This window comes from Papio anubis, chromosome 6 (genome assembly GCF_008728515.1).
Source record: "Papio anubis isolate 15944 chromosome 6, Panubis1.0, whole genome shotgun sequence".
Taxonomy (NCBI): Eukaryota; Metazoa; Chordata; class Mammalia; order Primates; family Cercopithecidae; genus Papio; species Papio anubis.
In genome coordinates this window covers 123548237-123685008 of record NC_044981.1, presented here as the reverse complement: position 1 = coordinate 123685008, position 136772 = coordinate 123548237, and the positions used below count along the sequence as shown (strand labels likewise).

Here is a 136772-nt window from a genome sequence, read left to right as displayed (position 1 = left end):
AGGGTCTTTAAAGAGGTAGTCAAGTTAAAATGAGGTCATTGAGGTGGGCTCTAATCCAACTCCTCATACAAAGGTGAAGTTTGGGCACAGCCAGCCATGAAGGGAGAATACCATGGGAACATGAAGATGGCTGTCTACAAGGCAGGGAGGGAAGCCTGGAATAGCTCTTCTCTTCACAGCCCTCAGAAGGAACCAGCCCTGCCAAAACTTTGATTTCAGACTTTCTAGTCTCCAGAACTGTGACACAATACATTTGTTTTAGACACCCTCTTTGTGGTACTTTGTTACAGCAACCCGAGCAAACTAATAAAAACCTGATGGAGATTAAACTTTTTAGGGCACAAGATTTCCTGAGGCCATAACACAGATGCTAAAATAGGTTATTTGTCTTATAATTTCGCCTGTCTAGTACTTAGTGGATTTGTCAGAGGCGTCTGAACCAAAGCAACTCCATCTTGAATAGGGGCTGGGTAAAATAAGGCTGAGACCTCCTGGGCATTCTAAGTTACAGTATGAGATAGAAGGTTGGCAAAAGACACAGGTCACAAAGACCTTGCTGATAAAACAGCTTGCTGTAAAAAAGCCAACCAAAATCCACCAAAACCAAGATGACGACAAGAGTGACCTCTGGTCATCCTCACTGCTACTCTCCCACTAGTGCCATGACAGTTTACAAATGCCATGGCACTATTAGGAAGTTACCCTATATGTTCTAAAAAGGGGAAGCATGAATAGTCCACTCCTTGTTTAGCATATCATCAAAAAACAGCTATAAAAATGAGCAGCCATCAGCCATCAGGGTTGCTCTGTCTATGGAGTAGCCATTATTTTATTCCTTTACTTTCTTAATAAACTTGCTTTTTCTTTACTGTATGGATTCACCCTGAATTCTTTCTTGTGTGAGATCCAAGAAGCCTCTGTTGGGTTCCGGATCGGGACCCCTTTCTGGTAACATCTTTCTGGCAACCAAGGAAGGGACAATACTGAGGAAATCTCCAAGCTAAATGATAACTTTGGGTAAGTGGTGGGGTCCAGTAATAGATTGAAATATTAAATTGCTCACTAAAAGTTTCCCATTTTGCTCTGTGCAAGTGTAGTCTATGTTAGCTATTCTCAGGTAAGATTTCATGAGAGGGTTAAGCTTGGAAGCATTCAATGTACACAATGAATTAACTTCTTTCTCTCTCTCTCTCTCTCTCTTTTTTTTTTTTTTTTGGTTTTTGAGACAGTCTCGCTGTGTTGCCCAGGCTGGAGTGCAGTGGCGCCATCTCAGCTCACCGTAAACTCCGCCTCCTGGGTTCAAGCAATTCTCCTGCCTCAGCCTCCCAAGTAGCTGCGATTACAGACACCTGCCACCACGCCTGGCTAAGTATTGTATTTTTAGTAGAGACGGAGTTTCACCATGTTGGCCAGGCTGGTCTTGAACTCCTGATCTCAGGTGATCCACCTGCCTTGGCCTCCCAAAGTGCTGGGATTACAGGTGTGAGCCACCGTGCCCGGCGAAATTAACTTCTTTCTTATGTGTCTGTAATGGCACTAGCAATGTATCATCTCGGTGGGGTAGGGGTGGAATTGAGGCATAATCAAAATAATTTTCTCTTAATTTTCTCATGAAACCCCAATTCCCCAATTGAGAAAGGTCAGTAGGCTCTAGTGGTACCAACTGCATCTAACACATATATCTCTACTTTGACTTGTACCAGTTATCATTTATGCACCTGGAAGTTATCTTGGTCTGACAAGTCAACATCATTGAGTAGAGGCAATTGGGAAGGGTAGCCAGTGCCTCTGTCTTTTTATGGCACTGTGGTCATAAAAATAAAAACTTTAATGCCATGTTGAGTTCATAAGGAAGAGAGGAAATTCCTAAATGGCAGAGATTGAGAGCAGTAAATACACAAGCTAAAACTATGACAGTCCCAAGTTGAAGTATTATCAGATTCAGTATTGGCTTAATAACTTGAATTTTAATGTTAATGTAATTTTAATTTTAATAGTCCAGAGACATTCTGGGCTATCTGGCTATTCTTGTCTATTTTGTACATTAGTCTCTCATGATCTGTTTATTCTTATGCCAACCTAAGTATAATGGGATATATAATAGGTCCTCAATGTCATGAATAGGTTCTTGGAAACTAATTTTAAGCCCAACAATGTAGCACAGATCCTTGAATAATATCATTTCTTTCAAAGTCATTAGTAATAAAGTTAATGAGAATTTTTTTTTTGAGACAGTCTCACTCTGTCGCCCAGACTGGAGTTCAATAGCATGATCTCGGCTCACTGCAACCTCTGCCTCCGCCTCCCAGGTTTAAGTGATTCTCCTGCGTCAGCCTCCCGAGTAGCTAGGATTACAGGCATGCTCCACCATATCCAGCTTATTTTTATATTTTTAGTAGAAACAGGGTTTCACCATGTTGGCCAGGCTGGTCTTGAACTCCTGGCCTCAAGTGATCCACCCACTTTGGCCTCCCAAAGTGCTGAGATTACAGGCCTGAGCCACCCTGCTCAGCCAAAATTGGTTTTGTTATACGTTATTTCACTTAAAGTCACAGCTTCTAAGAACCTACCCAAGTCCTTAAGTGAGGACTGACTTTAACAGCTGGAATGTCTAATTTATTCATATTACCCTTGAGTTTCATTTTAAAAGTTAATCTCACTCATTTCTCTGGCTAAAAATAAAATATTTTTAGATCCTCTTCCAAATTCCATTGCAACAGTGATTGGGATCACACTAAATCCATAAATTAATTTGAAAATATTTACATCTTCATAATGGTTGGGCTTTCATCTAGTCATAAGATGTGTTCCTTTCAGTTCTTTCTTTCTTTCTTTCTTTTTTTTTTTTGAAACTTAGATTCAGAGGTTAAGCGTTCTCCTCATCATCTTTGGTTTGTACAAAGCCTCTCTCTTATTTTAAATCACTTTTCATGTCTGAGGAATTTCATTTGTAGCCATAGAGAATCAAGTTGACCTTGATTGAGAAGACCTGACATTGAGAAAGGAGCAAAAAGACAAATGAAAAACAAGGGTGGCTGTGCTCTTCCTGGGTCTCAGCCACTGGATTTACTCTATTGCGGAGGCCTGACTCCATTCTGGACTCTGATTCAGATACCTCTAAAGTGCACTTCAGGCCAGGTGCAGTGACTCACGCCTGTAATCCCAGCACTTTGGGAGGCCGAGTCAGGTGGATCACCTGAGGTCAGGAGTTTGAGAACGGCCTGGCCAACATGGTGAAACCCCATTTTTACTAAATACAAAAAATTAGCTGGGCATAGTGGAGGCGCCTGTAATCTTACCTACTCGGGAGGCTGAGGTAGGAGAATCTCTTGAATCCGGGAGGTGGAGGTTGCAGAGAGCTGAGATTTTGCCATTGCACTCCAGCCTGAGCAACAGAGTGAGACTCTGTCTCAAAAAAAAAAAAAAAAAAAAAAACCAAAACCAAAACCAAAATAAATAAATTTAAAAAATGCACTTCAGATTCTTTCACCTCTGCCTGTCTCAAGAATCTTTGGCTAACTGTTGTTGCGACCAACAAGTAAGTAGCTCTAGGTGGGCTCTGACTTCTCATATGCACAATCAGACAGGGCCCTGCTGCCAACACCGCTTGCCTTTCGCCTTCCACCGGTCACCTCCTTCTGGGGCTTCCCTTTTGATTCTAAAGCACTGAGAAATTTCAGGATCTGTGTTGTGCCCATTTATGATGGTGTAACTTAAAAGTACAAAGAAGTCAACTCCTTGTGGGGCCATCCACTGTCCAGTGGAGTCGGGAGCTGTTGGACAGACTGTCCTGATAGTCAGTCATTTATAAAGCTCCCTGGAAAATAGAGACTACCGTCAGATGTGGTAGTCTATCTCTTTAGATACCAAAGGATGACATGCTTGGTAACACACTCATATTGTTGCTCTCCCTCCCTCACTTCTTGGCTTTGTCTCCTCTCTCCTTCCTAGGCTTGCATGCTCTAATAAAATAGTAGCACATGAGCTTTTGCTTCAGGCTTTGGTTTCTAGGGAACCCAATGTAAGACAGATTTTGTAAAATAGCTTTCTTTTTTTTTTTTTTTGAGATGCCCAGGCTGGAATGCAGTGGTGCGATCTTGGCTCACTGCAACCTCTGCCTCCCCGGTTCAAGCGATTCGCCTGCTTCAGCCTCCTGAGTAGCTGGGATTACAGGCATGCACCACCATGCCCAACCAATTTTTGTATTTTTTGTAGAGACAGAGTTTCACTATGTTGGCCAGGCTGGTCTCGAACTCCTGACCTCAAGTGATCTGCCCACCTCAGCCTCCCAAAGTGCTGGGATTACAGGCATGAGCCACTGTGCCGGGCCACATAACTTTGTTTCCTTATAAAAACTCACCTTTTTGCCTAGCTAGTTCATATAGAGTCCTGTTATTTGCAAACAAACCAAAAGTATTTAATTAATATGTCTTATATGATTATTTATTTTCAATTTTTCTGGAGAAAATATTTAAGAATTTCTTCCCCAAAAGTTCATGTGGCAGGATAGCTTTTTGATTCCATGGATGTGTATCATTTTTCCCTTTAAGCCATACAGTTTGAGTATAGAACTATGGTATAGCCACAAAATCTGTTATCCTTAAATTTTGTGGAAATAGGCCTATTATTTTCAACACCCTGTCTAGCAGCTGAGAAGTCTGATGCCACTATGATTCTTATTCTTCTCTTTTCCAGTATGTTTTTGGAATTAAAAGAAATAATTTGAGATCAGAAATTTTGTGATCATATGTACAGCTGTGTCATCGTGTTCTCTGGGAAGTGGATGCTACAAAACTATTTTAACTGTAGGAGGTTTACTACGGTATAAACCTTGGGAAACATAAAAAGAAGGGGAAAAAGGATTGGTTAGGGAAAGCATAGACCCCGATACAGATCTGACACTTCTCAATCTAGTTAGTCAGTTTGGTTGTATCTGCTCTCTCTTTTCCAAGAAGTTTTAAAAATCTGTGGTCAGCCAATGGTACTCATCCATATTTTCTTTTTCATTTACCTGTTTTTAGAATTCAGTGGACGATGTGGTAGAAGGATGACAAACGTGCACTCAGTCTGCCATCTTAAAGTATTCAAGAACTTTCCAAGTTTGTGTGTGTGCGTGTGCATGTGTCTGTCTGTGTAAAACAAACTTGCTTTCCATGAAAGCTTTACAAAGTTACATTTCCACAATCTGAATATCAGTGAGAGTATTTCAATGTAACATATAAAAAGTTGGGTTTTATTAAACAAACAAATAAAACTTATTTAATTTTATAGACAACATCTATGCTTAAAATGTGAAATCATCTTTAGTAAGGTGAAACGTTTGTCTTTCTAATATGGAAAAATTTCAAGCATATACAAAAGTAGGGAGAATTGTATAAAGAATCCCATGTGCTCATTACCCAGTTTCACCAATTTTCAATTATTCCAGGAACCAAGGTAAAATGTTTTGCTAAATATATATTAGCTATTGTGTTTCTTTCTTTGTAAATTTTTTTAATGCTTCTAACTAGCTGTCTTCTTGGATTTTGGTGTTTTTCTTGTCAAAAAAAGTTATACACTTCTTAGAAATTAATGTTTTCTCTTTGTCATAATCATTGCAAATATTTTTATCACATTTTTCTTTTGATTTTCTGTTGTGTTACACTGAATTTTAAATTTTTGTTTGCTAAATGGAACGATGTGGGAGTTGCTATGATTTTTAAAAATTGTTATTTAATTTTCCAGCACCACGTATCTAAAACAATTAACAGTCTGTATTTCAGAATAATAATATTACAGGTTGGAAAAAAAATTCTTATTATTTTCTAGATTATGAGATTTTCCATTAGGGTTTTTTTCACAAAATGAAGTTTATTTCAACATTATCTTTTTTTAGAAAAAAGCCTAAATTTTTAGAACAAATCTAGAACAGAAAAATTGGAAAGACTACGCAGAGTTCCCATGAACTCCATACCCAGTTTCTCCTACTTCTAGCATCTTACATTAGTATTCATCACAACTAATAAACCAATCCTGACATATTAATAAAAGTCCATACTTTACTCACATTTTACTTAATGTCCTTTTTCTGTCCCAGGATCCCATCCAGGAGACCGAGTTACATTTAGTCATCATCTACTTAGCTCCATTTGGCTATGATAATTTCTCAGAATTTGTTTGTTTTTGATGATCTTGACAGGTTTGAGAAGTGGTCAGGTATTTAGTATAATGTCTTTCTACTGGGATTTGTCTGAGGCTTTCCTCATAACTAAACTGGGGTTTTGGGTTTCAGGGAGGAAAACCATAGAGGTCAAGTTCTATTTCATCACGTTATGTCAAGGACACATGTTATCAGCATGACTTATCCCTGTTGATTATCACTTTGATCACCTAGCTGACGTAGGGTTTGTCAGGTTTCTCTACTACAAAGTTGCTTTTGTTTCCCTTTCTGTCCTGTACTCTCTGGGAAGGAGTCACTTTATGCAACCCACACTTAAAGACTGGGGAGTTATGCTCCCACAGTGGTGCAGCTTCTACATAAATTATTCGGAATTGTTCTGCCTAGAATTATTTGTCTTTTCTCCCCTAATGTATTTATTTAATCATTTATTTATGTAGTATTGATAATGACAGGAGGCAGCCAAATGCCTAGGCAGACAGCAGCGAGTTCTCAGTGAAATCCCACCTCCAAGCAGAAGAGAGTTTAAAGCCTGAAAGTCAAATTACAAGTTAAATCCCCAGACTGGATTGAGAACTTGTCCTCCTGTTTGGGGTGCTTTCCTCTATTGATCCCCATCACCTATTTTACATATGCCTACCCTTTTATAATTTGTTTTCTATACTGTTATGCCCACTTTTGAGTGGTGTCTTCACTTTGACCTTTTTTGCATTCTCACAAGTCAATCAGCATGCACTCCCCATCCTGTGCCTATAAAGACCCCAGACTCAGTCAGTAGAGGAGGAGATGGCCTGACTTTGGTGAAGATGACCTGCCCTTCCTGGCCCCTCTCCAGCTCCCCTGTCCACTGAGAGCGTTTTCATCACTCAATAAAATTATCTGTCTTCACCATCCTTCAGCCATCCAAGTGACCTCATTCTTCTTGGATGCTGGACAAGAGCTTGGGACCCACTCAGTGCAGGTATTCTAAAAAAGGTTGTCACACTGGCCCTTTGCCCTCACTGGCAGAGGGCAGCCACCCCACACAATGAGGCAAGGGGCCAGCTGAGCTGCTAAAATACTGCCGTCCATCAGACTGTAGATGGTGAAACTAAAACAGTACTGTGATACCCTCTCTGGGCCTTCAGGGTCATAGGCACTCTCACCTCAGTGCCACCACATTCCCTTTGAGGCAACACACCTGGTCTGACTGTAGGCCCCACCCAGAGCAGCCATCTGGATCCTGCACTTGCCCACTCACAAGCTCCCTCCCACATGGGGTTGAGCACAGTGGGCCAAGTAGACGTGGTGCTCCTGCCGCATGTCCAGTGAAGGGGCAAAAAAAATCATGCATGAGTGTGGACTCATAAATATTTATTTTATATTTTGAGTTATAATCCAATGTTATTTCTTTTAGCTGTTGCTGTTGCACAAATTGTTCCAGCCTTAGCCATTGGAAGCTCTTTCCTTTGTCTCCTGGGTCCTTTTGACTACCCTCACTGTTTGTGTGTGTCTGGGGGCAGGGGGTTTGCATGATTTAGTGTTTCCTTACTTTCTGGCACTATGAGATGTTCCAGGCCCATCTTGTATGTTTTCTGTTTCAATCTTAGAATCAGCCATTTCACCAAGATACTCTGGTTACTTTTATTGGAACACGGATGCTAAGTGTGCTTGTTACTCCAGTGTTGTTGGTTTTAGGTCCTCTTAGCAGACAGTGCAAGGAAATTTATGTGTGTATACTAACATATATATATACACACACACACATACACATATTTCTATATGTAACCATCTGTATCTATATTAAGCTAAATATGAACTCATATTGATGCCTCCAACTTTATTCCTTTACCACTAAGATCGCTCCAGACTCTCCCCTTGCTTATCTGTAACCTCCAACTTCAACAGTGAGAAACCAGGCTCCTACCATCTGCCATGTGTTTACTTCATTGTTCAAATAGAGTATACATGTAGAATAGTAGCAGAATTGTTAAATTCTGTGGGAAACAACTTTCTTAGCTAGAAGTACAGTGCCTATGTAGTTTCTTTTGACTTTAGTTTCGCAGACTTTGCTCATTTCCAAAGTTTGAGGTCAGCACCTGAAACATTTGTAAGGCTGTTTTGTGCATTTGTAATAGAGTTAGATTGTTTTGTCACGTTCTGCCTTCCATCCTGGGATTCCCCTGACCTCCTAGTTTTGTTTTAATTTTCATACATAACTTCTTTGTGTTACCAGCACTACTTTAAAAAATAATTATTTTCTTCAATTTCTAACGCGTAAGGCTTTATCACACATTAAAGTCTTACGTCTAGTAATATCTGTATTTCTTTGCTTCCTGTGTATGTGGTACGTAAACCTCCTATCTAGCAATTAAATAAAAATTGATTTCAAATTAGAGCAGAGAAAAATACAAAACTTCCTTGGAGACACTATCCTACAACCCAGGCTGCTATGATTCCCACAGAATAAAACAAGTTTATTGGCATACACAGAAAGTTACAAAACATATCGTTAACCATGGGTGACAGCAGATACAACAAAGATTCATCCCCCCAGGAATTTGAAATATAACGTGAACAATGAAAAAAAATATTAAAAAATAAGTAAAAAACAAATAGTGATGATTATTTGGGGGAGTTAACAACAAATAGTTACATGTAAAATGAGTTACTTGAGAGATGAGAGGGTGTTTGTGAATATAGGTAGTTCAGGTTCTCCTATTGCCAAGTATCAGGTTCAAGGTACTAATGAATTTAGATTTTGTTAAGTGCCTTGGCAAAGTAGTTCCACCGAGGGCTGATTTTAGGTCTTAATGAAAATGAGCACTTTGACTAATAAATTGTGTATTTTTGCATTTTACTGTGGTAAGCTCTAAGCATAACAGAGAACATCAGGCAGGCAGATGTGCAGTGAGCATGGTTTTCAAGTCCCCCCAAAGCTTCACAGACATGCCTGAGTGAACAGTAGTTTTCCATCTGTTTAGAGTAAGGCAATGTTTACCATGCCTCTTGTATACCAGTTTCTAAAACTCCAACCTAATTACCTTTTATGTTTGCAAAAGCTGCCTTTAGGTAGCTGTATCATTGAACCTCTGCTTCTGGGTATATAAGTTATAAATAAATAACTTCTAGGCTGTGGTTGTATGCAACTAGTTATCTCCTGGGTTGCAAAGCTGAAGAGTGATTAGGTAAGACAAGCTTGGCCAGAACCTATTGTAGCTTGTGAAAAATCTAAGACCAAAATGAACCTAATTGGAATACTATAAAGTAAGACTTCCAAAACCATTTGAAAAATAAAAGGAAATGTAGAAAACCAAATTCACCAAAAAGAAGTCGGGAAAGAAGAAAGAGAAAAAGGAGGAAGAAGAAGAAATGAAAAAAGCATATTAAAAGAACAAAATGAGATGCTAAAATTAAATTTAAATATATACTATTAAAATATGTTAAATTTAAATGAATTAATAGAGTATTTAAAAACTAGAGATTATCAGACTGAATTTTTAAAATCCCAGTTAAATGGGCCAGGATCAGTGGTTCACACCTGTAATCCCAGCACTTTGGTAGGCTGAGGCGGCTGGATCACTTGAGGTCAGGAGTTTGAGACCAACCTGGACAACATGGTGAAATTCCGTCTCTACGAAAAATACAAAAATTAACCGGGAGTGGTGGTGGGCCCCTGTAATCCCAGCTACTCAGGAGGTTGAGGCATGAGAATCATTTGAACCCAGCAGGCGGAGGTTGCAGTGAGCCGAGGTCATGCCACTGCACTACAGCCTGGGTGACAGAGCATCTCAAAAAAAAAAAAAAAAAAAAAAAAAATGCTGTTACATGTTTATAACACCTAACACAGGATAGCATGGGGACATTGTAAATAAATAAATCAATAATTCATACCAGAAAAATCTCAATCGAAAGAAAACTGGTATACTATAGTAATTCCACACAAAATAGACTCTAAAGAAAAAAAGTGTTATTAGTTACAATGAGGATCATTACATAATAATAAAATGAACAATTCATTAGGAAGTTGTACCAACTCTGAATCTATATCTCGTACAATAGAGCCTTAAAATAAATATCCAAAATCTGACAGAATTACAAGAAGAAATGGATAAATTCATATAATCCCCTCAGTAGTAAATGAAGCAGTCTAAAAGAAATAAGTAAAGTTATAGAAGGTTGATACCACACAATTTAAAAACTTGATTGAGTTGATATAAATAGAATTCTGCACACATTTAGAAAATATACATGCTTTTCGGCTAGGCGCAGTGGCTCACGCCTGTAATCCTACCACTTTGGGAGGCCGAGGTGGGTGGATCACCTGGGGTCAGGAGTTCGAGACCAGCCTGGCCAACATGGTGAAGCCCCCGTCTCTACTAAAAATACAAAAATTAGCTGGAGGTGGTGGCACATGCCTGTAATCCCAGCTACGTGGGAGGCTGAGGCAGGAGAATTGCTGGAACCTGGGAGGCGGAGGTAGCAGTGAGCCTAGATGGCATCACTGCACTCCAGCCTGGGAGACAGAACGTGACTCCATCTGGAAAAAAAACCAAAAAGAAAATATACGTGCTTTTCAAATTCTCATAGCACTTGTACAAAAATTGGATGACTACTAACCACAAAACAGATTTCAACAAAAAACAAAGAATAAATGCCATGCAGATTACATTATCTGATACCAGTGTAATAAAATTAGAAATTAACAAAAAGGTCATCAAATCTCCATTCAATTAAAAATAAAATAATGTACATGTGTAATATTATATCATAATGAAATGATATATATATATCATAATGAAATGATATATATATCATAATGAAATGATTATATATATCATAATGAAATGAAACATATATATCATAATGAAATGATATATATATCATAATGAAATGATATATATATCATAATGAAATGATATATATATCATAATGAAATGATTATATATATCATAATGAAATTATATATATATATATATTTTTTTGAGTTGGAGTTTCACTCTTGTCATCCAGGCTGGAGTGCAGTGGCACAATCTTGGCTCACTGCAACCTTCACCTCCGGGGTTCAAGCAATTCTCCTGCCTCAGACTCCCCAGTAGCTGGGATTACAGGTGCCTACCACCACACCTGGCTAATTTTTGTATTTTTAGTAGAGACAGGGTTCCGCCATGTTGGCCAGGCTTGTCCTGACCACAGGTGATCCACCCACCTTGGCCTCCCAAAGGTGAGCCACCGTGCCCAGCCCAAATGATATATTTATTAAAGAACAATAATGGCACTAATTAAACTAGAGTGTGCAATTACTTGGGAAAGAAAATAGCCTTGAATGCACACATTAAAAAAAGACAAACGTTTCAAAATGAACGTCCCAAGTATCAACCTTAAAAAGTTAGAAAGGAACAATATAGTAAACCAGAAAAAAAAAGTGGAGGAAGCCAAATAATAAAAATAATAAAAATGAAGACTGGAACTAAGAAGTTAAAAAATGTATAATAGAGAGGATTAACAAAAATTAGATACTGGTTCTTTGAAAAGGTTAACAGATTAGAAAAACTCTTGGTGAGAAAGACAAGTGGAGTCACACCAAAAAGTTAAATGCAAAAGAGGATATAACCAACAAATAGTAGGTATTTTAAAATTATAACAGAATATCAAGAAGAAGTGTATGCATAATTATGAGAACATAGGTGAAATGTCCATTTTCTAGAAAAACATAATGTAAAAAAATTAGCTCAAGAAAGAAACACAACCTCCAAATCCATCTTAGACCATTGAAGAAATTGAAACAGCCGTTTTAAAAGTTTGGAGCTGGAGGGGCTTGGTGCGGTGGCTCATGCCTATAATCCCAGCACTTTGGGAGGTTGAGGCGAGTGGATCACGAGGTCAGCAGTTCGAGACCAGCCTGACCAACATGCTGAAACCCTGTCTCTACTAAAAATACAAAAAAACTAGCTGGGCATAGTGGCGGGCGCCTGTAATCCCAGTGATTTGGGAGACTGAGGCAGGAGAATCGCTTGAAACCAGAAGGCGGAGGTTGCAGTGAACCGAGATTGTGCCACTGCACTCCAGCCTGGGCAATAAGAGCAAAACTCCGTCTGAAACAAACAAAAAGAAAAAGTTTGGAGCTAGAGATATTGATCACATGGAGGTATAGAGGCTCTGTCTAAGGAGATAGACACCAGAGACTAGGAAGGGTAAATGGTGGGTTGTGGAGGGGAAGGGTGGATAAAGAGGGGCTGGAAAATGGTTACAAACATGCAGTTAGATAGAAGGAATAAGTTCTAATGTTTGATAGCAAAGTAAGGTGTCTATAATTGACAATAATACATTCTATTTTTCTTTTTAGTTTTTTTTTTTTTTTTTTTTTTGAGACTGAGTCTGGCTCTGTCGCCCAGGCTGGAGTGCGGTGGCCGGATCTCAGCTCACTGCAAGCTCCGCCTCCCGGGTTCACGCCATTCTCCTGCCTCAGCCTCCCGAGTAGCTGGGACCACAGGCGCCCGCCACTTCGCCCGGCTAGTTTTTTGTATTTTTTAGTAGAGACGGGGTTTCACCGTGTTAGCCAGGATGGTCTCGATCTCCTGACCTCGTGATCCGCCCGTCTCGGCCTCCCAAAGTGCTGGGATTACAGGCTTGAGCCACCGCGCCCGGCTCTTTTTAGTTTTTTGAGAAAGAGTCTTGCTCTGTTGCCAGGCTAGAGTGCAGCAGTGCGATTTCGGCTCACTGCAACCTCCCCCTGCAGGGTTCAAGTGATTCTCCTGCATCAGCCTCCTGAGTAGCTGGGACTATAGGCACATGCCACCACGCCCAGCTAATTTTTTGTATTTTTAGTAGGGTCGGGGTTTCACCATGTTGGCCAGAATGGTTTCAATCTCTTGACCTCGTGATCTGTCCACCTCAGCCTCCCAAAGTGCTGGGATTACAGGCATGAGCCACTGTGCCCAGCCAATATATTATATTTTTCTAAATAGCTAGAAGAGTGGACATGAAATGATAAACACTTTGGTGATGAACCCCCCCAAATAACCTGACTTGATCATTACACATTCAATGCATGTAACAAAATTTCACTTGTACCCCATAAATATGTATAAATGTTTTTTATATATATATGTGTGTGTATATATATATATAAAAGTTTGCCTACAAACAAAAGTAAACACCCTAAGGCCAAGGTGGTTTTCTAAGCAAGTTCTACTTTATCTTCTAGCAACGGAACAGATAATCCTCATCTTATATATATAATTCCAGAGAATAGTTAAGACAGTGCCTTAAGTAGGGGCAGTGTCTCCCCACTCTCCTTGGTTCATGGTATGCCAATAAGGTAACCTTGATTTCAAGGGCCAAAAAAGGAAGGAAAATTATTGGCTAATTTTAGCTAGGGATGTAGGTACAAATGCAGCTAGATGAGAGTGGTTTCACTACATCATCGACTTTTACAGCAGGGGGAGTACGTGTATAGCCTCAGTCCTCCTGGCAACTTTTGAATGGTTGAGTAGCTGGGCATCCAGGATCAGGTTCCTTTTTTGAGACAGGGTCTCACTCTGTCGCCCAGGATGAAGTGCAGTGGTGCAGTCTTGGCTCTGCAATCTCTGCCTCCCAGGTTTAACTGATTTTCCTGCTTCAGCCTCCCAAATAGCTGGCATTACAGACGTGCACCACCATACCTGGCTAATTTCTTTTGTTTTTTTTTTTTTATATATTTTTTGAAAGTAGAGATGGGGTTTCACCATGTTGGCCAGGCTGGTCTCGAACTCCTCACCTCAGGTGATCCACTCACCTCGGCCTCCAAAAGTGCTGGGATTATAGGTGTGAGCCACTGAGACTGGCCTTCAGGATCAGGTTCTGATCCAAAACCTTACAAATGTTCTTTAGTCTGTGTCAGTATGGACAGTCAAGTTGGTACATGTTACAGGTTGAATTCTGAACCCCTGCCTCACAGCAAAATGTTGAAGTTCTAACCTGTAGTATCTGTGAATGTGACCTTATTTGAAAATAGGGTCTTTGCAGGTGATCAAGTTAAGATGAAGTCATTAGGATGGGCCCTGATACAATACGATTGGTATCCTTATTAAAAAGGGAAATTTGGCCAAGTGTGGTGGCTCATGTGTGTAATCCCAGCACTTTGGGAGATAGAGGCAGGCAGATTCCTTGAGCCCAGGTGTTCAAGACCAGGCTGGGTAAAATGACAAAACCCCATTTCTATCAAAAATTAACCTAACCCAGCATGGTGGCATGTACCTGTAGTCCCAGTTACCCCAGAAGCTGAGGTGGGAGGATCACCTGAACCCAGGAGGTTGAGGCTGCAATGAGCCATGATCGTGCCACAGCACTCCAACCTGGGCAACAAAGTGAGATTCTGTCTCAAAAAAAAAAAAAAAAAAAAAAAAAAAAAAAAAAAAAAAAAAGAAACCAACCAAACAAAAAAAGGTGGGATGGTGAGGGGAAATTTACTTACAGTTACAGTCACACAGGGAGAACACCATATGAAGAGGGAGGATTGGAGTGACGTATCTTCAAGCCAAGGGGTATCTCAGCTGCCAGGAACTAGGTGAAAGGCATGGAGCCAATTTTCCCTCAGAGACCTCAGAAGGAACTAACTTTCCCAACACGTTGATTTTGAAATTCTAGCCTCCAGAATTGTGAGACAATACATTTTTGTTGGTTTAGCTACCTAGTTTGTGGTACTTTGTTACGGTGGCCCTGTGAAACTAATACAGTACCCATAACCTTAGTTCCAAAGCAAGACAACATTCCCCTATTCCATGACATGCTAGAACTGGGGTCAGGATAGTATAAAGGTGAGGCCTTCCTGGTTTCCACTTCTCTGTTAAGTTGGGTGGTTTTCTAGACGCCTGTGCCTAAGGATGGACATAATTGTCCAGCCTGCTGTTGTGTTGTTTGATGGGCATAATCAGGTGGAGTCTTTGGTAGGGCATTGCATAGGACTTCACTACCTCTCCCCTGTATCATACCTTGGTGGAGGTTTTCTCTGAGGCTGAAAGAAGGTTTGGCTGGTGCCCAAGCCTTCCCTCCCTACTGCAGTATAAACCAGAGAAGCTAGAGCAGTGACTCTCAACTGCACAGTGTGAAGGAGGGATATCCTTTCACAGGCAATGTCAGCATCTCTAGAAATGGGTGGGCTGCAATATATATTTCTTAAAAGCATATTCAATATTTTAATAAATTTAGTCATGTTTTCCCATTCTTTAGCTTTCTGTTTTTAAATGTAGAAGCAGGCCAGGTGTGGTGGCTCACACCTGTAATCCTAGCACTTTGGGAGGCCGAGGTGGTGGATCACCTGAGGTCAGGAGTTCGAGACCAGCCTGGCCAACATAGTGAAACCCCATCTCTACTAAAAATACAAAAATTAGCTGGGCGTGGTGGCACGTACCTGTAATCCCAGCTACTCAGGAGGCTGAGGCAGGAGAATCGCTTGAACCCGAGAGGCAGAGGTTGCAGTGAGCCAAGATCATGCCACTGCACAGCAGCCTGGGTGACGAGCAGGACTTCATCTAAAAAAAAAAAAATGTAGAAACATAAGAAGTTTCTTTTCCTTTGTTTTGAAATTTCAAATAAGATAGTTGGGGTATGTATTAGTTTCCTCTGGCTGCCATGACAAACTAGCACGAACGGAATACTGCTTCGGATGGCTTAAAACAATGGAAGTGCATTGTCTTATAGTTCTGGAGGCCAGAAGTCCAAGATCAAGGTATTAGCAGCATTGGTTCTGCCTGGGGGAGAATCTGTTCCATGCCTCTTGCTGAGCTTCTTGTGGTTTGCTGGCAGCCTTTGGCTTTCCTTGACTTGTCGATGCATCACCTTGCCTTAACTTTACATGGCATTCTTCCTGTGTGTCCGATTTCCCCTTTTCATAAGGATGCAGTCATATTGAATTAGGGCCCATTCGAATGACCTCATTAGCTTGATCATCTGAAAGATTCTATTTCCAAATGAGGTCACATTCACAAATATGGGGGGCTAGAGCTTCAACATATTTTTGGTGGGAAACAATTCAGCTGATAACACAGTGTATGAGTTTCTTATGTGTATCAAAAGGGGAATTGGTTTTAAAAAGTTAAGGACTTCAAAGCTAAATAGTGCAGCCACAGCTGATGTCTTGTCACATAGGTCCTGAGATGTTCCCTAACTTGCTGAAATGAATCACAGACTTCAAAGCTCTTGTTGTAGAATTCCTATGCCCTACCCCTACTTACCTCAAGAAGTTGGTGGGTCAGAGGGTCCACAGGCCTCCCTGAAGTGCCTTTCACACTGTCAGTATGTAAGTATGTATGTCAAGTATTTGGGCTTTCTGGCAAGCAATGTGAAGAATAATCACCCATTTCGTTTTCTTAAAAAAATTAAGTTTGTAGCTATAGGAGAAAAAAATAATTAACTTTATTTTTAAAAACGCTGAGGCTGGGTGCAGTGGCTCACCTCTGTAATCCCAGTCAGCACTCTAGGAAGTCCAGGTGGGAGGAGCACTTGAGTCCAGGAGTTCAAGACCAGCCTGGGCAACATAGTGAGATCCTGTCTCTATGAAAAAAAATTTTTTTTTAATTAGCTGGGTGTGGTGGCACACACCTGTGGTCCCAGCCACATGGGAGGCTGAGGCAGGAGAATTACTTGAACCTGGCAGGTTGAGGCTGCAGTGAGCCATGATTGTAACGCTGCATTCTAGCCTAGGAGACAGAGTAAGACTCTGTCTCAAAAAAAAAAAAAAATTAAAAATAAATAAAATAAATTAAAACCTGTGAATTATGCTAGCAATATGCACCCCCACCGACATACAGAGACATATGGAGAAACAAACCCACCACCCCGCCCCTGCTCCAGCGGCACCCCTGACGGGAGCATGCATGCGTACATAATGCAAGGCTGAGTCTGCTGCGGGAGAGTTTTCACCAAGGAGACAGGAAGGCTCCAGCTCAGTCTGGGCTCTGCAGAAGGTGTCCTTGGCTAGTCTCAGCTCCTGGCGCTGGGCAGCAGATAGGATCCAAGCTGAATAGAAAAGAGGTCTGTAAAACCTGGCTGTGACTACCTTACTCTTCAGCCTCATCTAAAGCCTTCTTCTTTCCATGTGGAGGGGTTGGTTCTTTCTTACACATGTCTCACATAACCCACTGTTAATTACCTTCAAACCATTTATGTTTCAATTTTTAATTATAATTTTTATTTAACTGTTAATTGCTAGTTTTCCTCATCAAACCCTGTGAAAGCAGAGAATAGCCTGTGTTGCTTTTAATCTCCTGAGAACTCACTCACTATCACAAGAACAGCACGGAGATAACCGCCTCATGAGCCCAGGAGTTCAAGACTAGCCTGGGCAACATAGCGAGACCCTGTCTCTATGAAAAAAAATATTGTGCCACCATGTGAAGAGGGATGTGTTTGCTTCCCCTTCTGCCATGATCGTAAGTTTCCTGAGGCCTCCCTAGCCTTGCTGAACTGTGAGTCAATTAAACCTCTTTCCTTTATAAATTACCCAGTCTCAGGCAGTTCTTTATAGCAGCGTGAGAACAGATTAATACACAGGACAAACACGTGTCTGGCGCATAGTGCAGCCTCAGGAAGTGTTTGTTGAATGAATGATTTTGTGAATGAATGAATTTATAATTGAGAGATGGCACCAAAGACAAACTGTTTCTGTGTTTTTCAAGGTCAGATATTACACTATTTTCACAAATCATATTAATGAGTCCAGCATACCTTATGACATTTCCACCCAAAGACAATTAGGATCTTTTGTTCTGCCATGCCTTGCTACTTGTGAATAGGGACTACTGGTAAAAGCTTGTTGCGTTGATTGGATGCTGGGGCTACAGTTTGCTGATCTTTAAGTGTTGATTGCACAGTCCCCAAGGGAAGGCAGGATGATATGGTTTGGCTGTGTCCCCACCCAAATCCAATCTCGAATTGCAGTTCCCATAATCTCTACGTGTCGGAAGAGGGACCTGGTAGGAGGTAATTGAATAATGGGGGCAGTTACCTCCATGCAGTTCTTGTGATAGTGAGTGAGTTCTCAGGAGGTCTGATGCTTTTATAAAAGGTTTTACCCACTTTGCTTAGCACCTCCCTCTTGTGCCACCATGTCGAGACCGACGTGTTTGCTTCCCCTTCCACCATGATTGTAAGTTTCCTGAGGCCTCCCCAGTCATGCTGAACTGTAAGTCAATTAAACCTCTTTCCTTTATAAATTACCCAGTCTCAGGCAGTGCGAGAACGGATTAATACACGGGACAAACATGACAGGAAGGTCATGTTTGATTTTCAGATAAGTATTAAAATTTCACTCTAAATTCATTAGGTAGTGAATAGGTCCTTTATGTATTTCATAAACTATCCATATTTGACTTACCTCTCTATTGAACAAAAAAGTAATATTTAAAACAGGATGGAAAATGTTTTATAATTTTTTTCAAGGAACTAGACATAATTCTTAAGGTACTATTAGATTATAAAATTCAGTGGAAATGTTTTGTTAAAATGTGATCTTTCTCTCCTGTAGTCCTGGGACCATCATTATAAGGACCCTTAAGAGCAATGATGCACTATGTTTGTGGATATTGGGACATTTTAAAGATCTCATTATCTTTCATTGAATGGGGTTAGAGAGATATTTGATCTGCTCAAGATAGGAAGTAGAAGTTGCTAATAGTATCTATTTCCAGTCATTGTGCTGCTGCAAAGATGACATGCAATGGGAAGAGAGAATGAACCGAGTAATTCCTGGGTTTTAGAATTTCTAAGTCTGAGAGAGCGGATCCAGGATTAAATGGATACAGTGGTAAACACAAAAATTTAATCTGAGCCACTTGATGGTTTTCCACTAAGATTATTTCAATTCAACTACAGTGAAATTTAATTACTAGTTACCGAGTGCCTAATGGAAACAAAGTTTGGATCATGGGTTTCTTGGTATTCTTTAACTGTTCTCAGATTAAAGTTTTGTTCCAACTCTGAACATAATCCACTCTTACACATCTAAGTTTCTGACCTAATCTTGCCTCCTTTTTTCTTGTAATAAAATTATACTCTGTTCTCTTTCAAAACTCTGCTCAAGCTTCATCTCCTTTAATTAGCCTTCGCAGACAGTGCAGATAATGCCTGTTGTGGTATTTATTCCCACAATCTCTTTATCAAGAGCAGAAATGTAGACTCTCAAGGGGGCCATCCTCTGTCCAGATCCCGTTCCCCAACACCTCCCACCACAGGCCCTCCCTATACACCCCAAATCAGTGGCTCTCAATTTTGGCTGCACAGCAAAATTCCCCGGGGAGCTTTAAAAAGGTTACTTTTAAGAAGCCAAACAAGAATTTTTAATTTGGTATCCCTGGTAGCTGTAAAACAAAAACAAAAAACGAAACAAAATAAAAAACTAAAATTGGAAACCATAATCTCTAAAGGCAAGCCTCCCACAATTTGTTTTTTAAAGTTTTTAGGTCACTTAAAGATTTGTTCACAGGTGAGACTTGTCTTAAACAAAGCAGGACTCTCACTTACCTTAATATGTCTGTACTTAAGTATATGTTTCTTTATTTTTCTTTTGTTTTTTGTTACATGTAATCTCACAAAATCACGTTTTAAAGTCGTATTTGGGTTCTCCAAAGAAACAGAACAATAGGTGATACACACACACACACACACACACACACACACACATATATATATAAAGATTTGTTATGGGAGTTGGCTTACACCCCATGTCTGCTGTCTACAGGCTAGAGCACCAGGCAAGCTGGTGCTGTGATTCAGTCAGAGTCTCAAAGCCTGAGAATCAGGTAGATGGTATAAGTCCTGGTCTGAGCCTGGAAGACCAAGAACCAGGAATGCGGATGTCCAAGGGCAACAGAGAAATAGAAGTCCTAGCTCAAGCAGAAAGAACAAATTCACTTTTCCTCTACCTTTTTGTTCTATTTGAGCCCTCCATGGATTAGATGATACCTGCTCACATTGCTGAGAATGATCTTCCTCGCTTGGTGTACAGATTCAAGTGCTAATCTCTTCAGGAGGTACCCTCATAGACACACCAGAAATAGTGTTTTACCATCTATCCAGGCACCCTTAGCCCAGTAAAATTGACATGAAACTAACCATCATAAGAGTTGAAACATGTCTTAGATGTCATTTCTTTCAATTTACCTGTGGAAATCTCCAGCAAAGGACATGTCTTACCCAGCCCATGGATTAAGAACCAAAACATCAAGATTTACTAGGCTTAAGATGTTTGGAAGATTATTGTTATTATCATGATGATTATTATTTTAGACAGGGTCTTGCTCTGTAGTCCAGGCTGGAGTGCAGTGGTAAGATCACAGTTCACTGCAGCCTCAACCTACCAGGCTCAAGTGATCCTCCCACCTCAGCCTCTTGGGTAGCTGGGACTACAGGTGTGTGCCACCACACTGGGTCAGTTTTGTATTTTTTGTAGAGACAAAGTCTCACTATGTTACCCAGGCTGGTCCTGAACTCCTGGGCTCAAGCAATCTCCCACCTCGGCCTCCCAAAGTGATGGAATTACAGGCGTGAGCCACTGTGCCTGGCATGAAGATCATTATTTAGAAAGCAAATTCAAGGGTCTCTTTTATTTGTAATAGCAGACCAAAGTGAGCCCACAGATCACTGGATAGTCATGGCAGAGTGAACATGCCTGGCCTCTGAAGTCATGAGACTCCCTCAACTTCAACTCCTGGGATTGTCAGGCATGCCTCAACTCTTCCTCTTTAAGCCAGTTTCCTTATTTTCAAAAATGCAGAGAGTAATGCCTCGAGGCTTGTTTTAAGGATTAAATTGGGTAAATATTTAAGAAAGTGGGTGACATATAGTTAAATTTTTTAACAGTTGTAAAATGGTGAGAACCTTCTTTCACTGACTTTAAAAGGTAAAGAGAAAAACAACTATTTTGCATTTGAATAGGTGTTTATTATTCTGTCAGCTCTAATGATTTTTAAATATCTCAAAATTTCTCAGTATAACCCGGCTTGACCCGGCCATTTGGATTCAAAAGTGTTTCTGGCATGCTTCCTAGAGCTTACATTTCTGTATTCTTTGAAGCATCTGAAAGAAATATAAGCTCCACTGTTGTCCAGAAGGAAGTTAGCATATTAGTCACCTATAAAAGTACGAATCTATAATGTTTACAATATAACCCTTTCAAAAATTTCTTTAGAGGAAGAAGAAAAACCCCAAAGCAGATACAAGACATGGTGATTTATTCATCACTAATGAAGAAGGAGAGTTAGAAATGCAGTGAGAGGTGGGCGCCGTGGCTCATGCCTGTAATCTCAGCACTTTGGGAGGCCAAGGTGGGTGGATCACCTGAGGTCAGGAGTTTGAGACAAGCCTGACCAACATGGTGAAACCCCGTTTCTAGTAAAAATATAAAATTAGCCAGGTGTGTGGTGCATGCCTATAATCCCAGCTACTTGGGAGGCTGAGGCAGGAGAATTGCTTGAACCTGGGAGGCAGAGGTTGCGGTGAGCCGAGATTGTGCCACTGCACTCCAGCCTGGGCAACAAGAGTGAAACTCCATTTCAAAAAAAAGAAAAAGAAAAGAAATGCAGTGACAGTGAGGGCTTCAAGGCCCCAGGGAGCTTAATGCTTTTGTGTGTGTGTGTGTGTGTGTGTGTGTGTGTGTGTGTGTGTGTATGTTCTGCATGTTCCTGATGATCTTTCAGTTTGAGCCACGAAGAAATCAACCACTTTTCTGTTTTGCCCCCAGGAAAAATACCAGAACAGCCTATCAGAGGTAGAAAAACAAGAGAAGATAAGATCTTAACTATCATAATGAGGACAGGCACTTGCTTTGAACCTCAGAAGCAGGGGAAGTGGTAGAGTTTGAGTGTTGCTTGCAGAATCCGAAGCTCTACCGAGGCTGGAGCAATGCAGATGTCTACCAAGACCTCTGATTATAAGTGACAATTTCAACGTCAAGTTTTTTGGACTGGAAAGTAAATTCTATCCAATAATTTATTTTGGGGAAAAATTCTTCCGCAAAGTCTCCTACGTCTCCTACTCCCAAAACTTTTAACCTGCTTGACCTTAGGCTGGGGAAATTACAGAAATTAGATAAACATAAAAAATTAAACGATGAGAAAGTATTGCATTGTTTAAGTGTTACAGGTCTTTAAATCTTAACTATATATGCTTGCCTCTGAATATACCTTAAATATAAGTTATAATAATGACCTATGCTATTTACTTAGACCCCAAAAGAATTGTTGGATTTAAAAGGATGTACTTATTTCACCTCTCTTAATTCCCTCTCTTTGGACCCAGGATATCTTAAAGCATCACCCTCACTGTCACCTAAGCAACCTAAGGGCTGCCCCATAAATTATAATACAGCATCTTCCCAGTAGCAAAGCCATTGTCAATGGACAGAAATTATAGAAATACAAGACTCATCTCAACATAAAAAGGAACTTTCTGGGAACCAAAAACGTCCAATAATACAGTAGACTGCCTTACAGAGTGCTTAGCTCACTGGTACAGGAGGAGCTCAAGCTATGTCTAAATGATCAGGTTAAGTCCAGAGTCAAGCTAAGACTAAATGTCCATCTACTTGGGATGTTGTGGAAGGAATTCCAGAGCTTGATGAAAGGCTGGATTCCAAGGTCTCTTCCCAATATAAAATTATATGACTTGGAATAAAATAAATCTGACACTGAATACTTTGTTTGGTGTCACATTTCTGATTTTAGATAATTCAGCTCATCAAGAATAAAGAGTATGGCTTATTTTTAAGCTGGAACCCATCACATTTTATTGGGGGTCCCTTAGATGACTGTTAGTAACTTTCAAAAACTGAAATATTACCTAGTTTATGGTTTTGGATTCCATTTACATATGTTTCCCTGACCCCCCCCCCTTACCTCTTACCTGCCAATGTGTTCTTCTGTTTCATGTTTTACCTATTCATTATGTCAATTATATCTGATTACAAGATACTTTCATGGGAGATTGATTTCTATTGTAGACCTGAGTGAAATCACATATATCATTTCCACCAATAACCTTTGTGGCTGGAAGTCCTGTGCTGTGTATATTCCTCAAACATAAGGATAGTTCTAAGAGGTTCTGTCATTAGTCCCTTGAATGAAAAATATATTGCATAAAACATAATTTATTTATTTTAACTCATTAGGAGTCATTTAAAAATTGACAGCAAAATTTATTCCTTACCAAAAAAAGGGAGGTTGCAGATAAAATGGTGTTCTCCCCTCAGCACACGGGTGTTGCACATGTAGGGATAACAGCTGGCACAGGAATAGTAATAGGCAGCCATTGTTTTTGCACCTGGCTGGGGAATCACAGTCTGAGGCTATAACAAGTGCAGCTGCAGAGGTTCTTGTCAGATTTTTCTGAGCCACAGAAATGAGGAAACAATCATTTTAGATCTATGACATACTAGTCTTCATGAAATTACCTCAGATATTAAAGAAGGATAAATGAAGTAAAGAGTAAAATATGATTATTTTGAACAGTCTCCAAACTATTTAGTGCACTTTTCTATTATCTTAAGAATAAAGAACATTGATTCTAAAGGAAAACAAAATAGAAGAGGTATTTGAGGAAAAGAAAAATATGGCACTGAACATCGGTATTTGGATATGTGTAAATGTTATCTGACTTAAGTTCTTAGAAGGTACAACTGAGACACTCATTCAAAAGAAAATGAGGATCTGTTTTTGGAAAAATAAAGGGTATAAAAAAGCTTATTTTGAAAAGGAATAAAATTAGACTTGTTCTGAAGGTCTATTATGTACCTCACATAAAAAGACACTACCGAATTTCTTCCACTCCCTTCCCTTCCATTTCATTCTGTTCCTTTTTGTGTCCTTCTGGTTCCCTTTTCCTTCCGTTTGTCCTTTTTTTCTCCTTTGCTTTCACAAAGGTTTCCTAAAACACTTAAAATCTTTGTATAAGGTCATCTCAAATCTGTAAAGGTGAAAAAAAGGCAGCTCTTATACAGCAGTTGTTGCACTAAGGGATATGGCATCTTCATAAATTATTCAAATATAAGCTGGAATGGGCACAACAGGGTAAGTGAAGTAGAGAATAGTGTGATGGGTAATGAGAGGTAGAGACAGCATTCTGCCAGAAGCCAGGGAAGGTCACATCAGGGAACTGGCAGTGGAAACAGAATAGAGGGCAGTCTACTTGTGAGGGACTGTGGACGCAGAATCCACAGGGCCTGGAGATTAGATGGCTAAAGTTGGCAAGAGTGAGGTGAAGCCAAAGAGGCCAGCCATTTTTCAATTATTTTTACTGGTTTTCCAGAGTTAAGAAAACATAAAGGAGGAATGTGTCTCTCCTCACACGTAGTGTAGGATTGAACACGACTATTGATTCCCAAAAGAAAATCTACTTCATAAGCCAGTGTTGAGAAGCTGGTATTTGACTTGTGATTTGATATATGTAAGTGTGAGTAGGTGGAAACTGGGGTGGGTAGAAAGTAGTTACAGGGCAAGATGTTTCACTACTGAGACAGGTCTCCTCCTCCAAATCCATTTCCTCCCCCAGATCTCTCTGTCCCCACCTGCAGTTGATGGGACTCTTATTCTCTTTCATCCTCCCTCCCACTCATACGATCTCCAGCTTCTTTCTTTTCCTGGTTTTCTCCCCACCTACCTTTCCATTCTCATATGTATGGAAATGTAGCTCACCCCGTCTCCTCCTCACCCATCTCTTAATATTGTTTTCAAGTGTCTGCGGTCCTGAGGATGACTGCATGTGTTCTCAGCAAACAAAAGATCCTTTTGCTAAATGATCTACCCCCTTTACAGAGTGACAGATGAATTTTAAACACCCAGTTTTTATTTCTGGGACACCCCCAACTGTTGTCAACCTTGGCATCTAAAGCACTGCTGGGTAAAGACATTAAATAACAGTTTTGTCATCTCAGCAAATAATTACAAGTACTCTGAGACTGAAGAGCCCATGCAAATGTTTCCAAAGGTCCTCAGGTGGTCAGCAAGGGAGGTCTCAGATTTCTCAACTGTGTCACTCATTCTCATTTTGTGCATTTTTATCTGTGGGAACCTAACATTATCCTTGGTTATCTGGTGTTAGTGCCAATCACATTGCTGTGGAGGTCCCTTCTGCCACATACCTGGACTGAGCACAGAGGCTCCTCTGTATCTGTTGATGAGGAAGCTAGTCACACTATGAAAAGGTTGGAACGTGCTACTTTCCTTTCATACCTGGCTGAATCCTGAAGAAAAACACTACCTTCATAAAACCAACCACAGAAGTATATTACCTTCCCTCTATTTTTCTTTTGCTTCAAGGTAAATCTTGTTACCCCTTTTTATTGAATGGGTTGGAAACCTAAGACTTGTTCTTTGACACCAGAGGTGCAGGTTATTTTATGTTTAAAATTCCCTTTTCTGTTTTACTCTTCTCTGTTATTAGGTAGAGAGATAACTCTCGACCAAATCATTTTTAAAAAGTGTAATTCAACATGGAACCAGAACCATTCTCCAAAGAACACCTGTTGTTTTGTGGTCTTGAATTTCTGAGGAAATCTGCTTTCACTTGATATAACTCTAAAACCTTATTGATTCTTTAGACACCCACCTCTCAGGTACACTCTACTTTCTTAATTTATAATTTCTTATACTTAGTATTAAGGAAAAGACAAGATATGCAAAGTAAAAATAAAGTGAAAATCCTTCAATTAAAACCTGTTTTGATTTTTTTCATGTGAAGCTTGTTTGTTGTGATGGGATAACCTTTTAAACACAATATTCCATCCATAATAAATTTTTGCAGCAAGTTAGGTGTTTGCAACAAAACGTGTATATTTCCTTTAGAAATTGAACAGAAGTTTCCAGAATCTCTCAATGAGCGTTCTGCTCCAACCCTGAAAAATAAAACCAGAGTTGTGTCCCCTCTGTTATCTCATAGCACCTTCAGCATATTTTTGTCATTGTACTTACCACATCATAATTAAATTGTCTGCTTAAGTAAACTCTGTAGACTTGCTTTTACTGAACTGGGGTTTGGTTTGAAGCCATCAGCCCATACTGAGATATAATAAAATGTAAGAGCTGAAACTATAAAAATACTGGAAGAAAACTTAAGGAAAACTCTTACGGATATTGGTCTAGGCAAAGAACTCATGAGTAAGACAAAAGCACAAGCAACAGAAACAAAGCAGGGGCTTAATTAAACAAAACCTTCTGCACAGCAAAAGAAATAAACACAGCAAACAGCCTCCAGAATGGGAGAAAATATTTGCAAACAGTGTATCCAGCACAGGGCAAATAACCAGAATATACAAGGAACTCAACTCAACAGCAGCAAAACAAAACCTAATTAAAAAGTGGGCAAAGGACATGAACAGACATTTTTCAAAAAAACACATACAAATGGCCAACAAACATGAAAAAATGCTCAACATCACTAATCATCACAGAAATGCAAATTAAAACCACAATGAGAATCTATCGAACGTTAGTCAGAATAGCTATTAAAATGTCAAGGTGTCCGGAATTGGTGGGTTCTTGGTCTCACTGACTTCAAGAATGAAGCTGCGGACCCTCGCGGTGAGTGTCACAGTTCTTAAAGATGGTGTATCCGGAGTTTGTTCTTTCAGACGTTCAGATGTGTCTGGAGCTTCTTCCTTCTGGTGGGTTCGTCCTCTCACTGACAGGAGTGAAGCTCCAGACCTTGGAGGTGAGTGTTACAGCTCTTAAAGGCGACCGTCTGGAGTTGTTGGCTTTTCCCACTGGGTTCGTGGTCTTCTGGGCTTCGGGAGCGAAACTGCAGACCTCTGCGGTGAGTGTTACAGCTCATAAAGGCAGCGTGGACCCAAAAAATGAGTGGCATTAAGATTTATTGCAATCAGCAAAATAACAACGCTTCCACAGAATGGAAAGAGACCCGAGTGGGTTGCCGCTGGCTGGCTCTGGCAGCCTGCTTTTATTCTCTTACCTGGCCCCACCCACATCCTGCTGATTGGTCCATTTTACAGAGAGCTGATGGGTCCATTTTACAGAGAACTGATTGGTGCATTCATAATCCCTGAGCTAGACACAGAGTGCCCATTGGTGTGGTTATGATCCCTTAGCTAGACATAAAAGTTCTCCAAGTCTCCACTAGGCTCAGGAGACCAGCTGGCTGCACCTAGTTGATCCTGCACTGGGGCTGGGCAGAGTTGCCCGCCAGTCCTGCCCCATCCACCGGCACTCCTCAGCCCCTGGGTGGTTGATGGGACCGGGCACCAAGGAGCAGGGGGCGGCACCCGGAGAAGCTGGGGCTGCCTGGGAGCCCACCACGGAGGGGGCCCTCGGACATGGCGGGCTGCAGGTCTGGAGCCCTGCCCTGTGGGGCGGCTGAGGCTCTGCGAGAATTTGAGCACGGTGCATACGGGCTGGCAGTGCTGGGGGACCCGGGGCAACCTCCGCAGCTGCTGGCCCGGGTGCTAAGCCCCTCACTGCCCTGGGCACGGGCGCCGGCCTGTTGCTCAGTGTGCGGCCCGCTGAGCCTGAGCCCGCACCCTCTGGAACTCACGCTGGCCTGCCAGCGCCTCACGCAGCCGTGGGTCCCACCCGTGCCTCTCCCTCCACGCCTCCCGGCAAGCAGAGGGAGGTGGCTCCGGCCTGGGCCAGCCCAGAGAGGGGCTTCCACAGTGCCTTGGTGGGCTGAAGGGCTCCTCAAGCGCTGCCAGAGTGGACGCAGAGGCCAAGGAGGTGCCCAGAGGGAGGGCTACTAGCATGTTGTCACCTCTCAAAGGCAGGGTGTGGTGGCTCATGCCTGTAATCCCAGCATTTTGGGAGGCCAAGGCAGGTGGATCACTTAGGGCCAGGAGTTAAAGACCAGCCTGGCCAACATGGTGAAACCCCATCTCTACCAAAAATACAAAAAATTAGTTGGGTGTGTTGGCACATGCCTGTAATCCTAGCTACTCAGGAGGCTGAAGCACGAGAATTGCTTGAACCCAGGAGGCGGAGGTAGCAGTGAGCTCAGACTCTACTACTGCACTCTAGCCTGGAAGATAAAGTAAGACTCTGTCTTTAAAAAAAAGTAAAAACAAACAAACAAACAAACAAAAAACATGTTGGCAAGGATGTGGAGAAAAAGGAATACTTACACACTGTTGGTGGGAATGTAAATTAGTACAACCTCTATAGAAGACAGTATGAAGATTTCTCAAGGAACTAAAAGAATTACCATTAGATCTAGCAATCCCACTGGGTATCTACCCAATGAAAAGGAAATCGTTATATCATAAAGATACCCACACTCATTTGTTTATCACAACACTGTTTACAATAGCAAAGATATGGAATCAACCCAAAGTCCATCAATGGATGAATAGATAAAGAAAAGATTATATATATACATATAATCTACTCAGCCCTAACAAAGAATGAAACATGTCTTTTGCAGCCACACGCCTGAAACTAGAGGACATTATCTTAAATGAAATAACTCAGAAACAGAAAACCAAATACCGTATATTTTCACTTATAAGCGAGAACTAAGTAATGTGTCCACATGGGCCGAGTGTGGAATGATAGACATTGGAAACTCAAAAGGGTGGGAAGGTGGGAAAGGCATAGGTGATGAGAAATTAATTCATAGGTAAAATATACGTTATTTCAGTGATGGAATAATAAACAATTCAGGTGATGGAACAATAAAAAATAAAAACCCAGCCTTTACCATTATTTAATATATTCATATAATACAATTGCATTTGTATCCCTTACATTTATACCAAAGAAAGAGGTGAAAAGAAAAAAAATAGCCCCACAACATTTACCATAAGGACAGTGTTGAAAATGTTCTTCAGTGTATCACATAGTATTTGTATTTGGGCCAGATGTGGTGGCTCATGCCTATAATCCCAGCACTTTGGGAGGCCGAGGTGGGCAGATCACGAAGGCAAGAGATCGAGACCATCCTGGCCAACTTGGTGAAACCCCGTCTCTACTAAAAATACAAAAATTAGCTGGGCAGGGTGGCATGCCTGTAATCCCAGCTACTCAGGAGGTTGATACAAGAGAATCGCTTGAACCCGGGAGGCAGAGGTTTCAGTGAGCCCAGATTGTGTCACTGCACTCCAGCCTGGGCAACAGAGTGAGACTCTGTCTCAAAAAAAAAAAAAAAAAAAAAGAAAAGAGAGTATTTGCCTTTGGATGATCCTTGAGGGTTTTGTTTGTTTGTTTGGCCCTATGTCAGGAATAGGTATGCTTTCCCTGAGCATGTGGTCTGGTTTTATCTGGTGGAACTGAAACAACCCCAGTTGTCCCATGGAACTGGTGTTTATGGTTTCTTTGAATAAACATAAAAATTAACCTCCCTTAAAACGTGAGAAAGTTAACATTTGTCTTATCTGAGTTCCTTTCTCAGGAAACCAACCATGAGGACTGCCAGATAGTATCAAGGAACTGAAACTTACCAGATCACCATGTCTGGACAATGAGACACAGGACCCTTCACCCATCATCATTGGCCTAACTGACCACCTGCTTCCTGTGAACCACCTTCTTTTTCTTATTCCTCCCTAATTCCTGTTTTCCCACACATGTTTAAAATTCGTTCCTGCTGCATAAACCCCTAATTTTAGTCAGTCAGAGAGATGGATTTGAGACTGATCTCCCATCTTCTTAGCCATAGCACCTAATTAAAGCCTTCTTCGAAGCCTGGCAATACTCATTGTCTCAGTAATTGGGTTTCTGTGTGGCAAGCAGCAAGACCTAGACTGAAATCCCGGTGTTTTGGTAACAGAACCTGTGGATTGTCTCTGCCTTCACAGAGATTACCAAAAAGCTTAGATCCAAATTCCTGGTGCATCCTTAGCAAATACATGCAGGTCTTCATTGCATTTATTTTGTGTATTACCCTGCCTCTAGTGTATGATCCCATCATTGCCTTCCCTTTGCCTTTCTCACTTGTTTCTAATGGACTTTATTTTCTTACATAGTACCCCTCTTTGTTCCCCTCTGTAAATCCTTTTGAAGAAAGGCATGAGAATAAAGACATATCTGTATCTTTCTCTTACCAGGCTATGAGCTCCTTGAGAATGTCCTGGGGTTGTTTCTCTATCATTTTGCACTTGGATGTGGCACAGACTTCACTGTATGTTCAGTAAATATTTTTTAAAGTAAACTAAATGAAGTTGCCATTGAAAAATAAAAAGGAATCATCTGGTAATTTGAGCAATGCCCATTTTCTCTTTCATGGTAAGACAAAAGGAAAAGATTGAGAATCCAACTGTCACCTACAAACAAGAAGGCAGAAGATATTCCTTATCTAAGTCAAGGATAAATAGATGACCTCAATGAAAAGTTCCTTGTTTTTTTAACCTGTTGATGGTGTCATCGTGACAATGTTGTGGCTTATAAACCAAGAAAAATGAAAGATGCTTGTTATCCATCTATCACAGAGCTTTGCACATAGTTGATACTGGATAAATACATGTTGAACCCAGTTTCTCTGAATACTAGTTTGAGAAACAGAGTCATTTAGAACACTTGGCAGGAAATGTCTGGTACTCCTTTTTCCTCAGATTGAAACCTAAAAACATCTCAGGAAACTATTGAACTCAAGATTGTTAAACCAGAGTCATACAAAATACATCTAGCTCACTGGGCAATGTTTTTTAATGACAGAATGCCCTATTTCATCTAGAACTTTTTTTTGTCATTTTTTTTTATTATGCTTTAAGTTCTAGGGTACATGTGCACAACATGCAGGTTTGTTACATATGTATCTATGTGCCATGTTGGTGTGCTGCACCCATTAAGTCATCATTTACATTAGGTATATCTCCTAATGCTATCCCTCCTCCCTCCCCCCACCCTACAACAGGCCCCGGTATGTGATGTTCCCCACTCTGTGTCCAAGTGTTCTCATTGTTCAGTTCCCACCTATGAGTGAGAAGATGTGGTGTTTGGTTTTCTGTCCTTGCAATAGTTTGCTCAGAATGATGATTTCCAGCTTCATCCACGTCCCTACAAAGGACATGAACTCATCCTTTTTTAAGGCTGCATAGTATTCCATGATGTATATGTGCCACATTTTCTTAATCCAGTCTATCATTGATGGACATTTGGGTTGATTCCAAGTCTTTGCTATTGTGAATAGTGCTGCAATAAACATATGCGTGTATGTGTCTTTATAGTAGCATGATTTATAATCCTTTGGGTATATACCCAGTAATGGGATTGCTGGGTCAAATGGTATTTCTAGTTCTAGATCCTTGAGGAATCGCCACACTGTTTTCCACAATGGTTGAACTAGTTTTCAGTCCCACCAACAGTGTAAAAGTGTTCCTATTTCTCCACATCCTCTCCAGTACCTGTTGTTTCCTGACTTTTAAATGATTGGCATTCTAACTGGTGTGAGATGGTATCTCATTGTGGTTTTGATTTGCATTTCTCTGATGGCCAGTGATGATGAGCATTTTTTTCATGTCTGTTGGCTGCATAAATGTCTTCTTTTGAGAAGTGTCTGTTCATATCCTTTGCCCACTTTTCGATGGAGTTGTTTGATTTTTTCTTGTAAATTTGTTGAAGTTCTTTGTAGATTCTGGATATTAGCCCTTTGTCAAATGGGTAGATTGCAAAATTTTTCTTCCATTCTGTAGGTTGCCTGTTCACTCTGATGGTAGTTTCTTTTGCTGTGCAGAAGATCTTTAGTTTAATTAGATCCCATTTCTCAATTTTGGCTTTTGTTGCTGTTGCTTTTGGTGTTTTAGGCATGAAGTCCTTGCCCATGCCTATGTCCTGAATGGTATTGCCTAGGTTTTCTTCTAGGGTTTTTATGGTTTTAGGTCTGACATTTAAGGTTTTAATCCATCTTGAATTAATTTTTGTATAAGGGGTAAGGAAGGGATCCAGTTTCAGCTTTCTACATATGGCTAGCCAGTTTTCCCAGCACCATTTATTAAATGGGGAATCCTTTCCCCATTTCTTGTTTTTGTCAGGTTTGTCAAAGATCAGATGGTTGTAGATGTGTGGTATTATTTCTGAGGGCTCTGTTCTGTTCCATTACTCTATGTATCTGTTTTGGTACCAGTACCATGCTGTTTTGGCTACTGCAGCCTTGTAGTATAGTTTGAAGTCAGGTAGCGTGATGCCTCCAGCTTTGTTCTTTTGGCTTAGGATTGTCTTGGCAATATGGGCTCTTTTTTGGTTCCATATGAACTTTAAAGTAGTTTTTTTTTTCCAATTCTGTGGAGAAAGTCATTGGTAGCTTGATGGGGATCCCACTGAATCTATTAATTACCTTGGGCAGTATGGCCATTTTCACAATATTGATTCTTTCTATCCATGAGCATGGAATATTCTTCCATTTGATTGTGTCCTCTTTTATTTTGTTGAGCAGTGGTTTGTAATTCTCCTTGAAGAGGTCCTGCACATCCCTTGTAAGTTGGATTCCTAGGTATTTTATTTTCTTTGAAGTGATTGTGAATGGGAGTTCACTCATGATTTGGCTCTCTGTTTGTCTGTTATTGGTGTCTAGAAATGCTTGTGATCTTTGCACATTGATTTTGTATCCTGAGACTTTGCTGAAGTTGCTTATCAGCTTAAGGAGATTTTGGGCTGAGACGATGGGGTTTTCTAAATATACAATCATGTCATCTGCAAACAGGGACAATCTGACTCCCTTTTTTCCTAATTGAATATGCTTTATTTCTTTCTCTTGCCTGATTGCCCTGGCCAGAACTTCCAACGCTAGGTGGAATAGGAGTGGTAAGAGAGGGCATCCCTGTCTTGTGCCAGTTTTCAAAGGGAAAGCTTCCAGTTTTTGCCCATTCAGTATGATATTGGCTGTGGGTTTGCCATAAATAGCTGTTATTATTTTGAGATACATCTCATCAGTACCTAATTTATTGAGAGTTTTTAGCATGAAGGACTGTTGAATTTTGTCAAAGGCCTTTTCTGCATTTATTGAGAAAATCATGTGTTTGGTTCTGTTTATATGATGGATTACGTGTATTGACTTGCGTATGTTGAACCAGCCTTGCATCCCAGGGATGAAGCCCACTTGATCACAGTGGATAAGCTTTTTGATGTTCTACTGGATTCGGTTTGCCAGTATTTTATTGAGGATTTTCACATCGATGTTCATCAGGGATATTGGTCTAAAATTCTTTTTTTTTGTTGTTGTGTCTCTGCCAGGCTTTGGTATCAGGATGATGCTGGCCTCATAAAATGAGTTAGGGAGGATTCCCTCTTTTTCTGTTGATTGGAATAGTTTCAGAAGGAATGGTACCAGTTCTTCTTTGTACCTCTGGTAGAATTCGGCTGTTAATCCATCTGGTCCTGGGGTTTTTATGGTTGGTAGGCTATTAATGATTGCCTCAATTTCAGAGCCTGTTATTGGTCTATTCAGGGATTCAACTTCTTCCTGGTTTAGTCTTGGGAGGGTGTATGTGTCCAGGAATTTATCCATTTCTTCTAGATTTTCTAGTTTATTTGCATAGAGGTGTTTATAGTATTCTCTGATGGTAGTTTGTATCTCTGTGGGATTGGTGGTGATATTCCCTTTATCATTTTTTAGTGCACCTATTTGATTATTCTCTTTTCTTCTTTATTAATCTTGCTAGCGGTCTATCACTTTTGTTGATCTTTTCAAAAAACCAGCTCCTGGTTTCATTGATTTTTTGAAGGGTTTTTTGTGTCTCTATCTCCTTCAGTTCTGCTCTAATCTTAATTATTTCTTGCCTTCTGCTAGCTTTTGAATTTGTTTGCTCTTGCTTCTCTAGTTCTTTTAATTGTGATGTTAGGGTGTCCATTTGAGATCTTTCCTGCTTTCTCTTGTGGGCATTTCGTGCTATAGATTTCCCTCTACACACTGCTTTAAATGTTTCTCAGAGATTCTGGTACATTGTGTCTTTGTTCTCATTGGTTTCAAAGAACATCTTTATTTCTGCCTTCATTTCGTTATGTACCCAGTAGTCATTCAGGAGCAGGTTGTTCAGTTTGTATGTAGTTGAGTGGTTTTGAGTGAGTTTCTTAATCCTGAGTTCTGGTTTGATTACGCTGTGGTCTGAGAGACAATTTGTTATAATTTCTGTTCTTTTACATTTGCTGAGGAGTTCTTTACTTCCGACTACGTGGTCAATTTTGGAATAAGTGCTATGTTCACCTAGAACTTTCAAGTCATGATTCATAGTAGATTAATTTTGTCCTTTAAAAGAAAATAAACCAACATAGCAAATATTGGGTTATTTTTTCCACTTGCAGGCTTTACTAGAATAGAAAATGCTAGCAATTTATTTGTGGCTGAAACTTATGGTATAGATCTAAACAGAATAAGATGTTGGTGGGATGGCTTTTCTTTAAGATCAAATTTTTGTCTTTAAGTCCCATGATTTTTTTCCCCCTTCAAAATGTCTCCTATAGTCATCCTTTTCCTCTGTTCTTCTTTTAACTCCCTAACCCCAAATTCTCATCGTCTCATCCCAACAATGATACAATAGATTTTCAGCTGGCTTCCTTGTCACCGCTTTTTCTATCAAATCAATCCTGAATGTTACTATCAGAGTATTCTTCCAAAACGATATTTTCATCACATCATTCTTATATAGTAACTTAAAATAACTTCTTAGAGCTGGACAAATCAACTTCAAACTTGGGCAAGGCATTGCTTCTCATCATCTCCTCCCCCACTGGCTCCCAGCTTTGTACACTAGAGTGCGCTCTGTTGCAATCTTAGCATCTTGCATGGGTCCCTGGTACAAACTGTCCCTTTAAGGTATCTGTATCTGCATGCAACAGGAAGTGGGGTGTGGTTTGTTCTGGGATGAGACTACAGTTGTATGCTGAAAAGAGTTTATCCTTGACCTAGAACTAGTACTGCTTTTAGAAAAAAAAAATCTTGTTTACAGTGAAAAAGCATAGCACTTACAGTTAAAAAAGAAGAAAGGCAAATAACAACAAAGAATATAACATTTAAATGCTCCTGGTAATAACAACCACTATTTATTGAGAGCTTACTATGCGCTAGGCACTACACATACATTATCAGTCTTAACTCTGAAATAGATACCATTATCCCCATTTCACAAATATCTTGCCCACAATCACACAGCCAGCAAGCCAAAACTGCAACTCGGGAAGTCTGGCTCCATACACAGGCCCCTAACCACAAAATTATAATAACTCTTCATTGGATCTAAAGCTGGCATCTATCCTGAAACCTTAGAAGTGCCTGCCCTAGGAAATAGCAAATGTTTTCTGCTTACATGCTAGATAGAAGGAATTTCCTCTATCTTGAAGGGAAAGTTTTTTTTTTTTTTTTTTAAACGAAAGCATACTGTAGTGTGGGTCCAAACAAGGCACAGTGGTACTCTTATCACCCTTGCTTCCACTTTCGAGCAGCTCCTTTAGGTATTGATCAGGTGTTTCATTTTACAAAGAAACCCCACAGATTACCGAGGACAATGTTTTAACCCAAACCAAACCATGGGCCACAGTATGACAAATGGGAGAGTGTGGTAGGATTGGTTCAGAGTAGAGTCCATGCTGTGATCCTCTGTGGGAGACTCTTGAGTAAACCCAACTTGGCAAATTTAATGGTGCAAAAAAATGGCCCAAGCCAGGAAGGCTGCAGAATCAGTGTCTCAGCATTTCAAACAGAATTTTCTAATAAAAATGTTAACACAATATACAAGTAGAGAACTATGACTAGGTGATCAACAGCATATAGGAAGTGGCCATACCTAGAATTTCAGGCATAAGAAGATCTTGTACATGGGATGTTGCCTCCATTGCCTACTATGATATCACAATTTAATCATTTCCCATTGGCTCATAAAAGCTGGTTGTGCACGTCTCTTCCCAACCTTGAGTTCAGTGGCTTGTGCTGATAACCTAAAATTGGCCACAGTAGGAGTATTTATACCATGGGCAACTAGAAATGCTACAAATCAGGGTTCCCTCCCACCTCCCTTCCCAGCCAGTTTAGCAACAGCACAGCACTAAAACTACCCCAAGAGTTGCTTAAAACAGCAACTATTTATTATTTCTCACAATTCTGTGGGTTGACTAGGCTCATCCGGGCAATCTGTTCCATGTGGTAAAGCTGTGGTGACTCATACGGCTATATTCAGCTAAGATAGGATTTCTCAAGCTTGGCACTAGATTTGGGGCTGGATGATTGTTTGTTGTTGTGTCCTGTGCATTGTAGGCTGTTTAGCAGCATCTCTGGCCTCAACCTCCTAGATGCTAGAAGCGACAACCAAAAATATCCCTGGACACTGCTAAATGTCCCTAAAGGCAAAATTGCCAGGGGTTGAGAAGCACAGAGCTAAGACCTTGGCTGGGGCTGGAACAAGAATATCCCTTCTCATCTTCCACATGTCCATGATCTTTTATTAAAGAAAAATGTTATTCATGACATTTGTTAGAGATGGTAAGGCAAACTTTTCAAGGGGACTACTACCGTGGAATTTTGTATTAAGAGAGAGAGATTGGACTAAACTCCAAATACAACAAGAAAAAGCAGGGATTTGTAGCCAAGAAGCAGGCATGGGAGTCAGTGGATGGACAATTACTAAGACGAAACATCAAGGTTAGGGGGATTGTGGCCAAACTGACTTGAGAGGATTCTTGCCGAAGGCAGTCCAGGCTGATTTCATATGGAAAGTTGGGGATTTTTATGAAATTGACCCAGCAAGATTCTTGCTAAAAGAGAACTAAGCAGGCTAAGGACAAGGCAAGGTTGGGGCCTCGTCAAAAAGACGAATCAGAGGGACCTGACTCAAGTTTGGTCAAGGACAGAGTCTTTGTCACCTTCATGTGGCCTCTCATCATTCCATAGTCTGGCTCAAGTTTCTTTGCAGCATGGTGGCTGGCTTTTGGGAGAGCAAAAGCAAATTTAGGGTCCAGACTAGAGCAATTGCACTTTTGATGCATTTCTAATCGGTCAAAGCAAGTCACAAGGCCAGGTTAGATTTAAGTAGAAGGCAAATAGACTCCACCTTTTGAAGACAGGAGTAGCACATTTGTGTTCATCTTTAATCCATGCAGTACCATGTTTGCATTTAAGGACTTAGAGCAAATATTCTGCAGGAGGAAAGGAAATCTTAAGACATAATTCTATTCAAGATTGACTGAAATTAACTCCAGAACCATACATAGCAGTCCTTATTACTGGACTAACAGTGAAACTGATTGTTCATATGATGGTAAATTTTTGTTCCATGTAACAATTATAGCATATTTGAAATTTCTTAAAATGGAAGCAATACCATGAATATTCAACTGCTTACATAATTTAGAATTAGTAGTTAATGTATTATATCTTCTGACAGTTTCAGTTTTATAGTTTTGAAGATATTTCCCAAGAAGTCTTCTAAAGAACTGGTTGTTTACAAGAGGGATCCAATATCTGTCTTTTCACCATTGTATCAATACTCACCTGATGGCTAGTGCCAGAAGTAGATTATTTTCTTTTCTTTTTCTTTTCTTTTTTTTTTTTTTGAGATGGAGTCTCACTCTGTTGCCCAGGCTGGAGTGCAGTGGCACCATCTGGGCTCACCACAACCTCTGCCTCTCAGGTTCAAGCAATTCTCTTGCCTCAGTCTCCCGAGTAGCTGGGATTACAGGCATGCACCACCACACCCAGTCAATTGTTATATTTTTGGTAGAGATGGGTGGGGGTTTCACCATGTTGGCCAGGCTGATCTCAAACTCCTGACCTTAAGTGATCCGCCTGTCTCAGCCTCCCAAAGTGCTGAGATTACAGGTGTGAGCCACTGTGCCCAGTTAGAAGTAGATTTTTGTTGTTGTTGTTCCAAGGCATTATTTCCCCTAAAAATATACAGCAGGACTCTACTTCCACAGAATGTTAATGGGCATTACATGTAAAAAGATTTATAGGTTATATACATTTGGGAAATTCTAAGTTGAGAGTAAACAGGTTTCTTTACTGCTGGACTTTTAGGATCTTTACTATGCTAATATATATTGTGACTCATACAATATACAGTGTTTCCTAGACTTATTTTACCACAGAAATAGAGGCACATCTTATATAACTAGTGTTCCTTAGAATATTCTTGGTAGAAATCATTCCAAGTAGAAATAAAGGAGGAAGCAGAATCTTGAGAGAAAATTCTAGCCAAGATCAATCAAAATAAACTCCAGAAACAAGCAGAGCAGTAGCCTTAGGACTTAGAAAAAAATAGGTGTTCTTGAAGTAGATCCTCAGATCCAACAATGAACTAACTACACTGATTGTGTTTGTTCTAAAAGTCAACAGTTCTTTAACTGCAGGGGCCTGAAACACTTAAGCCAAAGATCTTTTGCAAAAGTTATTGTAAATTAATGAAATTTTATCATCCAAGATCATCAAAGATTCATTAGTTGAAACAGCAGTGTGGAAAGGAAGAACTGGAATAAGGTCTTACCTTTTTCCATGCTTTTTATCTCATAAACTACACTTGAAGTCCTTGAAAATGAGAACTTAAGAGTGCAAGCAGTATATTAATATATTTGTGGTAAGTAGCTTCTAAGATGGTTTTGTTGTTGTTGTTGTTGAAACAGAGTCTTGCTCTGTCGCCCAGGCTGGAGCTCAGTGGTGCAGTCTTGGCTCACTGCAACCTCCGCCTCCCAGGTTCAAGAGATTCTCCTGCCTCGGCCTCCCAATTAGCTGGGATTACAGGTGCGCGCCACCACGCCCAGCTAATTTTTGTATTTTTAGTAGAGATAGGGTTTCACCATCTTGGCCAGGCTGATCTCAAACTCCTGACCTCATTATCCACCCGCCTCAGCTTCCCAAAGTGCTGGGATTACAGGCGTGAGCTACTGCACCTGGCCCTAAGGTGGATTTTAATGATCCCCATCCCTTCGTGTTCATGCCCTTGTGTAATCTCCTCCACCCAACCTTGGGCTAAACCTGGTGACTTGCTTCCATGAAACAGAGTACAGCAAAATGATGGATGTTACTTCTGAGATTAGATTACAAAAAAGATTGGCATCTGTCTTATTTACTCTCTCATGCTCCCTGTCTTGCTCCCTTGGATGAAGCCAGCTGCCCTGTTGTGAGCTGCCCCAGGCTGAGGCTCCTGTGGTAAAGAACTGAGGGGAGGTCTGGGGCCAGCAACCCACGAGGAATACTGAATCCTGCTGACAACCCTAAGAGTGAGTTTGGAAATGGATCCTTCCCCAGTTGGCTGACTATAGCCTTGTGAGGACTCAGCTAAGCCATCCCTAGATTACTGATTCACAGAAACTGTGAGATAATAAATGTTTGTTGTTTTAAGCTGTTAAATTGTGGGGTCATTTCTTAGGCAGCAATAGATAACTAGCACCGTATTAAAAGAGGCATTTAGAGAGGGCCAGTGTTGTATTATCTAAGTCAAATCTTGCAGACAGCCTACAGAAGCACTGTGGTTAAGTCAAGCTTTAGAATGGCAGAATAGAAAAGTGCTGATTTTAATTGGGAAGAAACATAGGGGATATTGATAAAAACTAGGTGACAAAAATCTTTGAGATTTCAGTGACACTCCAGAGGAGATATCAGAAATACAAAGTGTAGAAATGGATAATTCCTTGGCCACTGCAATTGCTGATGAAGGTATTGCTATTATATGGGTTCTTGTTATACAAATCGAGACCAAACTGACCCATTCCTTTTTGGTTTAAATATTATGCTAGCTGAACATAAAAATGTGGTTTTAGAAGAATTCTTTTTTTTCTTCATTAGGTCTGGCTCAAATTATTCTTTCAGGTGCTCCTCTCCATTCTCTTTTATTGAATGAATATGTATTAAACACTTACTATATGCCAGGCCCTGTTTTATGTATAGGAGATTAACAGAGAAATCCTCACCCTCTTGAAACTTACGTTCTAGTGTGGAAGGACAGACAGTAAACAAAATTAATAAACACAAAAATAAAGCTCTTAGGCCAGGCGCGGCCTCTTAGGTGGCTCACGCCTGTAATCTCAGCACTTTGGAAGGCTGAGGCGGGCAGATTGTGAGGTCAGGAGTTCAAGACCAGCCTGGCCAATCTGGTGAAAGCCCGTCTCTACTAAAAATACAAAAATTAGCTGGGCGTGGTGTTGCACCTGTAATCCCAGCTATTCAGCAGGCTGCGGCAGGAGAATCACTTGAACCTGGGAGGCGGAGTTTGCAGAGAGCAGAGATCGCGCCACTGCACTTCAGCCTCAGCAATAGAGCGAGACTCCATCTCAAAAAAAAAAAAAAAAAGTAAATAAATAAATAAATCTCTTGAAGGAAATGTCCTTTTGGGATTACTGGGGCCTAAGATAGTACTGATGTTGAACTGGGACAATAGTATGAGCAAGAAAGGCACAGAGGTTGGAGTAAGCAGCAAGTTCAGGGATCATTCAACAAATTTCTGACCGTTTTTTATGACTGCTTTTATAGATTATGAAAATAATCTAAAAGTCACAACTAAAGGATGGAAAAGAGATTTTAAGGGCAAATATTTGAGAAAAATATTAATATTGGTAATCGGGAACAGCCTAAAGGGACAGTAGATCTATGGAATTTATTAATCAATATTCTTATTTGCTTTAATATTCCATTTTTTCAAAGTTTTTATAATCACAATTGTCATTATTCCTCAAAGAAAAGCTGTGGCCATAGGATAGGCTATTTCCAGAAGAAAAAACTGATGCATAAAGACAATACATTGCTCCAGGTATATTTATTTGAAGTGACCTTTTTAGCAGATCAGGCTTTAGTACCTTTTAACTTATGTTTCCATTGTGGACATATTCTTGTGTGCATTACTGTGTTATCTGCAGAATTCCTTCTGAGTTCCTATATGATCTTTTGGATCAAGGTGTATTTGGATTATTTGGCTTCTTACCCATATTCTATGTCTTCAATTATCCTTAACAGATATATTTTGTACTTTAAACCTAATCCAAACTTAGCTGACCCCAAGAGCTCAGAAGACAGGCACAAAATGTCAAATGAACAAAACTAGGGCACTGAAACAATGACTGCTTATTCCAGTTCAGCCTGAAGATTAGCCCACCCCTTTCTCAAGGGTGTAAATTGTTTGCTTTTGATGCCCTTGATTTGTTGCTGTGCTTTATTTTGTTTTTGCAGAGAAGTGAGCAATAGGGTGGGTGAGGTTTCGGGGAAGGAAACCTAGGATAGAGGTATAATTTTTTTTAAAGTTTATTTCAGAGCATGATTTGATCAGGGAAATTGAAGAATGAGAAGGCAAGTGTAGATGTACAGAACAGAGTGGCTTCCTCAGTTCCTTGGAGGTCTTTATACTTCTGGAATTTTCTAAGGGGAATGTTCCATTGTACCATCTGCCACCTTTTGTCTTTTGGTATGCTGCCTCTCTCTCTCTCTCACCTTGAGAAATGGTGGGAAAAGGGCTAGGACAGCAGGATAGAACATAGGAAATGGAGTCCTTTAACTTCACCTAAATTTTGTTCCTAGCATCTTGATTTTAGTATATTGTCTTTGTAGCAATAAAATTGTAACTATTGCCTCTCCATCAAATTTGACTAAGGCTAAAAACAGATTAGCAAGGTTGAGCATGGAAGAAGTGGCAAGCTTCTCCTTCCTCCTTTTCATTTTGTTTCAGTTTGAATAGAAGGAGGTAGCTCACACAATTAACTAGAACAGCAACTGGCTGCATGTCTGGGTGCTTTGAGCCAATTAGGATATTTTTGTGGAAAGTTTCCAATTCTTAATTCTCAGTTATGTAGAGGTGGGAGGCAGCTGGTGTGAATGTCTGTCTGCAGGGTACATGCATACTAACTCTGATCCAATATGGCATGACAGCAATGTGCTTATTCAAGAAAATAATTATCTCAATTTTCTTGTACTCTAACCTAAAATGTCTTCACCTTCACGACTTAAAAAAACAAAACAAAAAAACAGAAAAAAAGAAACGCCAAAGCTAACATCACCAACATATTTTGAGACCTCTAGTGGTATCAATAATGATACTAAGCTAAGTCTGAATGGGCAACACTAATTCACTATCTTCCTCCACAGCTCCACTGTCTTCCCCCGGAAGTCTCCCTTTAACCACCATCATCATTTCCTCTGATTTTCAGAATTTCTTGACTTCACTTGCTCCTTCATCTCTCATTTTTGGTGTCCAGGTAGCCACCAAAGCAATATCCCAGTGTGTAAGTTGCTGTGGTGAGGGAGGTGCAGGGAGTATATGGGGACAAGTCTAGTTTTGGGTTGTCAGAGATTTCCTAGAGAATTGATGATTTAGCTGAGATTTTAAGGTTTGGAAAAATATAGCCAGAAGAAGAGTGCTTTAGGTATCTTCCATGCAGCAAATTTTTATTGAATACTTACTGTGTGTCAAGGTTTATGCTAGACTCTGTAGCATTAGAAAGCTAGGCACAATCCCTGCTCTCTTAGCACTTAGGGGATTTCAAGGTAGGGGAGAAATAGACATGAAAATATAAGCACAAAATATCTAACGGGTCACTATCCTCTAATACACATTAGGGAATTAAAAGTTTCATCTTCTTTTTTCTCCTAAACAGTCCAACCAGCAATTTCCCTGAGTATCCAGTGCTTGCTCCTCCTTGCTGCTCCAGGCTCTGTTATGCACTCTGCCGTGGTTGCCCAGAGCTCCCAGTCAGAATCCTCTCTCCATTACCTGAATGTGGGGGAGGGTATTATTTCCTGTACTTTCCTGTCTGTATCTCTATAGTTCACAATGAGGCAGAGAATAGAGTCTGGAGGCAGGGAACCTAAGGGCGTTTCACCCCGACTTCCTAAACTAAATTGAAAGGAAAACCCTAACTTTCCACACCTAAGTAACAAAAGAACCAGAAGCTGCTCTCTTTGCAAACCCTCACCTTTTCTGCGTGGCAGATGGGAAATTGGCTGTCGGCAACCCATCAGACTGATTGCGGGTGGAGTCTTTCTTTGCATAGAAGTGCAACTTTGTAACTTCAGCTTAGCCTCTGGTTGCTTTTTGAACAGAAGTGTGCAAAAAGTGTCTTTGCACGGAAGTGTGACCTTTATAACTCCACTTCAGCCTCTGATTGGTTGCCGCAAGCAACCAGACCAATTGTGGGCCACCACTTCATTTACATGGTGTGAGGATGAAGTGGCCAGTAGGAAACCTCCAGGGGGGTATTTGGACCTGAGAAGATTCTGTATCCGGAACCTTGAGCCACCACTGGGGCCGCTTTCACACTGTGGAGTGTACTTTCATTCTCAATAAATCCCTGCTTTCTTCTTTCCTTGCTTCCTTCTTTCCTTGCTTTGCTGGGTGTTTGGTCCAATTGTTTGTTCAAAATGCCAAGAACCTGGACCACTTGCAGTCAGGACCCTCTAATGGTAACAACAACACCGTGACAGAGCTTTTACTGAAGAGCTAAATTAAAGATTACACTATAAAAGGGGAACACTGTAAAGCTGTCAGCTAAACTAGTCTTTCCTCCACAGTTCGTGAGGAAATAACCTAATTTATACATTCAAGAAATTTATGCTAGCTGTTCTGTGATGTGCCCAAGGCAGATAAAATCTATCCATGGAGGTTTCATTTGAGTGAGAGGGAGATATGCAAGAAATAAGTAAACACGTACATTGCCAACATAATTAGAGATGGAGGAGGAAAATAACAGGGTGGAACTTCTGACAGCTCTCCTGGGAAGGTCTCTGTGGAAGTGATGTATTTGAGCTGAGACCTGAAGGAAGGGAAGGAGTTGGCTGAAAAGGCAGAACAGAATTGCAGAAAGAGATCAAGGGGAGCTCTTCCCAGGGGTCCTCTCCCCTCATGTTGCCTGTCTTCACAGGTATCACCTAATCTCCTACTGCTCATAACCTGGCTACCTATCTTTCAGGACAACTGAGCCCTACGCATAGGGATGGGTTCCCCCCAAGCAGGGACTGCTTCAGAGTCCAGGCAACATCTAGTTACATCCCTGGATGATGGGTCTTGTTTCAATGAATTGTTTTCACCACCAGACTGTGAAGGCTTCCCATTCAAGACCCTGGTGTTCATCCCCATTGTCTGGGAACCCTACCCTGTTTCTTTTTTTCTTTTTTTTTTTTTGAGACAGAGTCTTGCTGTGTTGCCCAAGCTGGAGTGCAGTGGCGCGATCTCGGCTTCCGGGTTCAAGTGATTCTCCTGCTTCAGCCTCCCGAGTAGCTGGGACTACAGGCGCACGCCACCACGCCCAGCTAATTTTTTTGTATTTTTAGTAGAGACGGGGTTTCACCATGTTGACCAGGATGGTCTCGATCTCTTGAACTCGTGATCCATCCGCCTCGGCCTTCCAAAGTGCTGGGATTACAGGCATGAGTCACCGCGCCCTGTCCCCTATTTCTTTCATTACTGTTACTGACGGGCATAGCCTTTGAATGAGTTATTAATCCAAAATCCTTTGTTTTCCATTCTTGCTCTAGTCACAGCTTATTTTTCCAGACCATATTGTTCTAAGCCTCAAATACATTAAGGTCAGGAGGCCACCAAAGAACTCCACATGCCACCGCGCTGGCGGGTGGCGCAAGTGAAACAGGGCGGCTCACGAACACCCGGGAGTCCAGGAGGCCGGGGTGGGGACGCCTGGATGACGTCACTGGAGGTGGCCCGGCCCCGCGCGCGGCGTGACGTCAGGCGGGCGGTCCCGTCAGCCGTGAGGTCACCTGGTGGGCGCGGCCAGGCCGAATCCCCAGTGTCGTCACGGGAGGGGGCGGGCCCAGAGCGTGTCAGCGCAGCCGAATCAAAACAAGCCGGAGACCCGCCTTTTCCCTCCGGCTCGGGAGAGTCTCGCTCGCGCCCCGGGCCCGCGGCGCCCGCGCGGCTGTGAGCCTCGGGTAGCCGCGTGCCGGCTCCAGGAAGCCGGAGAGGGCGCGGCGGCCGGGATGGCGCGGCACGGGCCGTGCGGCTAGACGGGTGCCGAGGGAATCGCCGGCTCGCGCCCTCCGTTCTTTCCCGGAGCCGGCTTCGCGCAGGGCCGGGAGCGGCCGTGCAGCTGGGATCCGCCTTCGCTGACGCCGGGCACCTACCTGGACGCTCGCGAGCGAGATGCCCAACCCCAAAAACAGCAAAGGCGGCCGCAAAAACAAGCGCGCCAACAGCAGCGGCGACGAGCAGGAAAATGGAGCCGGGGCCCGGCGCACCCGCCGGGCACCGGCAGGCGCGGCGGGCGCCGGAGGCGCGGGGACTGGCGCCGCGAACGCCGCGGCCGCCGCGGGGGCTGCAGCCGCGGGCGATGCCAAAAACGGTAAGACGGGGCTGGCGGGGAGAGCGCCAACTTCCTCCCCGACGGGGACGGCGCGGTGGCGGGGCCCTGGGTGGCGCGGGCGGTGCGTGGACAATGCGAGAGTCAGGAAGTGCTCACCCCGCCCCTCCGCCCCGCCGCGGCTGCCCCTTCGCGGTCCCCACGCCTGGCGGCGGGGACGGATCTGCGGCCCCTGCCGGGTGTCCGCGCAGGGGGCAGCCCGCGCCCCACACTCTGAGGGACTCCAGGCTGCGGCAGCGCTGCCCTCGGGCCCAGCCTGCTGCCCGCGCTGGCACTGCCCCGCCGTGTGTGCCGGGCCGCAGGGAGGAAGGAAGGGAGGAGAGAGCCGCCCAAGTTGAGAAGAATGATCCGACTGAAAACTTAGGCACCGGTTCATTCTTCTCGGTGCTCCCAGGCCACCCGTAACCCCCGGAGTAAGGGAGAGCCTCAATTCTCAGCACACCCAGGCTTGCTGCGTCGATCGCCACAGGTGAAGAGGCCTCGAGACATTTAGGGCCTCTGTGTTTGCTCTTAATTTTTTGGCTTGCTTGAGGAAGGAAGAGAATCTGAACTTGACTTCCGTTCTCAGCCCGTAGTTAAAAAAAAAAAAAATTCTGTATATCATTCTGCTTAACATTGTCAGAAGGAAGCTTTATAATCTTAGGTAGTGCCTGAATGCTCTTTTTGAGGGGACACTTAGGAACTGGCCAAGATGTGACAGGATTTCTGTTCTCATTACAGAGCCGTGGTTTTCGTTAGAAGGTGCTGGGCAAACACTTTTACTCATTTGGACAGTTCTTTGAATTCCTCTAGTCAGGCACTTTTTCCAGGAAGACAACCTAGGTATTTTAATGAAGGGAGACTTGAATTGTTATATCTGGCTTTTAATTTACAGCTTCAGGTTTTCAGGTTTTTAAACCATTCTTTATGTAGATCAGGCACTTTTTTTTTTTTAGACGGAGTTTAGCAATTTCGCCCAGGCTGGAGTGTAGTGGCGCGATCTCGGCTCACTGCAACCTCCGCCTTCCGGTTTGAAGCGATTCTCCTGCTTCAGCCTCCCGAGTAGCTGGGATTACAGGCCCCCACCACCACGCCGGGCTAATTTTTGTTATTTTTAGTAGAGACAGGGTTTCACCATGTTGGCCAGGCTGGTCTCGAATTCCTGACCTCGTGATCCGCCCACCTCGGCCTCCCAAAGTGCTGGGATTACAGGCGTGAGTCGCCACGCCTGGCCAGATCAGGCACTTTTTAAACAGGGCACCTACACTTACAAGCAACCTATAGCGCTCTGAACATAGGCGGCTGAATGTCGCCTGTTAGAAACAGAACTGTAGGCCCCGTTGGCTGTGTCTCTGCAATATTGAAATAGGAAGATTTATTTATTTATTTTCAGAAACAAACTTACCCCGTTTGTGAATGTCTCAATACTAGTTTTGGGTAGCCTGTGTTCTTCATGTTCTTTTGTTTTTCTCCTGGCTTTAACCTTCATTTTGGTATTGATGTGGCAGAGAGAAAGGTGCTCAGACTCTGAGTAGGACAGACTCCTAGCTCAGCCATTTAGAGCTTCATCATCTTGGAAAGGTCAGTCTTCCTGAGCCTCAATTTCCTCATGTGTAAACTTGAAAAAAAAAATTACCCTGGCTCCCTTCTAGCGTTATTGAGAGGCTCGGAGTGTCCCTTCCCTATTATGCTCCCAGTTCTTGTTATTTTAAAGGTTACATATATAATGAGCTTAAGGTTTCTCACAAAGAGTGCATGAACAATGATGACAGCTTTCGTTTATTCATTCAAAAAAGATTAACTACCTGCAGTGTTCCAAGTACCGTGTTCAATACTAAGGGATCCAGCGGTAATTAAGAGGAGACATCCTGGTCCTCAGGGAGCTTGCATTCCTGTTCTGCTGGTGGTTTTGGTTTGTTCTGCCACCCCCTCCCCCACCGCCTCCTTTTTTTTTTGCCCTATGTGGAAGCCTCAAGTTCTCAGTTTCCTTTTTTTTTTCTTACTCCAAAAGATTAGTCCACTTTAAGGTGGTGAGAGGAAATGTTTTTCTTAGGCTACTTGTACCTCCTAGTTTGTACATATCAAACTGGTTAAGGGGCCCCTATTGTTCTCTGAAGTGGCAAACTCAAGTATATTTAGCAGCACAGTGTATGTGAAGAGCTGTGTTTCTGATTAGGAGCTTAAGTGAAAGTCGGAGAGAAAAAGGAATGGGCCAACATTCCCATAGTCAGGGGCAGAGAATGTAACTTGTATTAGAGGAGTGAGCCAGATTTTATGATGCCCAGTTCTTGGTTGTGACTTGGTGTGAAGTCTACGTGAATGATTCACCTTAATTTGAAGAACCCCCCCCTCAATTCTGCAGTTGATGATAACTGAACTTGTATGCTGAGGACTCCTGTGTGCAAAATCAATGAATACGGAAATTACAAATGCCTTTTTTTTTTTTTTGCTTTGCTTTCTTTCTTTTTTTCTTTGCTATTTACAGCTATACTTTAGGTTTGGGAGAGGTGTTACTAGTGAATTTTTAAACGAAGGGGCAAGAGACGTGTCAATTCTCAAAATCAACTAAGGACCAATATTTGGATTTTTAATGTTAAAATTATTATTGGTACTAGTTTTAAGTGTATTTCAATTTTTTACTTAACCGTGACATTAGATTTTGTAATTACGAATATTACAAATCAAGTAATTATTACAAGAAAGGAGGTACTTGATATTTGTTGAAAATTGTAAATAGTTTGTTTTCACTGTTCAAATCAGCTGTCTACATCTGCAAACATGCAAACTTAATGACTTCACTTAAAATTAATAGTGTTTATTTGTAGTTGTTTGGAGTTTATAGAGTGGTTTTGTGTCTTGTAGCTCTTGGGCAGTGTGGCCACCAGGGCAGGGCAATATTAGCTTTTATTTTGTTCAGTTTGTCAAGTGGGCATAAATACTTATTCTATAAAGGAAGATTACTAGCTAGGGAGAGCTTGGGGAAGCTGTGGTATAGTTGTGGTTGGAGAAGTTGAACTGGCTGCAGTTGTGCATCTTGAGTAAGTTTAATATTCTTAGGATATCATGCCTCTAATAATAAATTTATTGGATACTAATTTTAAGATACTAGTTTATGAGGCTTATTTTTCAGGGATTGGAGTAAAAGACCACCCCATCCTCTTCCTACATAGTAATCTGTCTGCACATACTGTTTGCATTTTCATTGTAGGTACACAAGATTACCAATGGTTATATTTAGAATCTAGTTATCAAAAGGTAGATATGTAGTTTCATTCTGGTTCCATTAGGCCTCTGCAATTTTGCTTCAGGACTAAAAGTATTTGAAACCTTGATCATGGTATATCTAGTTTTCAATGGGCCTGGCTCTTAAGTACTTTTATAAATTCCTGTTATTGGATGACCATGGTTCATCACTCCACTCATTCCTGACTGACACCAGAACCCGTGGGCAGCAGAGTCTGCCTTAATTCATGGAACTGTTTCTAGCAGATGGAGTTCGTTTGCATAGAGATTGGCTTTCCATTTGGTGGACCTAAATTCAAATTCTGGCTCTTCAAATTGCCTGTCAGATGACCTTGGGCAAGTCATTTAACTTCTCTGAGCCTTGGTTTCTGCTTTGTAAAATGGGATTGTAGTACCTACCCATACAGATGTAGTAAAATATCTATATAATATATTTAAAATAAATAGATTACATACACTAGATAGATTAGAACAATGTCTGACTTACAGTACCAGCTTATGAAGTGTTAGCTGTTTGTCTTAGATCCTGGAAATAGTCTGAGCAGAGATACACGTGCTGGAGGTTTACTGGGAGTGCTCTTGGCATCATTCCTAGTAGAGGAGGGAAGGAAGCAGAATTGGGCAGAAGCAGGAGTTGAACTGTGTTGCATCTGTAACAGAGACCCCAGTTGACCCTCTCTTGGGGAGCTCTGGAGGTGGGATGGCCTTTCAGAATTATCTCACCTTAAATAATAGGGGCAGGGCCTTCTTCCACACACTCCCCTGACTCCCAGTTGACTGATCATTTCAACTTGGGCTCCCTACAGGAAGAGAGTATGACCTTGAGGGTGGCATCTCTTTACCTGGAAACCTTTGTGGAGAGGGACTCGACTGAGAAGCTTCAGCTCTGGGTGAAAGGAGAGCCATTCTTATTCCCCTAGCATTATGGGTGTCTTCATTTAGACCACCAGTACCATTCACATAATACAGGTGTGGGATAAATATTTCTCACTAACAACTAAATAGACTTTGTGGAGGAGACTGGGAATTAACCACCTTTATAACAATGTTTCCATGGGAAAATGCGTTCTGAATTCCATATATCTGTTTACAAGTAGATTTTTTTGGAGTACCACCTGCTCACTATGCACAGGATTTGTATTTTGCTGCGTATTTAGGTCACTAAAGACACTTTTTATAACCCAGGTTTGTAGTATATTTTAAGTAGTTTCTTTTTAGATGTTTACTTTAATTCCTACTACATTTAAATTACCTATATCCATCAGAAGGAAAATGAAAAATGTTTGCTTGCTGTTTGTTTTCAAATCAAGGAGTATCTGTTGAGGATTTAAGGTATATAGACTACCATTATAATCTTAGAAAACATTTTCTTGCCTTATCTAGAAGTCAGTTTTTTGGGTCTCAAGAAGTATTTGCCTTTGGATGTTGTCTTTTGAAATTCACCTTTTTAATGGAGATTGGCAGAAAATATTGCCTCATGCATCAAAGATTCTTCCTGTACACTTTGTGTATTAAAGTGAAGAGCTCTTCTGTGCGCCGTTCATGGCACTCTATGCACAGTCTCGTCTTTCTCTCATTCTTTACTTGTTACAGGACCTGTGATCTGTCCTTAAGTTCTAGAAACTAAAGCTTCAATGTCAATTTTCCTGTAAGTCCAAAAATATATTTCATTCTATGGAGAATTGAAAACAGGAGATAAAATGGGAAAATCTCTTGCAGCTTAATCCTCCTATGAGTTTACTTCAGGCTTTTAGCTATGAATAATTTAAAGAACTTGAAGGTATCAGAAGAGATTCTTTACAGGGAAAAAAAAAAATCTGTCCTGACTGATTTTGATCACCAACTCTTTGGCATTTTTAAGGGCTTTATTTATTTGAAAATATTGTGTAATTTTATTATTTTACCAGTAATAAAATAAGCGTTGTAGAAAAAAGCTTTCCTTGCCTTTCTGGTTAAACACATAATTCCACCACTTAAGAGATCAACATTGTTAGTATTTTGATATATGTTCTTGCAGCCTTAAATTTTTTTTTCTCACAAAACTTTTAAAAGTACGTATACAGTTTCTGTAAAAAGAAAGTCATATATATTATAATCTGATTTTTACACATAGAATCGTTTGTGGACATTTTAGCAGAGCAGTAAATATACCGGTGCATCGTCATATGTCTGCACCTTGGAAATTTGATCATTCCACTATTGTTTACCTTTAGGTTCTTATTCATATATTTCTGGGCATTTGACCACTTAATTACTTCATGTTTTAGTTTGTTTCTGCTGCCACAACAAAATACCTCAGTCTGGATAATTTATAACAATAGAAGTTTATTTCTCACAGTTCTAGAAGCTGGGAAGTCCAAGGTCACAGCCAGCAGATTCTGTAGCTGGTGAGAATCACAGCATCCTCACATGGCAGAAAAGGTGAAAGGGATGAACTTGTTCCTTCAAGCACTCTTATGAAGGTTCTAATCCCATTTATGAGAGCCCTCATGGCCTAAACACCTTCTTTTTTTTTTTTTTTTTGAGACGGAGTCTCCCTATGTCGCCAGGCTGGAGTGCAGTGGCGTGATCTCCACTCACTGCACCCTCCACCTCCCAGGTTCAAGCGATTCTCCTGCCTCAGCCTCCCTAGTAGCCGGGACTACAGGCACGTGCCACCATGCCTAGCTAATTTTAGTATTTTTAGTAGAGACAGGGTTTCACCATGTTGGTCAGGATGGTCTCGATCTCTTGACCTCATGATCCGCTTGCCTTGGCCTCCCGAAGTGCTGAGATTACAGGCATGAGCCGCCACGCCCGGCCGTGGCCTAAACACCTTCTAAAGGCTGCACCTCATAATACTGTTGCACTGGGGATTAAGTTTCAGCATGAATCTTGGAGGGACACAAACATTCAAACCATAGCATGTACTGAGGAAAAATTCTTCCTATGGACTTGCTATGTCAAAGGATATGCATATTTTCATGACTTTTAATACATGCTGACACATTGCCCTGTTGAAAGGTTGTACCAGTTCGACATTGCTGTGATCAGGGTACTTTTCCCCATGGTCTCATCATTCCGTGGTTGTTTTAAAGGGATGCTGGAGAATTGCTCAGCAAATTCTCCAAAATGTCTTAGCAACTGGAGGGCCGCATTTGCATCCGGAATTTGGAGCAGATGCTATCATACATAGGGGGACTTTCCAAGGCTGAATGTATTTCTGTTGGAGACTTCTGTAGTCTTTAGTGATTTGGTAGCAAACAGAGATTTTAAAAAGTATTAATGGTGGCTGGGCAATGGTGGCTCACGACTGTAATCCCAGCACTTTTGGAGGCCGAGGCGGGCGGATCACAAGGTCAGGAGTTCGAGACCAGTCTGACCAACATGGTGAAACTCTGTCTCTCTACTAAAAATACAAAAATTAGCCGGGCATGGTTGCGGGCTCCTGCAATCTCAGCTACTCGGGAGGCTGAGGCAGGAGAATCGCTTGAACCCATGAGGTGGAGGTTGCAGTGAGCCGATACCGCGCCATTGCACTCCAGCCTGGAGACAGTGAGACTTCGTCTCAAAAAAATAGTAATAATGTGTAGATGATATTTTAGTAACTGATGATAGAGTTAGTGAAGATGAAAGCATAGACCTTTGAAATTCTGTCTGCATCATGATTCTAATCTTATAAAGTAAGGTCTGGAGTTTTTAAAGTTTTAGTGAAAAAAGACTGGGTACCTCAGGCCTGGATGTAAAGCTAGGTGCCATAACTTACTAGCACAATGGCTTTGGGGCAAGCTATCTAACCTTTCTCAGCCTCTGTTTTCTAAATGCAATCCTTTGGGGTGTTTTTTTGGAAGGAAAACAATATATGTGAAAGACTTTGGCACAGGGCCTGGCAGATATGAGCCTTGTCAACAACAACTTTGTAAATTTTGTGGTTTGTTCAACCTTATCCAACTAACAAACTTGTTAAGCCATTGTGCTGTTAAGAACAGACACTAAGACATTAATGTGGAAAAAGACTATAGTACCATGCACGTTTTTATTCAAGCACTGCTTTGATTCAAAATGATTATCTACTCTTCCTCCATCTTCTCTTCCTTATAGTTTACTGGGAAAAAAAGCAGATGATTTAGCTAAAAATAAGCAAGCAAAAAGCAACATGTAAAAATGGGTACATCTTCCTTATATAGAAATAAATGCTGCCGGGCGTGGTGGCTCACGCCTGTAATCCTAGCACTTCAGGAGGCTGAGGCAGGCAGATCACGAGGTCAGGAGATCGAGATCATCTTGGCCAACATGGTGAAACCCCATCTCTACTAAAAATACAAAAATTAGCTAGATGTGGTGGCACGTGCCTGTAATCCCAGCTACTCAGGAGGCTGAGGCAGGAGAATCGCTTGAACCCGGGAGGTGGAGATTGCAGTGAGCCGAGATTGCGCCACTGCACTCTAGTCTGGCGACAGAGCGAGACTCCGTCTCAAAAAAAAAAAAAAAAAAAAAAAAAGAAAGAAATGCAAGTAAGTTATTATATGTATTAAACAGAGGCAACTGTGAAAGAGCAGGAACATATGAATGGCAGAATATTGGGTTAAATCTAAGTACTGGATTTGAAGATGGAGAAGTCACATGAGTATGTGGAGTTGTGTAGCTGAAGGAGGTGAGGAGCACAGGTTGTACTTTGGGGGATCAGCCAGGGCTTAGTGTTACTGAGAATTAAACACAAGACCCTTCCCTCTCTCTAGGCAACTACTGGGTTCATTAGGTCCTCATTCATTGTTTATGCGCCCATCCATTTACTACATATTTATTATGCACCTACTGTCTCCTATGACTGAGAAGTACAATGTTAAATTATACTTGGGGGCATCAGAATCCACACCCTCAAGGGCTCACCGTGAAGCTGGCAGAGAGACATGGAAACAAGAGCCATGATAATGTACTGTGGGTACCCAGTGGGGAAAATGATGTTTCCTGGAGGAGGGGACATTTGAGCTGAGTCTTACAGGAAGAGAGACAGTGAATTCTAAAGATAGAGAAAGGATGTTCCAAACAGAGGGAGGTGAGAAAGGGCCTTGAGTTCTGGTTGCTCCAAGAGTTTGATGTGGCTCGTGTCAGGCACTGTGGTAGGACTGGAGGCTGGAAAGGGGGCTGGGTCAGACAGTCAAATCTGGATGTTTTGTAGCCAGTGGAGAACCGCCCCCCTAGGTTTATAAGCAAGGACATGGTCAGCTGAATTTGAAAAGGGGGTAATCATAGGTTGTTGACAAGTTTGTAAAATTATATATTTTAACAGAATGAGTATCTTTTAATACAGCTAATAAAGGATTGGAGGTGGTGCCTGCCATGGACCCTCAATTGTGGGTACGCTGATCAATGAAGCAGAGGGCACATGGCCCTTGCTGCTTTTCTGCCCATCAGGATGACAGTGTTGCAGGATCCAAGACTGCTGTATGGAAAGCCTGTCTTAATTGTGGGCAGCAGCAGCCCCATGCTTTCTGAGCCATGTGAGGTTACTAATTGAGGTTAACATCAGAGAACTAGATGCCAGGGGGAGGGATTGGGACCATCTGAGCAGATAAGATTTTCTCTAGAGGCAGGGGCTTGTCTCTATGGCTTATTTTTCATACCTAGGTAGAAAGTGTATATCTCTGTGCCAAGTTGTACTAATTATCTTGGTTTGTCATTTTATTTTTGTCAACATCTTACCAGTTTTTAAAACAATAAACTCTAGTGAGGGGAGATGCTATTTTGTACAGTGTGACTGTGTGTGTTTTAATTTTGTATATTTCAGAAAGCTTCCAGTTTTCAGTGGTTAGTGAAATAGCAACTTGCTTTATTTAATCAACAGGATGTTTTAGCTTAATTGTACTTGAGAGCTTTTTATAAACTAGCAAAAAGTCAATAGCATTTGTAATACTTTAAAACGTTACAATTTTTCAGACAAATTATTTTGGCTAAATTATACAGATAAGGGTAATACTTGAAAAGTCTAAGAGTGAGAAACAAGAAAGATATTAAGAGGAAGCTTAAAAAAAAGTGAGGAAAGAGGAAGACCAAGTGTTGAATGTAGTTACATAATTGCTTAGATGGCATTTAATGAGAAAGTTAGCATTGTTCTCATATATACTCATAGTGTATTCCGTAGATTTAAATTGTCGAGGAGAAGAAACTTTCTCTACTCTCTTAGACTTAGTGATTGAGGGTCTGCAAGTTAAACTGGCAAGAGACAGATTGCAAGATAAAAGACATTTAATCATAGAAAAATGTGACTCAAAGGAGTGGTTAGAAGTAGGGGCTTGTATGTTATTTTAATAGGGGAAGGGGGAGGGGAGAAAAGAGAACTTATGGGAAAACAGAGGACTTTTTGGAAAGATAAGTGGGCCTTTTGGAGAATACATGGAAGATACAATCGTTTTGTGGTAATATCAACTTGGTGTGGGGTGAAGACTTCTCATCTCTGGTGATGAGTCACTCTTCCTTGGTTGCTCTTGGGGAGGGGATTTATGTTAATCGAATTCTTTTGAGAGCCTCTGCTTTTAGGCCAGTAAGAGATTTCAGGAACTTAATCACTTTCAGCTCTTTAATTTTTATGCCACAGTGGCATATTCTGGACCGCTTCAAAATGTATTGCCACTCAAATCATATTACCCCCCTTCCCACCAAGAACAATTACAGATAGCCAGATAGGAAAAGATGGTCCAGGTGTCGTAATTCACATTTCTCTTTATTTCATTTTATTGGAAATTCATTAAAAATAGAATGCCTTAAGGTCTGTTCCTTCCTAATGCTGATCAAGAGGATGAATTCAGACAAAAGTTAGTAAGGTATCAAATTGCTCAGGTAAGTTAAGCAGCTACTTGCCACATTGAAAATGTATGTTTTTCCCTAGGGGTAAGCATAGGTTTGATTATACTTTAGATCATGTTCCTTCAAGTTATAAAGTCATCTCAGGAGAGTCTTTTGACACTAATGTTGAAACTGAATCACAAGTTTTGTTTTCATTTTATAAATGAGCACTCCTGAGTGTGATGCTTATTTCAGTATAATATTTAGTATAACACAACTTACTAAGGTAACACACTAGTTGTTATGCTTAACACAGCTCAGTGGGCAGAAGTCAAAACAGAAATGTACAGAATCAAGTTCTGGCTATTTTTGATTGGCAGCAGGTACAGTCTGTAATCTGAGAGCGGGAGCCCGAGATGGCTGGTGATAGGTGTCAATGAACAGACACGGAGAGCCCAGAACAGTGCTGCCAGAAGCCATGAAGAGGGCCTGGCATTAAAAATAAGAAGTGCCTGCAGTGGTGGAGGCAGAATTGTACATACCTAAAAACACAGGGAAGCTCAACAAGAATTCTTCTAAATGGTTTCCAGCTCCTTGGATCCGTTCTTACTGGGCAGTGCCTATGTGTCAGTGACTTTCTTTACCTCAGTAATGATACAGTTCCACTATGTTAGGCATATAGTTTTAGTAGTGAAGGTGATATGCTGTAGTGCAGAAGCAAATTAGAGAAGATTCCTGGGTGATTGGTGTGTTGGGGCTGTAGAACTCACAGAAAGGAGAAGCAGCCATTCCTAGTGACAGGAACAGTGAAGATGCCACAGCTCCCCTTTTTTAGTGTTTAATAGGAGTCAGGTGTGATCCCTGTACTCCGCAGTCTACATTTGAGTATGAGGACAGTAAGCTTCTGAGATGGCCTTCCCTTCTTGCTCTGAGAATAGGCTTGGCTGTAGGGAAGTGTGCCTGACCCCCATGCTGTATAGTTGGAATCTTGATGTTGGGTCCGTCTTGACTCACACACATACGTACAGAAATAGTGAAAAACTATATGCAGGTTTTTAGAGGACAGGACTGAAATTCAGTATAAAAACACCAATATGGTTTTTATACTGAATAGGGACATTTACATTACTTTTAAAAGGTCTTGTGGGTTGGGCATAGTGGCTCATGCCTGTAATCCCAGCACTTTAGGAGGCTGAGGTGGGCGAAACACTTGAGTCCAGGAGTTCGAAACCAGCTTGGGCAACATGACAAAACCCCGCCTCTGCAAAAATACAAAAATTAGCCAGATGTGGTGGTGCGTGCCTGTAGTCCCAGCTACTCGGGAGGCTGAGGTGGGAAGATTGCTTGAGCCTAGGAGGAAGGGGTTGCAGTGAGCTGTGTCTGGCCTGGGTGATAGAGCGAGATACTGTCTCAAAAAAGAAAAAAGCCTTATGCTTGTCATTCTGGTACTTGAACTGAAATTACATTTGTAAAACAAAATACTTGACCAAGGGAGCACTTTATTCACACATTGTACACGTATGTTGATCTGATCCTTCCATCACAGAAGGACTTCCTGGTCTTGGCTTGGGAGATTGTGAACATTTGAACTGGCACTTCCTGTACTTAATGGACCAGAGTTCATAACTAGCATGTGATTATCTTTAGGGTAAAGTCCTAGCAGTAGGATCACTGGTTTGATACATATTGCCAAACTGCTCCTACAGACGAGGTTTGCCAGTTTACACCATCAGTGGCGATAGTTTCTTCACACTCTGTAATGTAAATTTCGATAATCATTTTCATCTTTGCCAATCAGATGGATGAAAAATCACATCTCATTGTGATAATATTTGCATTTGTTGGATTGTCAGTGAATATCTTTTTATATTTATATTGATCATTTATATTTTTTTTCTTGTTTGTGATTTTTGTCCATTTTACTAATAGGGTATTTGTGTTCTTACTGATTTTCACAAAGTGTTTGTATATTCAGGGTACTTTTTGACATAGCTTTCCCTACTTTATTGTTTGTTTTTCAGACTTGTTTATGGTTGTCTTTGCTGGTTAGAAATTTTACAGTTTTGTATGATTATGTTAACATCCATATAGAAATAAAGGTAAAGGTAAGGGAGCGTGAGGAAAGTTGTGAAATTACTTGTAGGCAAAGCAGTTTGGGCATGGCATAAAGTTAGCAACTTTGAGTTCATTTGTATACCAGTGCACAGTAATGCTATTACATTTATGAGATTGTGTTTACTTTTTAATTTGGAAGGCTCTGTTTCTCAGAATTGGTTGCAACCCACCAGGTGTGGTGGCTCACGCCTGTAATCTCAGCACTTTGGGAGGCTGAGGCAGGCAGATCGCTTGAGGTCAAGAGTTCGAGACCAACTTGGCCAACATGGGGAAACCCCATGTCTCTACTAAAAATGCAAAAATTAGCTGGGCATGGTGGTGCATGCCTGTAATCCCCAGCTACTCATGAGGCTGAGACAGGAGAATCGCTTGAACCCAGGAGGCGGAGGTTGCAGTGAGCTGAGATCATGCCTCTAAACTCCAGCTTGGGCATTAGAGCGAGACTCTGTCTCAAAAAAAAAAAAAAAAAAAAAAAAAAAAAAAAAAAAAATTGGTTGCAACTTCTGCTGCCCTCCCTTACCTCCTATCCGAGTCTCTGGCCACTCACTGCTGTCATGTCAACAGGTGAGCTCCAGTGCTCAATACCCGTCTCTTCTTGCACATTTCTAAAATCCCTTGTAGTTTTTTTCCAGCTATGTAGGACTTTGACACTTGTAGATAAAGACTCATTATTTACTTGTAATTGCCTCTTCTCAAGAACCAGGCTGCAAACTGAGGCCTCTTAAGGCTAAATTGCCCATAAGTTGCTTATAATAACAGACTTAAATGCTGAATCGTAAGAAAGTTCTCGTTTTTCTCCTTCTGGCACTTGAACTGAAATTACGTGTGTATATTAATAAAATGAGAACATAGCACTCGACTGAACCAAGAGTTTATTCACACACCATGCATCATGCTGATGCAGGCAGCCTTTGTGCCTTCTCAGATGTCTGTGATTTGGAAGAGGTTTCCAAACTCATTCCTGTTCTAAAGAGTGTGAGATTTGGGAGACACAGGTTATAGGTGAAGATCTGGCTCTGCCATTTTGCAAGACTGCTGAACCTTGCCAAGTCCAAGTTTTATCTGCAAAAGTGAGCATAACATGATACTGTTTGTGATGAGCTTTTTTTTTCAAACCATAGAGCTGCTTGGAAAAGCAAATTGTTGTGCCATGATTTGGGGATTTTAGTTTTTTCTAGGTGAGTTTTTGGTTCTCTGTTTGTAATGTGGTGTTGGGTGGCTGCTTCCCAACCAGAGATGAATGCACACACTGATTTGTTGGAAGAACCAGTGCTGACCTTGGCTTTCCCCCAGGGAGTTTGCAGTGAATGCTGGTCTTCCAAATCTGTATTCTGCTGCCTGGGGGAGCCTTTCGTTTCTCTGCAAGTTTGGATCTGGGAGCTCTTGCTGTGCAAATTTTGCCCAGAGAATCTGTAGTATTCATTCTCCTGCTGGTCTCAGGGCAAGTCCAGTTTTTTGAACGAGACCTTCTGGAGCTACTGCAAATGGCCTTTCTGATCCCACAGTGGGGAGAAACTGAGGTAACTGAAGTCTTGAGGAGGGTTCTTTCACTAGTGTGAGCATAGCTGACTTTGGAATTCTTTTGTTGTGATCTGTGGATCAATTCTGTTCCCGAGCTCTCCTGGATTTTGTTATAACAGCAGAGTCCACTTAGATTTTAACCATTTGATCAGCAGAGCCTTGTTTTTGGCCTGTTGTGCTGCATGATTTACAGTGTGCATCTGGATTTGTAATTATGCCTCACATAGTTTATATTTTGATTCGCTTTTCCGCTTTCTCCTCTTTACTTGCCTCTAGGACCATATGGAGTGGAAGTTTGCATGTTGTCGTAAAAGCATTTTGAAATGTTCACCAGACTTTCGTGGTTTCCTTACTTCCCTTTTAGGTTTTGCATTTTAAATTAGGTTATAGAATTGTGAATTTACCAAACTATATTGTGGATTTTATCCAAACAGTTTCTGTGGGTATGAAATACTGGTCATGTGTATGTATCAATATTTTATATGGAATCATTATACTTCTTGGGGTTAGGCTGACAAAAAACAATTTGTTAGCTTCATTCATGAGAGGTATTCAGATTTGAAATTTTTGACTTTGGAATTAATCAGTTTTCCTCAACTTATATTTTAATGTTCTGTGATATATGTGATCTAAAGATGACTTTTGGGGTGGGAGTGGGGCTAAGAAAAAAAGAAATAGATGATAAAAAATATGACTTTGAATAATTTTTAAATAATTTTAAATATTTTTTTCTTGATTAATTTTGGACATATGAATTAGAATTCATTTGGAATACATATTGAATATAATCATAGTTATATAACAAATTCTCTAATGGTAGAAAGTAAGTTTTAGATTTTTTTTGGTAACTCTTTTCACAAATGTTATATTATTTTTCCCCTCTGGTTTTGAAATGAATAGTTTTGGGTCTTTGAGAATGGTCATACCATAAAATTGTATCTGTGTTCCACAAAAGTTAGTAATTGGAAAAGGAATGAACATTTAGTTAAAATATCACTAGCTTAAACTATCAATGGGAGTCTGTAACTCTAAGTTTACTTAGTTTTCCTTAGAAAATTTTATGAAATACTCCCTTGAAATCAAATCATATTATAGCAAGTTGCTTCAAGTTAGTATATGTGAACTGCTAGGCTAAGACATAGTCATGACTGATTGTTGAGTCTAGTTTTCATTTTTACTGAGGTATGGATAAGACTTAGACATGCCCTCTTCTTTGACAAGTTTTTCCTTGTTGCAACAGATTCTATAACTTGCCTGTTGGTTGCTGATGCAGCTTTTCAGAAATAGGCTGTGCAGTGTGGCCCCAGGCAAAAGCTTTGTCTTTTCTCCCCAGAACCTAGCAAAATAACTGCCAGAGTGATCACTATAAAGCATTTTACCAGGTTATTTTGAAGGGATGCAGGGAGCAGAAAGAGTGTATTTCAGGAAGTTCAGCAGGGCAGAAAAGGCCTGTGGAAAACAAAGAAGTGTAAGGATTTCATTTATTTTAGGGTATGCGTAGGGTAAGGAAATGAATTTAGCTACATTGTGCTGAGATTTTATTGATTTAAATACAGTAGTCTTAAAATCATCTTGGAAGTTGGTGTGTTAACTCAATCCATTGATCCAAACAGAATGCAGGCAAGGCAGGCTGAACTTCTGTTTCTCCCGGCAGTGCTTTTTCTGCTACTTAATTTGATATTCTCCATACTGAGAGAATGTTTTTTTACATTCTTTCGAAGGAAAATCCTCCTCTTTTGAGTTTAGCAATTCTATTAACTAGAGCAGATTGTCGTTATTTTATTTTTTATTTTTTATTTTTTTGAGATGGAGTCTCGCTCTGTCGCCTAGGCTGGAGTGCAGTGGCCGGATCTCAGCTCACTGCAAGCTCCACTTCCCGGGTTCATGCCATTCTCCTGCCTCAGCCTCCCGAGTAGCTGGGACTACAGGCGCCCGCCACCTCGCCCAGCTAGTTTTTTGTATTTTTTTTTAGTAGAGACGGGGTTTCACCGTATTAGCCAGGATGGTCTCGATCTCCTGACCTCGTGATCTGCCGGTCTCGGCCTCCCAAAGTGCTGGGATTACAGGCTTGAGCCACCGCGCCCGGCCTGTCGTTATTTTTAAGGAGTGCAAAGATTGGGGTCAGGAAATCTTTATACTGTAATTGAGTTTAAGTACTTTTTTAACGTGGTCTACTTAGGTTGGTGCAAAAGTAATTTGTGATTTTTGCCATTACTATTTTTACCTACTTTTTAAGTACTCTAAGGATTAATATGAGGATTGAACATTTTGAATAAGATCCTATTCTTAATTGTAGAACTACATACTACTATCTGGTTACACAAAGCTGTGGGGTCACTGCCTCTCCATATAAGCTGGCTCTGTGCTCTCGATTGTCCTGTATGCAGTATGGGTGGAAATACAAGAGAGACGGCCACTTACTAGCGGAATGGCCTTGGGCACATCACCGAAGGTGAGCCTTCCTGTGCTCAGAAAAAGTTTGTGGAATCTGGACCAAAGCGATTGTCCTATATCTATTCTGTGAAACTTTGATACTTTTAAGAAACGTTTAGGATAAACTATGATACCATTATCTTCATCCTAATGTTCAGCCTAAACCAGGCATATTCTGGGTCCATATTCTTTTGGGTCTAGACGTGGCTTCTATTAGAAAAGAAAATATGAATCTTCTACTTTATAGTCATTATTGATGTGATTTCTTACTGAGATCAGAGTGTCAGAGCCAGAATGGAAATAACAGGTAAAATAGAAGCCTGTAGTTTTTAATTTAGTTTGAATTTGAGGCTGGGTAGACTTGTGGGTTTTAATTTCAAAGTAAGAAAATCGTGGGTCTAGGAGAACAGACTAAATATATTAAGAGAATGTTAAAAAACCAAGTTGTTAACTGTATTGAAGAGTTGGTTTTGTGTGTGTGTATCTGTGTGTATGTGTAGCTTCCATGTTTATTTTGACAGAGTGGTTTGCCTGAGTAAAAGCTTTGTGTTTAAATCCTACTCTAAGCAAAGAAAAACATGTTTAACTGAATGTAATTGCCTTGTGTTCAATTTGCTACCCACTTTGGAGCAGGTTCACACACTGAAATAACATAAGGGGAAGTTAAATTACATCAAAGGTTAAGACAGATAAGCTTAAGTGATTTCATTGTAGCTCCTATACTAATTAAAACAAGTTGACAAAATATTTTTGTAAGTACTAGCCTTCCTTTATGTGCAGTGCTTAGTGTCTTTATTTTTAGTAGAAAAAAAGATCTTAAAAATATTTGAGGAAATTTATATTAAAACCTTTTGAGTTTTCATTTAAATAATACTTGCCAGTTAATCAGGAAATGATTCTTTAAAAAATTTTTTATTTTTAATTTTTGTGAGTACCTAGTAGTATATAGGAAATGATTCTTAAACACCCTGTGAATTTGAGGTACAGTGTGGAGCATCAGTGGGCTGCAGTTAACTTTTTTGTCCACTCCCATCTCTTCTCATCTAATTTCCATGTTACAGCCACAGGGATGGGCCAAGGCTGAAGCAGAGACTTTACCGTAGCTGGTGATCACATGGAAAAGCAAGGCTGGGGCCTAATTACAGGAGCTCCTTGAACATGACCCAAGCACTTGGAGCATTAGTCTGAGTTTCTGAGGTTTCTGAATGTGTGTATGACATGATCATAGTCAAGGTTTCAGAATGCCGATCTGAAGGTATTAATCAATCAAACTTTTTTTTTGCTGTGTATCTCCTAAGAGAATTAGAAAAAAACCAGGGTTCTTGTACATTTTTAAGTTGTCACACCCAGTTTTTTAAAGGCTTAAATAGATGCTGAGGATCAATGAAAAGTTTCCAGTTCATTATAAACATTGTCATTTACTTTTATGCAAACAGAATCCTAATTATCATAGTAACTTGGTAACCATTATCATCCATTTAAAAAATTTTATATATGTGTGTGTGTGTGTGTGTGTGTATATATATATATATATTTTTTTTTTGAGATGGAGTTTTGCTCTGTTGTTGCCCAGGTTGGAGTGCAGTGGCACGATCTTGGCTCACTGCAGTCTCCGCCTCCCAGGTTCAAGTGATTCTTCTGCCTCAGCCTCACGAGTAGCTGGGATTACAGGCATGTACCACCATGCCCAGCTAATTTTTGTAATTTTAGTAGAGACGGGGTTTCGCCATGTTGGTCAGGCTGGACATTCCTGACCTCAGGTGGATCCTCCTGCCTCAGCCTCCCAGAGTGCTGGGATTACAGGCATGAGCCACTGCGCCCGGCCTAAAAAAATAATAGAAATTTTACATTCTTTTCTTTATTTCCATTCAATTTGTACTCAGAATTTGATCCTAAGACAGGGTGTTGTCCTGCTTAAAAGCATTTTATTGATCATCCTATCATATTTTCCTATAACAAAATATATATATATAAACTTAAATTTTTATTACGATGGACTTCTGAGATGGCAGAGTAAGGGCCTCCAGAAATTTGCTCCTCCATGAGAGCAATAAGAACACTGGCAAGAATTACCAAAATTAACTTTTTCAGAACTCTGGAAATTAACCAAAGGCTTACAGTAATTCTAAGAGCGTTCTTTCAAGAGAAAGGACTGAATCATCATAAAAACAGTGAGCTGTGGCGCTTTAACTTGTGTTAGTCCCACCCGCTTTCCCTAGCTCTGGTATCAAAGCAATGTAAATGCTATGTAAATAGTTGTTATACTGTAAATTTAGGGAATAATGACAAGAAAAATAAACCTGTGTATATTCAGTACAGACACAACCATCCGTTTTTTTTTTCCATTGACAGTTGGTCAGATCCATGGATGTGGAACCCACAGATATGGAGGACAGACTGCATCTGAATGGGGTAGAGAGGGAGTCCTAGCTACCTGGAGAATGTGTGCTGTACCAAAACAGCATTCTGATTCACATTCCATAACAAAAACTCTGGACTGGTTTAATAAGACACAATGCAGGCCAAACTGACCCATTGGAACTCTGATCTAGGGGATATGTAGACATCATATCACCTATTATCAGTTGAGCTTTTAGAAGATTTTGAACAGCAGGGAGTTGTGAGTTGTATTTTCTAACCAGTAACTGGTCTACAGATGACCCGTGTTGCCATTTAATCATGCAGTCATATGCTTTACCTGTTGGGCAGACTAGGGAAGGGATAAAGTCATTAGTCTTTTCAGCAGAAGTCATTGGGATTTCAGAGGTAAGGGGAAGGGGCCAAATCAGCCATGGCCTTTGGCCTCCAAGCACCATTTTGGAGCTCATCAAGGGAGAAGAAGCAGGTCCAACATTTGGGACGCTACGTTGTAATTTACATGGTAAATGAAAATCACATAGATAAACTATGAATAAAGAGGTTTGAGTATTGCCACATTTTGAATATTTGTGCTGACAAAGGAGGACATTAATATGGATAATCAAAATCAAGATTATTGAGTATTGCCACATTTTGAATATTTGTGCTGACAAAGGAGGACATTAATATGGATAATCAAAAAATCAAGATTATTTTCCTAAGCAAGGATAATATTGGAATACGGCACTAAAGACTGACAAGAAGTCTTTAAAAAAAGGATTGTTTAACAACTGGTTGGACAGTTTCTCCACAGTTGTACATATACAGTCATGCATTGCTTAATGACAGGGATACATTTTAAGAAGTGTGTCATTTGGTGATTTCATCCAAAGGCATACATCGTAGAGTGTACTTGTACAAAGTATAGCCTACTACATACCTAGGCCAGATGGTATACCCTGTTGCTCCTATGCTACAAACCTGTACATCAGGTTTGTTGAATACTGTAGACAGTTGGAACACAATGGTATTTATGCATCTAAACATACAGAAACATAGAAAATGCACAGTAAAATACAGTACAAAAGATAAACAGTGGTACACACATGTAGGGCACTTACACATGAAAGGAGCTTGCAGGACTGGAAGTTACTCTGGGTGAGTCAGTAAGTGAATCTGAAGGCCTAGGACATTACATTACTGTAGACTTTGATAAACACTGTACACTTAGGCTACCCTAAATGTAGGGAAAAATGAGATAGGTATACTAGGACGTCACTAGGCAATAGGAATTTGTCAGTTTAGTTACACTGTTATGTGACCACTGTTGTGTATGGAGTTCATTGTTGAATCAAACGTCATTATATGGCACATGAGTGTATATGCACATGTACATATACATACATACATTTAACACATATGCTTAGTCTGGAGTCTTCTTCCCATTTTATGATAGTGTGATTTGGTTCCAAGAGCTCCTGAATCTACATTTCCTTCAGAGCACATTATGCAGTGCATGTTCGTGCTAGGATGCTGCGTAGTTTTCAATGATTTAGTACCCTCAAGATCTAAATCTCCAAACAAGAGAAAAGGCAGCCTGCTAATTTGTTTTCCAGTACAGTGTGATCCCATTATATACAAATTGAATTATGCAAATTTCAACTAACCACATACAAATAATATTAATAAAAGCTTCACATTGTGTGCAAAATTTCAGTAAGCATGTTTTCCCAAATTATGTGTGAAGCCATTTCATATTTTCAAAGCTGTCAGGTCAACTGAATTATAAAAATGCTTTCTTACACAGTGGCATCATTTATATTTTTTATATTTTATATGTTTATATTTTATAAATATGCTTTAGAGGGTTTATGCTTTTATTTCTCTGTAAAACAGAAATATAAATCCTTGCAGCAAGTATTATGAACTCTTCTCTTACCGCTAAACTTCTGAAGGATCAAGTGACGCTTACTTTCATTACACATTATTATTTCTACATCTCACCAATATAACTATACTTTTATTATAGCTTTCTTTTTTTTTCTTTGGGACAGGTCCGGCCTCTGTCAGACAGGCTGGGGTGTGCAGTAGCACGATCTCTGGCCTCACCGCAACCTCCTTGGGCTCCCAGGCTCAAGCAGTGCTTCCACCTCAGCCTCCTGAGTAGCTGGGACTACAGGCATGCGCCACCACACCAGGCTAATTTTTGTATTTTCTTTTTTTGATAGAAATGAGATCCCACCATGTTGCCCAGGCTGGTTTTGAACTGCTGGGCTGAAGTGACCTTCCTGCCTTGGCCTCTTAAAATGTTGGAATTATAGGCGTGAGCCATTGCATCCAGCCTGTAGCTTTCAAAATACTACCGTATAGCTAAATACTGCGCTGAAAAACATCCTGTGAAATCAGTGCAACTCGAGCAGAAATTAGATGTGATAAAAGACACCAGGACATGACACGCTGTTACTTTATGAAATAAACTCAGAAGTATGAGAGCCAATGCTGATAGAATTAAAAAGTATGAGTAAAGCAGAAATACAGCACAATAACTGCACGTGTCTGTGTTCTGAGTGTGCGTTCCCCATACTCTAGACTATGGAATAATCTGTTCTGAATTATGTAAGTTCTTCAGAACCATGTCCCATGAATAAAATGCAGTCATGCTTCATGAATCGCTGTTACCCATGCTAAGGAAAGATGGCTTAGGTTTAACATATTGTTACAGGACAGGGGTCCTGATCCAGACCCCAAGATAGGGTTCTTGGATCTCACACAAGAAAGAATTCAGGGTGAGTCCGCAGTGCAAAGTGAAAGCAAGTTTGTTAAGAAAGTAAAGGAATAAAAGAATAGCTACTCCATAGACAGAGCAGTCCCAAGGGCTGCTGGTTGCCCACTTTATGGTTATTTCTTGATGATATACTGAACAAGCAGTGGATTATTCATGCCTCCCCTTTTTAGACCATATAGGGTAACTTCCTTGTGTTGCCATGGCATTTGTAAACTGTCATGGTGCTAGTGAGAGTATAGCAATGAGAAGGACCAGAGGTCACTCTCGTCGCCATTTTGGGTTTGGTGGGTTTTGACCGGCTCCTTTACTGCAATCTGTTTCTGTCAGCAAGGTCTTTATGATATGTATTTTGTGCCGACCTCCTGTCTTATCATGTGACTTAGAATGCCTTAACCATCTGGGAATGCAGCCCAGTAGGTTTCAGCCTGATTTTACCCAGCTCGTTTTTAAGGTAGAGTTGCTCTGGTTCACACGCCTCTTGACAATATAACAGAGTACTTATTTGTCTGACACTGCGAAGAACATCTTCACGGGGTTAGAAGAAGATAATTTTGAAGGTCTCCTTTTCCTTCTATTTCTTTGAAACTAGTTAGTAAATATTGAGTGAATTACTTTATGCATGCTGTACTGCTTTGTTGTGAAGAAGCACTCTACTTCTTGCCCCTCATAAGCCTAAAGCACACATAGAAAGTCATGATCGACAAAAGTGTAAGTTGGGAGAGCCTGCAAGTGGCAACATTTGGCCCAAGAGTAATATAGAGGGCTGCAGAGAGCGGGATGGTACTTTCCCAGCTCAGAGAGGCTGGCACCTCCCTGGGCTTGGGAAGATGTGGAAGGGATTTGGGATTGGGACAGGATTGAGGGGAGGCACAGGTGGAGGAAGGTGTGTGCCTGCATGTAGCAAAAGGGGGCAAATGAGAAGGGGTGAATATACTGAAGTGCTCAACTCCTGGTGGACTTAGCCAGCCTTGCACTTAACGTGGAGAAAGGAGGATGGATGGCCACTTCCTGGTTGTGACTTTGCTCTGAACTTGTTCAAAATCCCTTGATTTTTATGACAAGTAATATAAAGTGATATGGTGTTTATTAACAATTGCTTATAGTTAAACAGTGCTTGGCCAGGTGCAGTGGCTCACACCTGTGATCCCAGCACTTTGGGAGGCTAAGGCAGGAAGATCACTTAAGCCCAGGAGTTCAAGACCAGCCTGGGTAACAGAGTGAGACCCCCATCTCTACAAAATTTTTTTTATAAAAAATCGGCTGGGGCTGGGCACGGTGGCTCACGCCTGTAATCCCAGCATTTTGGGAGGCTGAGGCAGGCGGATCACGAGGTCAGGAGATCGAGACCATCTTGGCAAACACAGTGAAATCCCGTCTATACTAAAAAATACAAAGAATTAGCTGGGCGTGGTGGCGGGTGCCTGTAGTCCCAGCTACTTGGGAGGCTGAGGCAAGAGAATGGTGTGAACTCGGGAGGTGGAGCTTGCAGTGAGCGGAGATCACGTCACTGCACTGCAGCCTGGGCGACAGAGCGAGACTCCATCTCAAAAAAAAAAAAAAAAAAAAAAAATCAGCTGGGAGTGGTGGTGTGCATCTGTAGTCCCAGCACCTGTAGTCCCATGCTGAGGTGGGAGGATGGCTTAAGCCTGGCAGGTTGAAGCTGCAGTAAGCCATGACCATGCCACTGCACTCAGTGTGAGCAACAGAGCAAGACCCTGTCTCAAAAAAAAAAAAAAAAAAAAATTTGTGCGTACGTGCCAAGCACTGTTCTAACTACTTTAATAACTTTTTTATTCCTCATGGCAACCCTTTAGGGTTAGTTATTAGGGTATTAATATTATTATTTCTGGACCAGGCGTGGTGGCCCACGCCTACTATAATCCCAGCACTTTGGGAGGCCAAGATGGGCAGGTCGGGAGTTCAAGACCAACCTGACCAACATGGAGAAGCCCTGTCTCTACTAAACATAGAAAATTAGCCAGGCATGGTGGCACATACCTGTAATCCCAGCTACTTAGGAGGCTGAGGCAGGAGAATTGCTTGAACCTGGGAGGCGGAGGTTACGGTGAGCCGAGATAGCACCATTGCACTCCAGCCTGGGCAACAAGAGCGAAAATCCATCTCAGAAAAAAGAAATTGAAAAAAAAAATTATTTCTGCCGTTTTACAGGATTTTACAGGTGAGGAAACAGAGGCACAGGGAAGTTCGGTGATTTGCCAAAGGTCTTTAATAAGTTGCAGAACTGAGTCACATCCAGGCAGGCTGGCTCTGTGTCATGTCGCATAGTCGGGAGTCAGGAAGCTGGAGATGGAGGACATTGGTCAGAAATTCATACCCTAAGAGGACCATGCTCTCTGCAAACAAGGGGATTTGTTCCCACATAAGAGGAATAATCAGCGATCTAATAAAACAGTTTTGAAACCTTACATTTGTAATAACCAGTTCACTTTTACACAGCTAGTATCCCAAGGAACCGGGACTTACACATACATGTCCTTTTTTTTCTCTTTTTTTTTTTAAAAAAAAAAGTACCTGGGTGATGTTAGTTTGAGGAAGTGAGGGTGAGGGCCAAGCTCTGTCCTGACAGAGAAGGCCTGGACTGAGTCTGGGAGACCTGGCTGGAGCTCTGTAGCTGCCTCCCCAGCAGCTGGGTTGGTTCTCCCCGTGGGTTCACCCTCTAGCACTATGGTCACAACCAGAGGACTGAGTCTGGTTGGGTCATTCTTTCCTTCGTCAGAAGATTTATTAAACACCTATTTACACAGTAGTGGGTTTACATGGATGAATGTGACTAAGTCGTCCCTACTTTAGATTTTGCCTGGAAAGCCTCGTGTGACTTAAGAAGACCCTCCTTACCTTCGTTCCACCCAACTCCCCACCTGCTTATGATGCAACTATTTTAAGGAGGATAAAAATATTTAACTCACAGTTAAAAAGCTGAAAATAGCAATGTCCTGTTTATGGGGCTCCTCAGTGAATGAGGTTGTCAGGGGATTTGGGCTCATTGGGCAATCAGTGTGATCCTCCTCTTTCAATAGGTGGGGAGCACAGAGATCTGAAGTGCTGAGGGCAGGATGCAGGGTAAGAAAGCTGGAGAGACAAGATAGGCTTGGCCCAGGTGACTTCAGCCTAGCTACTCTGTTGTCCAGACTTGAACTCTTGAGATTTTTGCCCAGAATCACATGAACCTTGTTTATTTTAACTTGAGCAGGAGAAACAGAAGCTGGGTACTGAACACTTGATGATGAACCTAAAATACAGGCCTTAGAAGGTTCATATACTTTATAAAAACAATGCCAGCTCCATGTAAAGGAGCATTTTTCTGTTTTGCTTGTTAGGTTATCACAGTTTAGATTAATGCCCCAAGGGAAGTTGGTAGCACAAGTGTATGATACCCTTCTCCCATCTCTCCTGTTGAAGATTTAGTTGTATCAGATCAATCTATATTCCATTTATGCCTTTGTGGGACTGCTATTCTCTTTTTTTCTTTGGAGACAAGGTTTCATGCTCTTGCCCAGGTTCACTGCAGCCTCAATTTCCTGGACTCGCTTGATCCTTCTGCCTCAGCCTGAGTAGCTGGGACTATAGGCACATGCCACTGAGCCCAACTAATTTTTGAAAATTTTTGTGGAAATGGGGTCTCACTATGTTGTCCAGGCTGTTCTGTAACTCCTGGCCTCAAGAGATTCTCTGGCCTCAGCCTCCCAAGTGCTGGAATTATAGGCATGAGCCACTGTGCCTGGCCATACTTACTTATTTTCTAAATACCTACTGTATGGCATGTTTAAAACATTAGAAAAAGTAGAAAACATTGGAGCAGTTTGCATTTATCTGGGGAGTGAAATACACCAGTGTAAAATTATGGTAGAAGTAGCATATAAGTAAACATTTTTATGGAACTTTATAGTGTTTCCATGTACATGAGCTGAATAGGGCAAGCATTTTATCCCCACTTTACAGATGAGGAAACAAAACTGCTCAATGTTGAACAACTAATCAGGAGCAGACCTGGCACCAAACACCTCTCTTCTATTATTTCCTGCTGCTTTTCCAGTTTGGAGTGTGTGTGTGTGTGTGTGTGTGTGTGTGTGTGTGTGTGTGTGTTGTGTGTTGTGTGTGTTGTCTGTGTTGGGGGGGGGGCGGTGCTAATGAGGGAGGAAAGTGTGTTTGAACCGAGCCTTGAAGGAAATACTGTCCAAGTTTAGAGGCCAACACACCTCGGCAAAAGCATTGTCAGATGTCCTCTGACTATTCCCGAGGGCCCACCCTGTTACCCCATTTTGCCTGTCTCCCCGGGAGCCTCACCCTGCTGGTGTGTAATAGGGTGAGGTGTCTGTTGTGCATATTACTGGGCATATTTAACATGCTCTTGGCCTTGTATTTGTTTTTGAAGCCTACCCACAAGGCCACATCAAAGTGGCTGACTGTAAACAAGCAGGGCTGGCAAGTTGGAGTGGGGGCTCTTTATACAAGGAAGAGGCTTGCTGGTTAGGAAATAGTGGAGCATGGCTGTGAACATGACAAATACTGTTAAAGGGACAGGGACGGGCACAGCTGTGGTACCTCGTCTGTGTTCCATGTGTGCACTTCTGTTAGACTATTAGGGCTCTTAGCTCAAGACCTGGCATGTAGGAAGTGCTCAGTATTGGTTAAATGATATATTTGCTGCTTTTTGAAAAGATACAGAATTTTTCCTCTCTTAATACACCTTTCTTTAATGTGAAAATACTTTTCAAAGAAATATCAAGTCAGTCTCAGCATTTACATTTGGAATATTGTGAATGCAAATGTTAGTTAGATCTTCCTTTGACCTAATTTGATTTTATTGGTCTTGGGTTAGTAATATTTGGTTATTGTGGTTACATTTCAGTTTCATTCACTTCAAGGCTCTTCATTTGAAGGATCAAGATTAAAAAAACTACACTTAATAATTGACCAATTAACATTTTAAAGGCCTGTAAAAGTCACAGCCCAGGTGACTGGTAAATTTACTCAGTTTCAACCACTCTTCTACTTCTTTTTGGTGTGCTTGAGTACATCCAGGTCTGTCTGTCTAGGATTACAGCTCTCTTTTTCCCTTCTGCTCCTCTTGTCATGTGCGGGTTTGGTGAGCCAGTGTCTTTAATGCGACTTCATTCAACACTGGAGTTGTACAAAGCCTGGGCCCAGTGGTGCCAGGAACACTAAGATGAGTAAAAGGCTTCCTTTCCTGAGTCATCAGCTGGTGAGGATTATGAAGAGGGTCCCCATGATGAGGGACTCAAGTAAGATTGGGGCCAGACCATCGGGGAGGGGAGGGGAAGGGTTGGACTCAGGATAGGGGGCAATCCTGGTAAAATTGGTGTGTAGAGAGATGGGCCTTGAAGCAGTAGGAGTGGAGAGGAAGTTTACTAGATGCCAGGTGCTTTCTCAGTACTTCATGTGTATAGTTTTTTTCATTTCATTCTTCTGAACCATTAAAGGTACATTCTGTTGTTTTCTATATTTTATACAGAGGAAACTGACACAAAGAGAAGTAACTTGTCCAAGAGCATGCAGCTCATAAATGGTCCTGCCTGGATTCCAACTCAGGCAGTCTGGTTGCGGAGTCTGAACTGTGAATTGCTGTCAGTGGCTGAATGGGATTTGGACAAATGAAGATTAAGGGGAAGCCACGGTGATCAAATATTAATACATAGAGGTAGACAAATTGGTTTAGGGCCATTTTGCCAAGGCCCTGGAATCCCACACCTGAAGGGGATAATTGTAACATATGACAGAACTAATATTTTTACAGGCTTTATGGGTCCACATTGCCACTACCCTCTGCTGATTGATTTGGTGGAATGTTGTGTCTCTGTTTCAGTGTGCAGGGATAAGGTTGGGAAGGTTGTTGAGTAGAGGAGTCACATGGTTTGTTCCCTCTCGTATGTCTTTAAGCTGTCCTGAGGTTTTGGCCTGCATTCGCTGAGCTCATGAACATGGTTAAGGCTCAGCCTCTGCTGTCTTCTGTCCCTGCCCATGCTCTTTCCCTGCCCTACAGTTACCATGTGGAAAGAGTTTCCTGGAGTCTCCCTGTTTCTGCCTTTTCACCTCACTGTCCACCTCTGCCTGCCCTCTATCATCCCTGAGGAGACAGTGCCCTGGCTCACTGCTCATTTTGGTTGGGACTTTACAGGCTTATTGCATCCTGTGAGTTCTCAACCAGGGGTGATTTTGCCCCCTAGGGGATACCTGGCAGTGCCTGAAGACACTGAGTGGGGCTGGCTTTTGTGAGATGGACAGTGAGGTTGCTGCTAGGCATCTTACAGGATGGCTCCCACAACAGAGAATGATCCAGCCCAAATGTCTGTAGTGCAGAGGTGGAGAAGCACTGATGTTACCTGGTGCTCTGGGACATTTTGCAGTTCTTCATTCTTTATGTTTTTGAAAGGGAGTCTCACTGTGCCACTCAGGCTGGAGTGCAGTAGCGCAGTCTCTACTCACTACAACCTTCGTCTCCCGATTCAAGCGATTCTCCCACCGCAGCCTCCTGAGTAGCTGGGATTACAGGTGTGCGCCACTACACCCAGCTAATTTTTGTATTTTTAGTAGAGATGGGGTTTCACCATGTTGGCCAGGCTGGTATCAAGCTTCTGACCTCAGGTGATCCACCCGCCTCGGCTTCCCAAAGTGCTGGTATTACAGGTGTAAGCCACTGCGCTGTCCCTTAACTGCCTGGACGTAATTCTCTCCTGACTTGTTTTTCAGTAAATTCTTAGTTCATTTCTTACCAATCTCTGCAGGGGAATCTTCTCCTCCAGCCTTGGTTCCAGTCCTTGCATCCCAGGATTCTTTTCCCGGGCTCTGGTCTCTGCCCACTCCTCACATTTTTCTTGGGCATCTCATTAGTCCTAGGGATTTGACCTTCATCTGTGGCTGAGTGACTCCACATCTGTATTCACAGCTCTAGATGTCTTGAACTCCAGTCAAATTCATGTCTTCACCTTCGTGGTGCACAGGCACTTCCAAGTCGGTGGGTCTTAAGTAGGGCAGCCCTAAGGCTTCTTCATCCTCCCTGCCCCGCTCCCACATTGCTGTCCATCAGCATTCTCTCTCTCTCTCTGTATCTTCTCATGCTGCTCCTGAAGCACAGGCACTCATCATTTCTCAACCTGCAGCCTCCCTACTTCCAGTCCTGTGCCCCACTCTGCCACCGGGGAAGCTTTCTAGAGCAGAACTCTGAGGCTGGGAGTCTGACTTTAGCTTCTGTCATCTATACACATAATCTAAACTGCTTCATGACCAAGCCCAGTGGTTCCCAATTGGGAGAGTAGTATTGCCCCCCAAAGGGGCCCTTCGAAAGTGTTACGAACGTTGGGGGTATCATGATGGGGAAGGTGGGGTAGGTGGGCTACAGATACTGAGTGCTCAGGCCCAGTGATGCTTCTTGCAGTGTGCTGTGCAGATGCTTCTTGCAGATGCTTCTTGCAGTGCATTACAGGAAGAGAATTGTCCAGATTACAGGAAGAGGGCACTTAATAATAGTGCCCTCATTAAGAAGTGGTGATGTAGTTTTTAGCTTCTGCCTAGAGGATTAGGAGAGAAATGCTGAGCACTGTTCCTGGAGAGTACTTACTTTGGGGATCAGGAGGCAAAAGAACTGCATGGTATAAAACACTACGGAAATGCAAGCAAGAGTGTAAGGGAGTGATGAATTGTATTGAAAATTGTAGAAATGCCAAGACACAAGTGGGGAAGTTTGTTAGTTGTGTGACTCCCTGAAGCACCCTTCTCATCCCGGCCTGTAAGCCGCACCAGCCCCCGCTCATACAACTGGCAGCCACTCTTTTGGGCCTGTGGCAACAGGTATGCTTCCTTGGTCCTGCACTATGAGACTCTCAGTCTCCCTGTTTGGCCCCACATTTGGTCAGTTTTGCCATCTCTGCCTTAGCCCCTTTCCACCTCTGGCCACCCATTACACAGCTTCTTTTATAAATAAAAATATCGCAAGCTGTGTCACAGTCAGTTAACAACAAGAACAGCAGCAACTACATTAGTAATCCTTTATGTGCCAGGTACTGTGCTAAACTCTATAAGCATTTCTTATTTAATCTTCAGAAAATCTCTATAAGGTAGCTACTATAATTATGCCCATTTAGGGTTGAGGAAATTGAAGATTAAACAGATGAAATAACCAGTTCACTTTTACACAGCTAGTATCCCATGGAACTGGGACTTACACATGCATGTCCTTTTATTTCTCATTTTAAAAAACAGATTTTATTTTTTAGAGCAGATTTAAGTTCACAGAAAAACTGGAAGTATAGAGTGTTGCCATATACCTCCTGCCCTCCTCCAGCCTCCCCCACTATGAACACGGAATAGTCCATATGTTATAATCGATGAACCTACATTGACACATCATTGTCACTTAATTTCATAATTGACATTAGGGTTCCCTTTTGGTGTTGTACATCCTATGGATTTTGACAAATGTATAATGACATGTATCTGCCATTATAGTATCATAGGAATAGATTCACTGCCCTAAAAATGCTCTGTGTTTCACTTGCTCATCCCCCACCCCCTGTGGCAACCACTTGTTTTTTTTTTTTTTTTTTCACGACTCTATCATGTCTTTTTGACATTTTAGAAATAAATTCTAAGTTCAGATGTTCAGTTATCATTGAATATCTATAAGGAATCAGTGGAGTTCCCATATCCATGAATCATGTTTATTTCTTAAGAATTGGGTTAGTGGATTCTACTTTCTGTCACTATGTTTTCTGTCCTTTCTGGGAACCCGCTTGCCTATTTGCACCATGTGTGGGACATGTACTTAAGATAGAGTACAACTATGTTATTCCCACTTCCTGTCCTGATAGCTTTGGAAGAATTCTGGTTTTTTCCTTCACGGCCCGTCTTTGTAATTTTGTTTAGACCAACAAATTAGTTTGATCCATTATCCCTGACATTAGGTGTCAAACCACCTTAGACGAGAAATGGGCATGAGTTCGTCTATGTTTCAGCATCTTTCTGGTATTCAGGACAGCCTAAAGGTCGGGATGAAGGGCTTTGAAGGCCCTTTTTAGAGATTCCACCGGACTGGTTGGTTAAGTAGTGATGAAGCTACTTATATTATTCCCTGGTTCACTGGAGTAGATTCATCTTTAAAGGAACCCTGGAACTGCCTTTCATTATATTCATGTATTAGAAAAACCTTACACCATACTGTTGCAAGTACAGGTTGAGTATCCCTAATCCAAAAACCTGAAATCTGTTCTCTCTCTATTCCTCCCCCAGAAGCCCCATGTGCCACTCCCTTGATCTGCAGCTTCGGGAGGCCAGTGGACCTGGAGAAGGACGACTACCAGAAGGTGGTGTGCAACAACGAGCACTGCCCCTGCAGCACCTGGATGCACCTGCAGTGCTTCTACGAGTGGGAGAGCAGCATCCTCGTCCAGTTCAACTGCATCGGCCGTGCGCGCAGCTGGAACGAGAAGCAGTGCCGCCAGAACATGTGGACAAAGAAGGGCTACGACCTGGCCTTCCGCTTCTGCTCCTGCCGCTGTGGCCAGGGCCACTTGAAGAAGGACACAGACTGGTACCAGGTGAAGCGGATGCAGGACGAGAAAAAGAAGAAGTCTGGCTCCGAGAAGAACACAGGGAGGCCCCCTGGTGAGGCGGCGGAGGAGGCAAAAAAGTGCAGGCCGCCAAATAAGCCCCAGAAAGGCCCGAGCCACGACCTCCCCCGCCGGCATTCCATGGACCGGCAGAACTCCCAGGAGAAGGCAGTGGGTGCCGCGGCCTACGGTGCCCGCTCCCCCGGCGGCTCCCCGGGCCAGTCCCCACCCACGGGCTACTCCATCCTCTCTCCCGCCCACTTCAGCGGCCCCCGCTCCTCCAGATACCTCGGGGAGTTCTTAAAGAACGCCATCCATCTGGAGCCTCACAAGAAGGCCATGACCGGGGGCCATGTGTTCAGAAATGCCCACTTTGATTACAGCCCTGCGGGGTTGTCAGTTCACAGGGGGGGACACTTCGACACCCCCGTGCAGTTCCTTCGGCGGCTGGACCTCTCCGAGCTCCTCACTCACATCCCCAGGCATAAGCTGAACACTTTCCACGTGCGCATGGAAGACGATGCCCAAGTGGGCCAGGGGGAGGACTTGCGGAAGTTCATTCTGGCCGCGCTCAGTGCCAGCCACAGAAACGTAGTAAACTGTGCCCTGTGCCACCGGGCACTCCCGGTGTTCGAACAATTCCCACTGGTGGATGGAACTCTGTTCCTAAGCCCGTCCAGACATGATGAGATCGAATATGATGTTCCTTGTCACCTTCAAGGTATAGGTGTTAATTCACCTTGCCTGCTTTCTGTTTGTTAAAAACCAAACAGCAAACAAGACGGATTGCTCTATTTTGGCTTAGTTTTCACCAGTGTTGTTTCTTTGTTCTAGTCAGGTGCTAGGTAACATTTGAATATTTCAGCTTCGCCCAGTGACGTGGTGATTTTTTACTCTGATGTGGCAGTACCAAGTACAGTTGTCCTAGTGGATAATTTTGTGTGTGTGTTCTGTAATTTGAAGAGAGGATTGCTGGCGTGTGGTTTTGCATAATGGGGAAGGAAGTTAGTGGAGTTTTTGCATATTTGTCACTTACTGTAAACCTGTTTAATGGGTCCAACTAGCCGTGCATCCTCTTTGATCCTTATAACAGTGAGGAAAAGCAGTGGTCAGAAAAGGGCCAAGGTGTTTTTAGATTAGTTGAATTAATTTTGAAGTTATGAAAGATGAGACTGTCTTGATAGCAGCAAAAGGTAAACAGGATTATTGAAAGCTCAGGCATTAGCCTGGTGGTGGTGGTGGATGGAGGGAGGGGCGATGGGGAAGCTTATTATTCCTATGGATGACATGTAAGGACTTAGTATGTTTCAGCCATAAATTGAATAAGATGAGGTTGGTTAGTATAAGAAATCTGTCAGTTCATATACAACTACTGAACTTCCATAAAGGTGAGACACATCACATATAACATGTTTATACTTTAAATGTGTGCTAAAAAGCTTGTTGTAAAAATGATATATTCCTACGTGTCTCCTTCCCGCCAACCCTGCTGTGTCAGTACCCAGACAAACATTTTCAAATCTTAGCTTATGCTTCAAGTTTTTAACATCATGATTGTAAATACTGCTGTCTTCATTCTCCAGTTTTACATATTATCTGTTTATTGACTGGCTTTGAAGGTGGATGACTATGCATCCCCCTCCTCCTCCTTCTCAGGATGAGATACCACAATTCTTGGTTAAATCCTTAATGTTTACTAACGTGAATATATAGTTAATATTGAGCCAAGAAGTATGGGGTTTTTTCTTATTATATAGTATGGTATATTCTAGGACTCCTTTTGTTTTTATTAGGATTAATTGATTATTTTCATTTGCATAGGTTTTTTTTTTTTTTTAATAACCTTGGCTAGTTCTCACTCTCCAGCAGCTTTACAAACCATCTTTCAGAAACATTTCCACATACCTGTCAGATTTTTTTGGAAAAAAAAAATTTTGCCCCTGAAAATGCCCCTCATGGAGACTCTTACCCTCCTGCTTCTACCTGTCCTGGTGCACTCAGGACCTGGTGTACCACATTGCTGTCCTTCTAGGAATGCCTTCATTTCTGTCCTATTTTTTAAAATCTTGTTTCCTGGATCTCAGTATTTTATTTTTTCTCAGTTTGTTCTCTCAGCTTTTAGGAAACATCCCCCAGGAGCTTTTTGAGAAAGGGAATAGATGATTTGAGACTTTGAACATCTTGAGAATATCTTGATTTTATCTTCACTCTTCATTGCTATTTAGCTGGGTGTAGTCTTCTAAGTTATACGTATTTTGCCCTCAGAATTTTGAAGACATTTCTTTACTGTCTCCCATCTTACAATGTCGCTATTTTGAGAGGTCTGATGTTACTCTTATTCCTGTCTTTGCCTCCATCTCCACCCCTCCATGAAGGTTTTAAGATTTTCTTCGTATATCCCTAATGTTCTGAAAGTTTACCATATGCTGGTCTTTTACACAGTTTTCCCTGTTTGTTGTGCTTTCTGCACTCTCTTGGCCCTTTGGCTCTATAAACTTACCATCTTCCATTTGGAGAAATTTGTTTTTGTATTATTTCTTTGATAATTTCCTCTACCCTATTTTCACTTTTAAAAAATTCTGTGAAACTCTGTATTAATTAGACATTAGACCCCTTAGATTATCTTTTGTTGGAGTGGAGAACTCCTTTATTTTATATATAATAAAGGATATATAATAAATATATACATGGCCCTGTTCATCTCTTTTTTCTGCTTTATGGAAAATTTCCTTGACTTTTTATTCTGGTGTTTTTACGGAGTTTAAAATTTTCTGTTCTTACATTTTTAATTTCCAAGAGCTCCTTTTAATAGCATGCTCTTCTTGTTTCATGTATGTAATTTCCTGTGCTACCTTTCTGAGCAAGGAAAGGGAGCTGAAATTGCAGAGAGAGTAGTCTCGTTCATTTTGAGAATTGTAACTAACTTTACCCTATATCTTTTAGCATTTGTTATAAAGCAGAACATTCCAAAACTTAGTGGTTTAAAAGGATAATTTAATGACTTCTCACAATTCTGTGGGTGGATTGATTAGGACAGTTAGGTTGGCTTAGGGGGTCTCAGCCGGAATGGCTTGTCTTATGTTCCATGTAGTTTCATCTTCCAGTAGGCTAGCTTGGACTTTTTCACATGGTGCTCTCAGGATAGCATTCAAGAGATATGAGTGGAAGCTGCAGAGTCTGTCTCTAGAGGCTTAAGCTTGGAACTGAGTAACATCACTCCTGTCACATTTTGTTCATCAGCATAAGTCCTAAGTCTAGCCCAGGTTCAGATGATGCTGAAATACTCTGTTTTTTGATAGAAAGTGCTGCATAGAATTTATGGTTGTTTGTAATTTATTGCTCCCTACGATCTCCCTACAAACTCCCCAGTGCTTGTCCAGTTTCAGAGCTTAACCATTTACCTCAGTCCACTTTCTGACTTCATATAGTTTGATTCAGGGTTGAAATAACTTCATTGTTTCATGATGGAGTTTGTGTTTTTGTTTTTTAATCCTGTTTGGGGGTAATTTTAGAGGGAAGTGGATGGAAACACCTTTATTTCTCCATCATAAAACTTGAAACATTTTTTATGAAGATGAATATGGGTACAGCATATATGAGAATAGTAGTGTTCTTTTTCTATCTGTAATGGACAAATTATTTTCATGTAATCCATTCATCTGTTGATCAGACTTACGGATTTCACACATTCTGGGTACTATCAGTTCTTGCTTGTCATCAATTTATAATCTTAGAATAAGATGCTTTTATAAAATGTAACTTACCAGGCTTCAAATTCTAGTATCACACCTGGATATGATGTACATTAAGTATCCTTTAATTTCCAGAGGAAGGGACCACTTTGGCTTGGTTCATAAAAAGAGGCAGCATGAATGCTGATGTCAAAAGGTGGGCTGGATCTTGGTAAGCAGAGAGTCTACCCAGGTCAGGTGTTTGTTGATGAGGAGGGAGTGCCTGCAAGCAAAGGAAGGGTGGTTAAAAAGAAGAAGGGCAGGTTGTGATCAGGAGATAGGGAGAGAACTGGTTGGAGCCAAGGGTGTTCTAGAGTGGGAAAGGAGTAAGATAGGGAGAGAATAGATTGCAGAAGTACTTTCAAGCCATAATAAAGAGCTTTGCTATATGTTCTTTATGAATGTGAATGGACAGATTTTCAACGTTTTTTTAAAGCAGGCAGTCACGTGGAGGAAAGGGACAGGAAAGGGGTTTGAAAGGGGTGGGATCTACAGACAGAGTTGAGACTTTGTAGTCTAGATGCAAGGATATAAAAGAATGCTAAGGTGTGGACAGAATGGAAGGGAGGGGATATTGTCAAGAGGTTATTTTAAAGAAAAATTATAGCTTGTAAATTCAGAAACAAAATTCACTTTGTTTCTAGACCAGATAAATGGTGGAAGAGTAGAGAAAGGAGATGAGTAGGTAAAGGTGGAGAAAGGGCCTGGTTTTGGGGGCAGAAGATGAGGTTCGTGAGTCTTGGGTTTGAAGGGATGTTAGGACTTTTGTGTGGAGATGTCTAGCAGACACAGTTAAAAATAAGCATTTGAGTTGAACACTGGGAAGTTTGTAACAGTGGTGGTTAAAATCCTAAAGGTGGAAGAGCTCTTGGATAGGAAGAAAAGAGAAAGAAAAGGAAGGAGGATATGATAAATCCACGACCAAATCTTGAGGGTACTTTGCAAGGAGCAGATGAAGAAAGAGGTAAAAACTAGGCCTGAGTACTTGTGTGTGTGTATATATACATCAAAACATAGACATACATAAATAGATAATGTGCACATTAGATGTGCATCACAAAGATACTGAGAAGTTGAACGTTTGATATAAAACCTGAAGATCAGGGTGTTTAATTATTACCAGAGAAGTCATCATTGCCACAAGTGAGTCCTTGATACATGTGACGCACAATACCACATCTTGAAATCATGCCATCTTATTTGTAGTAAGAAAATGTAAATCATGTCTTTAATCACCAATTATGGACCTTGCATTCTTCCGTTTTCCTTTCCTTTCCTCTCCTCCCCTCCCCTCCCCTCCCCTGCCCTCCCCTCCCTCCTGCCCTCCCCTCCCTCCTTGCCTCCCCTCCCCACCCCTGCCCTCCTCTCTTTTCTTTTCTTTTTTCTTTTCTTTTCTTTTTTCTTTCTATCTCACTCTGTCACCCTGGCTGGAAAGCAGCAGAGTGATCATAGCTGCTGCAGCCTTGGACTGCTCAGCTCAAGCAGTGCTCCTGCCCAGCTTCTCCAGTAGCTAGGACTACAGGCTCAAGCTACCACACTTGGCTTATTTAATTTTTTTAAACTTTGTTGTTGTTGTTGTTGTTTTGTTTTGTGATGGAGTTTCGCTTGTGTTGCCCAGGCTGGAGTGCAATCCTGCGATCTCGGCTCACTGCAACCTCTGCCTCTGGGTTCAAGTGATTCTCCTGCCTCAGCCTCATGAGTAGCTGAGACTACAGGTGCCTGCCACCACGCCCAGCTAATTTTTTTGTATTTTTAGTAGAGACGGGGTTTCATCATGTTGGCCAGGCTGATCCAAACTCCTGACCTCTGGTGACCCACCCGCCTTGGCCTCCCAAAGTGCTGGGATTACAGGCGTGAGCCACTGTGCCCAGCCTTAAACTTTTTTAAGAGATGGGGTCTCACTGTATTATTGCCCAGGCTGGTCTTGAACTCCTGGCCTCAAACGATCATCCCATTTCAGCCTCCCAAAGTGCTGGGATTACAGGCATGAGCCACTGTGCCTAGCCCGACCACGTGTTTTAAAAAGCATTTTCAACTCCAATAGAAGGGCCACACTACACTGCAGGCCACAGGATTGCATAGCGTGCAGGGCTGACACAATGCTGCAGTACTTGCTGTGTCCAGTGGCCCTCTCTGGATTATTACTTCCTCGCCCTGCCCTTTACCCCTCACTGCCCTCCCCGGACTCTGTCTCTGGACTTTGTTTGCTCTCTTTTCCTCTGAAAATAGGTTTTGTTTAGCTTTAATAATTTATTAAGATTGATCTAATTAAGAAGTTCTTATTGGGCTTCTTTACCACTTTGAACCACATGTGATTGTTCTCCAGAGAATCGGCTTTTGGTTTAAATTCACAAAGGGTTTAGAAATTCAAAATTCTCTGTGGTCAGGACAATGTTTAGTAGAACTGAAACAAATCTAGACTGAGTCCAGACCAAGTGTTCCTGTGAGTTTACCTGTAGGTTATGGATCCAAGAGACATGAATCAGTCTGGACTTGCTACTTAATTATCTCATGAACTTGGACAAGCTGCTCAGCTTCTAAGCCTCACTTCCTACTCTCAGAAGTGGGAGCAACAGTAATGCCTATTTTGTAATGGTGCTGTTAGGGTTAAATGAAATGATTCGCATGGAGCTGGTAGCATAGTGCCATACCCTCGGTTAACTCTTAGTAAAAGTTACTCTGTCTTCATCATTATGGTCATTATTAGCAACACCTGACTTCTGTGTCTAAGGCTGCCCTTACCCTTCTTAGCTGTGACCTTTGTACCTGTGAATGTTTGGGAATTGCATTGAGTAAGCAGGATGAAGAGTGCAAATGAAGTTGTTTCCAGTGGCTCCTGGATCCTTGAATGGACTTCCTAACATGCCCCAAGGCTAGAGTAGATGTGGCATGTGAGACCCTTTTATTTTCAATGCCATAGAGCAGAGGTGGGCGGCATTTCAAGAAGTTCTTGTCATCCTTCCCCTTTTTGGCATAAAGGCCCCCAAGGTTATGCTGTCTTTGACTGTTAACATGCCCCATCCATTTACCCAACATACGCTTACAAAGTGCTTTCCACATCCTAGACATCGTGATAGTCACTGAGTCTACAAGGATGAATAAGACATGGTTCTTGCACTGAAGGAGGAAGGGGGTCATGCAAGCAAATGCGAACTAAGGGCTCCCCCTAAGTACTGTAGATGGAACATATATACCTTTCCATCGGGTAGGGAGCAGGTTGGTCCTTACTACTGAGTGCTGAAGACCCATAGTCTGACTGATGGCAGTGAGCAGCATATTCTGAATATGAGGCCACTTAGGATTATGTGTTCTCCTGATGGTAGTTTTTTACATGGGGAAGCGCCCTGGGTCCCACACAGAGAGCAGAAATGTTGCTGTTATATGTTGCCTGGGCAGATTCTGGGCATTCTGACTCTTCCCTAATTATTTAAACTGTGATGCTTCCATATACACTAGGATGACATCTTTCCTTTATAAACATTAAGATGTTATCAAATAATGGAGGGGGATCATGTAGTAACTTTTAAGAGCTCAGTGAATAAAATGTTGAACTTCTTTTAAAAAATTACAAGTAAGATACAATTCTGGTTCCTAAATTAGATGTGGTGATGGCTGAGCATTTTGAGAACAAGGATAGTTAACATAGTAATTTTGGTTGTGGTGTAATTTTGGGCTATCAGTCCCCAAGACAGACTTGATTTTTATGATGGGACTTGTCAGGGGGTGAGAGCTTGTGACAAGACCAATGTTATTGGTTAAGTCTATATGCTAAACATAAAGTTTTGAGCAGGAAGTCCTGCGTAAATACAGTACAGGCTGGTTTTGAGTATATGTGGCTTTTGTTTCTTGAATTTGGATGGACCCATTATGTAAGTCCAGCAGCACTTTTAGGAAAAGCAAATTGAAGCCAAGTTTTTAATACGCTTGAACTTAAAATACATGTTTTATTGACAATAACTAGTAGTTCATCATTATCCTGAAAGGACAGCTTATGTACTAAATATTGATTTTTCTTTTTATATTTATCCAAAAGATAAAATCTTTGCTTATAATTGGTAGATGAAACATTTTTTATCCCCTTGGAGATGAAACATGATTTCCATGATGGCCACTCAGAGCCTTGTGTCTTCTGTGCACAGGGAGACTCATGCACCTGTATGCGGTGTGCGTGGACTGCCTGGAAGGGGTTCACAAGATCATCTGCATCAAGTGTAAGTCACGGTGGGATGGCAGCTGGCACCAGCTGGGCACTATGTATACCTACGACATCCTGGCTGCCTCTCCATGTTGTCAGGTAGGTATTGAACACACTGAGGGAGCAGTGGGTGATACTAGGCTTCTGTCCCCAAGTGAATGTAGGGAAGATGCTTCTGGCAATAAAGAAGAAATTCAGTCTAGCAATGATGGCTGAGTTACTACTTGTAATGTAGTCATTTAGTGGAATACTGTGCGGTCATTAAAAGGGATAGTGTATAACATATAATTATGTGGGAAGCATTTCCAGTATATTAGGTCAAAAGAATAGGTTATAAAATGGCATAATAATATGCTTGCATTTGTAAGTAAGTGAGCATGAAAAGGGAATTGCTAACCTGTTACCAGATGGTCTCAGAGGTGGGAGGCTGAAAGATGCCTTTAGTTCTCTTTTTCCTTGAGTATATTTTCTAAGATTCTGTATGATTAGCTTATACTAAATTTATAATAGAAAAAAAGTTACTCAAAAGGAAGAAAGTCACTTTCTTAAATAGACAGGATTTTCTTGTTGTTTTCTTTCTGTGGGATAGTACAGTTATCTAGGAATTACCTGTCTTGTAAGGTGTTTGAGGTTGTAATCCTTAAAGCACTCCTAAAAGGAGGCATTGTCTCATGCTATGAGAACATCTGAAATTTAGCTGTCATCAGAAAAAGAGGGAGGTATTCACATATGAAAACACAAATAACCTATAGAATCACAGGAGACAAAATCCTTGGAAATATCTCGCTTTATTTCCAAGTGCTTGGGAAAGAAAATAGCTTGTTACATAATTCCTTGATACTGTCATGGGCAGGAGAGAAATTTTTCTTTGCTCTAAAGTGTTCCAGCCTGGTTTTATAGTGCAAATAGCTGATACATACTTTATTAGTTACTGTATAGTTTTATGTCTTTAGCATTATGGCTTGATTTTTCTAAAGAGAATATCTTTACTGTTATCAGTAGTTATTCACTGTAGCATTTTACGATAGTTATTATGCCTTAATGCCAGCTCATGAGGGAAACCAGAGGAAGTAGCTCCCCTCTGCACACACAGCGTGGAGGATTATCTTTTAAATTAAAGAAATAAGGAAGCGAAAGAACGTTTGAGCCTGTTAACTCAGAAGATTAGCACTGGAAAGGACCTGGGATCTAGACCAACCTCCTTATTTCCTCATACAATGGAGGCCTACAAACTTGGGATGTTTTACCCAGGTCTACATACATTGTGTCACAGCCATGACCGCACCGTGTGACTCCTGTTCTGGTGTTCTTTCTGATGCACCATTGAAAGGCAATGAGATTATTTCCATGTCTTTAGGAAGAGAAACAGAACAGCATCCTGCCACACCCAGCCTCTTGGTATTCACCATGCACTGTATTTCTTCCTTAAAACAATTGAAGCCCAGACCTTTCTTTTCTGGCACCCTACTGAAATGGAAAATATGTTCGATTACTATTAATTAAAAAAAAATCTGTGAGGATACAAGTGTTAGACGCTACTAATGAATCAAGAGAAGTCTTCAGTAAGATGTAGCCAAAAATAAGCAATAATTGATTCTTAGAAAGGCATAACAGGGTGAAGACAGGTTTGCTCAGAATCACACTTTTAATCAGAGAGATTACATAGTTAAAAGAGTGTTTATCTCAGGTTACAGAAAAGTAGTTCCTGCAGTGGTTGAGGATCAGCAGGCTGCTTTGGTTCACTCCAGCCTTGCTGCTTTCTAAGCGTGGTCTTGGGCATGGTGCTTTATCACATGTGCCTCAGTTGCATTATCTAAAAGTCAGCTAATACTACCTACCTCCCAGGAGTATTTTGAGAGCAAGTTGAGATTATACTTTTTAAGTACATTTTTTAAATGAGTCTAAATTTAGTCTGTTTTATTTATAATTTCTGGTTATTCACTTAAGTCCTGGACCCATTGCTGAAAGGTTCCAGGACTGTGCTGTTAAGGAGAGGCTAGGCATGAGTGAAGATGCAGGGTGCTGGGAACTCCAGAAGCCTCAGACCAGCACCACACTTCCTGGATTGCTAATTTTACTTGAGTATCTTGGGAAATTTTATTTTTACATCAAAGAAAATGCAAGTTTTATATAGAGTAGAATGAAAAATGAAATTTTAAAGAAGTTTCGTGGAGGTTTGGGTGAGGGAAGTCAGCTTCAGCCACTGTCTTAAAATCCAGGGGGAGGGGTTTCTGATTGTTAGGGAACTTCAGTTAGGTAGTACTAGTTTAGAATTTTCTTCTCATAAGTAGGTGAAACAACTAGCAGTGCTGCATATCAGGAGAGAAGTTGGGAGTCTTTCAGGCATACCCTGTTTCCCTGTTTCTGCTAATAAAGGGGATCCTTTACGAAGCCCTTGATCAGTTTCCCAGCATTTTGGTTTGGGTGGCTTTGACAAGTGTTGGGTAGCGGAGGGGTGTTGTGGCTGATGGTGTCTGTTTCCCCCAGGCCCGCCTGAACTGTAAGCACTGTGGGAAGCCGGTGATCGACGTGAGGATCGGAATGCAGTACTTCTCAGAATATAGCAACGTCCAGCAGTGTCCACACTGTGGGAACCTGGACTACCACTTCGTGAAGCCATTTTCCTCCTTCAAAGTTCTTGAAGCTTATTGATGAAAGCTTTGCTTTAGTAATAGCTATTTTATTGATATTATTACTTTATTACATATCTTTTATAGGGAAACATTCTGTGACATTGATTTCTTTTCTAATTTAAAGGAGAGTTACTTTGTTGTATGTGTGCCACTGAAATAGGGGCTGCCCTTGCCCTGTCTTGATTCCCGAGTGTTAGTCTGTGGTTTTGACCAGAGCCCAGATGGGTAATCCTGTGCATTTGGGTCGGGGTTCACTCTTACCAAGAGTCTTTGATGCAGCTTTAAGATGCTGGGGAGGATGGGGTGAATTTAGGAAAGGAATTTGTGGTTATAAACTAAGAGCTTGATAGGAGTTGGAAGGAAACACTTACTAAAATGTTAACTTTCTAAAAACCACCTTTTAGATCTTCCTTGGGCCTTTGGAAAAACATGTGACAAGTGAATGTAAGTCTGTGCCTGGAGAGCTAATAGTGCATTAGTCTATCTCAGCCTAGTGTTCTGCAGCACACATGGGCAGGCAGTTTACTCACACTGACAGGTGATCTGAAAGTGGTACAAGTGCTGTTTCTATCGCTATTGTAATTTGCCAATTCATTTTTCATGCTGAAAATAATATCCAAATTGTAAGACATATGAAAGATACTAGTGTTGCAAATTATGTTAGGTAAACTGACCTATAACAGAATATGTGAAATGAATTTGGAAATAATGCAAGAAGGCAGAACTCAATCATTTGAATTGTGTCTTTGAAGTTGGTAAAATAGCTCTTAAGGAGAACCCATGAATAACATGATTTGGGCAGTGATGATTTATTACAGGTTGCACTGTTGAAGTGTCATTTGGTGTCATATTCTTCTCACAGGTAAATCAGCCACAGAATCTAACTGGTGAGCTTCAGAACCAATAATTGCCACACTTATTGTCCTCAAAATTACTTATGGCCATGTTTAACCCATTTAATTCTGAGTTTCCAAAATCAAAGATTTGACCTTAAGAGGGAAGGGAAAAAAAAGTATGAAAGGATGATGAAGAAAATAATTTTACTATTTCTTTTTTAAGTATGTTTTGGAAAATCAATTATTGTAATGCATAGCAGTACGTTTGAAAAATAGACCATTCTAAAAAGCCCATGATACCTTACTGTTGATGAAAAAAGATGATCATATATATAGAACTTGATTAGTCAGAGCATTGGGCATTCCAAAATACAGCCTTTGGTTCAGTAGATTTTAATGCTTTAAATAGACTGACATCCCATACCCTTATAGAATTGGAATATGATTTCTCAAAAGTTAATTTCATAATTTCATGTATGATGTGCATATATGCTAAAAATGCTGAAAATCATTTTATGAATAGCCAAATTTGGGGTTGATGTGAACATTTTATATTATTCATTTGGTTTATACCTTTTTTTTTCCCCCCCTGTGTGTTTTTTCTTTTCAGAAGTATTTAGGCAATACTGCAAGTGAGTTTCAGTTCTTTTTTTCTTTTTTCTTTTTTTGAGATGGAGTCTCGGTCTGTCACCCAGGCTGGAGTGTGGTAGTGCAATCTCGGCTCACTGCAACCTCTGCCTCCCGGGTTCAAGCAGTTCTCCTGCCTCAGCCTCCCAAGTAGCTGGGACTACAGGTGCATGCCACCACCCTCGGCTAATTTTTTGTATTTTTAGTAGAGACAGGGTTTCACCATGTTAGCTAGGATGGTCTAGCTCTCCTGACCTTGTGGTCCACCCGCCTCGGCCTCCCAAAGTGCTGGGATTACAGGTGTGAGCCACCGTGCCCAGCCGAATTTCAGTTCTATATGAAGTATTTGATGTTGTGTTTGAAACAGTGCAGCATTAAAGAACCAATGTTATTGACTAATAGTTTTTATCTTTCAGTTTGGATGATTTGGTTTGCTGCATCTAGGTTAGTGTTTGATCATCTGAAAAAACTTTTCAGTGGGAAGAAATGCATGAAATGCCTATAAGAGGTAGAAAGTCATTGAACTGACAGTGTTTGATGCAACTAAAGGAGGAGGATTGTAAGACATAGCTTTCTGCAAACTTGTCTTTAATGCACAAAGCTGTAGTGGTGAATTAACTATTTCCTTATTGATTCTCTCATGTACCCAGATGCAAAAAGTGCTAAGTTTCTCTTGTCCTCGTAATACCATTTGGATTTTATTTCTGAATTTAAATAGTAAAATATTGATGATGCTGATCTTTAACCCACCTAAAATTTTATAGTGAAACCTGCTTTATATTGTTGTTCTGAAGCTTACAATTGACCTATACATTGCATTCAGCAAGCTCCTGAATTTAGAACTACTGTCGGTGTAGTGTATGCTGTGTTCCATGTTGCCTTTTTAGATGGTTTTCTACCCCCTGAACAATAAATAGGATGAGGTTTTACTGTAATTGGATAAAGTTTACTCTTGGACATTATTTCAATGCTAAATTAAAGATTCTATGGATGTCTTCAGTTACTTAAAGAGAAAATAATGAGAGCATGAAGCATATCTGAGAATATCTTTCGCCTTTAAGGTGATTCATTCTTGTCTAGAGGGAAAATTTGGTTGATTTGGGAATAAAGTATAATTGAGTATTCAACACCATGAAGATAAATCTTATTTTGGAAATCTACTGACCTTAATACCCCAAGCTTGCCCTAAATACTTTGATTGGAATTGGAATATATCAAAAAAGGTTATTATTTGTGTTGTAGTTAGGATACTAAAAGAATATTAGTTACCCAAGAGATCCAATTTCTGTTTTTCTGATGAATAGTGTTCAGTAAAATGAAGCAGTCTTAAGAGTGACTAATAATTTCAAAGTGTTTTTTCGTCTACTCTTAATATTTTTAAATTATTTATTTTTAAGAGTTTTATACCTTGAACAAATACAGTGATCTGCTTTAGTTTAGTGAGAGTACAATTTCTGATTGATTGTTTTCTCTTCAGGCCATCTCACCTCTTCATTCTCTTGGTACATTTGAAGCAGTTGACATAATGGGTTTATACTTTAAAAGAGATATGGTGCCATGAAGTTGGGGAGTTGGGTGAATTTTCCTCTTTTAGTTACAGAGGAGCTTTCCTCAAATGCCCTTTAACTTCTAGGTTTTGTGCAAGAAGTTCATTTTCTGAGTAAAAGTTATTTTCATATATGTTGGGGGAAAATTAACTCATCAAAAAAGAATCTTATTAGGTATTTGAACTCTGAAACTAACAGATAAGACTTATATGTACCTTATTAGAGCACCAAAACTAATTTGCTAAAATCTTTTGTTTAGTCCTGCAAGACTGATGCTTAATACACAGTCTGTTCTCCTGTGTCTAGGTCAAGAACTCCAGTTTGCTTTTCTGTTTTGTATCCTGGTAGCAGCTGTTGAATGACTTTCATTGGAGATTGGAAAGGAAGTGAGGAGAAAGTGTTCTTGTTTAGTGTTTTATTTCCTACAATAGGATGCTGCCTAACCCAGTTCATCTTTATGTCCTGTTCACTAAATATTCCAGGTAATTGAAAGAAAATAAAATGGATGGGCTCCATTAAAACCAGCTCAAAAATAAATTCTTGTCAGTAAAGATTTCTTGTCAAGATGTCTTGGATTGCACTTTTGTTGAGGAAAGACAGTGTAAATAGTTAAAGAATGTGGATAAAATTGAAACATTTGGTTGTGGAACTGTGTGTGGTTTTAGAGGGTTTCTGTTTGTGAAATGTATGTATTAAAAATAATAAAATTCCAGAAACTAACATTGTACTCTGTCTTTAGTTTGTCACTTTATTTTTCATTGGGATTTTTGAGCAGTGGGATTGTCTGGTCAGAATAAGATGAAGAGAAAGCTTTCTGAGGTTTTGATCACTATTCAGATAACCCTTTCAAAGTCACTCCTGCAGCTAATAAAAACTGCCAACTTTTTATGTTGCTTACAAGTCATGTATCACATGTAAACTCACTTTGCAATAAAAGCTTTCTGTATAACAAAGTTGATTCTATGTGAATAGTCCAAAATTGTTGTTCTGGTTTTAGGGAATTCTATTGGATAGATGGTATAGTGTTAAAGATTAGATATACCCCAAGATCAACCACCCATAGCCACATAACCAAAACTTAAGTCATCCTGATTTCCCTGAAATGCTAGTTCTAATCAAACAAAACAAAATGCAAGGCCTTGTCGGCATGATTTGGTGAAATCAAACTCACTAGCTACAGTAGTCGCCCCTTATCTGCCGTTTTCTTTCTGCAGTTTCAGTAACCCATGGTCAACCTAAATGGAAAATTCCAGAAACAATTCACACGGTTTAATTGTGCACCATTCTGAGTAGCATCATGAAATCTCAAGTCCTGTGCCACCCTGTCCAGCAGGCGAATCATCCCTTTGTCCAGTGGATCCATGCTGTAGATGTCCCATGCCTATTAGTCACTTTAGAGGCTGCTAGATGAGTCCCGGTATTGCAGTGCTTGTATTCAGGTCACCTTTATTTTACCTAAAAATGACCCCAAAGCGCAAGAGTAATGCTGGTGTACTCATATACTTATTCTGTGTTATTACTGGTCATTGTTGTTAATCTTTTACTGTGCTTAATTTATGAACTTTATCATAGGTATGAATGTATAGGAAAGGTCTTGGAAAGGATCCCCTAAGGATAAGGGTGTGCCTACTGTGTAGACAAATCGACAACTGGTCTGCTTTTCTTATAAAGAATGTTAACATGTAATAGCCAGTTATAAAAGAGGGTGAAGATACTTTCTCCCTTATGTTTTATAAATGGTGCTGTAACTGCTGTGCGCAGACTTCTAACCATTTTGGTTTGAGGTCTCCAAGTTTGCCAACTGTTCTTTTGTATGCACAATAAACATACAATTTTAAAATTTGATCTGATTTTATTTTTGACAATAGATTATTCTACAGATGTTTTTGTTTCCTAGGCCTGTAACGATTTTCATAATGAAAAGACTTGATCGTATGCTTCTTCATTATAAGCAAAGAGAAAACAGTCATTGAACGTCTTGCTGACTTCATACACTGTGATCAAGAATAGTTTATCCTTAAATCTCCTTGTCCTCTTCAATTCAAATGTCATTCTTGACCAACGGATTGAAATCCACAAACATTAGAACACAAGATAAGTTGGGGAAACTGGGTAAAGAAAGTCTTGAGTCTGCCAGTGGATTCAAAGCCTGTGTTGCTACTTACTAATGCCAATGTCTGAGGCATAAATTTTATTTTATTCAAAGCCTTATAAAAGACTTGGGATATGATTTCTACTGATGTAATTTATGGTCAGCAAAATTCCTTTGAAATTTTAAGGAAAGTACAGTTCTTACTGCAGAAGGAAAATAGTTGCAGAAAAAAATGAAGTTAAATGGTGGTTGGTAAGCATTAAGTTTAATGGAAGAAAATTCTTATTTCTTCTTGGTGGTTTCTGTTACTTTAGATCTCGCTTATATTGTTTTGAGTTAAATTTGGCAAATCCAGCAGCAATTAGATTGCTAATTATGTAGGCTGTTAAAGGGTTAAATTTTCAAAGGGGGAAAAATTCTTGAGCTTTTCTTCTTTTTTCTGCTCTCTCAAGTCTACAGTGAGGTAAACCTTACCTGCTGAATGTGAACTACCTTTGAGGACAATAAAGTGCTGTACAGATGTAATAGTTGAAATAGTAATTATTTTTAAGGCATATTTTTCTTTAGTGGAAACTTTTAGCATTGTGGTAGTTATACTAGCTCTACCTGGCATTGCTAAGCCTCAGAAACAGCAGAAGTAAAAATAAAGCAGTTTGTCTCATGAAGTTCAGTAAAACAACACTGGTTACATTCATCAGTGTTCAAATGGAATTGGCTACCATAGCACCATTTCTTGGTGATAAGCACCATCTTAAGTGGTTCTGTTACACTTGATTAAAAATTTAGATATCTAAATCAAGCATAGAACTGTCTAATTGTAATTCCTAATAAACCCAGTTATTCTAAGAGTGACAAAGTCATAGCCATAACAGTCATAGAATTTAGATGTGTCAGAATTTGGAGCAAGGGCTATGCTTTTTGTTTTACCCACATGGTAAATGTTTGTTAAATTTCGTTGACAATTTTACTCATTTTAGAGGTGAACTGAAGCCCAAAGAAGTTACATCTAAATAAGTTCACATAGTTAATGACTAAGTAGGAATTCAACCTGGATTCCCACTCCTAGTCCTCAAAGTGAGATTCGGTAACATATTCAGGTAGCTAACTCTTGCTCAGAAGTAGAGAATCCATAAGCTTCAGTTTTCCCTTCTGTTTTCTGTTACCATTTGCATACTGGCCACCTTTAGCATATTAATTGTCAGATCTAGACATTAGTAGCCGGAAGAGATCGTTGCCAGTTGTCCATGTTACTTTTGAAGCTGTTTTAAATGTGAACTTTAGATCCTGAAGTTAATTTTTTTGTTGTTGCTTTCATTTTGGGTTTACTGATTTCATTTTCTGATGCTAAGGGTAAGAAATCGGGGGGCCTATATGAATGGCACTTAGACTTGCTATAAAGGAAAGAAAATGTCAGTTACAGCCATGTACACTTTTACCAGATATGTAAATATCTATCTAACCTGATGTTGACTGAAGAAAAAATATCAACCTTTTAAATAATTAAAGTTAGTTTTATTCAGAAGTCTTACTGAAGACTAGGCTGAGGCCTGTAGCCCAGGAGCAGCCTTTGAGAGAGGTTCTGCCAGGCTGCTCCAGCACAGATACTTCAACCCACTGCTTATATACAGATGCTGGAGGTTCGGTACATGCAAAATCACATCAAAGTTTGGGTGTAAGAGTACACCTGGTTATAGATTACAGAAGTATAATCACGAAGCCTGTCAGACATTGTATGTCAGAAAAGGCAAGGACTAGGGTCATTTATCTTTTGAAGAATATAGTGACCAGGCAAGAGACATGGAGGACCGTCTGCTAATACTGCATGGTCCTCAAAGTATCCTTTCGGAGAGCTGCACATTGTCGTGGAGTCAGCAGCTTTGTGAAATTATGTTAGCAAGCAGAAATGAGCAGACATGGCTGCTTATGTTTGCTACTTTTGTCTCCTAGGAGGTTGGGTGTAATACACAAACATGGAAGGAGAAGTGTCTGGACATTGTACAGAGCAGTGAGTCCCCAGAAATAAGTGAGAGGAGCCTTGTGGGTGTGGAAGTTACAGATATAGTCAATATATGTATCTGGATGCGCACCTTGTTTTCAGTTGAAAAATAATTTGGGCTTGTGACAAGGCAGTAGACTTAAAAGCTATAGCCCATGCTTCAGCAACACAGGTGCCAACATAGAAGTAATTCTGTGAGGCCTAGCTGGGCCCTCTGCATAGGGGTGATGAGCACATTGGAAGCATCCCGTTTTAGAAAGGGGGGATGTACTTTCTAAAGGGAAAAATTTTGAAATCAATAGTTGTGTCTTTTAACCTCATCTTTTAATGCATTAATTTGTTGACATCTGTTCTCTTTTGTTAAGGTAGATGACTGCTTAAGGTGACGTTTTCACAGTCTACACCAGGAATTCATTTTATTCACTTGGGGATCTAGCTTTGAGTTATTTTTGGATTCAAACATGTCAAGCTGTCGGATTTGATAGCATTGATCTATCCAGTTTGGGCAGGCTTTTCCTTTTTGACTAACTTTTCTAACAGTTCCTCTAGGTGTGTTTAATTTTCAATTTCTCACAATCTTGTTAGAAGCTCTGGTATCCCAGACTTTTTAGGGTTGCTTAACTTGATTAGGGTTTATTGCAATTCCATAAGGTCTTGGAAAAAGTGCTGGTTACATGTTTCTCCTAAGGAATGACAATTTTTTATGGTTTAGGGGCTGTCCCTTGCTAATTAGCAGTATTCTGAGTTACTGCCAAACCATTGGTTGAATAAGTGCTTTATGTCTTTTTGTTATTTTCATCACATTAACAAACTGCATATTTTTCTGAAGCTCTGATGACACTGCAGGTGATTGATGAGGGAAGTAAAGCCGGGTGAAGGATATAGGCTTGTGTTCCTCTGAGGTTCCAGAACCCCATGGTTCTAAAAAGAGAATGATTTGGGAAGGGAGTGGGATAGTGGGAGTCCTGGGGCTACTGTGAATATTTCAGAAAACTTAATGGAGATCACAAAGTTACCCACCACAAGGCTGCACAGGACACCTAAAAGGTCAGTTTACTTTTGGCAGGAGTTAACAGCAATCTTGGTTATCAAGCTGCTCAGAAACACTGGCAGTAGCATATGCCTTTGATGAATAATATACGAAAGCAAATGAATTACCTGATAAATGCAGTTTACTTTAAAGACATAAGTTTTCAAAACATAGGATAGAGTTGCAGCCAGGCATGGTGACTCAGCCTGTAATCCCAGCACTTTGGGAGGCCGAGGTGGGCGGATCACGAGGTCAGGAGATGGAGACCATCCTGGCTAACATGGTGAAACCCCATCTCTACTAAAAATATGAAAAATTAGCCAGGCGTGGTGGCGGGCGCCTGTAGCCCCAGCTACTTGGGAGGCTGAGGCTGGAGAATGGCGTGAACCCGGGGGGTGGAGCTTGCAGTGAGCTGAGATCGCCCCAGTGCACTCCAGCCTGGGCAACAGAGCGAGACTCCGTCTGAAACAAACAAACAAAAAGACACACAAAAACATAGGATAGAGTCATATTGGGTTAAGGGTAGTCTTTGGTGATGGGAAAATGCCATTTAAACAAATGTCCTCCACTTTTTTTCTAGTCCTTTTTCTTCTACCTGTTGTGATAGTTCTGCCTATCTTATTTTATCCTTACCTGTCTCTCTGTGTTTCCTGCTTTGTCCTTTCTCTTCTCCTTCCTGTTGCAACAAGTTTCTTAACCATTAGGATATAGTAAAAGCTCCTTGGCAAACCCAGACATTTGTTAGTCAGCAAATCAAAAAAGAAGTTAGTTGAAAAAATAATTACCTACAATCAGCAAGAAGATCAACAAGTTGACCCTATAGTCAGTTGATTTTCGGCAAAGGTGCAAAGATAATTGAATAAAGGATAATGTAACAAATGGAGTTGGAACAATTTGATATGCATATGCAAAGATATATAAATAACACAATCTGGATCCATATTTACACCATATTTTTAAAACTAACTCAAAATGGATCAGATATAAATGTAAAATCCAAAAATGGGTAGATTAGATGTTATTAAAATTAAGAATTTCTCAAAAGATATTGTTAGGAGAATAAAAAGACAAGCCACAGACTGGAAGAAAAGGACTTGTATCCAGAATACATAAAAAGTTGCCCCAAAAAACATTTGAACAAACACGTTAACGGAAAAAGGAATGATGAACACATAAGGTACTCAATATTGTTAGTCATTACGGAAATGCAAATTAAAACCACAATGAGGTACCACTTCACACCCATTTTAATCACTGAAAAAGAATATCAAGTGCTGGCAAAGATATGAGTAACTGGGACTCTTACACTGCTGGTGGGACAGTTCCACAGTTTTCTTAAAAAGTTAAACATATGCCCATCCTATGTTCCATCCATTCCACTCCTGTGCATTTATTCAAGAAATGAAAGTATATGTCTACCCAAGGACTCATTCATGAATGTTTATAGCAGCTTTATTCGTAATAGCCCCAAACAGAAACAATCCAAATAGCCATCAACAGAAGAATGAACAAAAGTACAATATGCAATTGTAGAGTACTACCCAGCAATAAAAAGGAACAGATTCTTCATACATGCATCACCGTGGATGGACCTCAAAATAATTACATTGAAGTGAAAGAAGCCAGAGAAAAAGACTACGCCCTATATGATTCCATTTATGTAAAGCTCTAGCAAATGCAAACGAATCTGGTGACAGATTGGTGGTTGCCTGGAGATGAGTGGAGGAATATTAATGAGAAGGGAAAGAAAACGATTGCAAAGGGCATGAGAGAATTTGGGGGTGACTGATGTTTTCATTATCTTGACTGTAGTGATGGTTTCCCAGATGTAGACATCTGTCAAACTTATTAAATTGTATATTTTAAATATGTTTATTCTTTGTCAATTATACCTCCATCAGCTAGAAAAAAATACCCTCTTCTCCCCCCTGCACCTCCCTACCCAGGATAACTTGTATATCATAAACATTTTATTTATATGTAAATCAGTAATACACTTTCATTTGCCAGATTTGGTTCTTTAACTAGACCCTCTAGTTGTAGGACTACACTTTCCTGCAAAACCTTCATTTATGATGCACTCTAAGAATGCTTCCCATTTGGTTCTTTAAAGTGGAAGTAGAACTTAATGATACATGAGAAATACTATAAATGTAGAACCTCTCTAGACTTGAAGGATTTCCATTTTTATAATCTTTTGCTGTTTTATTTCCCCATGTTTAATTCGGTATTTTGTGTATATGATTTGCCTCATCTGCTCAAAGCATCCTACTGAGTTATTGAAACAGTATTTTCTTTTTATAATTATATTTCATTGGTTTATGCACTGTTTTATTAAATTACATCATTGCAATGGCAAACATAACTGTGGCATAAGCAAGTTTGGGAATAAACCTGAGTAACTTTTGGTAAGTACACAACTCTGCTGGGGGAAAACATATGAGATGGTGCCTGATAGCGAGGAGGCTCCCAGCTCCCAGCATTCATCTGGCCAAGGTCATTCATCACAATGTGGCTTTACAAAGCAATTTAGAGGCAGTTAATTGCTGGATTGGTTAAGGAAAGGTTGATTGAGAGAAGATTCTACTGCTCAAGCTCATTTAAATCCTTACTTCCCTCACCTGTAAATATTGAGAGTCCCTACCTGGGGATGTTAAATGAAATAATATAAATAAAGTGTTTAGTGCAGTCACTGGCATGGAGTAAGTGCCAAAGATGTTCTATATTAGGATCATTTATGTTATTTCTGGAAGCATTCTTATGTTAGGGCAAGATTGTCTGACTCAACACTTTTATTTTACGGATGAGGAAAATGGCTCAATGTTAGATGGCCTTTTCCATCACCAACCAGTTGGTAACCCCTAAGAAAGCTTCCCAGGGGCCTTCTTACTAAGAGGCTCCTGAAGAGTTCTCCAATAGCAGTGGAGGAATTGCAGACCCTGTGTCATGGATACAGCAGTTCTGAGAGCTGCTTTGCTTTATGTCTCTCAAATCGATGGGTGTGTTGACAAAAAGGGAGATAAAACTAGGCCTCAGTGAGGCAGTGAGATGAGAAGAGGGTTGAGAAGGTTGTGCAACTGGTAGGCAGATAAAATCTGTCTTAATAAGGAATAGAAATTTTGTGAAAGCCATATTTGTTTTTCCCTACTTGGGTCAACTTCAAACTGAGACCTGTGCTCAAAAACCTATTTCTTCTTTGGTTGGAAAAATGATCCATTTAAGCTGCCCATCAGTTATGCTGGTTTGTTTTTTTTTTTTCATCTGAAGTATGCCTGTAAACTATGGCATCCAAACTCTTGAGTTAGTGCAGTGAATGTCACCAACAATAATGCATGGAATGCGATTATGGTCATTCTCTGCTGGCCAGGATCATGCCTTCTAGCATTATCAATGCCTTCTAGCATTATCCTGGTCTTATGTGTCTTGGGCAGTGTTAGAGTCTCAATGTTTCTGTCTCCCCCAAATTCTTATGTTGAAATACCCAAAAGGTGATCATGTTAGGAGGTGGGACCTTTTGGAGGTGATTAGATCATGAGGGCCAAACCCTTATGAATGGAATTAATGCTCTTCTGAAAAAGACCCAAAGGAGCTTGTTTGTACCTTCCACCATGTGAGGACACAGCTAGAAGGTGCACCTATGAGGAAGATGCACCTCAGCAGACCTCGAATCTGCCAGCACCTTGAGCGTGGACTTCCCAGGTTCCAGAACTGTGATCAACAAATTTCTACTGTGTTTAAGTTATCCATTCAAAAGTATCCTATTGTAGCAGTCTGAATGGACTGAGACAAGGGCTCTCAGTTGCAAGACACACCTGCTGAAATGCTGCAGGGTTGCTAAACCCTGACAGGCATCTGAACTCATTCAGCCAACCAGGGCCAGTGCGATGCATGGCAACAGTGCTGGACTCAGACAGGAAGTCTGGGTTTGAATTGTGATTCACACACTCAAGCAAATCACTTAGCCTTTGGATCATGTGTTCTATTACAGCATGAAAATGCAAATACCTTATTTCTGATATTCATAGGGAAATCTAATGAATTATTCATCTAAAATAATTTATAAACTTTTCACTAAGAAATAGGCATGAGGAATGATTAAGACACCTTTGATCTTTGGTGATAAAGAGTTGTCTCAGGCCAGGTGTGGTGGCTCATGCCTGTAATCCCAGCACTTTGGGAGGCCAAGGTGGGCGGACCACCTAAGGTCAGGAGTTCAAGACCAGCTTGGCCACCATGGCGAAATCCCATCTCTACTAAAAATACAAAAATCAGCTGGGCGTGGTGGCATACTCCTGTAATCCCAGCTACTCGGGAGGCTGAGGTAGGAGAATCGCTTGAGCCTGGGAGGTAGAGGTTGCAGTGAGCCAAGATCATGCCACTGCACTCCAGCCTGGGCAACAGAGCAAGACTCTATTTCAACAACAACAACAACAAAAGCTGTCCTACCAAATTTAGTCTTTTCATGTGACATGCTAAATGCTATTCAATTCAGCATTTATTGAGCACATGAACACATGTTATGTCCAGAGGCTAAAAGGTGCCATGATCATTTGTTCAGAAATCTGATCACTTTCGATACCTATGAACCTCTTTAAAAAACGTGAGCCAATTTTTTTTTTTTTTTTGAGACGGAGTCTAGTTCTGTCACCCAGGCTAGAGTGCAGTGGCATAATCTCAGCTCACTGCAAGCTCTGCCTCCTGGTTTCAAGCAATTCTCCCTGCCTCAGGCTCCTGAGTAGCTGGGATTACAGGCGTGTGCCACCACACTCGGCTAGTTTTTGTATTTTTAGTAGAGAAAAGATTTCACCATGTTGGCCAGGCTGGTCTCTAACTCCTGGCCTCAGGTGATCTGCCCATCTTGGCTTCTCAAAGTGCTGGGATTACAGGTGTGAGCCACCGCACGGGGCCCCAAATTTTAATTTTGAAGTGGTGGTGGTGTTCCAGGAGAGATGACAAGACTCCTGGTGGTATAGACACCTAAAATAGTTCTTGCTGAGAATTGCAGGTTCATCTGTGATCTACACTAATATGAAATTTTAAATGTAGACTATTTTTTAAAAATCTAATTGAAATTCTGACAAAGCATTTGACTTACAAGGTTTGCATTTTTATATTAAGAATTTTATTGAAACTGAAAAATTTCTGAAAGAGAAATTTCACTCCTAACGTCCCTCATTTACATTTTTGTTAGATTTATTAATGCCTATGTAGCACTTTGTATGTATGCAGGGAAGCAAGAGTTTTTTGAAAAATTGTGTTGGAATCTCAATTGTTTTCCAGATTTCATTTTTTTTTTTTTTTTGAGACGAAGTCTTGCTCTGTTGGCCAGGCTAGAATGCAATGGCACGATCTTGACTCATGGCAACTTCCGCCTCTAGGGTTCAAGTGATTCTTCTGTCTCGGCCTCCTGAGTAGCTGGGATTACAGGCGTGTGCCACCACGCCTGGCTAATTTTTTGTATTTTTAGTAGCGACAGGGTTTCACCATGTTGACCAGGCTGGCCTCGAACTCCTGACCTCAAGTGACCCACCCACCTCAGCCTCCCAAAGTGCTGGGATTACAGGCGTGAGCCACCACTCCCGGTCCAGATTTCTTTAGCCTGGTATTCTATGTAGGTGGGATATAACCTGTGGTTCTTTAGAATTGGGGTTTTAACAGTAAGCAATCATATGATGTATAGTGTAAGAAGCACTAATGTTTTATTATAGCTTTTAGGGTAAAAGCGTTGTAAAGGAGGTGACAGGCATATTCTGTTGCCAGAAAGTTTATGATTATGTTTTTCATGTTGCATGTTTGAATTTGCATTAATTGAAAGTTTTAAGAAAACATCTAGCTAATTAAGCTACATGAGAAAGCTTTATTCAAAACTGCTAAGCATTAAAATTCAAAAGTGATGATTTTATCTAAGAAGAACATTTAAAATAGTCAAATTGATGTTTTTTATTATTAGAACTGCCTCTATATTGAGGTTAGAGCAAGTAATTTGGCACTTAGTTTTCTTGGTTTACATATAATTTTAATTAACAAGATACCCTATGAGTCTGAGGATTTCAGAATTTATTATTAAACCCAAAAGAAAGGATATAAGAAAGGTATGAAATAAATGGAGTTCTCAACTTGTAGAGATGTGCTCTTTTTGAAAATACAAACTTCCAGGTCAGATTTCCAGTTTGGGCCAAGGAAGTAAGCTTTCACCTCTTCAAAGACAATATTGTCTTTGCAGCTGTGGGGGTTTGTGGAGAGAGAGGTCAGAGCCAGATGAAAACAGAGTTTTATAGGATCTATGTCAGCATTTAGCAAGGTTGATCTTGTTGAGCATGAAGTCACTCAGATGGGGCATACAGAGATATTGCTAGCTGTTGTACTGTGGAAATCACGTGATGGGATTCCATGTAAATATCACTCCAAGTAGGCTCTCCTCTAGGGCAGGGACTATGTCTTTGACAACTTCTATCCATAATGCCTACTATAGGGCTGTGCCCATTAGCTGTCTGTCAAACAAATGTGCTGGCAGCTCTGGGGAATTCAGATACTTTTCTTTCCTAGTTTTGTGTTTTTGGTGGCTACTACCCTGGGGATTCCTTTCAGAAAACCAAATGTCAAAATATTAACAGTAAAGAAAATACCTGGATCATAAGAACTGACTTCATATCTTACACATTTAGAATAAAAGTGATTCTTAGTCTGTTCAGGCTGCTATAACAATACCTTAGACTGGGTAACTTATAAACAACAGAAATGTTTTATTTACAGTTATAGAGGTTGGGGAGTCTAAGATCAAGGTACCAACAGATTTCGTATCTGGTGAGGGCCTGTTTCTTTTTTCTTTCTTTTTTTTTTTTTGAGACGAATCTTGCTCTGTTGCCCAGGCTAGAGTGCAGTGGTGCAATCTCGGCTCACTGCAACCTCCGCCTCCCGGGGTTCAAGCCATGCTCCTGCCTCAGCCTCCCAAGTAGCTGGGATTACAGGTGCCCATCACCACACCTGGCTAATTTTTGGTATCTTTAGTAGAGATGGGGTTTCGCCATATTGGCTAGGCTGGTCTGGAACTCCTGACCTTGTGATCTGCTAACCTTGGCCTCCCAAAGTGCTGGGATTACAGGAGTGAGCCACCACACCTGGCCAAGGGCCTGTTTCTTATAGATGATGTCTTCTAGCTGTGTCCTCACATGGCAAAGGTGTGAACAAAGCATACTTGGACTTCTAAGGGCACCAAACTCATTCTGATTAGATCAGAATCCTGATAATCTAATGGCCTCCCAAAAGGCCCCACCCTTTCTGTTGTTTTTTGCTTGCTTTTCTCTTCTTTTCACAGGTGTTGAAGGTCCCACCTCTTAAAGCCATCACCTTGGGGCTTAGAGTTTCAACATATGAATTTGGAGGAGGAGGCACAAACATTCAGACCACAGCAGTGCTCCTGTGTGGGATTATTTAAGTAGTTAAGATTAAAAAGTTAGAAAACGGCAGAAAAAGAAGGCACCTTAAAAATCCTGTTTCCCAAGCCCTGTACTGTATAGAAAGGGGGACAGATACAAGAACTGCTTAGAATCAAGACCTCTAGAGCTGTGTCATTCAGTACAGCCGCCTAGCCACATACTGCCATTCAAATGAAGTTTAATTTTTTTTTTTTTTTTGAGACGGAGTCTTTGCTCTGTCACCCAGGCTGGAGTGCAGTGGCACGATCTAGGCTCACTACAAGCCTAGCCTTCTCCTGCCTCAGCATTCTCCTGCCTCAGCCTCCCGAGTAGCTGGCACTACAGGCGCCCGCTACCACGCCCGGCTAATTTTTTTGTATTTTTAGTAGAGACGGGGTTTCACCGTGTTGGCCAGGATGGTCTTGATCTCCTGACCTTGTGATCCACCCGTCTCGGCCTCCCAAAGTGCTGGGATTACAGGCTTGAGCCACGGCGCCCGGCCAATTTTTTTAAATTAAAAATCCAGTTTATCAATTGCACTAATGATATTTCAAGTTCTCCATAGTCACATGTGGCTAGTGGCTACCATATTGGACAGCAGCCATTATACAACATTTCAATTACTGGAGAAAGTTCTATTGGGCAGTGCTGGGCTAGATTTTTTTCACCAAAATCTTTCCTCTCTGCTGTGAAAACCTTAATGAGTGGGATCCGAATGATTAGCCCTTAACACTGTTTCACAGATTTCAATAAATGAATTAAAATTAGAAACAATGTATGGAATATTTCTGTTACTTATTCATTTTTGGTTACCCCGGGTGTGGGGTGGTGTACCTGGGAGACTCCGGGAGTTGTGTTGAGTTCATTCAGACATCAATGGCCTTAAATAAGCAACCACAGGGACGCGAGACAGAATGGAAAAGGGCGCACCTGGCCTCCTAAGAAACACAACGCTAATTTCAGGTCTGTGTCAAGCGAAAGTAACTTCCCAAAGCTGGAGTTCCTAACATTCCTGCTCAATTTATCCTCTTCTGTGAGCAGTTAAGCATACAATTAATTCATTTTTTAATAACCTAATATTAATGGCTTTTTTTGAGTTGATAATCCCTTATGAACCTTCATTGGACTTAATCCAAGATGATTTTTCTTTGTTGAGTGGTTCTCATAGATCACAGTACTAATTGGATTACTCTAAGTATAACAGTGAAATAAGTGGAGGCTGAATCTTGGTTTTTTACTTCTGATTTATTTATTCAACAAGTTAACAATTTGGGAACCCTCTGGAGTCACAAGTCTTGCAGACATACTTGATGGCTTAATACCAGCTGAAGACTGTAAACTGAGCGCATCAAGGAAAATAAAATCCTTGAATACAGTCTTGGATCAAGAAGCCAGCTCTTTAAAGCTATTAATTAAATGTCACCTTCTTATGAAGCCTACCCTGACCACACTATTTAAATTGCAAACCTTTGGGCTCCTTTTCAATGACACGTATAACCTTCTGTCACATTTAGCATGCTTATTGTTTATTGTGTGTCTCTTCCCACTGAAATCTAAGCCTGTTAAGGACATGAGTATTTGTTTGATTTGGGGGAGTCTATTTCACTGATAGATACCAAGTATCTAGAATAGTGTTTGTCACATAGGAGATGCTCAAGAAATAGTCATTGAATGCATGAATTGAGTGAATATGATCACAAAGAGTGATTGTTTTTACTTGATCACTCCATTAAAACTACTGTTGTGGGTCGGGCACAGTGGCTCACGCCTGTAATCCCAGCACTTTGGGAGGCCAAGGCAGGCGGATCACGAGGTCAGGAGATTAAGACCATCCTGGCTAACACGGTGAAAATCCGTCTCTACTGAAAAAAAATACAAAAAATTAGCTGGGCGTGGTGGCGGGCGTCAGTATTCCCAGCTACTTGGGAGGCTGAGGCAAGAGAATCACTTGAACCTGGTAGGCGGAGGTTGCAATGAGCCGAGATTGTGCCACTGCATTCCAGCCTGGGCAACAGAGGGAGACTCCGTGTCAAAAAAACAAAACAAAACAAAACAAAATCAAAAACCTGCTGTGAAGATGACTGGTGACCTCCATGTGTTAAAACCTGTGGTCATTTCTCAGTCCTCATCATACTTAAATTCTTAAAAGCTTTTAATACAATAACTTCCTCCTTTAGGACTCCATGTGTTGCTCCTCCTAACTTACTGGCTAGCTCCTTCTCAATTCCTCCTTAAGTGGTCCTTCTTCCTCTCCCAGTCTCAACAATGGAATACTCCAGTGCTCGGTCTTTGACCCTCTCCTTTTTTCTGTCATTGTCTTGGTGATCTCAGTCTGTTTCACAGCTGAAATCACAACCGTATAGTGCAGACTCCTAAATTGATATATTAAGCCTAGAGTTCTCCTTTAAACTCTAGACTGTTATTAGTTTGAAAACAACCTCCAAATGTCAGTGGCTGAAACAAACATCTATTTCTTGCTCATGGGTTTTCAGCTCAGCTGCGTCTCAGCTCCAGGCTGTGGATTGGGTTTACATGTTCTCCGTTTCATAAATGGATCTCTTTGCCGATCTTCTTATTCTGCGACCCCAGGCCAAAGGCACTATCTGTATCTGGTCTGTGCTATTCTATTCTGTTGCACCAGAGAGCAGGAACGAGAGGGCAGGTAGAAGTTTTTGATGCTTCTAAACATGGCATATGTCACATCTTCTCACTTTTTTTTTTTTTTTTTTAAGATGGAGTTTTGCTCTGTCACCAGGCTGGAGTACAGCGGTGTGATCTCGGCTCACTGCAACCTCCGCCTCCTGGGTTCAAGCAATTCTCCTGCCTCAGCCTCCTGAGTAGCTGGGATTATAGGTGCCCACCACCATGCCCGGCTAATTTTTATATTTTTAGTAGAGACAGGGTTTCACCATGTTGGCCAGGATGGTCTTTATCTCTTGTCCTCATCACCCGCCCCCCTCAGCCTGCCAAAATGCTGGGATTACAGGCGTGAGCCACTGTGCCTAGCCCATCTTCTCACATTCTATTGGTCAAAGCATGTCACATGGCCAAGACCAAAGTCAATGAGACAGGAGTATACTCCATCAACTGGAAAGGGAGTGAATGATTTTGAATAACAATACAGTCTCACAGAATATTTATTAGACATTTCAGACTTAGCATGTCCACCATTGAGTTCTTGATCTTTCTCTCCAAACTTGCGACTTCTACATTCTCCCCCATTTCAATTACTGACAACTCCAATTGCTTAGACCAGAACTTTTGGAATCATCCTAAATTCTTCTTTTTTTGTATTCCATACCCAAACGTTTAGAAAATCCTGACAATTCAATCACCAAAATATGTTTAGAATTCAACCACCTCACACAACTCAGCACTACTGCTTGATATGAGTCATTGTCTCTTGCTTATCTTATTGCAATAGACTTTCATTTGATCCAACTGCTTCTGCCTTGGCCTCTCAAGGTATTTCCATCACAACAGCCCTGTCTGCAAACTGCATAATGTTTTCCTTTCAGAGTAAAAGTCAAAATCCTTGAAATGGCCAACAAGAATCTACATGTTCCAGGCCCCAATTACTTCTGTAAACTCTTAGGGAAGTGTTACTACTCTTTCCCTTGCTTGCTCTGTCTCAGTGAGGTCTCCCTGCTATTCTTCTAACATACCAGGCATGTTGCCACTTGTATTTGTTTTCTCTCACTGCTGTAACAAATTACCACAAACACAGTGGCTTAAAACAACACAAACTTATTATCTTACAGTTCTGTAGTCAGAAGGCTGACACAGGCCAGGTCTTGCTGTGCTAAAATCACAGCGTTAGCTGGGCTTCATTCCTTTCTCAAGGGCCTTCAGGGAGAATTTGTTTCCTTGCCCTTTCCAATGCCTGGAGGTCATCTGTGTTTCTTGGTTCATGGCCCCTTCCCCCATCTTGAGTGCTAGCAAGGGTGGATCGAGTCCTTCTCACATTGCATCACTCTAACCTCATTTTCTGTCTCCCATGTCTACTTTGTAAAAAATTTAAAACATTTTATTTTGCAAGTTTTATAGAAACAACATTTATTATCATTCCTTTCACTTGGTAGTTTTATGATAGTTACATAATGTAAAGAAAACACAATGATTATTTTCACCTAGGCCCATGTAAGATATCCCTAAAATTCCTCAAAATTTACCCCAGTGTGCCACATAGTTTTATTTTCTATATGTGACATCGATGTGAAGTCTGAGAAGCCTGTGCATAGCTAGCGTGTCTAACATGGAATTATCCAGAATATGTGCAGTACATTTGAATAAAGTTCAAGAGATACCTTCATCCAAATATTGTGAAGCATTTCAAAAGAACCAGAAAAACCGTGACAGATTTACATGAGGTCCATCTTTACAAAATTGTATTGAAAAATAATTCTATCACATTAAAAAGTTAAACCACAAAACTGAAGACAACCTAATGGAAACAAAGTGATCACAAATGATAAACTTCAAGCTGATGCGATAATTGTAGTTGCATGGTTGAGAAAATATTGGATATTAAAAGCCCAATGATTACTATGTATGCTAACCCGAGTTATTTCCTTCAATAATGGTTATATTGAGGAACTGGTCAATTTTCCTTTTGTTCTTCTGCTTGTTTTCCTGTTTTCGCTAAATATGTCTGCTGAGATGAACTAAAGAGGACATTTTTCCATCATGTTCTCTAAAAATCTACCAGATGGGATCTCCTAAAGAATCCAACAGAAAGAATACTCTTCTAGGAAATTGCTGATGGTCCCTAACCACTCTACTATGAATGACACCAGACCTCAAAACTAACATTGAAAATGCTCAGGTAAGACGTAATAGTTGCCAGCAGCAAATATTTTCTTTGGGGAGGAAAGGCTGAGATAAGAAAAAAAGGAAAGGAATCTACCATATAGGCTGCAGTAATCTTAAATGCTCCCATTAAGCCATATAATAAGTCTTCCATGGATTAGAGATACATTAAAATGTATTTGAAACAAAATTTCCAGCAACTAAGAGTGCTTGGAACATGAGAGTTTAGAAAATAGTAGTAGCAGGCCGGGCGGAGGCTCACACCTATAATCCCAGCACTTTGGGAGGCCGAGGTGGGTGGATCACAAGGTCAGGAGATCGAGACCACCCTAGCTAACACGGTGACACCCCATCTCTACTAAAAAACACAAAAAATTAGCCAGGCATGGTGGTGGGCGCCTGTAGTCATAGCTACTCAGGAGGCTGAGGCAGGAGAATGGCGTGAACCTGGGAGGCAGAGCTTGCAGTGAGCTGAGATTGCGCCACTGCACTCCAGCCTAGGCAACAGAGCAAGACTCCGTCTTAAAAAAAAAAAAAAGAAAAGAAAGAAAGAAAATAGTAGTAGCAGTAATGATTATTGCTATTGTTGTTAATCCTTATCATACTATTTTTATAATAATAAAGGAAGTCATAGCTACTGTATCTCCAGTATTTTTTTTTTTGAGATGGAGTTTTGCTCTCCATCTCCTGTTGCCCAGGCTGGAGTGCAATGGCGTGATCTTGGCTCACTGCAACCTCCGCCTCCCGGGTTCAAGCGATTCTCCTGCCTCAGCCTCCCTAGTAGCTGAGATTACAGGCACCCGCCACCACGCCCAGCTAATTTTTTGTATTTTTAGTAGAGACGAGCTTTCACTATGTTGGCCAGGCTGGTCTCTAACTCCTGACCTCAGGCAATCCACCTGCCTCGGCCTCCCAAAGTGCAGGGATTACATGTATGAGCCACTGCACCCGGTCCAGACCTTTTTAAACCTTAATAAATATACAGAACTTATAGGAAACCTTATTGCAATGTCCCTTATTTTCAATTAAAAGGTAAATTAAAACTTCAGCCAAGATAGCAGTTTCTAAGACATCAAAAACACTGAGTTCTATACTATCTTTGGTTATTTTCCTAATTCCAATTCTGAAAACAAATAAATGAATTCAAGCCATGTACACTTTTGAGGACCTTTCTGAGTATATTAGGCCCACCCAATAATCCAGAATAATTCCCTTATTTTAAGGTCAGTTGACTAGCAACCTTGATTCTGTCTGCAACTTTCATTAATCTTTGCCTATAACCTAACATATTCACAGGTTCTAGGGATTAGGGGATGGACATCTTTGGGGGTGGGGGTTATTATTCTGCCTATTGTATCCCTTTAGGAAACTACCCTTACTAATCTCTTTTCCTGTTCTACTCTCCCTTCAGTTATCTCTAGATCATGCACTCTTACAGAGTTTTACTGAGATGTGTTTTTCTCAATTAGGTCTTTTCTGACTGTTGAAAATTACAACTGCTGCCTAACCTCCTATTTCCCTTACTGGTTTTATTTTTGTCCAAGGCACTTATGACCAACTAACATCCTGTATATTGTATTTATGTATCATATTTGTTGTCTGTTTTCCTCAGTAGAATGCAAGCTCCATGTAGACAGAGATTTTTGTTTATTTGTTCACTGCTGTATTCCCAGCATCTAGAGCAGTACCTGGCACCTAGTAAGCACTCAATAAATATTTCTTGAGTAAGTGAATGAAGACTTTTCATCTTTCACTAGTTGGAGGTATGATACACTATAATCAGTTACAGAAATCAATCAATCATTGATTGACAAATACTCCTTGACAATTATGTGACTAAGACGATGTAAAGAAAAAGGTCTCTGTAGGCTAGGAAAGTTATCAGAGGAATCAGGAATCTGAGGGATCCAAACACATGTTAGGTTATTAAGTCAGTGTCTTAGTCCATTTGTGCTGCTATCACAGAATACCTGAGACTGGATAATTCATAATGAACAGAAATTTATTGACTCATATTTCTGGAGGCTGAGAAGTCTAAGGTCAAGGCTCCAGCAAGTTTGGTGTCTGGTGAAGCCATTCTCTTTTTCCAAGATGGTGCCCTGCATGCTGCATCCTCTGGAGGCGAGGAAGGCTGGATTCTCACGTGGCAGAAGGCAGAAGGACCAAGATGTAAAAGTGGGCTGAACTCTCCTTTTACATGGCATTAATCCCACCCATGAGGCCATAACTCTTATGGCCTAATGTCACCTGTGAATACTGTTACACTGGCCAAGTAAATTTCAACATGAGTTTTGGAGGGGACAAACATTTAAACCATATCAGTTGGTATAAGAGGCAGCATAAACAAACAAACAAACAAAATCCCTGAGAAAACTCCCACCATCTTTCCGTAAAACTATTTCTGGCAATGTTTCCTCAAGCATTGTTTTAGGAGGGCCTACTCAATATCCATTGTACTTTTTTTTTTTTTTTAAGTAATAAACCCGGATTTTGTTCTGGGAAGCAACATGCCCAGACAAAATACTAAATTCATATGGAAGTCCTGGGTAGGGCTGCCAGGGAACGTTTTACAGAGGCCCTACTCAACCGGAAGGTACCCCTTCTCCCCTTTCTTCTTCTTGCTTCCTGGAAAAAGAGTGAGAGGTCAGGAGCTCCAGAAGTCATCTTGGAATGGGAGGTGACTATAAGGAAGGAAGTCTGGGCTCCTGAGGACCCTGGAGCCAGCATCTCAGGCCAGGAGTGCCTACCTCCAGATTGCTACGATACGAGACAGATAAGCTGTTGATTGTTTTCCTTTTGCAGCCCTCTCCCCAAGATCCCTCCTCCACTCTCTCTTCCATAATCTGTGCCCTAGGAGGCTCCATTGCTCTCTGGCTTCCAATTGGGTTTGGCCAATTGAGGCGCATGGCAGGAAATCAATGCAGGAGAAGGGAAGGATTATTTTCCCCACTCCCTGCTTGCATTGTCTTGGGTCTAGCAGAGGCTCTTTTCCTCTATGGCCATAGCACCTGCTCAGCAGCCACTCCTCCCAGGCTACAGCTCTTGATGGGCACCATTCACACCATCCCCTCAGCCTAGGGGTGGTAATGGCCTCCCACTGCTGTTAACCCCAGGAAGTGTCATCATTTCTTTTTGTTTCCTTAACCCTGTCCACACCTCTATAAATACTGGCTCCTTTAAACTGTGTTTCAGCTAAACTCTTTCGAATATGCCATCTGTTTCTTTCTTCCTTTTTTTTTTTTTAAAAAAAAAAATCATCCAGCACAAAATGTCAATGTGCCATCTCTTTCATGCTGGGATCCCCAACCGATAAAGGTTCATATTTAGGTTTCCTGCTGTATGCAGCTAAATTTAATCCTGACTGCTATAGCCTACAGGGCCCATGTTGCTAGAAAAATATCTATATTTAGATCCTAGATTCACACTCAGTTCAGCAAAATGATCACATTGTTAGTAAGATCTTTGGCTTAATTTTTTTGCAAACTAAATTATTTTTTAAAATTTTCCTTTCTAATCTTCCTGTTGTAGGTTTTTCACTAAGTTCTTTCTCCTAAGCTTCAAGCTTATCTAGCATTCTAAACCTGCGACTCTACCAATTTCTTGCTAACAGCTGCCTTCTACCTGATGTCCGTTTACCAGTCAGTCAAATGTGTTATTGAACATTTCTTGAGCATCACCCTGGGTTTGGCCCTGGGGTCCAGTGGTGAATGAGCAGACAGACTCGGCTGCTGTGGAGCCACCTCATCTGGTAGGAAAGTCAGATGCCAGACAGACCATTGCTCGAGTGACTCATCTAAAAAGGGGAAGAACTCACCGCTACACATAATAGTGCATTGAACCCAGGCTGGGGGAGATAGGCAGAGGAGTTGGGGAGATGGCATCTAAACAAAGATATGAGCAAAGGCTCAGTAAAAATATAGCCAGGCATAGGTGGAGATGGGATCAGAGTGAGTTTTGCTGGTAAGAGATGCTGAATAAATAAAGGCCTTGATTGGGGAGACTGAGCGTGGTGCATTTCTAGAATTGAGAGAAGCCTGGTATGACCAGAGCAGTAAAAATGTGGGGTTGGGTAAGGCTGGAGTGGTGGGTGGAGACTAAAATTTATAGGGTTCATGATACTTTTTTAAGAATTTAAGACTCAATTTTAAGACTTTAATGGGAAGTGATTTCTTGTGACTCCAAGAATGGGCCTCACAGACCTCCAATGACAGGAAGCAAAATCATACCAGGGCCCAGCAACAGTGCTTTGAAATCTATCAGTGCGTTTGCTCTAGGCTTTCACAGGTAGCTCCAGCCAGTAGCTGAGCACAGCCAGGTGATCAAGGCAAGCCCATTCCTGAAAGACACAGACTCCTTTGAAGGCCATCCTTAGCTGAGGACTCCCCTGCAGCCTCACCAGGTTTTCCTCAGGCTCCCTGGTAATCCAGGGCACTCCCACCTTCCTTCCCTCTCTTCTACACTTGGGGTCAGATCTGCATTGTGTACCAACAACTGTTTCAGTGTCTTCTGTTTCTCTCTCTATTTTCTCTCACAGGCATCTCCCCTAATAACACCACTGCATGTTTAATCCTGTCTTGGTGTCTAGGATCTGGGCTATATATTTTAAGAGGGACATTTGCTACCTGGAGCATGGCAATAAGAGTGCCTGTAGCGTGAGAGAAATAAAAGACGATGCCATATGTAGTGTGGTCAAAGGACCTCCGTGTTTAGCAAGGACCCTGTCTTAGCACACCATGGAAGGATATTGAGCAGGGAAAAACAATGAAGATTTAGGTATTTAATAAGTAATTTGGGGATGCTGTGATCAATGGTGGATGTCGGGAGATGAGTCAGGAGGTAAGAGATGCTGGTGACCATGTAGTGAGGGTGGAAGTGGAGAGAGGTGGAGAGAATGGACAGAGATTTGGGGTGTAAAATCAGTAGGGCTCAGTGATTAGGTTGGTGGGATCTCTCCATTAGGTTTCCAGTTTCCAATTTTCTTTCATTTCCCTGTTAACAAAGATTTATTGAGGGACTGATACCCCAGTCCAGCCTAAATTTCATGACCTAGTGTTTCAATTCCCATCTTGTCAATATTTTTCTTGTTACCCCTTGTGACTGCAGTGACAAAACACCAACTTTGGGTTACCTTCTCTGAGCCTAGTCATGGCCTGGGCAGCTGCTGGAGGATACCCCACACCATGCATCTGGGTCATTTTACCTTCCTGGTCTCTATCTAGTCTCAATAGATCTACGCTCTCATGCTCTTTTAATCATTTTTCCTCCCCTATTCTTCCTGGCAGCTTTTATATTTAAATCTCTTCTCTATTCTCTTTAAACCCAACCCACCAGCCCCTCCTCCTCATTCACAGGAGATAAGTTTGCCTTTTACTTTACATTGAAATAAATTTAAAAATCCTTCAACTTCTTGCTTCCAAATTACCAAACATCACAATATCTGGAACTTTATTCCATCTTTCTTATCTTTAAAGAGTTGTCCAATTTCCTGTGAAGTGAAATTGATGGAGGCCAGTGTTCTGGACTGAGCTCCTGCATTAGGCCCCAATAGAACACATGGAATCAAAATGGAGTCACTCATGCTGAAGCTCCACATCACCAAACTGAAACTAAATTGGTAATCTGACCTTCCAAAAAATCAGGAGAGATGATAGACAAATCCCGGAGTAGGCCAGTGTTAGCCAGCATGATAAGGAAATCCCCTCTGCTTTAACCCTTATAACCTGGTATTAACCAATCCACTCTTCGTACTACGTTGTTTTTTTGTTCCTGCTCAAGCTACCTTACAAAAACTGACTGCTCCAACATGCCCCCAGCATAGTGCCTATTTCTAGGTGAGATGCTGCCCAGTTCATGAATTGCAAGTAAATGCCAATTAAATCATTTAACTAAATTTGTTGAGATTTCTGTCTTTTGACACTTCTCTAATGCTAGTATCTTTTACCTATTTCCGCTGCTGTATCAGATATTATCTCAGTCCTGATTCCTCCACAGTTCCCTCTTTACTGGCTCGGCAGTGCTTGGTTGGTTGGTTTGTCTGTGTTTTTATTTGGCTGCGTGAAAAAAGAAGTGGAAGACAGAAAACATTACCCTGCTCACACTGGCTGACTCAAACACTTTGTGATAACCATGCTGGAGAAAGGCCTTAGACTGGCCTCAAAGCTGAAAGCACTGGGGAAAATCAACTGCTTCCTACTCGTTACAGCATTACCTTCCTAGCATGCTATGGTCAGTCACCTACTGCAGTCCCCACACACTGCTTTCTCCTCTAACAGTGATACATATTCTTAGTTTTATTATTTCTTTTGATTGAAATGATGCCATATGAAATTTCCATTTGAAAGTTTCTCAGTTGTATCTAGTTACATAGTACAGCTCAGAAACCTGTCCCAGACTGACTTTATCAGGAATCTAATTGGCATAGATCATATCCATGTATACGTGGTTATACATTCTTTTCTATTGGGCTACCCAGAACCATTTCAGTGATGCAAATCATGTGACCTCTGGTTTAGCTGAAAAAGTCCTGGACTTCTCAGAAACCTTGATCAAATTTTCCACTATTGTACAAATTGGCCATTTTAGGAATTTCAAACTTCAATCATTTGGTTTCTTTTATATTTTATTTTTATTTTGGTTGTGTAATGGGACCTAAACAAATAAACTTTGATCTTTGTTTTAGAAAGTATTAAAAGGTTACATGTATGTACGTATAGCTCTTCAAGACCCGCAGCTTTCACTACGCTATAGGATATTGTCTCTGTGTAGTACATACGACATTGCAGGTTAATTTTCCTTGAGTGCTTTATACTCTTTCTAGTAAATATTTTAAAATTGACATGTAATAATTGTACATATTTATAAAGTACAGTGTGATATTTTGATACATGTATATAATGTATAATCATCAATTCAGGGTAATTAGCATATCCATCACCTCTGACATTTATCATTTCTTTGTGTTAAGAACATTCAAAATCTTCTCTTCTAGTTGTTTGAAAATATACAAGAAATTATTGTTAGCTAACCACCTTATAGTGGTATAGAACACTAGAACTTATTCCTTCTATTCAGCTATAATTTTGTATCTGTAAACCACCTCTCCCTATCCTCCCTTCCTGCTTTCCTACCTTCTAGTAACTATCATTCTATTCTCTACTTCTACGAGAAGAACTTTTTAAGCTCCCACATATGAGTGAGAACACACAGTATTTATCTTTCTGTGCCTGGCTCATTTCACTTAATATCTTCCAATCTCATTCATGTTGCTGTGAATGACTGGATTTCATTCTTTTTTATGACTGAATAGTATTCCATTATTTGTATATAAATACCACATTTTCTTTATCCAGTCATCTGTTAATGGACACTTAGGTTGATTCCATGTACTGTCTATTATGACAATATGTCTATTATGAATAATGATGCAATAAACATGGGGGTGCAGATATCTCTTCGCCATATATATTTTCTTTCATTTGGATAAATATACTCTTAATTTTAAATCTTAAAAGTTATTCCCTGGAATTTACATGTACCTTCAGTTACTAGACTTTCTCTCTCCTTTCATAGCCTAATTCAAAGAATTGTCTGGATTTTCTCTCATTAGCGCTTCACCTACTGCGATCTCACTTCCACCCTTACCACGCTGGGGAAAATTGCTCTAATCAAGGAAGCCAGTGTCCTATAATTGCTAAATACAATAAATGCTTTTCATTTCTTAGCTTAACCTCTCAGCAGCACTTGATAAAGCTGCCTACTCCCTTTTTCTTGAAACACTTTCTTCCCTGGTTTCCATGACAATGTACTCTTCTGGCTTTTTTTCCCCCTACCTCTCTGGATGCTTTTTAGTTTTTCACTACCCATCTCTTAAGTCTTCTCATACTATACACCCTGTCAAAGGAAGAGAGAAATTCCTCAGCAGTCTAACAATTCTCTTAAAAGTCATCCACACCCATCAATGTTTCCCCTCTTCATCATTCATGTTTTCTCAAATATAAGCTAAAGGTGGTTGACAGACCAGTGATGGTGATTTGAGGCCACTTCCTAAAATTTCTGCAAAGACAGTCCAGTTCCACTCTAGAATGTGAGGTACCTTAGCACTTATACTTAGTCTTGGGACTTGAGTTGAAATTGGGGCAAGAGGAAAAAAAAAAAACCATTGGTGTTCTGGTATATGCATGAATTTTTTTAAAAAAATTCCTATTTAAAGCCTTGGTTTAGAGCAAACTGTGCTTCTCTAAACTTGAAGTGCATCTCTCTATTCTCTGACATGTTAGACAGCTTGCTGAAATGAAGTTTCCATTAATGTCCTATTTTTTTTTTTTCTAGATGGAGTCTTGTTCTGTCGCCCAGGCTGAAGTGCAGTGGCACGATCTCAGCTCACTGCAACCTCCGCTTCCTGTGTTCAAGCAGTTTTCCTGCCTCATCTTCCCAAGTAGCTGGGATTACAGGTGCCTGCTAGGGCTACCATGCCTGGCTAATTTTTGCATTTTTAGTAGAGATAGGGTGTCACCATGTTGGCCAGGCTGGTGTTGAACTCCTGACCTCGTGATCCACCTGCCTCGCCCTCCCAAAGTACTGGGACTACAGGCATGAGCCACTGCTCCCAGCCTAATGTCCTAATTGTTATATTCTTCTGGATGGAGGCACTCCCATTCTGCAGCACTCCCATTCTCCAGCTCAAGCCCAGGGAAGCAATCCCTGAGTATATCTCATAGGGGCTTTTGGGGAAGGCAGCCAGTGAACCCAGGGAAGGGTCACAGGGTGAAAGAAGCTCCCAACTGAATTTTGTGATATGATTTTGAGTGGGCATGAACTTCTTTCATTAGAATCTGGGGGGCAGGTGGGAAGTGTGCTGCAGACACAAGCACAGGAGTTAGGCACCTGGCATTGTGGGTAGGTGGGAGGGGCGAAGCCTAAAAGCCTAAAAGCCCTGCTTGCTTTCTCAGTGCAGAAGCTTAGAGCCTGGGGCAGGTCTGAGTTCTGTGTGCAGGCTGCCTGGATCTAAACCCAGTGCTGTTAGCAGGGCACTGCAGGATTGAGACCAGCCTCGCCAACTGCATGGGAGCTGGGTGAGGCCTATCATTCACCCAGCTATTCTCCACTCCCCTTGTAAACTCTACTGTACACCAGAGTCAGTTGTACTCCCCTATGGAACATTACCCCAGTGGCCTGAGAACCACCGCCCATCCCCACAGTGGCTGTGGCAAGCCCTGCCAAGGAGAGTCTGAGCTCAGACCTGCCTAACCCTGCCATCACCTGATGGTATTTCTCTACCTGCCCTGATAGTTTAACAAAAAGGACATAAACTCTTGGGAACCCATTGCCTGAGAAACCAGAATACTTCCCCTGGCCAACTTAGGGCAAGTTCAAATCCCACTGTTACTGCCAGAGCTGGTGCTCTCTTGCAAGCACCACCTCCTGGCTAGAGGCCAACCAACTCAGGGCATTACAGCAGCTCTTGGCAGCCCTCTGGTTTCAAGCGATTCTCTTGCCTGAGACTCCTGAGTAACTGGGATTACAGGCATGCACCACCACACCTGGCTAATTTTGTATTTTTAGTAGAGACGGGGTTACACCATGTTGGCCAGGCTGGTCTCAAACTCCTGACCTCAAGTAATCCACCCGCCTCAGCCTCCCAAAGTGCTGGGATTATAGGCTACTTAAAGAAATTTAAAAACCAATCCAGGATATGGATGAAAAATTTTCCAGATAAATAGATATCATAGAGAAAAAAACAATCAGAACTTCTGGGAATGAAAGACACACTTAGTGAAATACAAAATGCAGTGGAAAGTTTCTACAATAGATTAGAACAAGTAGAAGAAAGAATTTCAGAGTTTGAAGAAAAGGCTTTTGAATTAACCTGATCAGACAAAGACAAAGAAAAAAGAAAAGAAAAAAAAAGAACAAAGTCTCCAAGAAATATGGGATTATGTAAAATCTCCAAACCTAAGAATATTTGGTGTTCTGGAGGAAGAAAGCTATAAGTTTGGAAAACCTATTTGAGGGAATAACTGAGAAAAACTTCCCTGGCCTTACTAGGAATCTAGACATCCAACTATAAGAAGCTCTCCTGGAAAAGTCATCGCCAGAAGATCATCACCAAGGAACCCATTCATCAGGTTATCTAAAGTCAAGATGAAGGAAATAATCTAAAGAGCTATGAGACAAAAGCATCAGGTAACCTATAAAGGAAAACATATCAGACTAACAGCAGATTCCTCAGCAGAAACCTTACAAGTCAGAAGGGATTGGGATCCTATCTTTAACTTCCTGAAACAAAATAATTGTCAGCCAAGAATTTTGTATCCAGCAAAACTAAGCTTCATAAATGAAGGACAGATAAAGTATTTTTCAGACAAACAAATGCTTAGAGAATTTGCCACTACCAAACCAGGACTAAAAGAAATGCTAAAAGGAGTTCTAAGTCTTGAAACAAAACCTGAAAATATAGCAAAACAGAGCATTCTTAAAGCATAAATCTCATAGGGCCTATAAAATAATAACACAATGATAAAAAAACAAAGTATTTAGGCAACAACTAACATGATGAATAGAACAGTACCTCACATCTCAATACCAACATTGAATGTAAATGGCCACTTAAAAGAATGTAAATACTCCACTTAAAAGACACAGAATGGGTCAGGCGCGGTGGCTCAAGCTTGTAATCCCAGCACTTTGGGAGGCTGAGGCGGGCAGATCATGAAGTCAGGAGATTGACACCATCCTGGCTAACATGGTGAAACCCCGTCTCTACTAAAAAATACAAAAAACTAGCCGGGCGAGGTGGTGGGTGCCTGTAGTCCCAGCTACTCGGGAGGCTGAGGCAGGAGAATGGCGTAAACCCGGGAGGTGGAGCTTGCAGTGAGCTGAGATCCGGCCACTGCACTCCAGCCTGGGCGACAGAGCGAGACTCCGTCTCAAAAAAAAAAAAAAAATACAAAAAATTAGCCAGGCATGGTGGCACATGCCTGTAGTCCCAGCTACTTGGGAGGCTGAGGCAGGAGAACTGCTTGAACCCAGGAGGTGGAGGTGGAAGTTGTAGTGAGCTGAGATTGCACCATTGCACCCCAGCCTGGGCGACAGAGTGAGACTCTGTCTCAAAAAAAAAAAAAAAAAGGATACAGAATGGCAGAATGGATTTTTAAAAAACCTACCAACCAAGTGTCTGCTGTCTTCAAGAGACTTACCTAACACATAAGACCTCACATAAACTTAAGGTAAAGGGGTGGAAAAAGATATTCCACACAAATGAAAACCAAAAGCAAGCAGGAGTAGCTATTCTTAGACAAAATGGACTTTAAACCAACAACAGTAAAAATAGACAAGGACATTATATAATGACAGAAGGATTAGTACAACAGGAAGATATTACATATGCACCTAAATATATATGCATCTAACACTGGAGCTCCCAAATTTATAAAATAATTACTATGATACCTAAGAAATGAGATAGATAGCAACACAATAATAGTGCAGGACTTCACTCCACTGACAGCACTAGGCAGATCATGAAGACAGAAAGTCATCAGAGAAAAAATAGATTTAAACTATACCCTAGAATAAATGGACCTAACAGATATTTATAGAAAATTCTACCCAATAACTGCAGAATATGCATTATTCTCATCAGCACATGGAATTTTCTCCAAGACAGACCATATGATAGGCCACAAAACAAGTCTTAATACATTTAAGAAAATCAAAATCATATCAAGGACCTTCTCAGACCACAATGGAATACAACTGGAAGTTAACTCCAAAAGGAACCCTCAAAACTATACAAATACATGGAAATTAAATAATCTGCCCTTGAATGATCTTTGGGTTAATAATGAAATCAAGATGGAAATTAAACAATTCTTTGAAATGAATAATAGTTACACAACTTATCAAAACCTCTGGGATACAGCAAAAGCAGTGCTAGGAGGAAAGTTCATAGCATTAAACGTCTACATCAAAAAGTCTGAAAGAGCACAAATAGGCAACCCAATGTCACACCTCAAGGAACTACAGAAACAAGAACAAACTAAATACAAGCCCAGAAGAAGAAAATAAATAGCAAAGATCATAGCAGACTGAAATAAAATGGAAACAAAGAGAACTACAAATGACAAATGAAACAAAATTTGTTTCTTTGAAAAGATCAGCAAAATTGATAGCCCATTAGTGAGACTAACCAAGAAAAGAAGAGAGAAGATCCAAACCAGTTCAATTAGAAATGAAACAGGGCCAGGCGCAGTGGCTCACGCTTGTAATCCCAGCACTTTGGGAGGCCGAGGTGGGCAGATCGCTTGAGGCCAGCAATTCGAGACCAGCCTGGCCAACATGGCAAAACCCTGTTTCTACTAAAAGTAGAAAAATTAGCTGGGCATGGTGGTGCATACCTGTAATCCCAGCTAGTTGGGAGGCTGAGGTACAAGAATTGCTTGAGCCTGGGAGGTAGAGGTTGCAGTGAGCCGAGATTGCACCACTGCACTCCAGCCTGGGTGACAGAGTGAGACTCGCTCTCAAAAAAAAAAAAAAAAAAAAAAAAAAAAAAAAAGAGAGAGAGAGAGAGAAATTGGAGATATTACAACGAATACCACAGAAATACAAAAGATCATTCAAGACTACTATGAACACTTTTATACACACAAACTAGGAAATCTAGAGATGGATAAATTCCTGAAAATATACAACCCTTCTAGATTAAATCAGAAAAGAAAATGGAAACTCTAAACAGACCAATAACAAGCAATGAGATTGAATCAGTAATTTAAAAAATTACCAACAAAAAAGTACAGTACCAGATGGATTCACTGCTGAATTCTACTAGACATCTAAAAAAGAATTAGTGTCAATTCTGAAACTATTCCAAAAGATAGAGAAAGAGGGAATCCTTCCTAAATCATTCTATAAAGCCAATATCATCCTAATACCAAAACCAGGAAAGGGCATCACACAAAAAAAGAAAACTACAGACCAATATCTGTGATGAACATAGATGCAAAAATCTTCAACAAAATACTAGCTAACCAAATTCAACAGCCTTTCAAAAAGATAATCCACCATGATCAAGTGGGTTTCATACGGGTTTCATACCCAGGATACAGGGATGGTTTAACATACGCAAGTCAGTAAATGTGATATATCACATAAACATAATTAAAAACAAAAATCATGTGATCATCTCAATAGACATGGAAAAAACATTTGACAAAATCCAGCATCGCTTTATTATAAAAACCTTCAGCAAAATTGCCATAGAAGGGACATAGCTGAAGGTAATAAAAGCCATATATGACAACCCACAGCCAACATTATACTGAATGGGGAAAAGTTGAAAGCATTCCCCTTGAGAACTGGAACAAGACAAGGATGCCACCTTTCACCACTTCTATTCAACATAGTACTGGAAGTCCTAGCCAGAGCAGTTAGACAAGAGAAAGAAATAAAGGACATCCAAATCGGTAAAGAGGAAGTCAAACTGTAGCTGTTTGCTGATGACATGATCATATATCTAGAAAACCCTAAAGATTCATTCAAAAAGCTCCTAGAACTGGTAAATGAATTCAGCAATATTTCAGGATACAAAATTAATGTACACAAATCAGTAACTCTGCTATACACCAACAATGACCAAGCTGAGAATCAAATCAAGAACTCAACCTCTTTTACAATAGCTGTAAAAACAAACAAATGAACAAAAACTTAGGAATATACCTTATCAAGGAGGTGAAAGATCTCTACAAGGAAAACTACAAAACACTGCTGAAAGAAATCATAGATGGCACAAACAAATGGAAACACATCCCATGTTCATGGATGGGTAGAATCAATATTGTGAAAATGACCATACTGCCAAAAGTAATCTACAGATTCAATGCAATTCCCATCAAAATACTATTATCCTACTTCACAGAACTAGAAGAAACACACCTAAAATTCATATGGAACCAAAAAAGAGCCCACCTAGCCGAAGCAAGGCTAAGCTAAAAGAACAAATCGTGTACGTAGACCAATGGAACAGAATAGAGAACCCAGAAATAAAGCCAAATACTAACAGCCAACTGATCTTTGACAAAGCTTACAAAAAGATAAACTGGGGAAAGGATACCCTATTCAATAAAAGGTGATGGGAAAACTGACAAGTCACATGTAGAAGAAAGAAACTGGATCCTCATCTCTCACCTTATACAAAAATCTACTCAGGATGGATCAAAGACTTAAATGTAAGACCTGAAACCATGAAAATTCTAGAAGATAACACTGGAAAAACTCTTTTAGACGTTGTCATGGACAAAGAATTCATGACTAAGAACTCAAAAGCAAATGCAAGAAAAACGAAAATAAATAAATGGGACCTAATTAAACAAAACAGATTCTGCACAGCAAAAGAAATATTCAGTATTGTAAACAGACAACCCACAGAATGGGAGAAAATATTTGTAAACTATGCATCTGACAAAGGATTAATATCCAGAATCTACAAGGAACTCAAACAAATCAACAAGAAAAAAATATTCCCATCAAAAAGTGGGCAAAGAACATAAATAGACAGTTGTCAAAAGAAGATATACAGTCAACAAACATATGAAAAAATGCTCAACATCACTAATTATGAGAAAAATGCAAATTAAAACCACAACAAGCTACCACCTTACTCCTGCAAGAATGGCCATAAATAAAAAATTAAAACAAAACAAAACAAAAAAACAGATGTTGGAGTGGGTGTGGTGAGAGGGAACACTTTTCTGCTGCTGGTGGGAATGTAAACTAGTTCAACCACCATGAAAAACAGTACGGAGATTCCTTAAAGAACAAAAAGTAGAACTACCATCCAATCTAGCAATCCCACTACTGGGTATCCACCCAAAGGAAAATAAGTCATTATATTAAAAAGACACATGCACACATGTTTACAGTAGCACAATTCGCAATTGCAAAAATGTGGAACCAATCTAAATGCCCATCAACCAACGAGTAGATAAAGAAAATGTGGTATAGAGACAACATGGAATATTACTCAGCCATAAAATGGAATGAAATAATGGCCTTTGCAGCAACTTGGATGAAGCTGGAGGCCATTATTCTCAGTGAAGTAACCCAGGAATGAAAAACCAATTATCATATGTTCTAATTTATAAGTGGGAGCTAAGCTATGAGGATGCAAAGGCATAAGAATGATATAGTGGACTTTGGGGACTTACAGGGAAGAGTTGGAGGGGGTAAGCGATAAAAGACTACATATTGGGTACAGTGTACACTGCCCAGGTGTACCTGATGCACCAAAATCTCAGAAATCACCACTAAAGAACTTATCCATGTAACAAAAATCCACCTGTACCCCAAAACCTATTGAAATAAAATAAAAATTAAAACAAAGGGACCTAGACAAGCTACAACGCCTATCCTTAGAACAGTGCAGGTATTTTGGCGAGAATGAGGCCTGGAGTGGTCTCAGAATTTTGTGAAAGGTTCTGAGAGATGTCCAGGGTGGTATGTGCCTGTTCTCCTAGCAGCACACCTAATGGCTAAATGTAGACTTGTAGCAGCTGACAGCAGCCTAGAACTTAATACATTTAGTACTTGAAAACCACCCTTTTGACTACATCATGGGAATTAAAGAATAAGTCATATAAGAAAAGTCTATGAAGTCAGCAGCTGAAAGATTGAGTGGAAACATGTTTTCAAAGCCACTTTGCACAGAAGCTTGATAAAAGAAGGGAGAGGGGATGGGGAGGAAACATAATAATGGAATATTTATGAGTGAAAATAAGAGGTAATGTAAATATTTATTGCATAATATTTAAATTATTGCCCACTTCAAAAGTAAAATCATAGTCAAATAGCAGACACTTTAGCAGGATTAACGTCTGCTTCATCCTGCTTCACATATAATTTTCACAGTAGTTGCTTAAGAAATTTTAGCTTAGGCTGGGCATGGTGGCTCACGCCTGTAATCCCAGCACTTTGGGAGGCTGAGGCGGGCAGATCACGAGGTCAGGAGATCGAGACCATCCTGGCTAACACGGTGAAACTCAGTCTCTACTAAAAAATGCAAAAAATTAGTCTGGCATGGTGGCAGGTGCCTGTAATCCCTGAGGCTGAAGCAGGAGAATCACTTGAACCTGGGAGGCAGAGGTGGCAGTGACCTGAGATTGTGCCACTGCACTCCAGCCTGGGCGACAGAGCAAGACTCTGTCTCACAAAAAAAAAAAAAAAAAAAAAAAGAAATTTTAGCTTAGTTTGTGAATATTGCAATCAGTCTTAAAGCTATGAACATTGTGTCCAACATGACACTGATTTGCCCGTTTCCAATAATTTGTATTTACCTGGTCTCTCCTTTGAGAAGAGGAGTCACACCTATATAACTCATTAGAATATGCTTAGATGGCAGCCGTACACGGTGGCTGAAGCATTAGTATCTTTCAGTAGAGTAGGGTCTCCTTCAGGGTGTTCAGCTTCTACTGCTCAGCAGCATATGTGTGACCAATTCACTATGTGTTGGGTTCTTGACTTAATAGGGTGCTTAATTACTAACTTATATAAGCAAGTACGAGTACGTTTGTATGTATGCACATATTTAAGTAAGGTTTTCTGATGTCATTAGACACTGAAAACATAAAATATATTTTATTAATAATTGCCAGAAATGCGCCATTAACACACATAGATGAATCTGTGAAAACCATGAAAAGATTTAGCACTTTGAGAGTTGTCCTGGCAAGATTTTCCAAGAGGCAGGCCCAGCAGATACTTAGGGCATCTGCAAAGCAGCAGTTTTGTGAAGAAGATTCCTAATATAGGCCAGGCACGGTGGCTCACACCTGTAATCCCAGCACTTTGGGTGCATCATCTGAGGTCAGGAGTTCGAGACCAGCCTGACCAACATGGTGAAACTAAATGTCTCTACTAAATACAAAAAATTAGCCAGGCATGGTGGAGCATGCCTGTAATCCCAGCTACTTGGGAGGCCGAGGAAGGAGAATTGCTTGAACCTGGGAGGTGGAGGTTGCAGTAAGCTGAGGTTGCACCACTGCCCTCTAACCTGGGTGACAGAGCAAACTCCATCTTAAAAAAGAAAAAAAAGATTCCAAATATAATATTATTTGTTAATTGATGATTTATAAAAATCAAAAAAAAAGCACTGAAGAAGTCATCATGGCTTCTGGATCTCAGCTTGGCGACAGCAGCCATGGAACCCACGGGAAAATAGAAAGCTGGTTCCCCCAAATTCCATCCTCGGAGATAGGCTCTCTGTGGAGTAAATCGTGGTTGAGTTCTCGGAGTGTATTTTGCCAGTTGTGGAATACTGGTATAGGTTCGTTATCTTTCTATTGCTTGTCTAGTGTAGTTCATTCATACTTCTATCCCAGTGCCTTACCCAGTGTCTAGCACGGGTTAGTACTCATTATTTGGTGTTCAACTCCACAATTACTGACTCGCCCATTTCTCACTGAAGTGGGATACAGCCTGGATCCCAACTGCAATTTGGTTTCATTTGTTCAGAGAAAAATAAACTTCCTTGAGACTTTTTCAGCCTAACAGTGGTAAACAATCACTCAAGTTGGCAGAAGAGGAGGCCTACTTAGTCACTGTACAAAGGTGGTTTTCAGTCCGGTTGCTGAGTACACAGTCCTGCCAGATTTAGTGACAAGCAGGCCTGAGCTGACCGAGTTGCTGGCTACATCTCCAGCGGTTCAGTAGGTGGCACTGCTGTTCTCTCTGTGCAGAAGCTGGCGGCCGCACGGAGGCTGTATGTTTGGGCAAGCAGGAATGCAAATCATCAGCTCAAAGCAGCCTTTCTGGGCAAGCGGCAACACAAACCCATTATCAGTGCGGTGGCAGCTGCTGCTGTTTGTCCCTGCTTGCAGGCAGTTTCAGAGTGAGGGCCTTTGGAATGTGACCATGAGACTGGAGACGTCAAGAAGCAAAGCCACTGGGCTAAAATAAGCAGGTTAGGAGTCAGTTATCTGGTTCTCCACAGATGTGTCTGGGAGCAGCTGGGAGGCTGAGACAGCAGGCAGGCCTTTCCTTCTTATAACTCTGGTCTGGAAAATCTCATCAACCTGGCCAACTCTCTAAAGCCCCATCTTGGAACCAAGTCAGCAAAAATCTAGAATATCTTGAACTGGTGGCAGAATTATATTTGTTATACCTATGAGCTGACTTTTCCTGATCAGTCTTGATTTCTAATGTTCTGTTTTCTGACTGATATAAGAGTATTAGGCTTTGTCCAACCGGATTTTCAGTTGTGGTTTAGAAAATATGGTTACCATAATTACCCTTCATTTCCTGACAGCTGAATCTCAATTGATATTATGGACTGACTGTGTCCCCCTCAAATTCATATGTTGAAATCCTTACTCTGAAACTGATGGTATTAGGAAGTGGGGCCTTTGGGTAATAATAAGATCACGGGGGTGGAACCCTCATGAATGGGATTAGTGCCCTTATAGAAGAGACCTCAGAGAGATCTTTTGCCCCTTCCGCCATTTGAGGTCATTGTGAGAAGATGGCTGTCTATGAAGAAGCAGACCTCACACACACTGAAACTTCCGGTATCTTGATATTGGACTTCTCAGCCTCCAAAGGGAGGCAAGAGTGAGGTAGCCGTAAGTCTCTCAAATTTAAGTGGATACAAAGCAACTGCTCAGAGAGCTGGATCCATATGTGTGTCACCATATCTGTGTCTGACAAATATATGCTGCCCCTTTGCCTCCTTCTAGGGTTGGCGTTATTAACTTATTATGACACACTTTCCTCCCAGACCAGTTTTGGCCTCAGACAGATTCTTTGGCACATAGGATAAAACTTACTTGCACAGTTTCAACCATGGTTGACCTTTAATATTTCCATTATATCAGATAATGATAAAGGTCAAAATCTTAGCTAAAATAAAAAATCTGATCCTCCATAGCTGGCTCTTAAATAAAACAGAAACTCAGAGGAGCCCAAATCATAGAGCCCAAATACTAGAGCTCAAAGGAAATATGATGCATCTTCAGAATCTCAAGATAATGAAATTGATGCTCAAGAGACAAGCTGGATGGGAATTCTGCTTCTTGTAAGGGTAGAATCAGTTGTTGCAGGGTAACCCTGCAGCCAAGAATAACTAGGAGAACCTGATATAACATGTAGAATGTCTGTTGGAAGGTACTGGAGAGCTACCTAGGCAACAAAAACTTGAAGGGTCAAGAAAAGCAAAAAGAGAAATGAAGTAACATTCGGACTGGCTTTACCCTTGAAGGTTCTTGCAAATATGCAACCTGTGACTGAGGATCAGATGCTAAGCAAAGCATCCTTCAGTTTCATGGGACACCAGAAACAAAAATTGGATTTTAGAGACAGTGAATGGTTTAGGGCCTTGGCAAACACTCCATGCTTTTAGTTGGGACCCTCAAAAGATTACACTACAGAAAATAAAGTTCCCCAAAAAGTCTGAAGCCCAACTTCAAACACCTCAGTTTATGATTGGGTGGGATAATTGGTTCCATCTTAACTGCCTGCTGGGAGCAAAAATAAGTACTCTCTTCAGGAAGATAACACTATCCAGAGATTTAAATCATCTCAAGTTTTCTTTCTTCCTTTTTTTTTCCCCAGGAACTGCCTTGCATTCAAACGAAAAATATCTAGTATATCTCTAGGCAAAATTGCTGAAAACTAAGACAAAAAACACTTAAGATATCCAGATATTGCAATGATCGGATGTGGACCTGAAAATAATTGTGATTTGTACATTCAATAAATTAAACAATGAGATAGAGAATTGTACAAGAAAACTGGAAACTATAAAAAAAAAAGATACAATGTCTAAAACTGGAAAATGTGATAGCTGAAATTAAGAACTCAATGAATTGGTATAACAGTGGCTTAGATATAATCGAAGACAGAATGATCATAGGATGGATGATGAATCAGAAGATAGGAGTAAAGGATTAGATGGAGTTAAAATGTTCTAAGGCCTTGTTTTGGCCAGGAAGTGGCAAAATAATATTATTCATTAGACTTTAGTAAGTCAAAGATGAATGTTGAAATGCCTGTGGTGTCCACTAAAAGCTTAAGGAAAAATTGAATAACTAAAAATAGCTAACAGAGAGGGGAATATGATAATAAAAATAATAAAAATAGATAATCCAAAGTCCAAAAGAATTTAAGAAGAAAGGAATAAAAATAAACATAAAACAGATGGCACAAGTATAAAATAAATAGCAAGGTGATGAGTTTAATTTTATACATATGAATCAAAATCTCTAATTAGAAGACAAAAATTGTCAGATGAGATAAAACAAACAACATAAAACAAGCCTCTATATTGTACAGAAGTACATATTGCAAGTTAAAAGAATTTGGGAAAATTGAAAATAAAAGCGTGGAGAAAGATACAGCATGAAAATATTAACCACAAGAAAGCTCATGTACCTATACTTCTAGCAAAGTGGACTTTAAGGCAATAAGCAATACTACAGATAAAAATAGATAATTCACAACAAAGTGGTCAATCCAACATAAAGATACACAAGTATAAATTTTTATACACCTAATAATAAGACAACACCTAATAGAACAAAATGGAGACATATGAAAATCTACAATGGGCTGGGCGCAGTGGCTCACGCCTGTAATCCCAGCACTTTGGGAGGCCGACGCAGGCGGATCACAAGGTCAGGAGAATGAGACCATCCTGGCTAACAGGGTGATACCCCGTCTCTACTAAAAATACAAAATTAGCCAGGCCTGGTAGCGCACACCCGTAATCCCAGCTACTCTAGAGGCTGAGGCAGGAGAATTGCTTAGAACCCGGGAGGTGGAGATTGCAGTGAGCCGAGATTGCGCCACTGCACTCCAGCCTGGGTGACAAAGCAAGACTCCATCTCAAAACACAACAACAACAACAACAACAGAAAAATCAAAAACTACACTGATAGTAAGAGCTTTAACTGACAGGACTGAATATATTGGTCAATGGACCAAAAACTGGTCAATAGTTTGGTCAATGGACCAAAAATAAACAAATGAATAATCAACAGGGGTAAAGAAGATTTGAACAACAGGATTAATAAAATGACCTAACTGATACATATAGAACACTGCCCGCACTCAACAATTGCAGGTGGAACATTTACCAGAATTGACTATATGTGAAACTGTATAGTTTCAACATGTTTCAAATGATTTAAATCATACAGTATAGTCCATGACTGTAACACAATTAAACTATTAATTAAAAGATAAAAGTTAAGTAGAAAATTTCTCATGTTTAGAAATGAATCAATATACTTTTAAACATATGTGAAGGATGAAATCACAGAGAAAATTTAAAAATATTTTGAATGGAGTGATAAGAAACATAATAGATCAAAACTTGCGGGATGCAGTTAAGGCCATTCTTAGGTAGTCTTAAATGCATTTATTGGGATAGGGGAAGGAAGCAAATGAATGATCTAAGACTCTAGCTCAAGAAATGAGAAAAAGAACAACAAATTAAGTATTAAGAAATTAACACAATGAATTAAATAGAAAACAAATGTACAATAGAGAAAATAAAATAGAGAAAACCAAAGGCCAATATTTGGTCTGTAAACAATGTAATATAATTGATAGCTTTCTGATAAGACATAAGGAGAAGACATTATCACTATCAGGAGTGGAAAATACTGCAGATATTACAGGATTTCCAAAATTAACAGAATATAATAAACATTTGTGCCAATAAATATGAAAATTAAGATGCAATAGATTAATACCTTGAAAAATATAGCATACCACAACTGACACAGAAAATTGAAAACAATTAAAGAAAATTAAATCCACAATTTAAATCCTTTCCACAAAAACTCCAGATCTAGATAACTTAACCAAAGAATTCTTCTAAATATTTAAGAAAAAAAAAGAACACTCAACATATACAAACTTTTCCCCAAAAATAGAAAAGTAAGGCATACTTCCCAACTTATAATGACAAGAACATTGTAAAAAAATGAAAATTACAAAGAATCTCTCTCATGAACATAGATGCAAGAATCCTAAACAAAATACTAGCAAACCAAATCCAGTAATGTACAAAAGAATATTACTTTTTTACCAACCTGAATTTGTTCTAAAAATGCAAAGTTAGCTTGACATTTGAAAATCAATCACTGTAACCCACCTCATTAACAGAAGAGAAAAATCATGATTATCTAAACAGAAACAGAAAATGCATTTGACAAAATTCACACCTATTTATGACAAATACTCAAAGCAAATTAGAATGAAAGTGAATGTCCTTAATCTGATAGAAAATGTCTACAGATGCCATATAGTAAACATTCTATTTAATAGCAAAATATGTAAGCTTTCCCTTGAGATCAGGAATAAGCTAAGAAGTCCACTATCACCATAAATATTCAAATTCTACAAGAGGTCCTTGTAAGTACAATAAGGCAAGAAAAATTAATAAAAGAGACAATGAGTGGAAAGGGAGAAAAAATTGCCATTATTTCTAGATGATATGATTGTGTGTTTAGAATATCCAAAAACATCTACAAATAGCCTATTGTAATTAACTAGTGGATCTGATGAGGTTGCTAGCTACAAGGCCAATAATAAAAAAATTATATTTCTGTATATCAGCAGCAAAGAATTAGGAAGTGAAATTTTAATAACTGTATCATTTTCAATTGTATCATAAAACATCAAACATCTAGAATTAAACCTAATGAAAAATAAACCAAGACACCAAGAAAAAATAAAATGTTACTGAAAATAGTCAAAGAAGAACTAAATAAATTGAGATATTTACCACATTCCTGGATTGGAAAACTCAGTATTGTAAAAACCTCAATTCTCTTCAAATTGATTTATACATTAAATTCAATCCCCATAAAAACCCCAGTGTGGGTGTGTTTGTGTGTATAGATTGACAAGCTGATTCTAAATTATATATGGAAGTAAAAGGGCTAAGAAGTTAAAAATACTTTGAAGAACAACAAAGCAGGAAGACTTACATTACCAGCTATAAAGATTTATTATGAAGCTACAGTAATTAAAATTATATGGTATTGGTACAAGGATAAACAAATCAACTGAACAGAATAGAGTTTAGAAAAAAGACACACAGAGGTCAGGTGCAGTGACTCATACCTATAATCCCAGTACTTTGGGAGGCCGAGGCATGTGGATCGCTCTAGCACAACAGTTCCAAACCAACCTGGAGAACATGGAGAAACCCTGTCTCTACTAAAATTACCAAAATTAGCCGGGCTGGTGATGTGCTCCTGTCGTCTCAGCTACTCAGGAGGCTGAGGTGGTAGGACCACTTGACCCAGGATGCAGAGGTTGCAGTAAGCTGAGATTGCTCCACGCCACTGCACTCCAGCCTGGGCCACAGTGAGACCCTGTCTCAAAAAAAAAAAAAAAAAAAAAAAAAAAAAGAGAAAAAAACACATATACACATGAACATTCAGTTTATGACTAAAATAGCACAAAGATGACAAAAACAGAATACAAATGTATTTGTCAAAAAAGGTAAAAGATTGATAAATTGAGCACTATTAAAATTGATAAATTCCTTTTATCAAAGTATATCATTAAGAGAATAAAAAGGTAAACCACAGAATAAGAGAACTGATTTGTAATTGTGTTAATAAAGTACTACTTTCCAGAAATATAAAGCATTACTACAAATGAACAAGAAAAAACAGATAAACCAATAGGAAATGAGGGAAAAATCATGAATATGCATGTCACGAAAGAGGCTATACACTTGACCAATAACTATACAAAAAGATGCTCAACCTCATTAGTCATCAGAGAAAGGTCAATTAAAACTACAATGAGGGTCAGGTGCGTGGCTCATGCCTGTAGTCCCAGCACTTTGGGAGGCTGTGACAGGTTGATCACTTGAGATCAGGAGTTCAAGACCAGCCTGAGCAACATGGCAAAACCCCATCTCTAAAAAAAATACAAAAATTAGCCAGGTGTGGTGGTGCACACCCATAGCCCAGCTACTCAGGAGGCTGAGGCACGAGCATTGCTGGAGCCCAGGAGGCGGAGGTTGCCGTGAGCCGAGATTGCACCACTGAACTCCAGCTGGGGAGACAGAGCAAGACTCTGTTTCAGAACAAAACAAAATGAAACAAAACAAAAAAAACTACAGTGAGAGGCCAGGCACGGTGGCTCACACCTGTAATCCCAGCACTTTGGGAGGCCGAGGTGAGCGGATCATGAGGTCAGGAGTTCGAGACCAGCCTGACCAACATGGCAAAACCCCGTCTCTACTAAAAATACAAAAATTAGCCAGGTGTGGTGGTGCGTGCCTGTAATCCCAGCTACTCAGGAGGTTGAGGCAGGAGAATTGCTTTGAACCTGGAAGGAGGAGGTTGAAGTGAGCCAAAATCGTGGCACTGCACTCCAGTCTAGGCGACAGTGAGACTCCGTCTCAAAAACGAAACAAAACAAAACAAAACAAAAAACTACAGTGAGATATTACTATACACCTCCAAATGGCTAAAATGAAAACAAGTGATACATGATGTGTGGGGAGGACATAGATCAATGGGAACACTCATACACTGGTAGTTGAAATAATTGTTACAATCTCTTTGGAAAACTAATTGGCAGTATCTCCCATACCTGAAATAGATACATGCCATATAACCCACCAATTTGTCTCCTACATATACACATAGGAAATGTCACAGCAACATTTTTTATAGTGGACACTAATTGGAAACAATTCCAATGTCAGTCAACGTTGGAATAGATAAGTTGTGGTATATTCATACTATAGATCACTATATGACAATGAAAATCAGTTAATTACTCCTGCAAGCCACAACATGGATGAATTGCACATATATAGTTTTGAGCAAAAGAAGCCAGACATAAAAGGATGCCTTCACAAAGTAAAAACAAAAACAAAAAACAGCCCCTTTACACACACAAATGCACACATGTACACGCACCCATATACACACATAGGCAAAACAAATGTGCTTTTCTCTAAGGAGAAGGGAGGGGTAACTTGTAGGATGCTTGACTATGCTCTATTTCTTGACCCAGGTGATGGGTTACATGAGAGAATTCACTTTGTAATAAGTCATCATTTTTGCAATAAAGAGTTTTTAAAGATATGTTGAGAAATTAAAATGAGAAATGAGATTTTGGAATATTTCCATAGAAGTTAATTATTAGGATTTGGACCCCTTTTCTTTTGGTGTGCCACCATGGTGTAGCCATTCACACTTCTTCTCATCTCTGCTACTCATTGCTCTTTGGATGCAGATGACAGCAACCCGACCAGCAATGCAACAACATCCTCTTAAAAAGGGAAAGTAGGCTGGGTGCAGTGGCTCACACCTGTAATCTCAGCACTTTGGGAGGCCGAGGCAGGTAGATCACCTGAGGTCAGGAGTTTGAGACCAGCCTGGCCACCATGATGAAACCTCGTCTCTACTAAAAATACAAAAAATTAGCTGGGCGTGGTGGCGGGCACATGTAATCCCAGCTACCTGGGAGGCTGAGGCAGGAGAATCACTTGAGCCTGGGAGGCGGAGGTTGCAGTGAGCTGAGATCATGCCACTGCACTCCAGCCTGGGCAACAAAAATGAAACGCTGTCTGAAAAAACAAACAAACAAACAAAAAAGGAAACTGATTGATCTAAAAAGACCAACATGTTCCAGGGGTTGAAATACGGTCACCAGGATTAAGTTTCTCTTTTTGCAACTCCACTTACCTCCTCTTGGCTTCATTCTATATGCAGGTGATTCCTCTTGGTAGGCAGAATTCTAGCAGAAAAACCCCAATAGCCAGGTTAGACTGGACCCCACTTGGTACACGTGGGCACACTGGATCGGAGTGGCTTCAGTTCACACAAACCCCCAGATAACATATGAATAAAATCAGTGTGAAAGTGCAACTTCATGACAAGCCAAATAGTCTCCTGCCTCACTTTCAACCCAACTGCAGTCCATAAGCCTTCTTCTATGGCAATTCTGGAGCTGCCACTGTCTTCAAACTAAATACTATATCAAGTGTTACACTGTTTTAGGCCTGTCCCCTCAGGCCAGGACTGGGTGAGTGGGTAGGGCTCTGTACTTGATGGTCCCATCTAGACTGCATGTATCCAGGACAAAGTATTTTTTCCAAGGAAGGGACGTGGGCAGGCGAAAGTAATTATGTCTGCTCTTTGCTAAATAATTTTTATTTTTGCACATTAGGGAAAGATGATCAATACTTCCAAATTGCCCTTTGGAAGAACTCCTACAAATGTACAAGAAAAGGACAGATGATCCAATACCATACTGACCATTTCTGCCCTCATCCTTTCTAATACTGGGTATTACCAGTATTGAAGTTTTGTCAGGCTAATAATCAAAAGTGATTGCGTGTCATTTTTAAATTTTATTTATTTATTTATTTTTGAGATGGAGTTTCTTTCTTGTTGCCCAGGTTGGAGAGCAATGGCGTGGTCTCGGCCTACTGCAACCTCCACCTCCTAGGTTCAAGTGATCCTCCTGCCTCAGCCTCCCAAGTAGCTGGAATTACACGTGCCTGCCACCACGTCTGGCTAATTTTTGTATTTTTAGTAGAGACGAGGCTTCATCATATTGGCCAGGTTGGCCAGGCTGGTCTCAAACTCCTGAATTCAGGTGATCCACTGCCTTGGCCTCCCAGAGTGCTGGGATTACATGTGTGAGTCACCATGCCCGGCCTTTTTTTTTTTTTTTTTTTTTACCTGATGTGTTTTAGTTATTTGCATTTCTTCTTCTACAAATTGCCCATTCATATCCTGTGCCGGGAGCTTACAAATGGGGATGGGACACACAGCGGGAGTGGCCCCTTCTGGCGGGGAGGAAAACTACCACTCACATTATTTGGGACTGCTGTGCATGATGACAATAAAAAGCAGACTGGCTTGTGGTTGGTCTTATTACTATTAAACATTCTCTGATAGACAATGCACCTCCCACCCCATCTTCGATTGCCCTTGCCCACTTTCTTCTGAGTTGTTTGTCTTTTCTTATTACTTCGTGCTATTTCTTTTTTTTCCTGGACATTAATGCTTTGTTGTATTTACTGTGACTATATTCTCCCATTCTATCCTTGGCTTTTATTTATGTTTACCTATTTTGCTCCCTTTACCTTTTGAAGATTATTAATTAACATGTGTGGCAGACAGTTAATTTGTTATAAAAAGCTCTTCTTCTCCTTCCTCTGGGTATTGCTTTAAATTACTCCCAGACTTAATTGAAGGACTTCAATATCGATTTTCTAATAATGGGCAAGGGAGAAGCCAGATGGTCCACCTACAACTATATAGCTAGTCAGTGCTAAATATTTTGGGGAGATGAATTGTATCACAGCAAAAAAAATCTCTTGGCACAAAGAATGAGTTATGGGCATGGCTGATGGGCCAGTAGGATCTGCAATCAGCCCTAGTTTGCTACCTTCTGACTCACTGATTAAAACATAAATGTATTGGACACTATTTCTCTTTGGCTTTTGGTTCAGGGAAACTCTTCAGGGGCTTGATTTCAGCTGGATAATAGCAGAGAAAAAGGAGAATGGGACTCTGCCTCTAAGGACGTCACCCTAGTTAAAGATAGTAACCATCTGAAGAGCTCCGCTCCCACTTAGGCAGGCCAGAATCGATTTAGCCTGTTTGCTAACACTTCTTGTGCTCCATGCTCTGCAGCTGGTCTCTGTGAGGAATGGCATGGAGAATTTCTCAAGACATACTCCTTGCCTTGCCTGGGGATGGAATTGTGAGTCCATGTTGACTGTCACATTGGGCTGGTAGTGCATGCAATTATTTCATGAATAGCTGACACTATACTTGCAGCCTCACACACCTGCCTGTTTGTTCAGAAGCCAAAAAAAGTGAGCCTTGTGACATTGTAAGCAAAAGAGGATTAGTTGAGCAAACAAAAGTCTGCAGCAAGATGTGATCCTATGAAAAAGTAGTTAGCCACATGACTCAAATTACATCTGCAGTGTTTCAGCTTTTCAGTTCCCAGCCCCAACACATAAACATTGTAAACTTGCGTATAACCATCACCCTTAGATAGGCTCCATTACTTTTATTATGCATAAATACAGTCACATGCAACTACAAGCATTCATACAGAACTACATACATACAATGCACTTCCAGAAAACTACACATGCTGGCACGTTTTACACACAAATACTCATATATACCCTCACACACAAGTACACACTGACACATAACTACATGAACACACAAATAACCACACACACATTTCATAAAAGCCCCATTCTCTATCGAGAATCTACAGTCTCTACTTGGAGATCTGGGTATCGTTTGTAATAAACATGCTTTCAGAGGTTTCCTTCTTGTTTTTCAGTTGCTGAACATTTGGGGGTGAATGAGACAGCCCAGAGTCTCTTCCAGGCCCTTCCCATGGTGCTGAGTTCCTAGCACTGGAAGTGGAGGGAGACCTCAGGCCTGAGTCACGCAACAAGATGCTCTGATCCGGAGCAGACAGGGTCAAGGTTTGGGTGGTCCCGAAACCCTTTGCTTAGCCTTGTAACCACTGTTATTGCAGGGGCTAGCACAGAACCTCATGCAGAGAAGGCCCTCAGTATACGTTGAATAAATCCTTCATCCTTCCCTATTTAATTTTTAAACTTAAAAGAAATTATATGAGTAATTTCTTGTCTCCTTTTTCTTTCCTGACTTAACAGAAGTAACCCAAATGATGTGCAGGTCTCATAGAATAAAACCCTCCCTGGAGGTGGGGAAACTTCATAGTCTCTTGAGATTTTAATTGGAGACACCAAAATCCTTATGTATTTAGTAAGGAATTTCTAGTCTGAGGTTCTCATTTTATAGGTGAGTGAACTGAGGCCCAGAGATGTTAAGCAATTTCTCCAAAGTCACCCAGCTAGTTGGCAGCAGAGCAGGGACTAAGCATTCAATAGGCTGGTTCCTGGATGAGTACTATCCTTGATTAAACTTGGATAATTTTATTCCAGGAATAACTTGTTGATAAGAATGTTAAGAAGACAAATGAATTGAACATGAATTTCTTTACTCAGAGCATTACAATAGTCTGACTGTGAGGAATTATACTGGTTTGCATAGAGCATTTACTACATTCTAATAAATCTGGCCTATGGTATCACACTGTGTATTCATCTGTTCTCACACTGCTATAAAGAACTGCCCAAGACTAGGTAATTTATAAAGGAAAGAGGTTTAATGGATTCACAGTTCCACATGGCTAGGACTGGACATGGGGAGGCCTCAGGAAACTTACAATCATGGCAGAAGGGGAAGCAGACACATCTTACATGGCGGCAGGCCAGAGACAGCATGTATGAAGGAGGAGATGTCAAACACTTATAAAACCATCAGATCTCATAAGAACTCACTCACTATCATGAGAACAGCATGGGAGAAACTGCCCCCATGATTTAATCACATTCAACTGGGTCCCTCCCTCAACACTGGGGGTTATGGGGATTACAATTCAAGATGAGATTTGGGTGGGGACACAGAGCCAAACCATATTATACTTGTAGTACTCTCATCTAATATATATTTAATCTTATGACTTTAGATATGATTAAAGTAGTCCTGTTGTACTAGTTCTATAAATTTGAACTCTGACTTTGACATTTTCTTAGTATATGGGATTTCTGAATACTCCATGGCTTGTTACATCTTCCTGGTAGCTATATTAGAGCACTCTCAGGTTCATGACAGTTTTTATCCTTGCTCTTCTTAACAGGTATGAAACAGCTAATGCTGGTGACCA

The 136772-nt window shown here is 40.7% G+C and overlaps 1 protein-coding gene and 1 long non-coding RNA gene across 2 annotated transcripts; one reads left to right on the top strand and one right to left on the bottom strand.

Moving 5' to 3' along the window:
- Nucleotides 1-17006: 17006 nt before the first annotated feature.
- On the bottom strand, nucleotides 17007-49462 carry LOC116275352. Its single transcript, XR_004184397.1, has 4 exons — nucleotides 49383-49462; nucleotides 49028-49131; nucleotides 35820-35970; nucleotides 17007-17134 (listed from the first exon to the last, which is right to left on the bottom strand). It is a non-coding gene; the product is annotated as an uncharacterized LOC116275352 (long non-coding RNA).
- Nucleotides 44721-87681, top strand: HECA (hdc homolog, cell cycle regulator). The gene is made up of 4 exons (XM_003898102.5): nucleotides 44721-45300; nucleotides 75779-76819; nucleotides 83969-84123; nucleotides 86512-87681. The coding sequence occupies exons 1-4, from the start codon at nucleotides 45102-45104 to the stop codon at nucleotides 86674-86676; spliced, it is 1560 nt and encodes a 519-aa protein (XP_003898151.2). The 5' UTR covers nucleotides 44721-45101; the 3' UTR covers nucleotides 86677-87681.
- The last annotated feature ends 49091 nt before the right edge of the window (nucleotides 87682-136772 follow it).

Bases quoted from the DNA above. Each gene is read 5' to 3' on its own strand.
- HECA (XM_003898102.5), top strand. From the start codon at position 45,102: ATGCCCAACCCCAAAAACAGCAAAGGCGGCCGCAAAAACAAGCGCGCC. The intron at 45,301-75,778 runs GTAAGACGGGGC...TTCCTCCCCCAG, and splicing joins CGCGGGCGATGCCAAAAACG to AAGCCCCATGTGCCACTCCC. The intron at 76,820-83,968 runs GTATAGGTGTTA...TTCTGTGCACAG, and splicing joins TGTTCCTTGTCACCTTCAAG to GGAGACTCATGCACCTGTAT.